Source organism: Corapipo altera, unplaced genomic scaffold (genome assembly GCF_003945725.1).
Source record: "Corapipo altera isolate COAL_440 unplaced genomic scaffold, ASM394572v1 0, whole genome shotgun sequence".
Classification (NCBI taxonomy): Eukaryota; Metazoa; Chordata; class Aves; order Passeriformes; family Pipridae; genus Corapipo; species Corapipo altera.
This window is the reverse complement of record NW_020884872.1, coordinates 77,866,430-78,010,608: the sequence shown is the minus strand read 5'-3', so window position 1 is coordinate 78,010,608 and position 144,179 is coordinate 77,866,430. Positions and strand designations below refer to the sequence as shown.

The following is a 144,179-nucleotide window of genomic DNA, read 5'->3' as shown; positions in this document are numbered from 1 at the left end:
TATTGTCCTTGTGCTACTGAGAAGATTTCTAAATTACTGTTGTGAGGCTTGGTGGATTGACCTTGGCTGGATGCCAGGTGCCCACCCAGCCGCTCTATCACTCCCCTATCCAGCTGGACAGGGGAGAAAGAGGGAAAACAACTCATGGGTATGGATAACAGAGTTTATTGAAGCAGAAGCAAAGCAAAAGCTTGTGGGCACAAAAGCAAAGCAAAAGATAACACGGTTTGTTCTCTACTTCCCATCAGCAGCAATGGTCATCCACTTCCCAGAAGCAGGGCTTCAGCACGTGTGATGGTTTCTCAGCAGGCAGCCATTGGAGACAGTGAATGCCTGCCTTCCTGCTCCTTACCTTAGATTTTATATCTGAGCTGATACCATATGGCATGGAATATCCCTTTGGTTAGTATGGGTCAGCTGGCCTACACATGTCCCCTCCCAGAATCTTGCCCTCTGTTGAGGAAGAAATGTTACAGTGCTGATGCTGTGCTCAGCAGTAGCCAAAAGACCAGTGTGTTATCAACACCCTTCTAGCTACCGATGCAAAAGAGAGCACTGTGAGGGCTACTATGGGGAAATGAACACCATGTCAACCAGATCCAACACATGAGGATGTCAATGTAACTTAAAGGTAAACCAGTAAACAAAAAAAAATTGTCCATTAGGTTTCCTATAGTGGATACCTTATGGCTGGGCAGATGAACTGTTCTCTCAGGATTAAAAAATGAACAGAGAGTTAACCCATTAGCTGGGTGCCATCCCATCATGGATCTTTTTTTTCGATAGAGATTACGTCAAACACGGATTCACCCTAAGTAAGGGGTTTCTGCCAGCCTCATTTTGGACAGTGGGTTCAGTCACAGCACCATCCCTCGTTCATGCTAGTGTTACTGCCTCTCATGTCTTCAGCGTTTACTACATAACGTGTCAGATGGCTCAGCTGATTCAACACTTAGATGATTCTAGACAAAGATTTTTTCCTATGTTAATGGAAAACTCTACAAGTGCAATGCTTTTTTCAGCCATACCTGTTTTAAAAGTAAGTGCTTTAAATCAACTTTATCCTTTAGAATAATAAAATATGAAAAAATTTCTCAACATCCCTATTATTTCTAATTAATTTTTGTCTGTTTTCTAAAATATTTGATGGGAGAGCAAGGGCTCTTGGCTAAGGATTAGACAGGTAGCATAGATATTTTGGGGAAGTAACAATGTGTTAGGAGTAAGTGGTGCCTAAACGTGCCTTACTGGAGCTAGGGCACAATGACAAATACTGCGCTTTGAGGTTGAGAAGTGGTCACTGATTACCTATGTCTACTTATTTTAAGATGTGTCTGGTGTATGAGTATTGCTGGTTTCATAAATCTTCCCGTTCTTTTTCAAGACAGCTCATTCAATGAAAATAGCAACATGTGGTGGGGTCAGTACACCCTCATTTATTTTTATATTTTCTCTTAATGTACATTAAATTAAAAAATATTCGTTCTACTTTCATTAACTACAAATGTCATTCTGCCCCTTAAAAATATGCCATAAGCCATCTCTTAACCTTCTTACTCAAATCCGCATACTGTTTTTTCAGTACAGCACATAGAATGTTTCACTACACACAGTTTACATCCATGAGGGAGTACGACATATTCTACTCTGACCATTGTGTTTTGTATAAATATTCTTCTGTAAAGACTTCCACAGTGTAAATTGCAGTCACTAGGATGAAGAACTGTATTCTACTGGCCAACAATATGAAGGCATAGAGTGCTACTAACCTGGGGCATCTAAACAACGGGTAAGCTGTGCCTTGATCATAACAGATGAAGGGAGGAAAACATAAGTACCCCTCAGGTCTGAAGAAAGAAATTTTCACAACTCCTAAACCTAAGAACTAATTTAAGTGTTATATCAATGACCAAAGCTTAGAAAAATGTTTTTAACAGAGAGTTTAACAGACATTATTAAACCTTAGGTAGCCTGAGAACACACTTGTGTAGGTACATATTAGACATAGAACTTCCTCTACAAGAAGAGTCTTCTAGAAAAAGCTCATCTTTTTCTAAAGATTAAGTGGTGCTTAATTCACCACTGTGGACTTATTCTGTATTTTTAGACTGAATTTCTTATCTTTGACATCTGGAAACAGCATTTCATTATGCTTAATTACTTATGTTGAAAAATCCTACATAATCCATGGGAAAATACTTACAGAGTAGGATCCATTTCTCAACCTACATCTGTTGGAAAGGGAAAAAAAAAAGGAAAAAGTCTTTTTCAAACCTAATTTACTGAAAACGAATAGTGTATTAAAGATAATCCATACAGTTTATCTGTACAACAAGAGAATGGAGGTATTAATGGAGTTTCTACATGTCCTCAGTTTGGTCAGACATTTTAAGGAGTATTTCCAAACATGCTCTTGTTATCATTTGTGTTATTTATTTCTTGCATTCCACAGTAAAGGAATACTGGAAAAACACTTTCACAATTCAAACTCAGTTTGTTACTTGAGTTTCTTAAGTGATTAGCAGGAAATAGTTTTCTGATTGTTTTCCAGTGTGAATGTATTGCTTTGATTGGGGAGATTAGAACAAGGTAGTTTATCTTATTTCTCTTGCTTGTTCAACAAGTTTAAAAAATAAAAAGTGTACTTAAGAAAGCTTCCCTCTCTTGCAGACTCTTGAGTAAATTAGAAAATTATAACAATAAAATGCATAAATTACATTATGTGTGGCAGCTATCAAACTGTGTGTTCTAAGTCAGACTTTAGCATGAAGCCCTGATGTGTGATCTTTCAGACTGCAATATCATCTAGTGATGATTTCACTAACACTATATAGAGCTTTTGCTCAAATTTATGCCTCCTAAAACCAATTCTTTTAAAGCTTGGAGATATAACCTATGTGTTTTGTTTGCAGACGTTTTATCTGACCTCTCACACTGAAATTCATTTTTTTGCAGTCACTGTTTAGACAGTGGTATAACAGTGCTATCTGCTCTCGTCTACTCATGCCGAGGCTACCAACCATTGTGACAGCTGCTGAGCAGATAATCTAGATATGATTATCTATTTCCTGTGTGGTTTCTCCTTTCCACCTCTAGATGTATCAATAAGTGTTGCTGTTCTTGTGTATGACTTGGTACATCTATACAATGAATTTTTGGGGGTGTCAATCTTATCCTTTTTCATATAGAGGACTCCTTCCTGAATCTCTAAAGCTGATCTCTTCTGGGATGTGTCCAAACTCCTGGATTCTGTTTAGTTCAGAAACCAGCCCCAAGTGGTTATGAAATACAAAGACCTGGGCACCAACAGTGGTGGAAGTCAGAAAAAAAAGTTTATTCACTTCTTAGGTACAACAGTTTACGTATCCAAATTACATTAAAGTACTGTCATCTTAAGTTTAGTTTAGCTGTGACATCTCTTCTTAACTTTCTAATTGCCCCAGCCAGAGATGATAGATATGTATTATCTCAGATTATGGTGGTGTGTATGAAGTCACTTTATATGTGGAGAAGTGACTCACTGTTTTTCTAATTGTTGAGACATCCAAATAAATACATGCAACAAGTAAGGTCAAAGTGATTTCAAAGATCTGTGGTGTATAGAGTGAACAGAAACAGTGCTTAAACTCAGTGTTGGGTAATCTCAAGGATTTTCCAAGCATCTTCAAGAGATGATAAAAAGTATTAAAAAGGTAAATGATTAATGAACATGGTTTCCTTTGCTGGAGGTTTGTTGGGTTTTTTTCAGAAAAATTAAATTGTGGTACTTATCTATTCTAAGTGAAACTGATGTAGAAATTGAACAAAAAAGAAAGAAATAGAAAACTAAATTTCTCCTTCCTAATCTTTACAAAATTTTCTCATTTTTATAAAAGTTTTAAAATACTCAAAAACTTTAAAAAATATACATAAAACCAGCAGCTAGATATTCCTCCAGGAACTGAATTCCCACAAATCCTGTGTTGCTGATACAGTCAACTACCTGTGCAGTAACATCTACTGAGCAGTCATTTAGAAATTAGGTTTAAATACGCTAATGGTCATTAGTCTGGCAAATCTGATAGCTACATGAATGGTAGTGGAAGCAAAAAAGTACATGTCAGCAGCCAGGAGCTGATGAGTCAAGACTGACATTAGGGTTTTACTGTGAAAAAAAAAAACTGTACTAGCGGTATGTAATTGATATACATTTAAAGTATATCAGGGTTCAAATGAAAAGATGGCTTTCAAAATTATATGCTTTTCATAGATCATGTGGTTGGAAAGGCAATAGAAAAGGAGACTGGTAATGGGTTTTAGCTCCCTTTGCAAATTGACAGACTTCTATCAAAATGCACTCTACTTGTAATACATCAAGGTACTTGACTTTGTGGGTGCCTTGACTTTGCATTTACAACCACTTTGCTTTCATAGTATGGGTGCTTATAGCCAGGTAATTAAAAATAACACATTAAAATAATGAATTACAGTGGTGGCTCTGTTTTCTGAGACCATATAAATTAATCACTTTCTCATCCTTCTCTGACCTTGCTTCAGGAAGTGGGTAGGATAAATTCATTTGACATTCAGTCTTTACCAGCTTTACTTCCTGAACATCCTCTGCAAAGCAGGAGATTAATTCTTCAGGGTTAAAGCATGATGTAGACAGCACAGCTGTACAAGAGAACAAGAGGATAAGAAAATATCTCACCATACTTTCTACCAAAAAATTAGCAACAAGATCCAGAAAACCTTCTTCCTGCCAACCTTCATTGGATGGGAAAGGGGCTGATAGCTGATTTCCATTCTGTCCTGAATTGTCATGGTTTAACAAGTGGGCACATTTCTGCTTGTCTCCCCAGGGCATGCTTGGGTGTGGAAATAGGGTGGCAAGGGAGGGTAGTTCCTTTGAAGGATTGTGCAGTTATGCACAGACCATTGCACAGTATTTGTCCTAACCCCAGAACAAATACTTGCTTACATGTGCATTACTTGAATACAACTTTTAATTAGAAAAAAATGAAAAAGAGGATTAATAAAAACTGTTCTAACAGAAACAGCAATTGGATGTCACTTTAAAATTGCCGAGACTCATCATTTTGTCATTCTGTTACTGCTTGGGAGAGGAGCTGCAGTAGGTAATAAAATATTACCAATACAGAGTTAAAACCCAACACCCCCTCTGTTTGATGTTTTGCCATGAGGATCTACTGCCTACCAACACAAAGCTTTACAGGTCACTGTGTTCTGTATTTTCCTTGTGAAATGTACTGCGTTTCAGTCAGTTGGGATTATGGCAAGTTACCTGGATGTACAGTTTAACACTTCAAACAGATCACTGACTCTAAGTTATAGCTACAGCATATGCCAGAAATACAGATGAACAAGTGGAAAGTTTCATGACTTATTCAACTGAAGGGGTTACATTTTTGCAGAGTCCCTCACATTTGACTCACTGTATTGATGTCACGTCTCACTAGGCAGAGACAATAATATGATTTTGCTGGCAAATCAGTCATGTAAGCAACAGCAGATTATTTGTTTCTCTGAGGGCAAGTAATTTTACAGCACGTGGGCACAGCATCTGGTTAGGTTTGATTCCTTGAACAAGCATTCTTAAGGCCTCTTCTATTTTGTATTCAGTATTTCAAGTTTCCTGGATTTTGAAGAATAATTTTGTAGGTTGACTCTAAACTAGTGAATGGTGTCAAGCTGAACAACTTGAGTATCTCTAAAGTGATAACTCCCAGGCAGTGTTGGAGTTGGTAGTACAGATAAATACTTTGTGTCAGAGACCAAGCAAACTTGTTTTGCAAAGACTTCTGCAGGCATGAAACATAAGAAGGAGACACAAATGAATCCAGCACTGGCTACATCTTGCATTAAATGTGTGAGAGTGGTTCTTCAAAACAGACATTTATCAGAGTGAGGCTGTGGAGTCTCAACCAATGCAGTGCACATGTGGTCAAAATTTTTTATAGCTTAGGTTGCTCTCATTTGAAGGGAGGAAGGTGGACACATTGCTCTAAATGGCAAGGAGTAATACCAGGAATCTCATAAATGCCATCAGAACCTTGACAGCTGTGAGCTTGGAAGGGAGAGCAGGTGGGACAACCAATGAACTTTTTTAGCCCGTGATGATTTAAGTGTTAATTCTTTTCTGTGCTTTTTTGTGTAGTCACATAAAAGCACATTTCTGCTCCTTTTAGCGTTCTTCTCGTTCTTAAAGCTCTCATAGGCAGTTTTAAGAAAGACGAGGCTTGTAGAGAGGCAACACTTGTACCTAAACAACTATCACAGTCAGTAAATACAAACAGTTGCTCAAGGACTCTGTTAGACCTGAAACAGAGGGGTGACTTTGACTCCAGCACAGTTTGGAAACAGTTATTCTGACTTGAGACAAGTTATGGTAATTTTCTGGATGCTCGGGCAGGCATCACGATTTGCCATGAAGTGGCAGGCAAAGGTGAGACTGTTGTTGTTATTCATCTCCATGGCACAGAAACAGATAAACTCATGGTAAAAGCAAACAACACCCACAAATAGTTTTACAGCATGCCACCTGCAAAGTGATTTTAATGACAGAAGCTCCAGTCTCTGCATGCTTTTTCCTCCTCCTGACCCCACTTTTACAGTTCTTCTCATCTAGTTTATTAGGAAGTAAACTGAATTTTGCCAGTCTATTTTATTAGGAAGTAGAATGATTCACCAAAGCAGGTTTGGGAATTCCTCTTTCATCCAAGTGCAAAGTTAAAGGAGAACCCGGTGCATAAAATAGAATGACACAATAAAAATATCATTATTGTTCTAAATTAAAAAGTATCATCAGGTAGAAAAACGTGCTAGCAGGGCTGAGTATAACCTAAGTCCATTTTTTAAATATGTCAGGCACAGAAGAAATCATAAAACTAATGTATGCCAGAAAAAGGTAGTATTGAATAATACCAGAAACCAAGAGAAAGCACTCAGAAATTAATCTTGCTGTGGTCCTGGGAAGAAGTAGTTGTATGCCATTCTAGATGAAAAAGTACTTTCACTTACTGAGGGTGATAATGGACAATATTTATTAAAAAGCATTATAATGATTAGGTGTGTATATTTTGTTGTCTCCACTACTCCAAATGGCAGGTTATTCCAGATCCTCACTGGACTTATGATAAGAAACACTATTTTAATTTGAAATCTGTAGTTCTTTTTGGTGAATTTATACCTATGCGTTCTTGTGCCAGTATTGCCATTTAGCTTTGTTTGTTCCCAAACTATATTTTTAAAACATAATAACATGTCCTCGAGGTATTTCTTCCTGTCCTTCATATATTTATCTTCCTGTATCTTGACAAATCATTCAGGATATTGATAAAAATAGAACCTAAAATAGCTCCTTCAAGAATTTCACCCTAAACTTTCAATCAAACTGTTTGATGCTCAGTCCACAAAGTCTCCACTTCATTTAGTTCTTGATCACTTTCTAATCTGAACTCCATTTTTTCCACATTAAAGGCAGTCTTTGTGTCACTGTATCATCTTGACATCGGATAACATCATCAGGCTAGCAGATTTTGATGAAGAGGAGATTGCAACAGTTTTCTCCCTTCCAATATTTCCTTTGAACTGTAGGCTGAAATAATAAAAAACTCAAAGTGAAGCATAGTTGAAATTGTATTTTAAGATGTGTAACACTAACTTGTGATCTTTTAACCCTTGAGGGTAATTCAGTCAAGATTCCTCCAGAACAGAATTATATCAGGAAATTTTTGTGAAATACAAACTAACAAAGCATGAATTAGTAGGGTACATAGGAAATGTGTTTGTTATGAATAAATCTACCCTCTCCCTGATGCACTTGTGTCCATATTTGTTTAATTAAACACAAGATGGCACAGTGTGGTGTCAGAAAAAAAATTATAAACAAAGTCATTTTTTGTAAAGAAAAGAACAATAATTCACCTCTCTAAAACAGCAACAGACCTGTGCAGTATACTTTAACTACATATTCAATGACAGAAGATTACTTGAGGAATACTTTATCAATCAACTCTCTTTGCAGATAACCAGCCTCAACTGGATTGCAGGACTTTTAAATGTGAAAGCCTGTGACTTAAGAGACCCAGGATGGGCTGACTTTGATGCATTTTTTAAAATGCAGGCCAAGGACAGAATGAGGCCCCTGCTCAGCAGCAGGATGTGTAAGGAAACCCACCACACTCTGCAGATGTCTCCAGTCTTGGTAAAGATGCACTGAGAGGTCATCACTTGAGTTATTGTTAAGAACGCAGTATAGAGAACATCATTGTCATAGCCAAGCACCTCACTCCTCTGAAACAGTCTCATTTCAAGCCAGACACCTGAACTCAGCCTGCCTGTAGCAGGGCATCATGTTCATGCTGGATGTTTCCCATAGACTCCTACCCTGCTCTCTCTGCTGGAGCCAAATGAAGGTGCATGTTTGTAGGGTGAGAAAGGGCCCAGATTTAAGCTGCTATTCAGCTCAGTTTGCCAGAGATGAAGGAGCCATTTGGGGATTATGCTGATCTGTGAGGTGCCTGTGCTGCCCCAACACAACTGAATTGGTGCTGCAGGAGAGGGGTCGGTGAGTCATGGTGACTTGCCAGGGGCTCACAAGGGGCAAAACTTTGGAAAGGCTTCTTTCACTTGTTTTTGTTCCTACCTTTTCAGCATCAATCCAGGGCTAGCAGGGGTCTATCTCCAGTCATTCCTCTGTATCACGCTGTTCCACATCTGCTGTGCAGAAATTATGATGTGGGTAGGCTCTGCTCTCATAACAAACACCATGTCCCTGTGCTCCTATAAAATTGTTCTCTCTTTAAGCCTAGAATCTTCAATCACAGATCCACATGGTCTGTAAAGTCCCTTTTATTAGGCAATAAAATAAAAAATTTATTAGGATTATGCCACCAAGGCAGGATTCCCAGAAGATATGTTGTGTGAAACAGATATTAACCAAAGCAATTCCAGCAGTTTCTGGAGGGTAGCAGACTACACTTCACCAAGTATTGCTCAAACCAGTACTGGCCTGTGCACACTTGCAGCTATGTTCACAAGGGTGGCTCTTGCAATTTCATCAGGTAAGGACATGGCCAGCTGCATGTAGGAACAAAGCCAGGGTGCTCTGATAACAAACTTTCCATTGAATTTCAGTTTGTCAAAGACATTCTCCTTTCCCACCCCCATTCTCCCCCTGAGGAAGAGTTATTTGAAGCTAAGAAAAATGCTTGAAATCTTCATAAGACATAAGAAGGAGAATGTGGAAATCGAGCTAGATTTGTGGCTCATTAAATGCCACCGACTTGAAAATGCACATGTTCCTCTCATTCTGAGGCCTGACTGTGCCTCTGTGCATCACTGTCAGCCAGAGGATGAGCTTTCTGAAGCATCCATAGGACATCATCTTTGATCGCTTAGCAATAATTTCTGAGGTTATTGCCCAGTAATAATTTATAGTAGTAAAATACAATAAGCTAAGAAGCAATTAATGATATTCTTACAAGCTAGTTTTTCATTGTCACATTGTATTTCAGTGGTCTGTTATGCATTTGTACAGCAAACATTGACCCTTAAAAATGTTGTTCTTCTTGAGCCCCAGCAGGACCAAATGATGAGGCTCATGAACTAAAAAGGCTGCAATGAAAGCTTTGAGGTACCTAAACTATCATTATTTGCACTTACCCTCATCACTTATCAAGAATAAGATTCTGCAGTGGTGGAGGCAGACATTGTTCAACGAAAGGCAACAAGACACGGTTTATCACAGTTTACCACACTGAAGTACATGTGACTTACTCAGCTGCACTCCTTTTTTGCCTTTTCCTGATTGTTTTCTTCACGGAAATTATAAAACTACTTATGCTTTTTCACATCCCTAAATCTGATTGTTTCATAGGACTCTAGACCTTTAAGCACTTTAACAATTTGATTTAACTTTAGGTTTAGATGTAATTCTGTCTTAGGTGACTAAAGATGTGCTTTATTCTTTGGCTTCTTGGTGATCAAGACACCGAATGGGACCCATGTGCCCCAGCTGCTACTCCGTATGGTCTTCCTTGATAGTTTGAAGTAAATGAAAATTTCTCAGAAGGGAAAAGGGCTGAGTTAACTTGTAGGGATCTTAACTCCTGTTGTAGATTTATGGCTTAAAATCTGAACCCTCAGATCTTCACCCGCATGCATGGAGATACAAAAACAGGAGGCATCCTTTCCAGTAGGCAAGTCTCCTGATCACACTTGTCTGTGAGGAAATATTTACGGCAGGGAGGAATCATAATGTCATAGATGGGCTCAAACTGGTCTCATTGCTCTGTGGAGCAATTGCTTTTCTGTATTTCATCAAGGTCCTGTAAAGTGCTTTCCAATTTCCAGAGATTTTTTTAGGATGTTTCCAGACTCAACCACTGATATCATAACAGGTAATAAGTTAATTTTTCTTGCTTGGATGCCTAGTGCTCTGATAACAAGAATTAAGTCACCTGCTTGGACCATTGTTTTGTAGATTCATCTCTGGGAGACACACGTTATGTCACATGTACCTTTATCTAAAGATACTCATAGCCTGCAGTTTAAATTTTTGAATCCTGTACAAATGCAATTGTTTCAAAGGAAAAGACTCAGAAACAGTTATATTGTTTCTGAGGCTGATTCATGCCTTAACACTTTTGTATTCATTAAAATCAGCAAAATCCAACATTTTTTCTCTTGACATTATTTTCAGCATTGAAAACTCCTGTCTGAAGTTTGCAGTCATGACAATTGTAATTTCTCACAGTCCACTTTTGAGATTTCAAGCACCCTATTGCTGTTCTTGTCAGTCTAACTTTCCTGTAAGAGCTTCCTAAGTAACTTTTATTCTAGCTGATCTGTATATATTTTTCTCTGATTTTCAGAAAGCATGTCAAGCTAATCTAATCAAATATGAAACTGAATTCTTTGCAATATCTCTCTCTGTTAGGAAGGTGGGCTAGAATTTTCAATAGGTATGGTTTCAACCTCTTTCGCCCTCAAATAAATTAAAGTGATTTTTAACATGTATGCAATGCCCTGTACTATTGGGGTAAATGTCTATACAATACCCACCAGTCTGTATGCTTTTATCTCCATTATTATAGTAACCGAGCTCTTCACAAGCACAGAATACATTGTTCCTCAGAATACTCTGGGGCTTTGAAGTAGGAACTTCATTAAATCTGCAGGGAATGAATGGAGAAGACAGATTAAGGGCTAAACCATAAGGGTCCTTCAGGTTTGCAACAATGAGATGAACAACATTTAGGGGGATTGAGTCCAGGGTATTCTCATCTTCAGGTCAGTCAGCCCTGGGGAGAGTTAGGCAGTCATGGAAATGATTGTGAAGCTTTCAAAGATTTAATTTCAGATGGAGGAGGTGCAATTTAAATGCTCCTGTGGCTTCCTGCTCCTGTGAGCATCGATGCTTGATGTGACAAAAATAATAAAAATGATTGGATGGCATTTATCTCAAATACCTGAAAAGCTAGTCTATACCTAAGGTACAGGAGGGGAAAACCAGAGTGGAAAGCACTCAATTAGACAGAACAAGGATCTAAACCAGGTTTCCTACATATCACACACAGATCTGCCCTAGCTACGGGAAGACCCTTGTTCTCCCCCAGTGCTTACCTAACAGTTCTACTTAGTAGGGTTATTTGTTAAGCATTTCTGAAGTCCCAGAAATAGCTCACTGGACTTGTATCAGTGCTTGTAGCACAGTAGCTTTGTAGAATCTTAGATATGTGGGATGATCAGGTGTTTGGGGAGTAACCAGTGCTTCCTCAGATCACCTGTGACTCCTACCTGGACTGTGGCCTTTGTTCTATGTAAAGAGACAACAGATGCCTCTCTTCTACAGGAACTGAACTGTCTTCTTAATGTGACCTGAGCACCTTACTCAGGAGTACCTTACTCCTGAGCATACTAGCTAGTTAACTGTGCCAGAAGAGAACAAGAAAAGGAGAATACAGTTTTGCTTGAACTTTTGAACGTATTTCTCAGTACTAACTGGTGTGAAGGGGTGAAGCCACCATCTCCATTTGGGTGTTTCTTCGTTAAAATCTGGGACAGAAATCTGAGAATAATATTTCTACCTCTGTATAAGCCACATATGTCTATGTGCTCCATGGTCTTCAGCCAAAAATAATTTCCCCTAATCATAAGAGATGATTTTAGAGACCTTTTTTTTTTTTAAAAAGTAGCTATTTGTTTTCATCAATATTTTTGATACTGTGAATTATCTACAAGTTATTCACACTGCTTTTGGTGGCATGTTTGCTGGTTTTCAGTAGTTATGTCATGCTGTCCAAGTCAAATTATTGTGTATCCATTCTATGAAAGCATGACTTCCAAAGTTGTTTTTCCTCACTAAACACTCCTGAATGTATCATCCTTGCCATATCACATGCTAAAAACAACAGAACTAGAGAAAACCATTTTCTTTTCAGTTTTTTCTTCCTGATTAAAGTATCTGTAGACTGCTATACTGGAGAGAATCTGCTGATGCTAGGAAATCAGATGAAATTTTCTGGAGTGGTAGTGTGTAGAATCTATTATCCAGCTGGCCAAGAGCAAACCAAAGCTGGAAGGCCTGAGGCTGAAGGCAAAGAATGAATTCCCAAATGTCTTGTTAACCTTATGCCTTAGGGAAATCTACTGTATGCTATAAGATACTGCTAAACCTGGGCTCAGGGACCTTAAGCAGCTAGAGTTATGGTAGGACTTCACTAGTGTTTCTCCCTAACGCTGACCAAGCTGATTCACTTCTGCGGAATCATAGACTTGTAGAACCATTTAGGTTTGAAAACACCTTTAAAAGCATCAGATCCAGCCATTAACCCAGCACTGCCAAGTCCACCACTAAACCATGTGCCTCAGCACCCTGACTACATGTCTTAAAATATCTTCAGGGATGGTGACTCAGCCACTTCCCTGGGAAGCCTTTTCCAATGCTCACAACCCTTTCCTTAAGGAAATTTTTCCTAATACCCGATCTAAAACTCCCCTGACACAACTTGAAACCTTTTCTTCTTGTCATATCTCTTGTTACCTGGGAGAAGAGACCAACCACCATCTCAGTAAAACCTCCTTTCAGGTAGTTGTATAGAGTGATAAGGTCTCCCCCAAGTCTCATATTTTATAGTGTGTGTTTTTACATTAACAGTAGTATATCCATCTATATACACATTCCCAAAACCAGAGCTAAAAAAAATATTTTCTCCAGATTCCAGCTCACTCAACCACTCTCCATCAGACTTGTTCTCCAGACCCTTCACCAGCTCCATTGCCCTGCTCTGGATGCCCTCCAGCACCTCAACTTCTTTCTTACAGTGAGGGGTCCAAAACTGAACATAGGATTGGAGGTGCTGCCTCACCAGTGCTCAGTACAGGGGGACAATCACTGCCCTGGTCCTGCTGGTCACACTATTGCTGGTACAGGGCAGGATGTCATTGGCCTTCTTGACCACCTGGACACACTGTTGGCTCATGTTCAGCCACTGTTCACCTACACCTCCAGGTTCTTTTCCACCAGGCAGCTTTCCAGTTACTAGATATGTGATTTCTTGGAGGTACATGATACCACAATTAGCATTTCTAGTGCAAATCCCAACAACAGTTATATTCATTTTCTTGCTATGTTTATGCTCATAAATTGTAAAGGGCAATAGGAAGTGATGAGATGATTATTCTGAATTAAAAAAAAAGAGCATTCATTTATGAGAAAAGGTAGAATCCACCAGACAGACAAATCCTTCAACTTCTTTCCCACCAAAACAGATCAGGGCGTATTTAGCCACAGAAGTAAATTATGGTTGCCCTGAACTGTAAATATTCTTCAAGATGAAATATCTCCAAGAAGGATTTTTCTGGGGAAAGGCAGCTTTGTTTCCAATGAACACAAATGAATGTGACTGCCAGGAAGATATCCAGGACCAAAACTTGGTATCCCAGTCAGGATTTACATGAGAAACATCCAACACATAGCAAGTATTGGAAGACCTATATGCAAAAAATCTCTCATGCTTTGTAGTGTGTGTTTTTACATTAACAGTAGCATATCCATCTATATACACATTCCCAACACCAGAGCTAAAAAAAATATTTTCACTCCATGTCAGAGGGGATCTGTATCCTAAGAGTTACCAAGAGAGATCTTCTGAGATGAGCCATCAATATATGAGGGGGGCTTTTGCAGGGAAGAAACATTTCCTAAAAGTAATTCAGCTGGTGCAAAAGGGGCATGAAGTCCAAGGAGCAGGATATTTGAAAATCTATATGTAACAGCTGGCGCAAGTAAAGCTGCTTAAACTACCAGATCCTCTGTGTGCTTACCTTCAATTCCTTCTGACTCAGCTAAAAGTAAGGGAAGGGAAAGAAAACAGTGATCTTCCAGAAGAAGGTGACAACAGCAGGACAGGGCCAGGAGCTGAACATTTCCCAAACAGTTTATCCTTTGCAAAGAGGAAGTTGAGTTTTGTAATTCACAAAAATAAGTGGAGAAAAACTGTAGAATATGCAGAGGTCACATCTAACTAGCAGACAACACCACACAAAACCCATACCAAAAATGATATCCAAATCTTGTGAGGGACCCTGCCAAGGCCACCGACTAAAGCAGAGGCCAGGCCCTCCACACTGATAACATAGCAAGCTCTCAACTCAATAAAACATGAAAGTCCTAAAATATTTCTGAGACATTGCTCTATGTTACATTTGGAAAAAGATAACTAATAAAGTAGCATAAATCTATAACAGAGCATCTGTGCAATCAGGTAACGGAAACAGTGAACTATGAAAACTATTTCTGGATTTTTTCCCACCCAAAAATATCAGAGAATGCTAGAAAAACACCTCCTCAAATCCTCAGAATGATTATGAACATTTCATCAAGAAATCAGTGTATGATACTCGGAGAAAGACAAAAGGACAATTCTCTCATAGACCACACTCTACTGCCAAATTAAGAATCCTCAAAGCTGGACTGCAGGGGAAAAAACATCAGATTTGCAAAGATTTTTCCTCAACAGATACATGATTGAGCTATATTTAGCTCTTCTTGAGTGATCTCATGTCTTAAATTACATATTATTTTCTGTGGTAATACTTGTATAGTCTGTTCTGCCAGGAAATGATCTGGATTTGTAAAAAGCTAACCAGACTGGAGCTCTAACAACTTAATAGGGCTTCTGGCCTCAATTCAGCGTGCACAGAAGCGCAAAGCTATTGAGAGGTATTGGTAGAGACAAGCATCTTATACTGATTCCCTTCAAGTCAAGTTGAATGGAGGGTACAGAAAGTATAGAACATGATGGAATAATGGCTCTAAATATAGCTTCAAGGAGAGACTAGGTCTTACTGCAGGAGATTACAAGATGTATTTCAAGGAAATCATCTGTTCTAGAAACTGCAGAAAGATTGAGAAAGACAGCATATGAAGTTAACTGGCAATATCAGTACCAGGGAAATCTACAGCAGTCCTTCTTGTGGTCACCGATAGTACCTGGAAGAAGGCTCAGTGGCAGCTGGTTATGGGTCTCACACTGTTTCAGCACCCTCACCTTCCTCATCACCCAAAGGAGAAAGAAAACACATGTGCACTGCACCACTAAAGTTATGGAATGGAGACAGTCTTTCCTCTCTTTACATGGGCAGAAAATAACATGAGGCTGCATTAGAAAGTCCGTGAAACGCTGCACTGTTACTGCTGTCAAACATGAATTTCACAAGTATACTCAGCAGAATATACTGACAGAAAAGCAAAGAGTTGATCTGGTGATTTTAGGCACCTGGAGATCTCAGGCATTAGTTGAGCAAAGATTTATGATAGCAGTTTGGATTTTAGGTGTCGATATTTCATCTTAATCCTGCTTTAGTATCTAAGCTTTTTAGGACTTTTCTGATTGTCTAAGAAAGAGATGTATATCAGTAAAGTCTTTCAGGAAAGTGGATGGAACTAGATCAGTTTTACAAATGAGAAAAGCTCAATTGGAGGGCATGTTATCATAACTCTTGTAAGTTTAACCCTCTGTTTCTACTGTGGTGCTGGAAATGTGAATTCAAGTTGCTTTGTAAAGAACAGCATTGAAAGATTTCAAAATTCATATCGCATTCCTTCAACAATGCAGCTAACAGCAAGCTTCTCATGAAACACTACAAATTAACAATTAACAGTTATAAATTGGGTCTAAAAACCATGAGGTTTGGGAAGGGATGCCTGCTATAACAGAACCTAGAGGAAATTAAATCTGATCTATTTGCTTTTGGTTGGTTGGTTGGATTTTTTGCTTTTTTTTTAATTGCTGTTACAAGTGCGCTGTAAAATAATTAGAATTCAAACATATCGGGAGGAAGAAGGAGAAACTTAATTTTTTGTTTATTTATGTATTTGGCAAAGTTAGACCTTGCTTCAGTCAAGGTAAATTTAGTCACCAAAAACAAACAAACAAACAAACAAACAAACTTTGATGTTAGTGGAGTTACTCCATGTGTAAATAACTACATACCAATGAGATAAGGGGTTAACAATCCTGCCCAAGATTTCAGCTGGTCTCCCCAGAACTGTTGTCCATTTCCAATACAAAAACAAAGGCAGAAAACACTCTCTTTAAAGCCAGGAAGAAGTTGTGAGAACCTCAAGCAGCAGGTGTCAGCGTTCCACACCATCCAAACCCACTATATAAATTTGTGCAAACAGCAGCTGTCCCTTTAACTTTGCACAAAATCTTGCACATCTCAAATGCCTGAACAGGAGTGTGGCCAGCAGCAGACCCTTCTTCAAGCGACCAGAGGAGTGTTAGGTCACTCCAGCCTTGTAAGGGAAGAGAGGAGTTCCTTGGGCAAGCTGGACAGCAGTGTCATCAGACCTCTCACAAAACCTGATTTAGATGTTCAAGCTCTGAGCCTGACAACGTGAGGAACAGCAGGCCCCAGCTGAAGTTAGTGGTGTTATACCACAGAATAGCTTTCCCTGGACTCAGAAAGGTCCTCAGGCATCAACTCTGCTAAAGAAAAGAGCATTCAGTTCAGGATGGTCCTTTCCCAGAGATGGTAGGGACTGCAGAACCTCTGGAAGGCAGGCTGAATACAGACTCATATGTAGAAATTAGAGAAATGATCTGGGGAAAACTCCAAAGATAATATAATTCAATTACAAAGTGAGCAGAAATCTACATTTATCTGAAGACTCATTATGGGAAGGAACAGACTAGGTGGGAATTCTGCCTAAAAAATGGGATCCAAAGGTTACAGTAGATGAGGAATTAAATGAATGTCACCTGTGACGTGCTCTCGAGGAAAAGACCAGCATAAACTGAAAAGTGAACTTGTAAGAGACAGTCATACTGCAGCTCTGTTTTGTGTTGGCAGGGCCTTAGCTGGACAGTCACATCTACTATGGGATATAAAAAATTCAGAAGAAATTACCTTAAATAAGAAAAATCTAAAAAGCATGACTTTTGAAGAAAAGAATTGACTGAAATGACAATTGTCCTTAAATGCATAGGAGACAGTGGCAAAGAGGAAGAGAATAATGAGCAATATGCTCTGTCTCTTTGTGCTCAGACAGTATGACCTGACTGCAGCAAGAAAACTTCAGATGACAAAAATAATAAAAAAAAATCTACTTTTAGGGACAGTAGAGCCTGGGTGTGGGCATCAGAGGTTTTAAAAGTAGATTGAGACAAGATATTTATAAAACTGATCCCACGTCAGGATGAGGGGTTGGTTTCCAGTCTTCGGTCTGGAAATTGGAAAACAACAGTTCACTTTAACCACTTGCATTCACATCTTGTTCCATAATGCCCAAAGGAAATATATGAACAGAAAACAAATTACAAATAAAGCAAATAAGCCTCCCTCTTTCTGGCTTATGACTTCTTTGACCAGGTCTTGACAGGGATTGCTGGTGCAGCTGCCAGTGATTCCCTCATCCTAGCCCCAGCAAATAGCTTAGAGCATCACAATGACAAGAACTCAAAAAACATTGAAGAAGCCTTTTTGACCACGTGGTTTACTTGTAATAGTGTTGCACTTCATCATTTATTCCTATTTTGTGGACGTTTCTTGTGTTTTTTTCCAACCCTCTAGACTTCTACTTGTGTGAGATATAAGAAAACCCGAAATAAAACCGTCACTAGAGAAATTATCAGAGATAAGATGGGAGTGAAAAACAGGCTATTGTTTCTCCCATACCAAAAAAGAAACAGACACAGAAACATTAAGTCTCTGAAATTTTCCGTGTGAAACCTTTCTAGTGATTTCCAGAGAAACGAAAAACTCCACTGTTAACTTCACGTTGACCTCATTGTGGCATCAAAGTATTTGCAGCTAGTGTGAGATACATCAGCACTGACATTTCCAGGGGCATGAACTTTAATTCTACCCATCTTTTGGGGGGATTTTGGTGGATGAAAACCTCAACATGACCAGGCAAAGTGATCTCATGGCCCAGAAAGCCAACCATATCCTGGGGTGCATCAAAAGCAATGTGGCCAGAACGTCGAGGGCCTCTACTTCGCTCTTGTGAGACCCCACCTGGAGTGCAATATCCAGCTCTGAGGTGCTGAACATAGGAAGGACATGGAGCTCCAGGATAGAGTCCAGAGGAGAGCCACAAAGCTGATCAGAGGCATAGAGCACCCTCTTATGAAGACAGACTTAGCGAGGTGGGGTTGTTCTGCCTGGAGTAGAGGTGAGATGACATAGAACATTCCAGTATCGAATGAGGGCTATGAGACCTTTACTGTGAGGGTGGTGAGGCACTGGAACAGATTGCCCAGAGAAATTGTGGATGCTCCATCACTAGAAATGTTCAAGGTCAGGTTAGATGGGGCTTTGAGCAATCTGGTGTAAATGGCAGGTGTCTCTGACCATGGCCCATGGCAGGGGAGTTTTGAACAAAGATTTGAAACCACTTCCATAAAAGCCATAACAGGTAGTTTAATCCATAAGTACATATTTTACCCTGTGCTGAGAAGAGCTAACTCCCTACATGTTTATTCCCTAAATAGTGATAATTTTGAGCGTCCCTTACAGAATTACTTTGAGCATGGCAAAGTGATGCTATGGAGGTCAATGGGAGCTGGTTGGGGAAAGGTTTCCAAGACATTTTAAGAAATTACAGGATTTGAGCTCCAGTCAGAAAAAAACCTGCTCCCGTTTGAATTTTCAGTTGCAATTCAGTCTAGCAGTTCATTTAGAGTGAGTAACCTATTCAGTAGCCAAAATACAGAAGCTGTATCTGTTCTCGAAGGGTTAATGACTTTTTTCTGACAACTTCAATCATCTTGTGTCCTGTGGGTCTCAATCAGTTTTAATAACATCAACAACCACAAAATAAAGGATTTATTTTGACTGGAGATGTATTTTGCTCTTGGAATTTTCTCCTTCCATTGTGATTTACAGTGATGGATTGGAAAAAAAAAAAAGAATCCTGTGAGCAAACATCTTGGTGACATTTCAGGTCTAGAAGACAGATATACTTTGTCAAACACTTTACTCATAGAAGAACCAATTCATAGTTCATTTAGTTCATACTAAGAAGGGAAAGTACCTTCTTTTCCTGGTTTGAATTAACCACAGAGTGAAAATTCTGCTATTTTGGCATTGAAAACTATTTAACAATCCAGTGATTTTTAATCAGAGTAATACACCCTTAATATTTTGAACGCAATAAACATTTGATTAAATTCAAAGTGTAAAATTGTCTTTATACAAATACAGATGCAGATATAGTTAAACAAATTACATCATATAGATACATATATCCAGAGATAGAATCACAGAAACAGAATATGCTGCATTAGAAGGGACCCACAAGAGTCATTGAGTCCAACCCTTAGCCCTGCACAGGATCAACTCCAAAAGTCACAATGTGTACCTGAGGGCATATTTATTGCATATACATGTTTCTAAACATGCAAAAGTTATAAGAAGATGAGAAGGTTAAAAAGAGCATTGGGAGAAGAGTACATTTTTACCAATAAGGAATTTGATCTAGTGTAGTTATATAAAGTTTCTGACCTTTGCTATACAGAAGCAATAGGAAATAGTGCTAGTGAAGAGAAAAAAAAAGTTTTCTCTTGATAAAAAGACAGATAATAAACCTTCACTCTTTCATTTCAGCCTATTTTATCCATTTGCAGGGAAAAAACACACTGAGTGTTTCTAGAGTGCTGGCAGGTTTTCACTCCAGTCCCTCCCTTTTAATTTTGATGTTTTCTGAGGTCAGATTCTAGGAACTTTATGTAAAAATGCAGTGAATAATAATGTGAAGGAAAGCAATACTATTTTTTCATGAAAATATATTTTTCGCCCCTCATATCGAATAAACAGGTCCAGAACATGGAAGTTCGGTGTGGACCTTTAGACTTTTCGGGAACAGCCCATGGAAGAGCAACTGGATCTCTGGGGCAGACAGTCCTGGGTGGATTCCCACAGGCATCGACTGTGCTGCTGGGAGTCCTGTTTGGCAGTAAAGGACACACAGACCCCTTCCCAATGTACCCCTAATCCAATGGGGCTCCTTTTGATGCTAGAAATCAGACAGTCATGTAAGCACTAATGACAGTAGAAGCTGGTGACAGCACCATGCCTTGGGCTACACTGGCAGTAAATAGAGCTTACTATTCGCTTTAAAAGTAATACTTTTTCTGTCTCAGGAATGAAAGCCTTCAATGCCCTTTATTTTGCTCATCACAAAGCACGAACACCAAACGCGAGTCAACTCTTCCTTTTGGGAGAGAGAAGCCCCAGCCTTGCAGTTTATAGCTGGGGGGGGGGGATCAGTTTGTATTTCCTTACTGAGCACCAGTGTTGTGCAGAACATACAGCAATGAGACATTCATGCCCTGATTTCTCTGATGCAGACTAAAGAAATTATTTTTTTTCCAAAATTCCATCAGGTAAACTGATTTGGTAATTTTTTTAATGGGAGGACATGTCCTTTCTCATATACTTGTTCCACACAACTACCCTCGCTCAGGGCTTGGGAAGCAGCTGTGCAAACCTTTTAGATATTATTGTCTACCTGTCCTTCCCAAAAACCTAGGAAAACCAAGAACATTTCCCAGCCATAAATAGGGAAATGTGTTTACTCTGTTCTTCTGAGTCCTCCTTATATCCCACATAATTTCACAAACCTTATCTGCAGCTAGATACAAAACTCCTGGGGAAAGATAAGTCACAAAATTTGATAAAAGGCCACCTGCTTACTTCTACCTTTCTGAACCTCAGTGTGCAAATTGCAGCACTGGCTTTAGGAAAAATTACTTATAAAAACAAAAGTGTTAAAACATAGTACAGCAATAAATTACTGTGGTTTTTCCAGGTAACTAGCTTATCTTCTAGCAGGCATAGAAAACTTGCAGTCAATTTACTCACATCACTCCTCTGCCTGCCAATGCTTAAGAGCAAGGGAAGAAAGCAAATAGACATAAGGCTGTGTCACCTAATCACTTTTCTGCAGAACAAACCCAGATACTGAAGTAATTCAACCCTCATGACCCTACCAGGACTGTAGATGTTCCAGCCCCAAAAGAAGAAACTAGACATAAAACGTGAGTCACAAGTACAAGGAACATTAAAATGAAAATTTGTATATATAAATGAGGGCAATTGGCAGTCAATCAGCATATGTGGGATGGCAAGGATGAGAAATATAAAAACACAGCCTGACAGCACTGGAGTGTTCAGCATCCACTATTGCAACATGAGCTGAGGAAATACATCCAAGCCAAAATCATGCAGCATGTTTGACATGTGCCACCACTGTGGATTTTTTCAAGATGGTGGGACAGGTGGCTGGAATGTTTTATTTTCTGTGAATAAAATGAAGACAGCTGTTCTGATATGAGAGCCATTTGGGAGTCAGTAAACATGTCTAGCATGGAAGAGTTAGAAGCATGGAGCTGAGGGTTATATTCTCAATGACTACTCTGTAAAGCCAGAGCAACCGAGAATTGGGGTGAGGAGTACCAGCCATGGCATATGTGCAGAGCTGGAACATGTACTGGCTCTGGCACTCACACCTTCTCCGATGAGGTCAACAAGTTTTACTGCTTGCATGGGGCAGAGGCCAGGACCCTGTTTGGTCCCTGAGCTCCAGGGCTGCTGGGTCAAATTTCCTGTTCTATTTTTAAATCTTATACATGCCCAAAGAGGCCATTTACTTAGGGGCTTCTCTCAGAAACCTCTGGCTCCATCTTTTATGAATGGGGAAAATACAGTAAAAGGCCTGTACAAAGCTACAACACTGACTAGTTGTTGGAATCAGGAAATATTTGCATTAATGAAGAAATAATGAATAGAAATTGAGACCATAGTATAGTATCTTCTTTTTTACAAAAAAATAACAAATCTAGTACAACTCTTGGAACAAAGGAAAGAAGGAATCAAAATATATCTCGTATTCACCTATAACCTAATAAAGTTGATCTGTGGCCTTTAAGATATCAAAAATCCAACTCACTTGACCTTCTTCTGTAAACCCAGAGCTGGTTCTCTGCTTCTCTCTCTCCCTTAGCTTTTGCCATCCTGAACAAGCTCCATCAAACTCCCATGTCCACTCACCTATTCAAAAAGTAATATTAAACATTGATGATCAAGTGTTTATTGGAAAAATATGGTGCAAGATAGGACACAAGAGAAAAATAATTCTATTATCCTAGAAAGAGGATAATATGAAAATAGGTGGAGTAGATTGAGCACAACCTATTTCACACTTGAAGTGTTAGCCTGAGGAGTGACAGCAAATGTGTTTTAATTCTTAAAAGTTTCCATGTTCAGGGATTGAAACATTCATATTGAGTTATACTCGAGGTGTGGTTTTATTCACAGAGCTTCATTTTCATGATACTGTAAAGAATTGATATAGCATCTTTCTAAAGAATTGTTAAGGCAATTTTCTAGGTAGCTTTCTAATCCTGGTGCATCAGATTAGAATAATAATTTTTATGGTACATACAGATGTTACTTTCTGCAGTCTCCAGCCTTCCCAAATAGGGATGGGCCCCTGTTTGTTTGCCTATATTGGTTTGTCTATTTGGAGCTTTTGCTTGGCTGCTTGTTCCTTGGTTATTTTCCTTGGCTGGGGAAATAAAATAAACAAATACTGTAAATCTGCTGTGTTTAGATAAGACGGAAGTGATTATTCACAGACAGAGAAGACACGCATAAAAATTGATAAATTTCCCAAACTCACCAAGGGAAAAATCAAATTATGAAATCTCAGATTTCTTGTATCCATTCAATTACTGGAATGCAAACCAGAGGTTTTACAAACAAGGCCAACCCAGGATCCCAGAGAGTAGCACTTTCAGTTTCTGGGGCTTGTAAATGCATTTAAAGGTATCCATAATAATCAGAGACTTATAGAATAGTTTTGAAGAAAGCTCAGTAGTTCTTCTGGACTGGTCTCCTGGTCAAGGTAGATCCAAACTCTATTAAGGTGGTTCAAGGTTTTGTTCAGTCAATTTTTTAAAATCTGAAAAGATGAGGACTACATAGCCTTTAGGAGTAGCCTGTGCTAGTGTTTGAACATGTCCAGTGGAAAAATACTTTTCCTAATATCTATCCAGATTTACTGTCTTGCACCTTGTGTCCATTGCTCCTTATTCTTATCATGTGATTGAGATGTAAGTCTGAAATTATTTCCACAGCCTTTGAGTGGATTTACTGCAGTCACAGTTTCACTTGATAGTCTGCTTTATAGGAAACACTGTATGGGAATGCTCAGCGCACTGTAAAACTCCAATAAGTTTGGTGTCTGTACATCTAATAATACGTACATATGTATAATGTATGTATGTTTGTGTGTACATATAATACATACATATATGTAGTATATACAAACATACACCTATGTATGTAATATGTGTACATTTACATGTACATACGTGTACATGTATAAAACAAAGCATGTGTGTTTGTGTCAGTGTAAATGTGTTTTGCCAGCACTGCTCCTTGAGATGAGATGGCAGGTTTGGGAGGGCTGTGCACAGCCAGTCCATCACTTACTTTTTAAGCAAATCCAGGACATTACTGCCCCAGTGTGGTGGATCGTGCTCTTGCAAGGGCCTTGAAAATTGCAGGTCTTGAATTCACTGAACTTTATCTCGCTTTTGTCCTTAAAACCTTACCATATCAATACAAATTCAGACAGAGTTTTGGTTTAATTTTACTTCAGTTTGTCTGAACCTCAAATAATAGGTGTGCTTTTTAACTATGCAGCTCCAAAAGAGCCATACTGTGCTTTTTATTTAAGAAGTCGTACACAGAAAAACATACTCCAAATTAATATAATCAGTTCAACACAGATTGTTCAGCACATTCACTGAAAGTGGTGTCTGTGCTTGTAATTTCCTGTGGTTTGGTCAGTCAGTCTTCTTGTGCCTTAGAGACCTCACAGAGGCACTAGCTCTAGTCACACCGTTTTCCCATAGGCCCATGTAACCCAAAGCATGTGCATTGATATGCTCTGTGCATCACTGCTGCCCTTAGATGGTTGCAATTCTTTCACCTGCATGACTGATAAGGCCTGATTTTATCTGATTTACAGGATTATAGATCAATCTATTTGATTGATTATAGATCAATCTATTTGTCCAAGTGAGCCATATGGAGTCAAAAGATGGGATGGTACTGTGGGCATCATAAAAATGACCTCAGGCCAGGCGAACATCATATTCCTGTGTCAGGTCCATATATATCTAGCTAGGAATAATCTTGAACTTTGGAGGTACATGTGGGCTCAGCCTTTGTGACTGTTTTTTTCTTAACAAACACTTTCATCCAAACTATCTCAATGGGTGGCATGTTTTAGGCTTGCATCAAGGTTGGTGTTCATGCTTGGCAGGCAGGTTACATGCACACTCCCAGGAAAACGGAGCTGATGACTGCAGTGATGGAGAAAGCCATCAGGGGCTGATGTATTTTATTTACAGCGATGTCCAGACAGGGCATCCATGTTACAGCCTGAGGGTGCACGTAAATATGAACAGGGCTATAAGACTTTAATTCTATAGGGATGCATCCTGCTGAAGGGGATTTATCCATATTGCAGTTGTTCACAGCCACCAGCGTGCTTGTAACAAACGTGGATAGAGCCTCCTAAATCTTCATCTGTGAAGCCTAGCCATGAATACAGCCACCTGTAGCACTAAAGATAACTTCTCCCAGCAGAGACTGGACTTTTAAGGGCCTGTTTGCAATACTCAAATCCTTTTATACTTTAAACAAGAAATAAGAATGAGGACAGTGGTTTTGACTTTCAGAATTTAGTTTGCTCAAACAAGTGGGGGTTTTTTTTGTGCTTCCTCCCCTTTTTGTAGCAAGATTTCTTGAAACCTGATGCACTAAATTCAATTAGCTATGACCTTGATAAATGTACTGCATAAGGATAAGTAGTTTATATCGTAGTCATTTTTAATCAATATATCTATTTCCTAACTGTACCTGTTAATTCAAACCTCTGGCCATGGTAAAATGAGTTTATGGTGGCAGGGCCAAGGCAATGATGTGGGATATTATTGTTCTCAAGCTCACTGTTATTTGGAAAAGAGTAGAAGGAATGTGGAAATGCAGTTGAGAAATAAAATTGTTAAAATACTTGCTTTATTGGAAAGAGAATGATACTTCATGTATTTACATACCCAGTTAAGATAATTACAAGGGTGAACTGAGAAGTAGAGTTTAATGGGACTCATGTGGACAGTGTTAACGTAGCAAGAGGGAATGTAATTCTCGTAAACTGGAGAAAATGTGATATGCTTCTGGGCTACATCATATCTTTTCTCTTTGATCCAGTAATTGTATTTATATAACAGTAGTATAGCACTACTAGAAAAAGTGTTGTTGCAACTCATCCAAGTGGATGATGAGTTGTCAATGGTCTCTTTTTCCATTGTCCACAGATGGACACCCACTATTGCATGTTTTTGGGGCTTTTTTATCGTCCTAAGATGTCAGGTGGACCATAAACCTCAGGAGTTGCTAGAAGCTGTCTTTCAGGCAGTCACTAATACTTTGGTTATATTGGAAATATTCTAAGGCTTTGTTTTGCAATTTTTGGCAGTAGAAATTTGGAACTGTTACTGGGGGCCTACCCAGAGTCCTGCAGGAACTTCACTGTAAATCAACCCCCATTGTAACAGTTCCCTCTAGTTCCCTCTTACCTGCCAATTCACCTGAACTGAGAAACACTTGAGGTTGTATTTGAAAACTAATTTCTCCAGGTTGTTTTCACCTTGGCTATTAGACTGAATTTACTTTAGACAAACATCTACAGGTTTGTATCACACAGAACAGTGTGCATATAGATATTTTTCAGTCCCATTATAAAGTTAATTAAAATTGTCTGGGTATAGAGGAAGAAAAATTCACTCTAAGTCACTGGAATGGATTAATTTCACCTAGGGTCTGCAAAGTCTGCAGTAGCAGCTCTTCTACAAGGTACACTGTGAATCCAAACATCATTTACCTGCCAGAAATCCCAGGCTATCTTTGCTGTAATCTGTTAAATAAGATGGATATCTACCACCATCTTTCATTTCCTGGCATACATCCTGTAATCTGCAGCTACACAGAGGGCTTTACTTATCATTGCATCAACCGATTGTATTCATGGTGCGTGGAAGGAGCCCAGGATGACAAACTCTTGGTTAGCAGTTGTTGACTATGCTTCACCAACACCATAAAATTTATAGGCATTGAAAATGATGACTTGAAATACAATTGTTTTAGTTAAAGTTGAATTCCTGCCTAAACCAAGTATGTAAACCAATAAACCTAAAAATAAATGGGTAACCTTAACAATTTACTTTTCAAAAGAAGTGATAGATGAACCAAAGGGGTAAGTAAAACAGAAATAGTTTACTGGAGAGGCATATATACGTCAGTTTTGCAGTGGCAAAGACAGCTTCCAAATTTTTCAAGTCTTTTTTTTTTCTTTTTAATGAAGAGAAGAACTGGAATTATTTGTTCCAGAGCTACTGCAGTACACCGACTGCAGTTCTGCAGCTTGAGTATTCTTCTCTCCATAAAATAAAACAAAAGAAATTCATGCATTTGAAGTAATTTCAAGGAAGCCTGACAAGAGGGCCATCTTTAAAAAATACTGTTCAATCTTTTTAATTATATCTGTATTCTCTCATATCGAGCTCCTAAGAGGAGCTGAGGACCTCTGAGGACATGACATGCTGTCATCCGATGAGTTGATGGTGGAGCAGGGAGGTGAGGATACCTCATTGGTATCATCAATAAACATCCTATCCCAACACAGTCTCCTTCATATTTAGTTTTAGCTGGTGATGAGAAAATTTACCTGCATGAAATAACAACATCTTGGTGCTTGCCTAATGCAACAATTGAATAATTTGAGGTTGAGTGATCAGCTACTAGATCAACTGAAACTGCTGGAAATTATAGTCTAAAGACAAGTGTAATGGGGATTAATTTGTAACATTCACAAATTATCTAAAATCTGAGTCTTATTAAAGTACGCCATTTGAAGTTGCGAACATCTGCAAAAAGCACTCATCATATTTTTACGTACAACTGCTAGCAGTTCTTGTTAGCTTCATGCGGACCTTGTTGGTCACCCAGCAAGGGATTTCCCATTTTCTTGAGATTTTGAACTACAATAGATTGGGTCAAGGCTGTGCTTCCACTCAAAGTAAATATTTACTTCTGAAACAACATTCAGGCAATAAAAGCCTGTGTTGAGCAAAGGCCCTGAAGCGGAAGGTGCTGGTGACCTGCGCTCTTGTGTCCACACAAACATTCACAACTAGGAGTTTGTGGCAGTGGATGGGACTTATCTGAGCAGTGGAGGGAAAGAAGTATTTTGAAAGCAAGATTTGCTATGTTACAGATATCTAAAACTGTGTCATAGAATTTTCTATATGTTTTCAGAGACTAGAATGGGAACCTGGATAGCTTGCTGTGTTATGTGTGCTGTGGATTTCTAAACTAGAAGAGACAAAATTTCCAGACAGTTGGATACAGGCTAACTTGCAACATTAAAAGAACCATAGACTCTTTGGGAATGATTTTCTTTTTATTTCTTCCCAGTCTGATACTGAGAAATATTTCTTGGTCCAGCCAGGGCTTGTCTTTAACACTCTTGATAGTACTATGATCAGTGGCCTCCTGTAGGGTCAGAGAGAAGCCTCTGCAGAAGGAATGTAGCCACTAATGCTGTTGTTATCAGGCAGTTTCGTTTACTCAAATAAAATGCAAATATAGTACAAGGTCCACTTCAGAGGGAAGAAACTCACAGAATTCTTAAATGATGCTGACAAATTCAAGCCAAAGTCACTTCTAGGATAAATATTTTCTTTTGAAAAGAAGAATTACATGTTAGGAGAGACCATATGTGCTGTAGCACAAGCCACATAAAGTAGTCTTGAATCTTTTACTGCCAACATGGTTTGATAACAACCTGACATTGTACCTTATTTTCTGTTCACCAGAAAGACTTGCTCATGTTCATGTTTTTTAAACAATTTACTTTGTCAGTGATATTTCTCCATTCAAAAGTGAGTAGGTTATAACCCAGCTGCAGAGCCTCAGTTTACCATGAGAAGATGGGGACTAAATTTGGCTACTGACAGGACAGATTGTCTTAACTGGAACTTTCAGAACTGCAGTTCTAAGGAACAATCCCATAACAGTGCCTTTTGCTGTGAAGACATTAAACTCATGAAATCTCGTGGGTTTTTTTCTACTGAAGTTGATTAAACCATCAGAGTTCTGGTAAAGTTGCGCAAAATCTTCTGTGGAAACAAGGAAATGCTCCCTTTGAGAAAGAACTGAAGTTTTCTCTTTCATAAATTCCTCAAACTATTTATTTGAGCATGTTGTCACAAGTTAGTATCATTCTCCTCTAGCATAAAGGAAGAAACTGAGAAACAAAGAGTTGATCTGGTTTGACAAAGGTCATGGGAGTTTAAATTTATTTGTATTTGAGAGTGAGTAAGTTTTGGACCAGTTGTCATTTTATTTATGCCCTTTTTGACAGACTGTGCAAATCTATTAGAGTATACTCGTTGTTTATAGAGCACAATGAAATATCGAAGTGGTATAAAAGTGTTCATGTATAAAAAAGCATAAAAACATTGCTATTAATGTTGATAATTATTTATCTAATGCACTTTGCATACAATATGATCTGATCTTCTTAAAATGCTTTGATTGGAGGTCCATCAATTAAAGGAATAAAGAATAAATGTGAAGGAGCTGAATCACAGAATACTGAAAAGCTTAAAACAAAACTAGATTCTACTAAAATCCTTGTTTGGACAGAGAAACCACTGAAAGTTTGTACTTTGTGATCCCTACTGCACTGTCATATTACAGATGGTGACAGGAACAAAAAGAGAAACAGGAGATTTGGTTTTTGCAACAATGAAAAAAAGAGAAAAAAAGAAATGTTTCGAGGTACTTAAAGTAATATACACCAGGGAAGAACAGTGCATGGGATTCCCTGGATTTCTAAGCCTATGGAGTTTATTGTACACTCCTCAGCCTTGCTTAACTTCTCTTTCAGTATAAGCTCCTGAAGTACAAGTAGCTTTCCAAATACAAACTTTGTGAGTTCTATTTTCCACAGGCCAAATTAATATTTAACTAAGAACATAAGTCTTAGAAATATTATTCACACTAGGCATTTTGTAACAGATTTTACAAAGCATTAAATATTTACATGAAAAATTAGCAATTTGCACTATAAGGACAAGTTCTACTGTTCTGCAAGTGAGTACAGTTCCACATTATGTGGTTTACAACATATTAATTGCAATGTTCAGCTACTAATTTCAAGCTTGAGAGAAATCTCTAAGAAGCAAATGCAAGATTTTGTTGGACTAAATTACATTTTGGGACAAGGCAGTTATGAGAACGTGTTCTTAGTAAATTACTTGATACAGCTGCTATAGCTGAAGTACTGCCAAGAACAAGCTGTATATTGTAAATCTTGAAGACATGTTATTGAAAATATATGCTCACCCCAATGTACTAAAACACGAAATACAAACTTCTGTCATAAAATTCCTAGTTTATCAACAAGAATTTAGTTGCCATGTGTACTGTTAACAGAGTTTTTCTCACCTTTGTGACAGATTTGGTTAATGGGTATTTTCATTTATGCATACACACAGTAACACTAATGAAGGAAAAAATGAAATATTCCTGCAGAGTAAAGAAGATCCTACTCACCCACCATCTCTTTGGAACGGGCTACATTTTTCTGAAGGCAAGTTAGATCCTGCCCCTCTCAATGAGTGTCCCCATCAGCTCAAGCACTTACAAGCAGATGAGCATTTGTTTATGGCTCTGCAGTGTGCTGCAGTGCTCATTTCTGTCAAGCTGGGACTTCTCACACTTCAATATAAACATTGCTACAATATAAACAGTCACAGTGGCTTCTTCAGAGTAACAGGAGAAAAATGATCACTTCTACAATGTGACTCACCTGGGATACTTATCTACCTTAAGATGACACAAAATCCTGCCTTTGACCGCTTCTGTTCACTGAATACAAAGAAATTCTAGACAAGTTCAGAGGCAGAAGTCTTCATGGCTGGCATCTAAAATCAGATGAACCTGTAGATCTCACTTCTAAAACCAGTAGGATTCATTGGCTTGGCATGTAAGTGCTCTAAGATAGGGTGAAATACAGCAGATTTTTACCTGTCATATCTGAATTTTCATGTGAAATCCTGCAGCTCTTATTCATGACCTCACTGTAAATCTTGAGTACCTTAAGCTTGCATTGCAGTATTACTCTCTAATAAAATTCATGGTTCTCCAGAATGTATAAAGCTTTTTCCCAATATTTAGACATGACTATTTCATCCAGAAAAGTGTGAGAAAATATTGAATAAAGATTTGTTTATTTGTGGATTTTCTTACTGTATTCTCTTATCTTCAAAGCTTCTTAAGCCTTTTGTTATCTTTTAGTGAAATATATTTGGAGAAACAGAAAGAAGAATGTCTAAGAGATAACAGATTCTACTCACTGTACCTCATAATTCAAGCTTAAGAAATACTCAGGGGAAAAAATATTTAAAGTCAATACTTCTTCATAGCAGGTCTGGTTTAGATGTGGAAGTTGCTGCTACAGAAACTGAATTGCTGAGCTCAAAAAATTTCAAGAAACAATAAGTGGGTATCAAGACTATCTTGTTATCTTAATAATTGACAAACAAATCTGGAAATACTTCCTCATCAAAGTTATATCAATCTTTTTTATTAGAAACCAAAAGAAGAACTATATAAGATGAAAATTATCTGTTACCTACTGCAGATGTTCTGAAACATCTGGCATGAGTCACAGTTAGTCACAGCAGAAAAAATACTTGGCCTTGAATCTAATCAAGTATGAAAAGACCCTTGTACCTTCTTTGAAACTCTTTTCGTATTAGTGTTGCTAGCAAATGAAAGTATTTTATCACATTAGTCTTCCAAGCAAGAGCAACCAATGGTTCCCAGTGAAATACCAACATGTTCATACAATGTATCACAAAGATATTTTGAGTCTGATACATTTAATTTTTTTTAAACAGAATAATATATTTGGTATTGTGCTCATTTTGAATACTACATTGTTTGTCACACTACATTTGGTAATAGACCTCTTCAAATATATTTAACAAATTGTTCCATGAGTAATAACTATGTATAAAATATCTTCATTGAAATAAAAAATCTATATGTATTTTCTTAATGAAATACAATATATACATTACGATCTGATTGTTTTAAGGTAAGCCAAATTTTGGGCTTAAACAAATTCACAGTGTACATTTTACCTCTGTAATAAAAATCTTTAGAAGTGCCTGGATCTTAAACTGTGTTCACGTACTTCTTTTCAGTGAGTTTATGGAGAGTGAAGGTTTACCATCACCTAGCACTATAGCAGGTCCAAACTGCACATTACAATGACCAAAACTAAAGACTTCTGATTACCAAAAGCAAATGTTGACTGTCCCTGTTACCTCAAATTTTGACCAACAGATTTTCCGAGGAGCTTGTCACAGGTGGAAGATACGCTTTGAGCAGCATGGCCTCTAACACAGTAATTCAATGGTGCTGAACTAACTGCTCACTGCTTCAGAAAACCAGGTCCAAAATACTCAAGTGGGAACTCAAAATCAGTGGCCAGTCCTGCCCGAGGGAGATGACCAGGAACTGTCCAGGAGCCAAAAGGCAGTGAAGTTATGGTCACATTGCCTTCCAGTCTGAGGTCGCACCAACTGCCCATGCTCTACTATCTTTGAAAACCTCACTTTCTTTTTTCTCCCTCAGAATAAGAAGCCTTGGGAGTTTATAAACCCTGAGTTCATTATGCCTGGAGCCCAAGGACACAGATTGTCCCACATGCTCCACAGGTGGCTAAACTAACGTGCCAAGCAGTTCCCCCACACCGTGACAAACAACCTCGGGACAGGCTGACTTCAGACCCTTGCCTCCACCTGTCTCCATATGATTTCAAAACCCGTTCTAATACACGTTTTGTTTTGGTTTTTTTTCCCTGAAAATATACAGTGATTCCACCAGAAATTTTTTTAAAAAGGACTATCAGTAAATTCAGCTGGAAACTAATCTAAACTCATTAAAAAATAACCTCAGCCTAAAAAGGAGGTTGAGGTTATTTATATTGAGATACATTCCACAATAAATAAATTTCACAAAGCTAATTTTAAAGCAATTACTGATATTTCCATCCTTGTTTCTTAAACATACAAGTCTTTTACAGGTGCATTCTTACACCTTGATGTCCCTGTTGCAATTTTTCACAACCCTTTCACTAATCGCAACCAAACTTAAAGAGAGGAGAGATGCCCAATATATGTTTATAACAGTCACAGAATCAGTGAGAAATACAAATTACTGTATTAACTGGGGAAAAAATTATCTGGAATTTATGCTGTATCTACCTGGAGAGAGAGAAACTAGCTGACTGTCCTGCATGGGCATATTAGTGACACAACAAACAGCCAGAGACAGACACCTCATCTCCAGTTTAACAGAAAGAGACATAGAAGTATTGCAGTCGGTAGGGTGAAAGCACTAGAGGCCTCTGCTGATGGCATGGAGATTCTTCTTTGGAGCCCTAAAGAACACAGCACAAGAACTGAGCTTTCTCCGGTGGAAAAAAGGATGAGGGATGCAAAGAAGATGAGATTTCATGAACTTTTGAAACAAGATGCTTTTCTTTACTATGGAGAGATCTGAAGAAAATGTTATGATTTAAACAGATTTAACTATGGGGAAACATGGTCCCCCATGTATGCTACCGCCAGAATTCAGAGAGAGGTTTCAACTAACATTTTAGTATCTTCTACCTTAAATAAAATTGTTACATTCAACCCCCCACCCTGTAGTTTGGGAGGTTCAGTTCAAGACATAAAAGCTGAAGAGCCTGGGAATTCTGAAAGAGATTAGAACATCAATGATTAAATATCATGGATTAAAAAAATTTTTCTTCTGGTCTCAGCAATAGCTTCTTAATAAACTTGATGAAAAATACTTATTTATAAATGCTCTGACTCCCATTGGAACCTAGGGATCTTTCAGGATAGTCCAGTCCAGCAGCGACAGGGATAAGTTGGGAGAAGTGTAATACAGTGCTATGCATATCTTGATACTTTACCTCTGCATGGAAACATTCCTAAATTATTTTAATATCCCATTCATTTTTAAGAATTCAACCCCTCCCCCCCCCAGTTGGGAATGCTGGAAAAATTAAATAGCTTTTGAGATAGATAGATATATACATATCTGTAAAAGCGTGGAATTTTTCTCTTTTGCTTCACTAAAATATATGTAAGAATCTTTACAAAAGGAAATTTGCAAAAAATAAACAGAAACAGTAATGTAGGAAAATTTTAGATCTATGCTTTTAGTCTTTCATGACTGGCCTTATCAAGATTCCACTGGAACTCTAAAAGAGGTAAATTGAGTATCTAAATTATCTCAAATTAACTCTTTTTCAGCAAGTAAAGAATAAATATCTTTACAGAAGTGGCATCCCCTCCCTACTGTACACCCACAGGACTTGTCACTGTGTTTTTTCAATAAAGAATTGGAATGATTTAATTTCTGAATCTTCTGTATAAACGTGAGCTAGACTTGAGAAAAACAGAAATATGGCTTTAAGTGAATTGTTAACATTCTGTTGCATCTCTTAAACATTTCGGTTATCTCTTGCTTTCTTCTTCCTTAGAGTCAATTGACAGTTTTTCCCCAAGTTTCCTTATAAGTTCTGCCAGATCTTCAGAATTTTGAGATTTTTCCTCAAGGAGTTCATACCGGAGACTTGAGATGTCCTGTTTAATTTCCTTCAGTTCACCTGTAACAGATATTAGAAGATCATACTATTAAGAAACAAAAGAAAAAAACCACCATATCCAAATATCTCACAATTATCACAGGTTTTTTCTGTATTTCTTTGTTGAAACAGAAAAAGCAGATGCTCTGTTGCCTGTTGGTGAATGGTGGCTTACAGACAGGAATATGAAGATGCAGTTCAGGAATCAAACAAATCTGAAGGCAAAAGTGTGAGAGGTCACATCAGTTCACAAAACTCACATGATCTCTTATATGGAAGCTGCTGTTCTGCTGCAAGAGACATCACAGAATCATAGAATCACAGAATCATTTAGGTTGGAAAAGACCTCTAAGATCACCAAGCCCAATCATTAGCCAAGCACTGCCAAGTCCACCTCTAAACCTTGCCCCTAAGCACCATGTCTACATGCCTTTCAAATAATTCCAGAGATGGTGACTCAACCACTTCCCTGGACAGCCTGTTTGAATACTTCACAACCCTTTTTGTAAAGACGTTTTTCCTAATGTCCAATCTAAATCTCTCCCTGACACTATTTGCTCTTGTCCTGTAACTTCTTACTTTGGAAAAGAGTCCAATCACCACCTCACTACGTCCTCCTTTCAGGTCGTTATAGTGGATGATAAGGTCTACCTTTGAGCCTCCTTTTCTCCAGATTAAAATCCTCAGTTCCCTCAGTCGCTCCCCGTCAGATTTGTGCTCCAGACCCTTCACCAGCTCCATTGCCCTTTTCTGGACATGTTTCAGCACCTCAATGTCTTTCTTGTAGTGGGGTGCCCAAAACACAGAATTTGAGGTGCGGCCTCACCAGTACTGAGTACAGGGGAACAATCACTGCCCTGGTCCTGCTGGTCACACTATTGCTGATACAGGTCAGGATGTCATTGGCCTTCTTGGCCACCTGGGCACACTGCTGGCTCATGTTCAGCCCCTGTTGACCAACACCCCCAGGTCCTTTTCTGCAGAGCATGCAGATTGGTGTTGCCTGAGTCCTCTTGGCCAGCAACAGAGCTTCTCATTGTCCAAAAGAGAGCAGTCCTCTCCTTTTCCTACTGCACTAAGTATCTTTCTAGCATCAGATGGGTGCAAACAGACAAGAACATCCCTGTGAAGTGCATTTACTAGATGTTTCCAGCTAATAAATCAAACACAGAAAAAGCTGAAACATATGCATCCCCATATATGAATTCACAATAAGAACACATCCCGACACAAATGAAAATTCATATGGGAATGCCTCAAATCAACTGCTGCATTAAATGCAGTCTCACTATGGGAAATGCCTTGGGCATCACAGCAGCCTTCCCAAGTCCAAAGGGAGTCTACAAGAAAGCTGGAGAGGGATATTTTACAAGGGCACGCAGTGACAGCATGAGAGGGAATGGTTTCAAACTGAAAGAGGGTAGGTTTAGATTGGATATTATGAAGGAATTTTTTCCTGTGAGGGTGGTGAGGCACTGGAACAGGTTGCCCAGAGAAGTTGCAGATGTCCCATCCCTTTAAGTGATCAAGGTCAGGTTGGATGGGGTTTTAAGCGACCTAGCCTACTGGAAGGTGTCCCTGCCCATGGCAAGGGGGTTGGAAGTAGATGATCCTTAAGGAACTAGATGATCCTTAAGGTCCCTTCCAATCCAAATGATCCTATGTTTCTATTATTACTAGAGTAGCAACACTTTTGACAACTTATCAGATCACTGATGTTTTCTGATGGGACGCAAGAGACAGGAATCCTATCTCTTCTTTAACTTCAATTTCATGGTAATTTTATATCTAACACTTGTAAACATGTAAAGTGAATTAAGTATTTTGGAAACTTTTTTTTCAAGTGGCATATGTAACCACTTTAATTTGTCTTGATTATCTGATTAAACATACAATTAATCAACATACTCACCTTCATTGACTTCATCACTTTCCTTATCTATCTGAGCTTTCAATACATATCTTTTAATGAGACGTTTCATTATTTTCTAAAGAGAAGAAAGGAAGAAAAAAGTTTTCTTTGTTGGACTATTATTTTTACAACATTTCAGAATATGAGATCTTGTCCTGCTTTCAGCTGGGATAGAGTTCGTTTTCTTCTTACTAGCTGGTACAGTGTGACTTTTGGTTTTATTATGAGAATAATGTTGATAACTCACTGGTGTTTTAGTTGTTGCTGAACAGTGCTTACCCTAAGTCAAGGACTTTTAAGTATCTCATGCTCTGCCAGTAAGGAGGTGCACAAGAAGCAGGAAGGGAGCATGGCCAGGATAACTGACTCAAACAGGCCAAAGGGATATTCCATACCATAGAATGTTATGCTCAGTATGCAAACTGGGGAGACTTCGCCTTAAATGGCCAATCACTGTGCTTTCTCTCTCTCTCTCTCTCTATCTCTCCTTTTCACTACTACTACTACTATTATTATTATTATATTTTACTTTATTTAAATTAATAAAGTTTTCTTATCTCAACCCTCAAGTTTTACCTTTTACAATTCTCCTCCTCATCCCATGGGGTTCTGGGGGTGGTATGAGGAGAGTGAGTGAGCAACTGTGAAGTACTTAGTTGACAGCTCAGGTTAAATTACAACAGCTCTGTTACCTTCTGTTGCATTCAGACATTTCAGTGTAGGACTCGACAGGTTAAAGAAATAGAATGTAAAAATCTCTGCTTTCATCTATAGCAGATATTGAAACTTTATGATTCTGCACATATATGTAGTTGAAAAATAGAAAAATAAACACATTTTACAAATGTCAGAATTCATGAAGCTTAACTTACTTAACTGGAGTCTATAAGAATGATCAATACAGTTGTAGCTTTGATATCCACATAGGTGACACTATCTGACCTTTACTGCTACCACAAGGTGACAATGACCCTGTTTAGCAGTGCTAATTGCTAAACCCTTTTGTCATCAGTTTATTTTAAACTATTTTGATATTATATTTAATAAGTTATGTTTTCCCAATGTTGGGCTTAGAGAAAAAGGGACCCACAATTCTAAGAGTCATTTAAGTGTCTCAGCCGGGACTCATCTAACCAAATACATATGCAAATACACATCTAACCAAATACATATGCATCTATGCAAATACACATATCTGTCACCTTTAATTCCTTCTACGGATAAAGAGAGCAAACCTGAGAGCACAGTTTATCTCAGACAACTAAAACTGATCAAATAGATCACATCATGAGAATGGCTAACTTCTCCACTAATAATAAGGGGAACCCAGGCCAGCAAATTTATTGTAAATTTTACCCTTCTAGGAAAAAAGAATTCTGCCCCTGATTCTCCCATTAGTTCAAATGACTCGAAAAAGAACAAGGTATCCAAACACTTTTTAGGAGCTGTATTTCTGTCTTTGGGTTTAATATTTTCATATGGTGTAGTCCATCACAACAAAATACTTTTTGTTTTTCACCATAAGATATAAAATGTACATAGATTTATGTATCTGCTTTTGTCTGTACAGTAATAAAACCAGCCAGAGCTGGTTGTGTGGTGAGTCATCCCAGATTAGTGGTTCCAGACCATCACTACAGTCATGCTTGCAAGGTCAGCAGCTGTACTGTTTATTCTAGTAATCCAAGAAGGTTTCATATACAAAGCCACATATCTGCATGTTGATGGGGTAAAATTTTAATCTTAATATCTATCACTGCGTCCTAACAAAATTGGCTGTGAAAAAGTGAGGTAGTTTTTGGAACACACTTGTGCAGACACTGTATAACATAAGAATGGAGCAGACCTAGCTCTGCCCAGGGGGAAGAGCTTTTTTTCTGTCTTATGGTCAATAAAGTATACTTGTTTTCTATACCCTTTTCATTCAGATTGTCGTATTCTATTTACCAGGCAGCTCTTGCTTCTTCCTTTCCACCTGCTGTATAGTATTTCAGGAAGGAAAGTAGCAGTCTTTGGATCAGAATAGCTGGTCCTTTGGTGGACTGTGCTGGGTCTCTTTATACTTAACTGTGCAAAGGCTCACTGCAGTTGTTTAGGAGGCAAAGAAAAAACAGACTGTATTGACAGCATAAAGGCTGACAGATATTTGCAGTGCTTGTAGTATTTGTATACAGAAGTGTGGAACAATAATCTGCTTCAGCAGATGGAATGGGAAGTTTTTGAGGGTTTTTTTGGTTTTCTCAATTTCCATTGTACAGTTGAAGACTCATCCTGTCTCTAAAACTAAAAACATTTCTCAAGCGCTTTAAAATATTACACTATAAGGGTAGCATTTAAGAAACAAAGAGGAGAGAAAAACACGTCCAGATTGTACTGCAAATACCTAAATCGTCACATTTATTTTGGATATATACAAGGCCTGTGAATTTATTCCTGACTCATGTTGTTTAGCATAAATTCAAAACTGTCCTCAAGACATCACTCTGCCAGTTCTACTACTTCTTGATTTTGTTCAAAAATAAACTGTTTTTACCTGGTATTGTCTTGGAGGATTGTTTAAACTGTTTAAGTGAATTTCATCTGAGCTTCTTATACTTGACTGCTTCCTTTGACCAAGCTGAAATGGAAAGATTATTTATAATTCAAAATAAATAAAAGAAAAATACAGATATATCGTGTATATATTGTGTATACATACATCATGTGACAGAACACTAACTGTTAAGTTCAACTGGGAAATGTTAATTTATTGTGGTAATGTCCTTATACATGTACAGAATTTCATTACAAGAGTGAGAAAAAACACTTTCAGACTGTGTTGTAGTAAAGTGAGAACTGGTAGGTTTTCTCTATTTACTCTGCCTCTCACCTGCTCCTAACACGTCCAAGGGACCATAATAGAGTGGCCATGTCACTCTGGGCTTTATCCTGCTCCTCTGATGCACAGAAGGGGGAATCCACATCAGGAGGAAGGCAGTACTAGTGTGGCACAGCCTTGTAGGCAACCAATGAGGGAAGATCAGGGCAGATGTGTGAGAAGCCAAGGAAAGAGGGGTGGCAGCATTATCCCTTTCCTTTTTTTTTCATAACACTTGCCTGTAATTAATGTGACCTCCGCTACCACAAAATACTCAAGGAGTTTGCTTCTCCCCTCACTGTCTGAATGTAATTGCTTATGCAGTTCACACCAGGGACAACGAGATTATCAGCTGACATTTTTGAGTTGCATCTTCTTTGCTACACATGCTGAAAGAGCATAAATCCCTGATGAAACATGGAGGATGCAATCTGTAGGCTTCATTACTGATTTACATCTTTGAGAAGGACTAAAGAATCACAAAATGGTGAACTGAGACTCAAGTTGAATGACCGGGCTGCAGTAAGAGTGAACAGCAACTGTCAAAACAAATATTATTACTTTACATAAATAACAGGGCCAGTTCAACAACTAGTGCTAGAAACATAAACATTGTGAAATATAAATACTGATTGATCTTGGTGAGGAATAAGTGGGACTGAGAAAGTCTGAAATTTTACATGGTCCAATAAAATTTTTACGATTTTAACGGACCAGACAATCATTGCAGTGTCTCAGATCCTGTGGGATTTTGTTGTACTTCCAGTAAAATTCTCTATGTTGTGTCTCAACACATAGAGCACCTACAGATAAGCAAACTGGAGCATTTTGAAGCCTGTTAAGTACTATGTGGGATATGCTGGGATATAATTCATTACAGAGGAAAGCAGGGAAGGGTTAGATGCTTATGCAGTTGTACACTGGGAATAATTTAAATACTTTTAGATTTTGTTTAGCATTTCATAGAATCAAAGAATGGTTTGTTTTGGAATGGATATTCAAAGACCATGTAGTCCAGCTCCTCTGCCATGGGCAGGGACACCTTCCACTAGATCAGGTTTGTATTTTGATATTTTTTCCTGAAGAAAAGTTCATACCTTTTGGTAAAAAACATTTATTTGCAATTAATATAAAGTTTACAATGAACTTGGATTGTTTCTTTGGAAAGATTCACAAATTTTATGCACATTCTTGTGAAAAACATCTCTCTATTCAGACTATGTTTATTTGACTAAGTAAAAATAATGACAGAAGATATATAACAGTATAAATATAAAATAATTGATATTTGTCTCTTACATATTAATCTACATTTGGATGGAAATTAAATAGAATATGTATAAAAAAGGCAAGTTATTGTTTCTTTTTCTTGTTTGAATAAAGCTACTTTAAATGTTTTGAATACATATTAGAAAACATAAGTTTATCTAAACATTGATACTTAAACTAGGTATCTGATTTATGATAAAAAGGAATGGCTAGTGAGTTTACACAACTGTTTAATCACTATGTCTTTCAGGATTTTAGAACTATTAATACAGTCTTGGGTCTCACGTTTACTACTAGGTTAAAAGAGAAAAACAATCTTCCTGCTATTTCATCCCCTGGACTTCTCATGCACCATTTTTAGAAATAATATAGTAAAATAAGAGGAAAAGCATGCATTCATTGCTGTAGCAGAGGGAAGTTTCTTTGGGTAAAGCTGCCCTAGTCCATGAGCTTGGGCTACAGATGTGTGACTGGTGTCCCAGCACTCCTAGATCTCTGATTTGCAGCTGCGATATCATTCATGATCCTGTTATTTACCAGTTTATGTATAATCTACAGATTCATTTATTTTTTATAAATTTTTAGTATTTACTATGTATTTTATTATATATTTTAAAAGTAATCTGTCATGCTGGTTACCAGTCTCAAATTTATATTACACTGGTTCACTTCAAAAGTTAATCAAATGCTTAAGTACAACTTGATTTTCACTTGAAATAGCAAAACTGGTATTATGTGGCAAAATCAGTTGAGACACCACAAATTTGTAAAATCAGACACATTATAACAAATTTATCTTGACTTTTACCCTTCAGCACTTTTTTTGGACAGAATAATGTACTTAGCTAGAGAGTGCACCTTAAAGTTGGCAGGTAAATCATAAGTGTGTAACTTTATTAAAACTCTTTATATGCAACACTAACAGGACAGAATATCTACTGTGCGTTGCCGAATGACCACTTGGTGGCAGAGATTGCCAAGATTTCATCATAATGTCAAATAACATTTTTAAATTCTCTTTAGTTTTCATGTCTATGGCTTTTTTCTTTCCCCAAAATTACTACTAGAGTACATTGAGATTGTCATACTGATAACTGAACTAGAATTCGTATTTTCAAGTTAACATTTTTTGAACATGAGTGATCAGAGGGGAAATAATGTAAATTAAATAAAACAATGATACAACCCCCCCAAAATAACTCTTCTCCAAGAGTATTTTATGATTTCAGAGGTCCCTTCCAAGCCAGCTGATTCTATGATTCTATGCAGCACATATCTTAGAAAACACCTTTGTCTTTAAACTTTCTTCTCATTTTATTATTCTCTAGTTTTACTTAAAATTGAATGTAATCAGAATAGTAATGTAATTATTGTAGTTGTTTTGTTTACCACTCTGTTAATGTCTTAAATCCCAATTTTCAGAAGCAGGTGATGATTTGGAATGCAAAAATGCTTGGACCAGAAGGGAGGGTTCAGAGTAAATCACTAGTTTGTGCTCCCATAACCAAAGGCCACCCATGAACATTCCAGAAACATTGTTTTGCACTAGGAGAGTAAAAGTTGACATATTTTTCTTATTTGGATGGAGGTTTAAAGCGGTTTCAATAAATAGTTTTCCCTCAATTTTTTTCTGAAGGGCCATGTTTCAAGAACAAGGCTTAAATACATCATCTGCAACTACTGTTTTTTAGCTCAGGAAGATGAAGAATTTCTGTGACTCTTAAACAATAAACTTTCTCAATTGCAAGGCAATTTTAAAATTTAGAATAAAAATCAAAGGACGTTTCTTTAAAACTTTCTTTTTCCTTCATTTATTTCTCCCCTTTTTTGGTTTGAGTTTGTTGTTCACTTTATGTTTAAAACTCCAATTCTAGCCTGAAACAAGAAATCTACAAGTTTTAATCAACAGCCTAAAAGAAAACATCTTCACAGCTTTTAGTATTATATGCAGATATGTCTCAAGAAATTAACTTCTGGTGTGGTACACTTTGAACACAGCTATGTAAATTACTTGCTGTTTAGCACTGACAGCATCTGGCTTTGTTTTCTGCCAACAATAATCAGGGCAGAGCTGGCTCTAGGAGTAGAATTTCCCCCCTTCCAATCCTAATCCCTGTCTTCATGCTCACCCTGAAGCTGCTGGCGTTTTTGCACTGAGAAGGTGCTGGCTGTGCAGCAGAAAGACCCACAGGCTGGATCTGAATCAGTAAACTCAAGTGTGTGTTAACATTATTGGGCCCTGCAATGCAATGTCTTCTATCAATAAACTTTTACTCTCCTCCAGGTAGGACTTGCCTCAGAACAACTTTCTACCTTCCTAGGCATGGTTTGGCAACAGGAACGGTCTGACGACAAGAGCTTGCAGCAGCCCTTTGCAAGGAAAACTACTTAAACAGGGGCAAGCCATTCCCGAATTGGCCTCAATGCCTAGATAAGCTACGCTTCACATTTCACTAGCACAAACACAGCCATTAAGTCTGGGGTCTTGGGTCTGATCTTGTCAAATCTTTTCTTATCTTTGCACAGCTCATTGCATTTGTTGTAGCTCCTTGCTCAGCAGTCACAGCAGCACCAACACACTCAGCACTGAATGAGTCCCAAGTCAAAATCCAAAAGCCTGAGAATGCCTTTGAAAAGATGCCATAAACTGGCCTCAACAATAACGAATTAACAACAGTGGGTCAAAAAGTAACACAAAAGCATTTTAGTTACTTTTTAGAAGTGCACAGGATGGCAGTATCTCAGATTCAGACAAAGTCATCTCCACAGCATGCAGTGGTACAAAAAGCAAGTAAAAATGTAATCATCTGGCAATAGCAGTCACCCTGCTGCAAAAGCTGGTGAACGAATAAATGTAACTCAGATGCTTTATGTTTTTCAACCTAAAAGCTTTTTTTTTTTTAATTTGATTTGCAGTTTTATAGCTGCTTTGGCTGGAGAGTAAGCACATTTCATTTAGGATTAATTACACTAAAACCTGCAGTGAGTGTAAAGCATTAATATTTGAAGACTAAAATTTAATTCAGGTCTAGGAAAAAATCTGATAAACGATGTTTACATCCTTACAGCTCTATTTCAGAGGGACTGCCGTAAAAGCCAATACACCTGTTACTGTTTTATCTAGAACTGGTAATTATTACACTTTGCACCCTTCTAGCAATCTGAATTACTAGATTCAAAAGGAGTGATAAAAATACAGCTTCTTTCCTTAGGGTGTATAAGTGAGATTTTTAAGAGTACCTGTTTTAAAGAACATAAATTTCATGCTAAAAAGTCACTAAAACAAGCATTTAACTTACTTATATGATTTTCAAAGTCACAAGTGAATTAGAAAAGAACCATTTGTTGTTTCTCACCATCACTCAATTTTAAGTTTATATGCATCTCCTTATTTGCATGATTTTTCGGTGATGACTTTATCACTCACAGAGGTTTTAAAATCAAGTTTTGTAAATGTCAGTCATTAAAAACCTGAGCAAATGAAGTATCGCCCCTGTCAGGTCTTAAATACATTAGGATTAGTTTTCCCAAGTAAAATGAAGTGAGATCTGTGAGATACTAGAAAAATTACCAATAGTACACATGAGACATTTGAAGTTAACTATTTTGACTTTGGTAACAGTGTTTGTAATACCTGTGTTTGTTTTCATAATGGCTAATGACTCTTGACTACAGACTCAAGAACTTGTAACCTTGAACAGGTCTCTGCTCAGACTACCGTACATTTTAACAAAGATCCTTCCACATTTGAATTTCCATAGAAGACATTTTTTTTCTGCTACCATGACAAATTCTAACCTTCTTTTTCTTTGCATGCTCACCCTTCCACTTGCTACATCTGATCAACTGTCTTGCATGGCTCTTTTTCCCTAACATGTTACAATAGTGCTAGAATAGTGCTAGTCTTTAAATTTCCAATATCACCTAACATTCCATATTCTCCTAAAGCAATTACTTTGGTTTATGCCAAGACAGTGCAGGAAAAATACACTGACTACAACCTCCTTAAGCAAGCCCAGTGAATCGACTCAAGCTCTTTTTACTTCACTCATGTAAATAAAACAGATAAAAAAATACTTTACGATAAAATAGGCTGCATTTTCCGTGGAAGCAGAGACAGGTTATCAAGGGGAATTTAGAAACTGTCCAGGCATGTGAGTGTGGTGTTAGGAAAGACAAAGCTTGTCTTATAAGAAGAACTTCTACTGTTACAATAACAAAGAGAACAAGGAGAATGTGGGCCCGTTGTTTAGTGGGAAAGCAGATTTAAGTGGCAGTGGATGATGGTAAGATTGAGGGAATTGATGCCTTCTTTGCCTCAGGCTTCAGCAACAGTCTCTCAGGCCTCTGTGCTCAGTGAAGGGATTCTAGGAGACAGGGCTTACTTGAGAGAACTTGACCCAGGCAAGTCCCTTGGACCCAAAAGGCTGCATCCACAGGTACTGAGAGAGCAGATGAACCCCTTGCAAATACGGAATCATCTCTGAAAAAACATGGATATTGGGAGAGGTCCCAAAAGGCTGAAGAAAGACAAATGTCAAACCCATCTTCAAAAAAGGTCAAAATTATGATCTCAGCAAACATGGGCACTCAACCTCCCTTCTGTCACTGGTAAAAAATTGGAATGAATAACAAATCCTCTTGGAGTATGTAAAAGGACAGATGGTGAATGGAAAAAGTAGGTGTGAATTTATGAAAAGTAAAATCTGTCTGACCATCTAGACAGCATTCTGAGATAAAATGACTTGCAGATAAAGGGAGAGCTGTAGATGTCTTCTGACCTGACTTTAGCAAGGCTTTTAACTCTGTATTCTAGAATGTTCTTGCACCCCTGGATGAAGTATATTGGGAAATTCATGAATAAAACAGGGCAACAACAAAAATGAAGTTAAAATTATTTTTATGTTTTAAAATCAGAAGTCAATATATACATGACAAAATTACCTTGTTCATCTCCGCATCTTCCTGAAAGTTTTTCTTTTGGCACAGAAATGGTTTAGAAATACATTTTTTGATTCTGATTAGGAGATACAGCAAAGATTTTGGGCTTGGTACTAAGTTGAAGGGTACTGGAAGAGTTCTCCCTTCTTCAAAGTAAGAAAACCAAAGTTTAGCCCTTGCAAATTTCCATTCTACATCAGCATCATCCTGTAAAATGGAAACACAGCTGTTAATACACTGTTAATACCACTTTGACTATTAAAGATGGTCTAGCTAAACTTTATGTGTGTTCTGAATGTAATGGCTGAAGTTAATCTCTAACACATCAAGAACTTGCTTATGATCCATGAAAATCAAATTTCAGTGAATGGAATTGTTCTTAATAATCCATTTAAAATAATGCAATTACAGAAGAACAGAATGGATTTAATTTAAACATTGCTTACTCCAGGGTCAGTGCAAATAGTCTGCAATATATGATTACAATGAGAGACCCTGCTAATAGTCTACAGACACTATTACTCTATTACTTTAAACATGAAGTTAAAAAAGATTAGATGATTCTTAGATAATTCCTTCTACTTGCTGGAATATATGATTAAACCAGATATGCTACCATCACCATGGTTTATGTTTAACATTTAAGATCATCAAAACAATCACTTTATTCCACTCTGCAAAGTTTAAGAGGGTTTTCTGCAGAAAGGAGTGACATCATGTCCAAGAACATAACTCGTTATTGCTGTGCCTGTTTTTAGAAGCTGTTTTTATCCAGTCAGCATATTTTTGGATAAGAGACTGATTTTTAATGCTCTAAACCTGATAGGTTTGCTCTGTGTCTTCCCAAGTCAGAAGAATATGAACCTCCCTAGAGAATGCACTGCTCTTGCTCAAGTCAGACAATGCTACGGCCCCAAACCAGAGCCTAGAACAGGGGACCAGAGCGGTGTGAAACCTGAACATGCAGTTGTGTGGCAAGGGTGTCTGGGAAGGTCTGAGATGGCCTAGCTCCTGGAGATCTGCTTCCTTTTTTTCAAAACAATGATAATGATTTAGCCCTCTGTTTTCCATGGCATGCAAAATTCATGCTGATTTTCAGTAGCCCTGCTGATTTCTTTGTCAAGTAAAGTTTTGTTCACTGCAGAGGTCTAGAGCAACAGTTATTTAATGAAAGAAGAACACAGCATGTTAGAGACATGCTCGCAAGGCCAAGGTGTAGGAATGTGAACATCCTTGCAGCAAGAGGGACATTTCTCTAATAATTACAAATGAGACAAGTGAAAAATTCACAAAGTCACACCATGTAGCCATCCTCTTCAGGAACATAATGGAGTTCAGCAACACTTTCTTGTTCCAGTTTGATTCTTACTAATGCAATCACAGGTAACTTCCATTTATTTTATAACAAAAATGTACAGTGGAATTAGTATTTTCTCCTAATATATTCCAAAAGCCTATGTGTTACTTTTCTTAAACAATATGTCAACAAGAAAATTTTCCGAGAGATTTATACAATTATTTGTAACAGTAAATATGGTGATACTTCATCATAAAATCAGTTTTTACCTCAATTTCCTGGAATGAACTGTTGATCATTGCAATAAGCATGTTCAGTAAGACGATGACCATGGTAACATTATAGACTCCATAAAGGACATAACCAATATTTTCAATAAATTTGTGTTTATAATTGATGACAACCGATTTAACTTCTGAGAGTCCAAATATAGCCCAGAACAATGTTTTGAAACTTTCTTCAACACTAAAAGGAGAAATCGAACACATGGATACAATACTGAAGAAAAGCTGTATATTCTTATTATATAAATTGCCAGTTACCATTTTTATATGGTGTACAAATTTTTCCATTATCATAATGCAGAACTCTACCACAGTGCATAACAGTAGACTGTCTAATTTCATGCATACAGGCTGTTTCACAATACAAGATGCCTAAAACTTAGGACTGACAATAAAACCATCTGATTCAGTTTAGGAATTATATACCCATGCTTGAAAGAACGTCACGATGATTTACTTGTTAACTAATCTACATGCTACAGCCTGCTGAATGTAAATTAATGTAAATAAAAAATAATTAACCTGTAAATTATTTAAATTGCATCATTAGTTCACTTTGTATGAATTATTTCACCATTATTATGACAAACATTCTGAAACTGTGAGAAGACAGGATGTCTGAGGGCAATTCATCAATTTTCAAAGAAATGAGTCTCGCAGACCATAATCTTCCAGCTGAATTTTTGCTATTACACAATTTCAGTGTAAAACCATGGTGTGGGCATACTGATTTTTTTTCAAGTTAGTTCACTTAAATACATGTATTTCCTCTTAATCAGTTTATACATATATAGAAGTCCAAATCTCTGAGGTATTTTTCCTGTCTATCTCCATCTGTTTGAAGACATATTTTCCCTTGTTTTATTAAGGAGATCTCAGTTGCCCGTGTCCAAAATGTAGTAGCATTGCAAAGCACATTTTGTATTTCATTGCTTTATTGTTAAGAAAAAAAACTACATTTTAATCAGTTGTACTTACGTTGTGAATGCTTCATTTTGTTTTGCCCCCAGATAGTAGGAATAGAGGTTAAACATGCCGATCATGAAAGCTACAAACACCATGATAAATATCACCATAAACTTGAAGATGTCTTTCACGGTTCTGCCAAGTGATATCTGCAGTGGTCCAAAGCTTTCATTAGCCGGTAAGATGTAGGCTATTCTTGAGAAACTTAACACAACTGCAATTGCATACAGCCCTTCAGATATGATCTGAGGATCGGACGGATCCCAGTTTATTCTGGCTAGGAACAAAAGATGAGAACTGTCATTATTTCAAGATAACTGTATGCATCTGTGCGGGGGTCTTTTTGGAACACAAGTCAGAACAGCAATTGGAACAACATCTCAGGCACATGGTGTGACTCTTGTGGATGTCCTCTGTAGGGCTAAGATTTGGACTTGATGACCCTTGTGAGTCCCTTCCAACTCAGGATATTCTGTGATTTCAAGGTGAGGGAAGAAACCCATGGCAACTCAAACAGCACTAGTCACTTAGGTTTTAGCTGACTGAAGTGAGCCATGTAACTAACTCTAAAACCTTTCCACAGTTCCACTGACTACATTCATTAGATCACCAGTGATCATAAAGGTGGACCGTAAGATCACTGAGGTAACTTTTTGGGAGTTGAGTCCTCGACTATAATAGAATTTAAGTAAAATTCAGCTTACAGTGTCAGGTGATGACAACTGAGCTGTGACAAAATGAACTGTTTTGATATGGGGATCTAAATTAATTAAATGGCCTTCACAATTCCAAAACTACATGAACAATAATATTTCTATATCTTTTCTACTTTATTGTCTTACTTATAATGAAATTGTAGTGGTCATTTCCCAGCAAACACCAAACACCCATTTCCATCACCTTTTCTATCATCATTTCTATCAGTATCTTCTGCTGAAGCTAATGTACTCATGAATTACTTGAATGTCTTTTAATGGGGAACATGACACATTCAACTGCAGAGAGGAACATTTAAGTTCAAACTTTTACTTAAATAAATATTTACAGAAAAGTGTCAGAGAAGAAGACCAAAGCAATACCCTTCAGAATACTTCCTTGCTGTAAGTCAAGGCATTCTCTCATGATGTGGCAGGTTTAAATTCATTCACTATTGTGCTTCAGACAAAGAGAAGAGGTTAACCTGGGATGTGTTACCTATGTCCCAGGAGAGTGTTGTTATCTGTGTCTACTTTACTGTAAAGGCCCTTCTCTCCAACATGTTCACATCTCTCTTGTACTGGAGAGCCCAGAACTGGACATAGCATTCCAGTTGTGGACTCACCAGTGCTGAGTAGAGGGGCAGGATCATCTCCCTCCTTCTGCTGTCCATGCTCCTCCTAACGCAACCCAGAATACCATTGGCCTTCTTTGCCACAGGGGCCCACTGTTGGCTCATGTTCAACCTGGTGCCCATCAAGTTATGTTTGCTACCCTATGAAAAAAACTGTGGCACTAAATAACATTATCCATGTTGGCACTACCAGTCATAGGTGTTCTCCAACCAGGTTTCAGTGTACAGGCATCCACTAAAAAATGTATCAACTGTTCTTCAGGGCATAACAAAGTCACAACCCATGACTGATATGAATGGAAAGTGCCTTCCTAAATGATGCAGTATTGTGTAGCATAAATGAGTTACAAGACTTGTGTTTGTCATAGCAGACACTGTGAACATAAACAACAGTCTCTGTTTGCACATTCTTCAAGTGTGTGTTTCTGAAAACTGAATTAATATTTAACCAGCTGCTTTTAGGACTTACGTGAAATCTGTAACTTTCCAGTAAAATTTGTCAGACTTACAATTCAATGTGTTTCAGAATCTATATATTAATTGCTCTGCTTTTCTACAGCCTGGAAAATGCAGAAATGTAACCTTAAGAGAAATAGTATCTGAGGCACAGAACAGATAAAGAAACTGATGTAGTTCAACATCTAGAAAAAAAAAATTTAATAACAGTAAGAGAGATGTGGTGATGTTGAGAGCGAACACTAATCAACAGAGTTTAATTTTTTCTCATTCAGGCAAAATAGCTTCTAGTCACTTCTCATATATGCGAAGCAAGTTTATTAACATTTTTCATCTCTTGTTGGTAAAGAGAGTGGATTGAAAAATATTAAACCAATACAACAGAGTCTCTGAAAAAATAATATATAAAAGACATATTGGTTATTTTGACATAGAATGTTTAAGAAGTTCATGCATCTCATTGCTTAGTTTTGTCCCCACATTACAGTAGATTCAATTCACAGCTGCACCAACACAGATTGGTTTGCAGACAGTGTTGTGTAATTGAATAGATTAAAATAATCTAGAAAAGGGGTGGGATGACAGTAAGGTTATTTTGATCTTAGATCATTTTAGTGCCTGCTGTTTAGAACACTCCCCAAAAGATGCATGAGCACAGCCAACAGAACTGTGATCAAATAGTAGAATCACAGAATCATAGAATATGCCAAGTTGGAAGGGACCCATCAGGATCATTGAGTCCAAATCCTGGCCCTGTGCAGGACACCCCATGAATCCCACCATGTGCCTGAGAATGTTGTCCAAATACTTCTTGAATCCAGACAGGCTTGGTGCTATGACCACTTCCCCGGGGAGCCTGTTCCAATGCTCAACCACTCTCTGGGTAAAAACCCTTTTCCTGATATTTAACCTAAACCTTCCCTGACTCAGCTTCATGCCATTCCCTTGAGTCCTGTCGCTGGTCATGAGAGTGAAGAGATTGGTACCTGCCCCTCTGCATCCCCTCACGAGGGTGTTGTAGACTGCAATGAGGTCTCCCCTCAGTCTCCTCTTCTCCAGGCTGAACAAACCAAGTGACTTCAGCTGCTCCTCATATGGCTTCCCCTCCACACCCCTCACCATCCTTGTGACCCTCCTTTGGACAGTCTCTAATATTTTAGTGTCTTTTTTATAATGTGGTGCACAAAACTGCACACAGTACTCCAGGTGAGGCCACACCAGTACAGAGTGGACTGGGACAATCACTTCGGTGATACTATGCTTATGCATCCGAGGACATGGATGTCTCTCCTGGCTGCCAGGCCACTGCTGACTCATATTCAATTTACCATAAGGTTGAGAAGGAGAAGGTGTGGGAATTTCTTTAGTAGTACATTGTGGAACTATGGTATTGGAGACTTATTTACTGAAAAATCAGTTCATCTTGGCCCCAGAAGTAAATCTTAACCATGTTCAATCAACTCACCCAAGGTGTAGTATTTTATGCTGGGGTCCAGTGTTGGACTAGTCAGATCTTTCATATGTGCATCCACGAAGTTCTGGGCTCTGGACGCATGCCAAAATGCCATAAACCTTGCTATGAATGATGCTGCAAAAATTGCTAACATACCAAAATCAAGCATATTCCATAACTCAAAAAGGTATTCCTTTGGACCTTGAGACCAAATTTCTTTACATTCAGACCATATCATGCCTGTTTAAGACAGAACAGAAAAAACAATGTGTTCTTTTATCTTCACAATTGTTTTATTTTATATTTTTATTATATATAGAACATGCTCTTGGTTGCAGTCAAACTCAAAACAATTTTGATCAGTGGGAATTCAAACACAAAATAAAATCCTTGAATCTGAAAATTCATATACATTTCAAGACTTCTTCTCATGCAAGTAATAATAGCAATCTTTCAGAATTCTTTTTCCTGTACAACTATAAAAGTTTTCAAAGAGAGGAATGGGATGTGAGTATTACCATCTGTTACAGACACAGGAAGAGATGGAAAGAGCAGAAATGCTCTGGTGTGATCTGTGGTAGAGCTAATAGAGAAACTCAGATTTTCTTATTTTTGGAGAAAATCTTTTTTCATATAAAAATATAAACTACACTTCCAGGATTTTAAAAAGAGTCTTTAATAAAAAGCTGAATGGAATACTTCTTTCACTTATCAAATTGTCTGAAGGAACTTTTCATAATTTTCAGATAAGGACAATAATAATGTCAATTGCAGTAACTACATTCAGTGTTACGTCTGTATGCACCGAATCAATTTTTCATAAACCGTCTTATGCATGACACTGAAATAAATAAAAACGAAAATAGATTAAATTACCAAACTGGAACTTCAAATTAAGAAACTATTATTTCCTTCTTTTTTATCAGATGAAAATATTGATATTTATAGACTTAAGAAATCTAAGTGCTATATTATCCCTATAATACACAACTATATTAATTTATAAATAGCTTTGCTATTAAATAAATAAAGGCTGCCAATGTCTTTTAAAGCTATAAGAATCAGTTGGTGTACAAATATCAATCAAAGAGACATCATAAAAGCAAAATATTTTAAATGTGTAAGCTCTTGTAAGGAAAGATACTTAGCTTGAATTTAACTTTCACACATTACTGTCTTAAGTAACAGCCAGAATCCAGACCCTTAAAATATTTGAGCATGTAACCCTCACTGGATTAAAAGGTATTAGACTTGTAAATGAGAATCTGACAGCCAAAATATTTTGGAGGGCCTGAACTCAAGTTCTGATGCTGAATAGTACTACATCACTGAATTCAGTGGGTCAGCTCAGAGTACTACTCATAGCATTCATGTCATCCCTATGTTGGGATGAGAAAATCTACTGCCAAATGTTCAGGGGTCTATATTCTTCTCTTTTGTCAATAATACATTCAGTTAAATACTGTTAGTTCTGCAGACATACTTGTAAAAAAAGAGAATCTTAGCAGAAAGAGACAATTTGACACAAAAAAATTTGGCCCATCATGTGCAAATCTTTCCCCTTTGTAGTTGACGCAGTGTGACTCAAAACCCCCAGAAAACTGGTAGACACTTTGCTTTGTTATTTGTAAAACTGAATTCATGTAAATGTAGATTTCAGGATGATGTAGATTTCACCTAAATCCTTAATCTGAATGTGATCAGCTGGGAACATGTGAATCCTGATGACATCCAGCATAAAACATGAGGACCATGTGGGAATGCAGACAACTGAATAAACTCCCTTTGTCACAATTTTTACACAAAACATTGATAGCAGAGGATTTCATTTAGTTCAGCTTCACTTGAAATCATAGCAAGACAAATTTAAGCAAAATTTTTTACCTATTACCCAAGAAATAATGAGCATCTCCATCCATGTGAAACATGATGTTTTCATCCTAAACAGCTGTTTTACATTGTCTGTTGTTTCATTAGGTCGGAGTTTGGTGCCATCAAACCTGTCAGCTGCATTCATGACAAGCAGACCAAGAAAAATGGTGAAAGAGGCTGCATGGGCTACAAACTTCATAAATGGTCCACGCATTATCCTCCCCAGCTGCAACAGAGATTATGAAACACAAAGATATTGCATTGACTTCTTCCAAAACAAAAAAATATATAAAAAGAGCAGTAACACAGAAAGTCATATATTTCAATAATGCAAAGGAACAAATATTTAGAAAAATTTGCGTACTATGATGCCGTGTTGACTGTTGCTTTTAGAAGTTTCTATCAATGTAGAGTCTTAATTTCCTCCTGACTACTACAATGGAAAAGTTTTCAGCTTTGTCATGACTAAGAACAACTTTAAAATGGTTTAGTGCAACACTTCAAAAACCTGAAAGTTCCATACAAATTCACACAAGGTTGAACTTCTAGGAATTATTTACTTTATTTTAGAGAGTGGCTGTATTAATATTAAAAGTCTTAGCTTTTCCACTTAGTTGGAAGCTGCAGAAAAATACTTTTTCATTTTTGACTAAGAGTGTGCTTGTATCTAAAAAAATTGCTTGGAAATGATTGAAAGCAAGTGTTACAGATCTCAGCTAAAACATATAACAATCTGTGGTCTGGAAAAAGTAGGTGGAAACAGAGAGGTATGTTACCGGTACTCATTTTTGCTGCAGAAAATCAGAATTTTGCAGTCAACTTTTACAGAAACATGAATAAGAGGATGGAGCTAAGGATGCAATGGTAAGGTCTCAAATACAAATCACTTCAGGAAGACTAGACAAATGTAAATATAAGATACTGTTAAAGGAACACTGTCAAGATTAGCAGGCATAAGATTTGTAATATTACTTTTCAAATCCATGCCATTTATTATGTTTCTCACTCCATTAAATTAATTTCTCTTTTATTAAATAAAACAGTCTGTCAGCCTCATGAGATGAATTTCAACAACCAATTATTTTGCATGAACTACAAAGAGAACAGGTAATTGTCATGGGGAAAAATTTTATTTCAAGCTAGGAAGATACAGTCATAAACAACATACAATAAAGCAGAGATGGAAAACGATAAAGTACCTTGACAGTGTCCTTTTAAATGCATTATTCTTGTATTCACAAATAAAGATGAGTTAGGAGACAGTTGCCAGAGAGAGACATAACCAGAAAAGAAGAAAAAATACTGAAGTAGGTTAATGTTAATATATCCCTTGATCAAAAAACATAAAATTTAAGAGAGTGAATTCCTAACACCCCACCTCCTGTCCCTTTTAAAGAAACAGAAAAGTATTTTTTGCATATATATAGCAAAATCTCTCTAGAAGCAGAATTTTGGTTGAAGTGATTACAAAACTGCTGGAAGTTATTATGACACTGCTATATAACAATGATCCAGTGAAATTTTGAAATTACACTTCTAAATTTCTGAATTTCTTTATGGAGAAGATATAGGTCAGAAAATATGAACTGGGATGAAAAAAGCAGCATCTAAAGCCAAGGCCATAATCTTGCAACTCCAGACTTTTCCATGAACTAGAATCTCCCTCATACACTTTCACTGCGCATTTTGATGTAATAAATTTCCTTCCCCTGCACTTCCAAGGACATGATTTTCTAAGTGCTCTGAATCTCTCTGTGTTTTAAGTGATCTGGAGGTTTGGTTTGGGTTCTTTTATGGATTCTGATACTCTATACTATTTTTTTTGGTTTGCTATGGAGTTTTGGAGAGTGTTTTATATGTTGTTTTGGGTTAGGACAAGATATACAATAGTTACATGGTGGACACTGACACTTATTTGTCCATATAGAGGGTCACCTGTAATTGCTGGGGTCTGTAGTAAGTGATTCACATTATTCCCCACTTGTAACTGCAGAAACAATTAGTATTGTAATATTATGGAGTATGGCATTGATAAAGAAATTATAAAATGGGACTCCAGATAGCACAGCTATTGCAAAGGAGAAAAGGTCTGATTAAAAAAACCCACCTAGATTATGCATATACTTTTTTAGTAATAACAATTTTCTAGCTCCTCATATACTGGACACAATGTTCAATTTTTTTTCCTCTACCACAATGCAAAAGAGGTATGTGTATAACTCTCAGAACAAGTTTCTAGGAAGCATTTAGGAATTTTTCAAGTTACTTCTTTAGAAATGCCAGCCTTAGGTGACTGGGAACAGCAAAAGGTGACTCAGTTTCAAATGTAGATCCTTCATCTTGGCCAGAGGTGAGTTCATAAAGCTAAAAATCTAAATCCTATTACTACAGCTGAACAGCAGAGACATTAGAGATTCTTGCAGATAACTGAAAAAAGGTTTTAATCTTTCATGTCATGTAATAAAATATTATTCTGGAAATTTGTGTTAATGATGTCAGTAGTTACACTGAATTAACAATTAGAAATGCAGAGCAAAGAGTTTACAAAATTTTGAAATGTCTCTGCGAGGATCAATGGCTGAAATTCAAATAAGAGGCAATCTTAACGCCTTTTGGTATCTGACAGTCGTGAATTCCTTCCAAATCAACAGGACTGACCACATATTTACATTAAATTTTTTTCACATCTGAAACTTTCAATTCAAACCTTCAGTCTGTGGTCCAAACTCAAATTAACTTTTTCCCAAGGAGGAAGCTGGTCAGTATTACAGGTAACTGACTGAGATGTTGCAAAAGTCATAAACACATTTTTGCCTTTCTCAGAGCCGTGACATGAGAATATAAAGAAATGTGTCAGAACTCCACTGTAAGTTGTTATTTTCACCAGAAATACTGTGAACATTTTCTCTCTCTTCTGTCACTGTGCCTTATACTGCCAAACCTGGAAAAAGAATCTGTACTTTATCTCGGTAGGAAGAGAAGACGTAAAATTCCATCAATTCATACACAGAATGGACTCTTGATAAAGAAGATGTTCTATATTGGAGCCATCCTATCTTGAGACTATACACTGAAAATTTTTGTCTTCAAAAACCAGATTAAACTTCTGAAGTATAAGTGAAGCATAGAGTATTAAATTTCAACTGGTGAAAAAGGTAGATTAGATTTTATATTTGCAGAATACAATGAAAAAAAGCATTCAAATCACATGACCAGTTGATTAAATAGTGACAGAATTGAAATTTAATGAATGTTGTTACTTGTGCCTTGACTTTAAAAGCTACTCTGAAATATATTTTTCAGAATGTACAATGGTTCAAATTTAGTTTAAGATTCAATATATCATTGAAAATGGAAAATGACAAATAGGTAAGTCACTGCTATAGCAGAAAATCAATTAATGAAGTGTGTTGAATCTCAAGGAGTGTCTTAAGAAATAAGTATTCATAAAAACCCGGTCACTATACAGAAAAGTGAAAATAATATAGCTGATTTTTATTGCCCAGACTGAAAGAAATGAAAAAATATGGCAAAACAAAAAAGGCCCACTTTTCTCCTCCAGAGAACAACAAAAACAACTCCCACCATGACCTCAATCCTCTCTTTCAATCTTCCTCTTCCCCTGAAATCGTGGCATGTGCAAAGGATTTGACCTGTTAGAGTTGGGGATATTATACTGCAACATGGTGAACTATCCTTATAGGATGCCATTTTTTCCCTCTAACATACTTTGAAGGGAAATTTGCCATCAGTGTCCATTCAAAATGGATAATGACCAACTCAAACAGAGACTCAACACAAAGTTCAGTGAGGTCAGAGATTGTCACCCAGTTCAGACAGTGCATTGTAAATCAGTGTAGGGGAGATTGTGTGACTACTTTGGACTCCTCATGAAATATGATGTGTATTAGCACTATCTTGTCAAGCCAACACAGTTAATTTTGACTTCTAGAAAAGTGATGATTGTTTTAGTTTCTGACATTCATATTTCAGTGACTTTTATCTATTTATTTTTCATCATGAAAAATAAAATTGCCTTTGAGTTAATTGGAATCAACCCCCTGCTTGAACTTAGTCTAAATCTGAAACAATGGAAAAAGAGTATCCTTGGTATTTGCCTATAGAGGCAAGAACTAAACGATAACAATTTGACTCATTGTTTCTAAAGCAGAATTTCTACAAAGCAACTCTTGCTCAACTATTGTAACTTAATTTAATATATATTACATTTAACACAACACATATACCTGTCTTAATTACAGTTGCCTGAACGTGCAGTCTTGCAGCCATTCCATTCTAACTTGGCTTTAAAATAACTTCTATTGTTTAAGCATGTCTTTGTCAGACAGGAATCTACGTATAGATGATACAGGAGTTAATAAAAAGCCATTACAAGATTTCACAGACTGACCTTACTGCAAGGAGCAATCCAGTAAGCCATTGAAAGGAAGGGTAGTCCTATTGCAACAGCAAGAACAACCAGAAACTTCACTGCCATGGTCTGCTGCCGTAAACCTGATAAATTTTCATACCAAATTGAGAGAAGTTGTTGCTGGCAGTTTGGATGTGCTACAAACTATAATAAAGAAAAAGAGCACAAAAATAATATTGCTATCAGAATAACCTTTATTAAAATACAGCTATATGAAGCACATTAAGAATTCTGGAATAGCAACAACTCAGGAGAATTGTTCAAAAGAGAACTAACAAGGTCATAAGAAAAACTATTTGACAGGCCAAATTTCCCAGCAAACAGACGTGTTGCCATCAGCAACAATAAATACATTAATTTAAAAAACTACTATTTATTGACACATTTATTATTTATTATTCAATCACAAACTATTAATTTTATCTAAGGTTAATTAAACATAAAATTTATCTGATCAAACTTTGCAACTTTCTTATATTTATAATTTTAAATTTACTGCTTCAGAAATTCCAAAACTTTAAGTCTGTTTGTTCTGCAAAAAAATGCTATATAATCTTCAGTTATGAAAGAAAGATTTTGACATATTTTTACATGCTAACATGCTGGCATAAGAAAACAGCTGTCACATTTGCAGGAAATCAGATAAGGACTATTTATAACTTGTTTCTGGAATATTTTGGACAAACTCTGCAAAACTGAGAAGTCTACCCTATAGTCTACCCTTTGTGTCCTCTAATTGGTATAAGAAGAACCTTACAAAGGTAGGTATTAATAAATAGTAGATCCTTGTGCACTGTGTATGTTTATATCCAGACCTGTTAATAGAATTAAAAATTTAAATTAATCTAGGCTTGTTTTTTTCTATAATCTTCTCTATACTTAAAGGATGACTGGCTGCAGGTGCAAGAAATATCTTTATTGAGATAAGAGAAAGTATTGCAAGAAAGTTCACATTCAGGGAAGGATTAAGACTATGAAGGACAAACTCATTGTGACATGTTCTCTTCAGTAGTTGCTTCATCTCTCTTTAGTGACCACAACTTGCCAAGTGTTTTGCAGTGTTTTCATTTACTGGTGAGTGCTCAGCCAAAATAGCTTTCTTCTTTTCTTCCTTTCATGAACACATAAATACATGTCTCATGTAGGAGATGTAAGCTCAATTTTTGTAAAAAAGGCTCTACTTCTTTGTTTGTATAAGATTCATCACGCAAATAATTTCTCCCTGGTTCACACACGCCACCTAGAATTTTACAACCTGTATTATCCAAGACAAGTTTCCTGGGTAATTCAAGGGTCTCTGTGCAGCTACTAACTTAGCTAGATTCACTGAGAGCATTTCAGATGGAGACCATAGTATTAAACTGACAGTAGAAATGAAAGCAAGACAAAGAAGGGATGATAACTGTTGTAATTGACACTGCCTGAAGCCTTTTTTTTTTATTTTGCACATAGCTACAAATTGTATTAGAGTCATTTGCTCTCATACTCACTGTGACCAGTATCCACCCCCAATATCTTCTTCTTGTTTATATTGCAAGCTATTTGGGGCTAGGATTCTTTTGTTTGCAAAATACACTGTGCAAAGGGCCCTAATGTTCATTTGTCATAGGTTACCAAAACATAAACATTTAATAATAGCACAATTTAATACCACTATCATGACATGTCTGTTTGATTAACATAATTGCTTACTTTTTTAACTTCATACTTAATGGCAAGTTTTAAGCGGCTAAGGCTGGGGCGGCCGTGTTCTCCATTACTGAGGTTCATCTCTACATCACCATTCAAAATAGCTTCCACTTCTTCTGTATTTCTGCACAAATCAAGGAGTCCGACTACAAAATCTTTACATTGCATAGACAGTTTCTTGTAATCATTCTAGAAAACAGAAGAAAGAAGACTTGGTGTTTAGATCCACCATGACAGAAACAGTTCTACATCCCAGCCACACCTCTGTGAATATTTTCTTTGCATCTTGTTATGCACTTCCCCCCCCCCCAAAAATGTTCAGAGTGGGATTTGTCTCCCCTTGGTTACCTTGCATATCTACCTTATCAAGTTCTGCACCTCAGTCACTTCTCTAGACTCGCTTTTGAGGTAATTAAAGTTAAAAAAAAAACACTTTCAGAAATGTTGTATGACATATTTTAATAGCCATAATGAAGACTGGGATCCAATTTCTGTAATGGGGGTTGTATAAAAGAAAATAAAAAAATCAAAACAGCAGAAAATCAGACTTTGAGTTGATACATTGAATTTTGCTTCTTATCAGAAGAGCAAACTCAACCTTATTAGGGGAAGTAATTTACAGTAAACAGTAACATATCTATATTTAACTTAAAAATACATTTTTCATTCCATCCCATGACACAATAAACCCATCTGTTGCTGTTATAGTTGCAATAGACTTTGTACTAAATGCTTATCTTATCCATTTTGAACAGCACTGGGACACAGCTGTCCCTCTCAAAACTCCAGGCCACATCTCTGCAGGACAACATTTGTCATATATCATCGACATCTTTATGGACATAATAGAGATATTAGCTCTAGGGTGGGCGAATGATTGAGATGACAGAAAACATGATCACAATCTCCAAAAGTAAAAATATTCTATATAACATCAAACTTGTAAAACTGCACACTTAGTCATATCAGGGTAATCCCAAGCACAAGCAGAGGCTGTGCAGAGAATGGGTCAAGAATAACCCGGGGGAGAAGGACTGAGGGTGTTTATGGATGAAAAGCTCAATGTGGGCCAGCAATATGTGCTTGCAGCCCAGAGAGCCATCGATATCCTGGGCTGTATCAAAAGCACCTTGGCCAGCAAGTCAAGGAAGGTGATTCTGCCCCTCTACTCTGCTCTTGTGAGACGCCACCTGCAGTGCTGTGTCCAGCTCTGGGGCCCCTAATAGAAGAAAGAGGTTGACCTGTTGAAATTAATCCAGAGAAGGGCCACTAAGGGCTGGAATACATCCAGAGGGCTGGAACATGTCTCGTATGAAGACAGGCTGAGAGAGCTGGGTCAGCCTGGGGAAGAGAAGGCTCCAGGGAGACCTTATAGCACCTTTCAGTACCTAAAGGGGTCTTACAAGAAGGCTGGAGAAGGACTTTTCACAAGGGCATGTGAAAAAGGTCAAGAGGGAATGGCTTTATGCTGAAGCAACATAGGTTTAGATTACATATTAGGAAAAAAATCTTTACTATAAGAGTGGTGAGACACTGGAATAGGTTGTCCAGAGAGGATTCCCCATCCCTGAAGATCTTCAAGACCATGTTGAACATATATATATATATAATATTAAACTAAATATATATATAATATATATAAACTAAATATATATATAATATTAAACTAAATTAAATGGTGTTCAGAAAATCCTGAAGATCTCAGAATTACTCGGGAAGCCTGAATTAGCTCTTTGTTACAGAAATATTCCTACACTGTGATTGACACATCTCTCCAGTTTAGCACTGACCCTTTCTATTGCCTCTGAGGAAGATCTGGGAATTATCTGTGCCACTGGTTGCTGTAGGCACTCACTTGAAAGTTCCCCTGCAACAATACCCCATCAGCACTATAAAATAGGTGACTGTTATAACAGTGTATTACAGAAAGTTCAATTTCCATTTAGGTAAGGTTTGAAATACTTCAAGTGGCTAAGGTAAACCCCAGGTGGAGCTAAAGATTTGCCATGCCCAGCTTACCTATGCACTAAAAATATACTTGTTCTGACTACACTAACACGTGTAACCCATTTTTATGAAGCTCACATTTTTATGCAGCAACTACACTATCCAGGTATTTGTAGCAAACTCCTGAAATAAAGCAAGGTTAACAATTGTTAGATAAATTGCTGCAAGCAGGGATACGAGCTTGTGGGAGTACAAGCTAGCCCACACTCAGTAAAGCTGACAGCATCCATTTCCTGTAACTGGCACACACTTGTACTGTCTCCTCTGAAACTAAGACAGGCATTTTGCTGTCAAGTCCCTAGCCTGTCTAGATATTGTAAATGTTAATCACTTATCAAAATTGTAAATGTTAATTCTCAATAATTCACGTATAAATGTGAATGGTCTTTAATATTTATCCAGAAACACCACGGGATTTTAGTACCTATAAAAACATTCCCTAAAGACCTTATGTTTCCTGCTCCTGGTGAAACCTTAAATTAAGGGAGAGTTAAATTTCTGTGTTGCCTACTGCTCCTGCTCCTCACAGTTCCTATCCACCTCCACTCTACTCAAAGAGTATGTATGTTCCCAGTAGAGCCTGGATGATTAATGCCCAGTAATGTGGAGCTGCTCTGTCTCTCATCTAGCCTCCTGTTTCTGCTGAGGGACAGTACCTCAAAATCTCTGTTGAAATTCTTTATACAACACTGCACTAGAAGTTAAGCTCTAATTTTCAAGAAAGCAACTGAAACAAAAGAGGAACTAGAAAAAAAAGAAGTCCTTGAAGAAAGACCTTCTCATGGTGCTTCAGAGCAGGCTGTAGAAGCTTGCTCTGTGATCCAGCCCACCTGTTCTCACCTGTGTACTCCATTCCCTGCCTGGTGGTACCAGGGACAGTGTGCTCCCAGTTCATCCCACTGACTGTGTGTGCAGCATACATTTGAAAGACAGTTCTTGCTGACTATTCCAGATGATGATTTTATTTATCTTTATAATTATCTTAGTTTGTGTCACTCCAACTGTGGTAAAAGGAGCTATACAGTTCCTACAAATCAGACATGCTATTATCTCAACATAGCTGTGAACTTAACAGGCTGCATTTATGGTGTATGCAAAATGGTTTTCTGTTCTGTTCTAAATTTACTCCTCTTTAAGTTAATCAACTCCTTTTGTTCCCATCAGCAGCTGCTAAAGAGAAAGAAATGAGTGTGTTGTTTAAATTCTCTCCTCTGAACTGTACATGAAAGCAGTGGATGAAATCTCAGTCCACTGAGGTCCTAAGGATTTCTGTCAGGGACTTCGTGAGGCAGATATGCATCCTCTGCATTAAGTTGAAATGGTCCTCCCACCATTTTTTTTATTGATATAAAATAAAAATTCTCCTCTGCTCCAATTTCTGATGTTTTTAAGATCATCTTGCTCATTCCTTCTCCTTACTTTCCCTCTCCAAGAAATATTTCTGCTTCTTACAACAGATTGGTGCCATAAAGACACCCTTATGAACACAACTCAGGAGTAATTCATTCAGAACTTCAGCATCTCAGATCAGGTTGGATAAATCGAGAAAGGTTCAGGGCCTTGTGAGCTGTGCCACTGCTAAGATGAACATTAAATATTGATCATGCCAACTTCAAACTCTTCCTAACATAATGTTGAAAATTATTCTATTACTGCTTTGGAGGGGGTTTATCTCCTGCTAGTGAAGTCTATATAGTAGCATCTGCTTTCAACAGTGTCCTATAAGGCAAACCCAGTCTAAGTGATTTTAGCTAACCTAAGTCATAATTAACAATGGCAATGTTTGCACAAAGCCTGACTTTGCATTTACTGAGAGAAAGAAAGTTACATTCTTACTTGTCCTAACACAAACGAACTGTGGAAAATATTTCTGCATGTTGTGCACCTACATAACAAAAAAAATGAACCAAAGAACACTCACACTTCACGTCTCAATAAATCACACTTTTTTTCAAAATCATACATTTGTAAAATATTACAAAATTCTTTATAACACTGAAAAAGTCTTTAACGTTAGAGAGTTCCCATGTAACGAACCACAAGTAAGTAAAAAAGAGGAAGAAGCCACTAGAAATACCAGAAAAAATAAAGCATGACATTAAAAAAGGAGAAGGATGTTTATTTAGAGTCCTTTTTTGTGAATAAATGCAAAACTTTGTGAGGAATGAGAAAGCTTTCAGTCCAATTATGAGAAAATAATAAGAGTCTGCAAGTGTTTAATAGAATCATGCAACTTGTCTTGCCAAACAGTACCAAAGGGTACCACTTTAGTCTCCTCTTTCCCTTGCCCTAAGACAGCTTAAGCATGGGTTTGAAGGGCCTCCTTTACTATCCTGCCTAATAGGAAGCAGAAAATTAGTTCACTGGCACATTCTACGCAAGGATCAAGAATTACGCTCAGCACACAGCAATAAGACAGTCCCAAAGATTTAAATACTCCATTGATTAAACAATTATATCTTTTCCCAAATTATCCTGCTGATTTATGAAGATAATGCTGATCTCTTACTGCTCAAGGAATGGGATAGAAACCTTTGATTGAACTTTGCAATTCTGTGTCTGTCAGAATCAGTACCCCTCTACTCACCTTGAATTCTTTCTCTATGTTTGCAAGCACAGCCAGCTCATTGCTGAGCTCTAAGGCAGTCATTACAGGGTCTTCACTGGACAAAGACAGATAAGCAGGGCTGGCCAGACCTTTGTAGGCATTGATTCTGGATCTGGAATGGCTGAAAGAGTCATGTTTTTGTTTCTGATTGCATTCACTGCACTTGCAGAAATAGTCATGTGGCCTATCGATCCTAGCTCCTTTTCTCAGCAGAGTGTGGACAATCTCATACTCATGGCAGTGAGCAGCCAGAATGATTGGTGTAACATCATGGGAAAACCGTGTGCCATCTTCATCATATGCATAGAAGTCATCTTGCTGGAGCTCTGACTGGCTAGGACTCAGTGCAAGCCTCTTGCCTTCAGCAAAAGCGGGATGGTTTAGGATGGCTTCCACTATCCGAACATAACCTTTGCTAATAGCCAAAAGCAAGGCATCCCCCACCCGAGACAGGTTCTCCTTCTTCAGCAGAAGTTCTGTGATCTCCAGGTGCTCATTGGCAACTGCCAGCTGCAAAGCGTTCTGTCCCATGTAATCCACACAGTTCACATTGAGTGAGGGACATTCTTCCAGCATTTTGCGAACCACTGGAATATTTCCATATTCTGCAGCATCCAAAAAGCGTTCCTCCTCAAGGGAAAGACTTGTTGAGTGGTCATTAAACATATATGCTGGGCCTCGACTGGCCTGCCTCCTCCCCTTCTCCCGGAGAATGGTCTGTCTTCGTAGAGCTAGTCTGTTCTCGTTGCCTCGGCTGTGTGGAAATAGAAAAATTATAAGTTCAGTTTTATGCAAGGGCATATCCATTTTAAATAATAATTAATACAAATACTTTAAACCTTTATCTTCTGCATATTTTTTAATGCATTCGGAAGACCAGAAACACTGACTTTGATGCCCTATGTAACCACAGTCACTACACAGGCCTGGAATAAGCAGCCAGATACTTTATTCAACAAGAAGAAAAAGCCCTAATCAATCATAATTTAACACTACACTTTTTTCTTTATTTTGTCCTCACAGCTCAGAGTGAAAACAAGCACAAAATGAAAGGAATCAGCAGTCATGGGGTTAGGAATGAGGGATTGCTCAGGACTTCAGGGCTCTGGTTTCTCCTATTCACCCTGATGATGTTTTTCTGTCATCTATAATTGAATGTTCAGTCATAGATTGAATCTGGACAAGATAAAAGCATACAATTACACTGTATGACATTTCTTACTCCCCATCTCCACCATCCTTTTCATTATTACAGTTTGTAACCTTGATATACTATTTATTCCTTCACTCAGTAGCTTGCCAACACATCCTGCCGATTCTTGATTCACAACACTTCTGAAATGTTGTCCAGCCTGCTACTACTGAAACCCTCAGCCATTCCTAACCTTTTATAGTAATTATTAATTACTTTATTAATAATTATTTAATGATTAAAACATAAAGGGAACTATATCGAAGTTTATTCAGGAATGCTACAAAGTATGCTACATTCTCTTTAACAAGAAGAAAATCCAATTCGCAACTGTTATTATTTCAGTCAACTAAGATCCCAATCCTGAATAGAAATTCAGTTGTGAATAATTTTCTCTTTTAGAATTACTCTGCTAAACTGCATAATATTCACCACAACTTCATCTTTTTTTCTCATTGAATAGTAGCTTAATGATTCTTTACATACATATGCTCAAACACACTTCATTATATTCAGTATTTCCCATAAAATACTAACCATGAGTAATATTTTATTCATTAACTACTTACTAATGAATATGAATTTAAATGTCTATATTTAACTTTAGTATAAATTTCTTTTTTTTCCTCTTGCCTTCTCAGTTCCAGAGATACAGTTCTCTGCAGCACTGCAAATGCTTCAAATTGCCAAAATATTACATATAGAAGGACAATTTTTGTGTAAGAGAGTAATAGGTATGGAATGTGGAATATATCTCAACAGGCAAGAGTAAAGGTCAATGTAACAGGACTAATACTGTGCTGCAATGGCAAATTTACAGCCTTTGTTTGCACTGTGTCGGTCATTTCATGTTATGGAACCATGTTAGATCCCATTTTCTACTCCTCAAGATTTCTGCAAAGGTTGTCTCAGTTCCTGCATGTTCAGAGCATAAGAGAGAGCATGAATATATGCTAATGTCTAACAGACTGATATGGTATATGGCTGGTTGAAATTTTTCCATGCATATTTCCAGATATTTTAAAAAGTATATTTATATTTGTTGAAAAGACAGCCTTTGGAGAGGTTTCATAAAACATGAAAACCAAATGAATGAAAATTTTACTGGCATTCATGACATTATTGGTGCCAAAACCTGAAATTCACTAAATAGAAGCCAGCCTGTTGTTATATCTACAATTGTTTGACTGGAAATATGTGTCATAAATTGGAACAGGGATGAAATGCTAGGAAGAGATCACAACAGAGAAAGCAGATACCAGGGTTTCCAGTTTTCAAAATTATACCTCAAAGGACTCTAATGTGGTTCTGAACAGTTTTTTCATGCACAGAATATGACAGTGTACTACAGATGAGGTGAAAATCGACTGGGTGTCAAGAAAGAGAAGGATGCTAAAGGCATGAAGGTGCAGGGAGGAGGGGAATGAGAGAGAAAAGAATGCAAGGGGAAATTTCCAAACCTTACGGGTTTTAAGATTTATGCACTGAATAATTCTTAAGAGATGATCATAGCAACACCACAGGGAGACAAGGAGACAACTTCCCTAACTTGTGTAAGAGAATCAGTGCTCAAAAAATAAAGAACTTAACTACACCAATTAAGTTAATCCTACAGTCAAGGGTTTTAACCAGGCTGTATGTTTCCTGAGTTTTATAGATTCCTAGAAAAAAAGAGGCTCAGAGTAACAGTCATAAAATTTTCAGAAAAAAAATCAAGTTGATGCTGATCAACTGATCAGAACTGATTTTCATTCACCATTGCCATTGTTTATCCAAATTGTGCAATGTGTGGGGAAAAAAAAGACATTTTCATAGTGAAATTAGCTAGAGTTAAAGAAAAAACAAATAATGCATAGTGTAGTTATGTGTCTTGTACATGTATGTATGTTGCTACCAAATTTAATTACACAGGGTTGGAGTTTAGAGCTGAATTAATAAAAATGGAAGTTTCTCTAATGCAAAAGAACTAATTGATAAAACGTGAATACAAAAACTTTGTACTGCTTTTAAAACTTTCAACAAATCTGATGTCACAGAAATACTCTGAATTGTGAGAATATAGCAATCTTACAAGATTCAACACATATATACAGGAAAACTAGGATAAATATAAAATAGAAAGCATATAGCTTTTTATCTGTGTGCCATTTCTATAGTTCACAGGATCTGCATTTAAGACTAAGTTTAGTTTAATGAGTTCAATCTCTCAAACTTCTACAGTCAGTAAAGGCAAACTGAGATGCCTTTACATGAGATCAGGATTCAGAGCAGGAACTCCACCTCTTTGTACATAAGGAACTGCCTATATCATGGTTAACATCATCAACATAACACTAGATATGTTATGTTTATATTACCCTCAGATAAATAGCCTAAAGTCCTCACATCTCATAATAACATGACTGTACTGCTTATCCTTATCCTTCTGATTCTCACTTTTGACAGAAGCAGTGAGACAATACATATGCATGCAAAGATGGAGTTAGGAAAGTTTAAGTTCAGCTAGAGTTAAAAGTAGCAAAGAACGTGAAGAGCAGCAAGAAAAGCTTTCTAAAAGCACACTAGAAGCAAATGGAAGACTAATGGAATTCATGTGCACCCAACATTTGCAAAGCCCCAAACTTGCTCAGCAAGTTTCTTAAAGAGGGCTCAGGTACTCCCTGAGTCAGGTGCAAGGGAGAATGTGACTCAGGAGGTTAAAAGACAAACTTCTTACTGGCAAACTTTAGAAAATAAGGGTACTTGGCAAATTCTAAAGCAACATTCAATCAAAATAAACCATTTCACAAAGCATTGACTTAATAAACTCTAACCCACTTAACTTTAGGTTACCCAGATTTTGAGAAGAGCAAAAAAAGGGAGAAGGAGAGAGATAAGAGAAAGATGTAGCTACTGTCTTGGTTCCAGTGTGGTCTCAGCTGGTATAAAATCCAAGACAACAGGGACATTACACATGTATACTTGCGCAGTTGCTTTTATCTGCTCTGGTCTCTTGGGACCCTTCCCTCAGATGGGGTTTTCAGTGTGCCAGTGGCTATGAGCCATTCTGGGCTGGACTAGAGGCTCCAGGGGAGAGCTGTGGAGCAGTGCACCATCCCATCTACACAGAACTTGCCCTGCCCTAGCCAACCACCCTCACTTTAGTTGTTTTGAGCCAGTGATCATTTTCTGCAGTCTCTCACACTGTTCAACTGACTGCAGTGCTTAAAACTGAGACAAAGAAAGCACTGAGTACCTCAGTCTCACCTGTGTCCTTTGTCACTGGGTCCACCAGCAATAATCAGCCTGTGGTGGTGAACTGACCCAATAAACAGATAAAAACTGCAGTTCATTAAACACTTTCTCTTCCATTTTTTAAATAATGGAAACAGATTATATGTCTATTCTAGCAATACATTCAGTATGATTTATCAAAACAATAGTGAAGAATACTTAGAATTAGCTTCGTCTAGTAGCACTTCCTCTTTCCTGGCATGCATTTAGAAGAAAATCATTGCTTAAAAGGAGGATTGAGTATATACATTCCTTAGATAGTAGCTCATCTTCTGGATTAGAACCTATTGCAGAAAGAAATAGAAGATTTTTGCATTGTTTGCTGGACATGTATGCTCTAATGCATGTCTGATGCACACTTCTAGAATCTCAGTGTAATCCACTTTCCTTGCATCAATATATTTTATAGGTATGAAATAAATTTCCTGGTTTGTCCATTTGTAATTACAGTTAATTAAAGTTAACAGTCTGTAATGAAAACTAGTTCTTGCAGCATGAGACCATAAATATGTTTAATTGTAATATAGAAAACTAAATTTTATAAGACACTTGATTGCCTCCAAGAGCAGGGAAAGGAATTTGAAGATCTGAAAAATTATGTTCAGTCCTGTTGTATTCTGATGTTCTTATATTTATTTCAACATTACTAAATTCCTTCCAGTCCATTTTTTATTAAAAAGATGCCCATGTTACCATCTATTGTCACAAATGGTGGCCACATAAGTCTTTGAAACTTCATCGTTCCCAGACTTTAACGTTTGGTTGCAACAGACTATTAATGCACTTTTGGGCAGATAAGGTCTAAATGACTATACTTATCACCACTTACTACTGAAGAGCCAGTATAACCAAGCCTGGAATAGTGTTAACATTTTGGATATCATATTACAGGAAGGAGTTCTATAAAATAAGAAATTAAATGCAAGAGAGCAGCAGAGGTCACACAGTCTCTACTGTATTTGCCACTTTAAGCATAATAAGATTGATTTTGTCAATTATACAGGATGGTACTCATCTCATTTCTACCACAGGATCGGTACAATTCAAGTATAAATTAGTCATTTTGATCTTCTCCATATATAAAGGAGAGACATTTCTTCTACCTCCTTTTTAAATTGAGCACCTATATTTTTCCATTTTTTCAAAAAGAATTTTGTCTAATCAGTGATTTGGTAAGATTAAGGCCTACTTTAATGAGTAGCATTTAGCAGCAATACAGAGTACAGAAGGATGATGGAGTCAAGTCCTTACAAGTACAGATACCACCTCAAACAATTCCCATTAAAATATCAGATTCTGTCTTAAAGGAAATTGCTGTCTTGCTGAAAAATTGTTTTCTCTCACTAATCCCACTGAAAGGCTAATCTTGAATTTGACTGTTGTAGTACTCAATTATCCAGTTTTCAGCCAAAATTTAAAAATCACCAATTTAGATGTATTTTATTCAAATTAAGTAGCACTTTCCCCCACTTTCCCCTGACAGTGGTTGCCTACAACAAACACACAGTAATCATATCTTCTCTCAACCTTCATTTTGCTGAGCTGCATTAGGCTCATCTCCTTTCCTGCTACATCCATACAGTTAAATCTGCCATAGAACAAAAACCTGCCTGAGTAGAACTTTCTAAACTTAAAATACAGTAATCCCTTGTGTCAGTGTTTGTAGTAAAATGATTAGCCACCTTGTTTTTTATGTAGTGTGTCTTTAGCTATCTCTCTGGTGGATTTACATCCAAGAAATCATTTAGGCATCACAATTCCTCTGTGAGCCAGAGATGTCTTCTGCCTTTGCTCAGTTTCCTTAATCAGGTGTCAGACAGTGAGTTTTGGGATTATGAACTGAAAGAACTGTGCTGGAAGATCTGATTTTGACCCTGAACTCCCTTTGAGGACATAGACTGTCATTACAAAGGGTTGTGGAGCTGGGAAAGTTTGGACATGGGAAACAACTGTGAGCATCCACAGCATTATAATCCAAAGTAAAATACTTTTAGAAGATTTTGCAGTAGCTGCTAGAAGCTGAAAAATCTTGCATAGTGACAAGACAAACTCCTCCTCTTCTTCCTGTACTCTCATAGAAGAGTTTATTATGGTCTAAACTTACCATACAAGAATACTCCATTAAAACACTTAAACTTGAGGTTTGACTTCCCTTCAGAAGTTTATTAGCTTTAGAATAAGACTATACAACTTCTCAGGAAATCAGAACATACAAACTCACAAAATCCAACTTTGATTCTATCTATAAAGACCATGCTTTAGTAAGAGACTACACTGAAGTCCCTTACTCGAGTATATTAATGCAAAATGAGGCGTAAAGCCTGTAGTTCTCATGAAGAGAAAACAAATATGTACTCATGTACACTGCCAGCAATGCAAATCTACAGGCTAGAAGCAAGCAAGTAAATAAGGGGGCTGAGACTACTGGCAGAATTCTAAAGAAAAAAAGTCAGTGGGATAAATACTCTCAAAGTAAACTAAATAGAGAAAGTAGTATTATGCTGGTATGCTGGTTTAATCACAAACTCCTCCATCTTGTGAAGATCAAGAATTTTGAAAATCAGCCAGTCATTAAATGTGGCAATAGTATCCACTCCTTGTTCAAACTCAAGTACACAGCTGAAACAATGTTGAAATATTTTCCAAAATATGTATTTTATAAAATTACTAATTGAGCTTTATAAAATAATAGCTGCATATATATACTTAGTCCAACCAGAAATAGGATGGGAGCTTAGACAGACACATGGTCTCAACCTCTATACAATTCCATTATATGGGACAGAAAGTTACAGTCTGTAGAAAGGAAGATTATATTGAAATTCTAAATATAAAGACAGGGAACATCTTGAAACAAGTACCTGAAAATGCTTAGATTGTCCATCCTTTTGCATGAGGATCCATGATTCCCCCTTAACCCTTAGAATATGGTGGTAAATTGTAAGTGGACTGTAAGTAACAAGAGAAAACTCTCTCTGGACATTTACAATAAAATCAGTGACAGTGAATGTGTTAGAAGTAAGAAAACCCTGTAACAAACATCCCTTAAGTATTTACTTTTGTAGCAGACAAAAAGTACATATAAGAGTAATCTTACTCACATGGGGCTTTCATCAGAAGATGCACATCCAACATAAAGTATGAAATATGTCATCTTTAAGACTTTTATTTGAAATTTTGGTGGAAATTGATGTGTCTTCTGTGACTGTCCCAGAGGCTCTTCTGAGACCTGGACTGTCAAAGGTTTTTGTTTACAGACTGCTGAGAAGTGTTTTCTCCAAGCTGATTGATTATGTTGTGCAAAGCTTTTATACAGAAGCAGTTAAAAGCAATTATGTTTTAGAGAGTCTTTCATCAATCACAGTCTGTGAATCTGAAAGGGTAATGGTCTGACAAACATTTTCTTCAGCAAATAACAAAAGATTTTTCTCTCTCTCCTGGAAAGTAGGTTAGTGGCTATCTAATGGTTGGTGCAGCAAAGCACCCAAAATAAGGCAAATAAGCATTTCACAGGCTCATTTCACTTGTCATTCATTCACCCTAATTTTTACCCTCGAGTAATAAAACCAGTAGCTGCTAACCACTGAAATGGGAATGACAAGTAAACAGAAATATTAAGGGAAATGATTACAGAAACAGTGTCTGGAGAAAAATGGCCCAAGGAGGAAAGGTAACCTGGAAACGTGTAACTGAGTCTGCCTAAAGCAGATTTATCAGAAACAACAAAAAAAAGAGCACTCTGCTTGAAGCTTTTAAACAGAGAAATGAAATTTTAAATTCTTTCCTAAAAATAAAAAAGAAGAGAGTGTTTTACCAGCCCAGAGACTTTTATACACCATACTTGCAAGGGAAAGAAAACAGAGCAGATTAAACAGCATAGGACAGTAAGGCAAGGCAGATGAAGGTGAAGAAATGGGTTGAGACTGCTTAGTATGGAGCACCAAAAGACATCTCTTTATTTTATTATCCCTTTTTTTGAGTATTACTATAATTTTAAGCCTTAAAATTATGGAAAATTCCATAAAATACTATGGAACTGGATCTTGTAGGTCTGAAGATCATGTTGTATCTGGAACATGCATAATTTCATGTTGGCTGCTGAAAACATTTGACAATAAACTTTAAATATAACATCTGAAGCCTAATTTTAGTATCACTGCTGAAAAACTGAATTCCTATTTTCCAGTAGTTGATCATGCTCAGAATTGTATCTAGCTATGTCTGCAAAGCTAGCTCCTTTCTATCTAATACCTGCTCAAATATTTTTCCTCAACTGTAAAAAAGCTGAATGCATTCATCTTTTAAAACACACTTTAATTTAAGTGTAATTGCCTATTTTCACAGCTTATTTGATCAATATGTTACTCTGAGGTTGTTTAAAGATAGGAAGCATTTTGTTTTTCTGGACTGATTCTTGCAGAGTGTGGCAAAGAATACTGGTGTGTGCCCACCAGAGGGAACACCTTACTAAGCTTGGCACTTGATAACACCACTATCCCCTGCCAGACTCAGCATCTCAAGAAAAAACCTATAGTTCCAAATTCCTTACATGTTCTCCAGGAAGTTCCTTTTGGTACCCACTGCATAGCTTGTATTACATCCTCTACCCTTCTGGTAGTTTACTGGTTTCAGAACAGTGAAACAAAGATCAAGAAGTCTTACTAATTCAAGTTAAAGTTAGTATTTTATCTACAAGACTGGGGAAATAAAAGAAAAATTAGGAGTAAATTAAATACAAAGCATGACTTTAGCATAAATTAACAGCTAGCTGCTTTGTTAATTTGTAGTTTTTATTTGGAAAACTTAAAGTACATCACAGTCTTCACTGCCAGGCTTTTACAGAGGTATCCCATTTACAGCATATTCCAAGGGTTATGTTAAATTCTGTATTCCGACAGTCTTATGCATAGACATTTTGAGATGAAGTAAATAATTATTCAATTCTACACGTATCTGTATGACTTTGGAGTTGGGGCTAAAAACAATTTGTACAGGTCTATCTGAGCTTGTATGTTTGTAAATTTAATGTCATATGCCTTGTTCCTTCCTCAGTTATCTGGCAATGTCTAGCTTTGTCATTGCAGCTATTGCAGCTCATGGTTCTTTTTGAGGTTACTTCTGTTAGTTCTGGAACTATTTCCCCTTTCAGAAACTCAGTTTTCTAGTCAAGCACTTGCTGTCCATTTTAAGCCATGTCTTTTACAAAGCTATTAATACTGTACAGTATAGGTGCTGTGCAAGCAGTCTGCTGTGTTCACAATCTCTGGTGAGTTACTGGCTTTCATTACTCACCTCACTATAAGCTGACTATTAGGAAGACTACTGTAGATAACAATTGCTAGGTGACTGGTTGCCTCATGCAAGCTTCTTCTTTCCATTACGGATCACTGGGGTTTCTGTGTTAATAAGCTACTGCAGTTAGCAATCTAAAAATTCAAGGTCTGACTTCATCTGAGATGGCAATTTAGGATCCATTTGCTTACCTAGATATGGGCCCCCTGAAAAGGTACATCTAGTTCATATAAGTTCCTCCACTGAAATTTCCATAACTCCTATCATTATTACTATCATAAGATTATTCTCAACGACTTGTAGATTAAATCATCAAAGCTAATAGGTCATGTTTTTTTAAAATGAAGTTAAAACTTTGTTCAGTTAGAAGGATCACAATCAATATAATGGCTGTAACACAAACATAGCTGGTTGTCTATGACAAACATGCCTCTATAAACAGAACATTATTATATTAGTAATGAAGTAGCAGACATCAACACCATATCCCTTGTTATTTTCTCTGAGTTCCTTAGGAACAAAGTGACAAGAAGTTCAAACAAAAGCAAAACCCATTTCTCTCACAGATCGTTGGAACATTACACTACCACGTAGCACGTGCTTTAGTGCTGTGTCCCACTGGTTATAAATAAAAGCACTTAAAATAGAGTGTGGATACTTGTACCAATGCTAAAACTGGATAAAAACAAAGCAAAATTTTATTATATACAAGCAACTCCCCGGCTGGAAACTCTAAGATTCTTAAAGAGAAACTATTTTTCAAACAAAAAATTACAGACAAGGTTCAATGTTTTATTTATCCAAGTCAAAATTTGTTACACAAAGTGTTGATCCCATAGAGACTGAGGGACAAACGCAATTTCTTTTTGTTTTATCTTCACAAGGATTAAAATGAATTTCTATTCAACTTAACAGGTCAATTCCTGTACTGTCACAATTTACATGGTGCAGTAGTTTTGCTAACTGCTTAGTAAATTAGGTCAGGATGCTGTTTCATGTGCATTCTTGCAGAAACACTCCCAACACACTGCTGTGCTTTGGCTGCTCATTGCTACTGTCGCATCGTGTCATTCGATATTCTGACAGAAGTACTGGGACATCTCCATGTTGACCCCAATCAAGGAACTTATCTAAATGAATAATAACCTTTCCAAAATAAACACCACCCATGCCCCCCTAAAAAAATCCAAAACAGTGCTTACTCTAAGCCCAGATCTTCAACCTGGTTTATTATACAGATGCAAACCCTTGCATTGGACCATGGTGGTGGGTAGTGTGAGGACAGGAATCAGTGCCAGAGAGCAAGAAGAGAGGGATATTTGATTCTTGTGGTGATAGTGCCTGTTAAGGTCACCCCAAAGTGTATGGAAATCTATAGACTAATGCTACCTAACAAACATCTACAGTAATACTGGTCTGTACCATGAAGACTACTGTCTACCAAGTTGCTTAATACAATTTGTATTTTTCTTGTGCTCCCTCTTCGTACATTGAATTACCCATTTTGAGCTCTTACTCAGAACAATAGGCTATGATGCAAAAAATTGGGTTTTTTTCAATCAATAATTTTCATTCACTCATCAAGTGATCTATCTACAATGATGATGAAGTGACTAGATAGATGACCTAGAAGACAGGTGAACAACAGAACAGACAATGTAATTGCGTGTGGATTGTCTCTATCAAGCTCTGGTTTGTGCTTGCCCATATAAACAGAACCTGGGCATATTATTTATATTTAAATCAGTAATAGTGGTACTTCAGCTGAAAAACCTGAAAAAGTAACCCTGAAAGCAACTATATCTCTAGTTTCAGTGAATCCTAAACAGAAAACAGGCTGAAACCTATGTGTTCAGAAGGTCCAGGTTATTTTCTCAGCCTTTAATGCCTTACTGTCTGCTCACTGTCTATAGTCCACAAATGAGATGCTTGCAGTCAGTGTCCTTCTCTGATTCTCTGCCCCAAGGACTGCTCATGCACAGCTCTCTTGCTCAAATCTCTGAGTCATCTTAAGGCAACTACTGAAGTGCTATGGAGGACTCAAGAGATCTGTCAGGAGCTTATAAAGAGCAAAGCCCCATTTACACACATGCATACACACACCTCTCTAGAGAGCATGAATGAGCCAATGAACTGAAAGAACAATGTATTTAAAATTATCTGGAAATGCAACATTATGCTTCTATAGTGTGTATTTTCCTTCTGCCGCTCCTTCATTGATTCTGACCACACATAGAAGTTTTTAAATAGCACTGATGACTTATACTGTCTATTCTCCATTTTCTTTTTTTCCAGTAACAAGTACAAGCACAGCCCGTAACTCTTCCCTACAAAAGAAACTGAAAAAAAGAGAGCAGCAAGTAAATTAGCAGATAACTGGTTCAAGGCAAGCCAAAGGAGGTGCAACCCCATACTGTGCAGTTAATATGGGGAACTTGCCACACAATGCTACAGGTGCTAAAAGCTAACAATAGGTTCAAGGGGCAACTAGACAAATTCGGCAAACAGAAATCCACTGCTGGGATTAAATACCAAGTCTATGAAGTATCTCAGCAGTAAACTGCAGGAAGCTAGGGAAGTATGGCTTTTTGTCTTCACTGGTTTTATAATCTCTTTTAGACATTGTTTTTGACCTCTCTTGGAGAAAGGATACTGTGAGGCCTGTAATTTACCCCTTTTATATATCTTTTTATATGCAGAATCATGTGCATACCTAATCATGTATATAATTATGTATAGGTTCCTGACTGAAAAGGTTTTCTTGAACCAGAAGTAGAACTGAGAAAAATTAGTAGTTTGGTTTTTGAATCCTTTATACTGGGCAGAAAGATTCAGTAAATGTACTCCTATGCCCATAGCTGTTTGCATAGCCTACCGCAGACTCTAACAGCTTCTGTTATAATCTGCTCTGATCCCCATGGCAGCAAAGAGCACTGCACTGGATTTGTGTAGCAAGGTTTTGATAGTGGGGAGGCGGGACAAAGGGTTAGCTTCTGTGAGAAGTTGCCAGAATCTTCCCTTATGTCCCACAGAACCAATGCCACCCATCTCCAAGACAGACCTGCCACTGGCCAAAGTCAAGCCCATCAGCAACGGTGACAGTAATTGTTGAGTGATTTCCCTGTCCTTATCTCAATCCACAAGTCTTTTGTTATATTTTCTCTTTCTCATCCAGCTGAGGATGACAGTGACAGAGTGGCTTGGGTAGGAACCTACCATTCATCCAGGGAGAGCCCACCACAAGTACATAGCATTGGCATATTCTCTACAGTTTTAAGGCTGTTGAGTTTATCCTGAGAGGTGACAGCTTTCCTATTTGTGCCTCATAAAAAAGAAAAACTCTTCAAAGGATTGTTTCTTTTCTTATTCTCTGACCAGGACTGGAATAGCTTTTGAGCCAGGCCAATAAATTTACTATTTTTAAGTATCACATAGATGTGTACGTGTTGTAACAATGTAGCTTAATAAACATTCATTTTTGTATGAACATTTTGCTATGTAAACTTGAGTATGGATAAAGATTATTAAATTAGGCAACATGAACTTAGATCTATATACCAGACAAAATTACATATATGTAATATATTATATATGTTATATATTATATATTTTCACATATATATACAAAATTACATTTGTATTACATCTAAAGCCACAATCCATCAGAGAGACGTGGAATCTGATTTAGTATAGTGGTAATTTAGAGTTAATGGATTCATGTTTATAAAAATCACTTCACTTCTAGGAGAAAAAATACACTCAAGAGATTAGTGCAAATAAATGTAAGGATTAGAAACTGCCCTGAGTTGCAATGTTTCTGGAGAATTTGAAGAACTCAAGTTTTCAGGCAGATGCTCTTGATTTCGGTTCCTCTCTGATAATTATCAATGTCTGAAATTAAACAATACCTTTAAAAGACCCTATCATCTGAGTACAATGTATCAGAAAGATGGGGAATCGACCATTAACTGATTATCTCTGTAGCAGTCCATTCTTCATCAGCAAGTTCCAGGGCTGAAATGTTAAAGTTCAACAGCATAAGTTCTCAATGCTGAAGTAACAGCCTATAAACTCTGCAGAAACATTGATGACCTATGCCATCATCTATCATCCTCTAAATCCCACTCCTCTTGCCTTTGCAAAATCTTATACAACTATGGCTCACAGCTAGAGAAGATGTAAAGCCTCACAGTTCTGATGGTCAACTTCTGCCTACAAGAGGAACTAGCTGTAAAAAATGCAGCTGAGGGAAAAAACACGAGAGGCAACTACATGGGGTTTCAGTGAGGTACATTTAATCCCATTTAATAGTACTTTACTACGTGTAAAGCTTAATGCTGCTGGGACCAGGTAATATTGAAATAAAGGCAGGAAACCTCAGATATCTAATTTAAGGCAACTGAGCGGTTCATACTTACTGGAGTTATGGTTTCAGGCTGTCTGCAGTCAGGGAAATGATACAATCCATAGTCACTAGCCCATATTCCCCAAAGCAAAGAATAAGGGCTAAAAAGGTAGGACCCTTGAGTAATGTGATGCATTTATGAGCTCCAGCAAAATCCCAGTTGTGGAACCACACGGGCTAAGACTCCAGATGGCCACAGCTGAACACTGTGGGTAGGTGCAGCATGTAAAAGGTGCAGCCTAAATCTGTGAAACAATGGAAAAGCCTAACTTAGCAGCCTTTAGTAACAGCATTTAATGCAGTATTCTGTTTTGCTTGGTAGAATAGGAAGAACTGTGAAGACTGCACAAAAGAGGTACAAAAAAGGTTCTGGCTGAATATAGTTGACCAGAAAAATGGAAAGCAGAGAGAAAAGTCAAGCAATGCTGGAAAAGGATATATTTAAGTCATGCTTCAGATATGAAGTGATGTCCTAAGGCATTAGTATTCTGATAGTAGTACAGCTGCTATCTAAATCTGTTTAAAAATTAATTTCACTTCAGCTTGTAATGCTGCCACATTCAGGAAGACATTTTAAAAGCAGAGAAACTTCAGACACTTGCTAGTATTGCTTCTCTTCAGTTTATTTTAACTCTGCCTTTTTACCAGTCCTTGTTCATTTTGCTAGTTTTTTTTTCATAAACTGTACTCTGCTTACTGACATGTGATAATTAACCTCATTTGTGAAATGCTTCTTCCCAAGCCCTTTCTTAACTCCTTCATTTATTTTTAAACCAACAGAGACAATATTAGAGACAATATTGTCACCTACTTTATCCATATTCAAAACCTTCCAGTAGATATTAATTAATTGTTTTGAAATAATAATATAAAATAAAACTAAAATACTAGAAAAAAAATGAAAAACAATGCACCATTTTTCCCAATACTTTGGGTTCTGGTTTTGTGTGTAGCATCAAAGGTATTTAAGGCAGCAATGGGCTGCACTTTACATGATTTGAGCCTAGAAAATAACTGTTAATAACAATCAACCAAACCAGAACATGCAGAAAAGGCACCCTACTTAGAAATTCCCCAGGGAATATACACAGATAAAAATTGCATGGAGATACACGGGATTCTGGCAGACAGAAAACAATCTACCCAGGTAATCAGGGCTCAAAATCTCTTGCCTTTTAAGAAATAAATACAGAGGTTTTACACCTAAACTCCAACAATCAAAATAAATTATATTTTTTTGGGAAAAAAAAAGATCATCTACCATTTCTATTTCTGATATTTTAAAATACAGAGGATATGTTTACTTTCCCAGAGCACATAGTACAATTATTCTCATGAAGCAGGACAGTGTTTGTCTTTCCTCTCTGTGCTCTTACCACTCTTCAACTGTCTTTCACCTCTGAGACAGAGAGAAGACAAGCAGTATGATAAAATCTGTCTTCTGATAGGAACAAGCTGCTGGATTACTCCAACCTTAGCTCCTTTCCATTAGGAAAAGATTTGTCTATGGTTGTTACCTGGCTCCTGGCAGTGAACCAATATCCTATTTCATCTTTCATTCAACAGCGTTTTACCACAGCTCATAATCTCCAGCAAGGAATCTTGTCAAGTTATTTAGGAAACATAAATATGCTACCTCTAAGGTATGTTGCACTTATCTCGTGCAACATTTTTATGGTGCTTAGAAAGGACTTCAGAAAATTAACAAGGTATGCTCCCTTGTTTTCAAACTCTCCTGGCTATTGATAAGTAGACGATTTATTTTCAGGGATTCTCCAATTCCTCAAGCCATAGAAACTTCACAGTGTTCATACAACAAACAATTTATCAAATAAAATATTATAGTCATGCACAGCGTATATAGCTGCGTTCTCACAAACCAAACCATTCTTTTCAGCAACAGAATGAAAGATGGTCATTGAAGTACAAGACCTGGAAAGGATCACAAGCTATAAGTTTAGGTGGACTTGCCACACAAAGCTTGGATTTACTTTCCACTTTCAAGAATACCAAATTTCCATCCACATATTTTATTGCAAACAGTGCTAAACCTTTGTACAAAGAGCAGGTCATCTTCTAGCACTACTGATAATTTTTTAGTAATAACATGGGTATTATATTAAACCCAGTCATTACTTTTTCTGCAGAGTAAAAAGGGGAATCATTATTCTTCATTAGATTTACTAACCACCCCAAGTAATTAACTTTGAAGACTGCTTAATTAAGCTTATAAAAGAATACATCCACTCCCCATTCCTTTTAAAGCATTCAATTTTCTTGCTCTTGTCTTTGGTTGAGTTTTCACAGATTACTGGTGATACAAAGGAATCAGAATATGACAGGTCCCTAGTTGGGCCTTATTGATGCAAATTCCCTATTTTACCCACCATCATCCTGAATATACTTCATGAATATGCCATTGTTGTGGATACAGAGATGAAGTAGATATATGAAGATGGAAAAGAATCAGTTTGAAATTGCCTCTGCAAGTAAAAGGTGCACTGAAGTATTTCAGGTTCAAATTGTATTTGAGAACAACTAAACCACTGCTGTTTGTCTCCAGCTCTGTTCTGCTTAGGAGGAGATTTCTCTCCGTATTGCACTAAAAATCTGTCTATCAATACAAACAATAAATATACCTAAAATCTATGTGAGTCATGGTCTTTCAGGAATAAATAAAAAAGTGAACTTATGCTTTAGCCAGTTTTGGTGAAAATAAATTCACAGCTTCAGAAAAAATGTAAGAGACTGGGAAGTAAGGTAATCATGTTCACAAAAGCTGTCATCAAAAAGGCTTTGAAATATTTAGAAATCTTCTCTTAAGGAGAAGAGCACCACTCAGAGGACTTCGCTGCAGCAGAAGTCAGTGGAGTGGCCACTCCACTTCCTTGCTGAGTGCTGAACTTTGACTTTCATTGGTTCATTGGTACATTGGTTTTTGCATGCAGAAAAATTAGTGGATGTCAGATATGATAAATAACAATCACAAAATAATAAAGTGTAATATCAAGTAGGAGAGAATGAGAAAAAAAAATCCTGTCATTTTACTCTAGGAGTTTGTGCAATACTTCAATTCCACACTGATAAAGAATATTAAGCAAAGGTACTGGGCTGTTTATCTAATAACCTATTCAACTGCTTATTCAACATTAGTCAAGCTGTTCACTAGTCCGGGTTCATCCTGAATTGTTTTTTCTTGCAATAAGCAGAGAAAGTCACCATTCTAAAGTCTAAACTTTATTACACCAATAAACAAAATCTCCTCACATACTACCTGCACACTGCCTGAAGAAAACTTTTCTACAGACACCTAACATCTCCACATACAAGACAAGCAACAGGAAAAATATCTCTTTTCCAAAAACTGAAGTGAAAGCATTCCAGTACTTAATACTAAAGGGCAAATAAGTATCTGATTATCTCATTTTCAGAAGCAGAAAAAGTAATTCTGATTGCCTAGAGGTGTGCTGAATTCAGCTGAAAGAAGCTTGTGTCTGGTGTAACTGTTGTCCTTTCCTTACTTTGCCACAAGTCTCATTGCAGCTTGAACCTAGAGTGGTATCTTTGGAAACAGATAAAACTACATTTTCTTATTCACATTTCATTTATACTGTGTATAAATTAATATATGTATAAAATGTATGTATAAAATTTCCCACTCCTTTCTTTTTATGTGACCTAAATAAAGAACTCCTGTAAGTAAAGAATGAGCTTTTCCTTTTTTCTAAAAATACTTTATGTTTTATCTTTGAGTAAATAATAGTGATATGAAGCATCTGGTCCAAGTTCATTGTACACAAACTAGTTCAGCTATCCAAAACTGTGACCAGACCCATTTAGTGCCACCTCTACTTTCAGAACAAATTAATTTCTTACTGAAGCACCTTTTGTGTCCCCTTAAAGCTGTGCAATGCCTGGTACTAGGAGAAATATGTTAAAAAAACAATGTAGAATAAGGTGGATTATCTCAGGTCTTTCTTTTTGAGGTTTGCATGCTTTTGGGTATTGTGTTTTCTATTTCTCAAAACATTAGACAGTAACGAAAAAAGACTGCTGGGGGAAAAGGAAAGGCATTATAAGAGTCTGAAAAAATCGTGCAGAAGAGAATAGACTTCTATCACCCATTACAAGAAAATTTACAGAAACAGTTAAAGAATTCAGAGCAAATTAAAAATAGCTTCAATACTGAACAAAAGGAAAAGATGAAATAAAGTGCAAACAGTGGAAACAACAGATGTAAAGATATGACTACTCAGTGTTCCTTATAAAAACCGTTCAGTTTTACCTTTATCCTTATTAATGCATTTTGTATGGAGAATTGCTCAGTGGCCCAGAATTATGCACAAATACAAAACCTAGTGACCTTGTTATCAAGTCTTAATATATGAGTTATACTATTTCTTCCTGTCCTCTATTCATCAGTTTCTTCATTGATCTCTAACTGGAGTCCTACAAACATTCTGAAAATTGGGCCAGAGATTTTAATAGAATTTGTTTTATTTATTTTAATTTATTCCACTCTCTACACAGGTCAGTAATAGCAAAAGTGTGCTTATTTGCTGTTTCAGTCTCATCTTTTCCAAGAAAATAAATGTGTTTTCATTGCTATGGCAGGGAGAAGATAAGCTTAATACGTTACATCTGCGTCATCAAACATAACAGTCAATTTATCATGGTTAACTCTTTGCTGATCTTTTGCATAACTTTTCACTGCACCTCTATTGAAATTGCAGCCTACTGTAATTGCTAGAGCAATCATGACAGCTTTACAATACTAAACCAAGGTACTGCACTACTGAGCAATAATGAACTCATTGAAAGGATGTAAAATTTATTGCAAATTTATTACAGAAGAAACAGTCCCAAGACAGAGACTACATATTTCCTTTCACTTCTGCTGACTCTGAGGTATAATTTCTCAAGTTTTTTACTAATTTCCATTAATAAAAAAAAAAAAAGATAAGCAAACATTAAAATAAGGCAAGGAAGGGAAAATATTTTTAAATAAGTTAAAATCAGAAATAAACAATCAAAATAAATAATAGTAAATATCAAACAATGACATGGAAACATCAACATGAATCTTCATTAGAGATTTTTTTTTCCTAGGGAAAAAAAGCCCCTGAATGAAGTCTGAGAGCCTTCTGAGTAGGACTTGCTGAACTGGCCAATAAAAAATTGGTTGGTTGACCTAAAAGTGTTGTGTTATCATACCACAGCTCTATCAGGAAACCCTGTTGACAAGAAGGAACACGGTGTAAGAAATTTGGCTCAAAACTTACTTCTCATGGTGGAGCCTGGATTATTCAAGGCACTTTAAAAAATGACAAGATGGCAGTCAGTTGATTCAAAGGGAAAAAAATGTTCTTTAAATAGGGAAGAGTATGAGAAAATTAAAGGAAAAGTTAACAATCTCAGACCATGAAATTACTCAAGAATACAAACTCAGTTTCCTGAAGCAGTGCACTGTCTTGGACAATACTTTGCAAAACTGAAGTCCATGGGTGTCAGAGGCAGCTAGAATTTGGATCATACACACTCCAGGAAAATGCACTGTTGAGCCCTTTCTGGCTGCATGTCACCCTTCTCGTCTTGCATCATAAAATCAACAGAGCCTGGTTGAAGCTTTGGTCTGGCATAACAGGATTACACCAGTTCTACTCACAGCTGTAGAGATACTATTATAGTCTCTGTGTGCAGCACAAAAAAAAAAAAAAAAAAAAACACAAACCCAAACCAAATGAAAACAAAATCAGTGAAATAGCAGGTGATGTAGCATTTTGGTCATTATTTTCATGTGAAAATGTGGGCAACGTCAATAACATACAAGGAAGCAGTCTGAACATGCTGCTTTCTTAGACTGCCAAAATTCATTCTACCTAGTACCCAGGAAAGGCTTCTTACACTTATTCCAAATTCCACAAAAGTACTGAAAATCTGCAAGTAGACCTCCCACCTGAGTTACTCTTTCAGGGAAAGTAAAAAGAAAGTAACTAAACTCCAAGAAAGAAACTTGCAGGTGTCACTACCTGGAACTTGGAACATCCATAATCTACTCGACTTTATATCTGTTAGCTGATTCTGTTTCCCAAAATAAGTAACAATTCAAGCTGATTCTGCTTCCCTCAAAATAGCAGCAACTCAAATCCAAAACCTGCAGATAGCAAAGTAAAACATTATTTTCTAGTGAAACACTTTTTTTGTGTATGTGTGTTCTGAACTTAATTAGTGAGGAAATGAAAGGTTTTAGTTACTGCAGGCATGGAGCAAAAATCCGAATATTAACTTGGGATTCACTGCAGGCCCATCAGTCCAAAATTTAAAAAAGTCTTAAGTGCTTTGCTCAGCGTCAGAAGGACATACTTTAATCTTGATCTTCAAGGTCACAAGCTAGTTGCTAAATTGCCATTTTTGTGCCCTAAAAGGAAAAACAAGTCTTGTGTCACATCCTTGGTGTTACTGGCCCAGAGATGTAACCCTCAATTTCTGTCTGCTTTTGCTTCTGGAAATAATGTAATTGTGTCACCAGATCCCCAAGCAAGTGTGCTTTTCCTCAGACCTTTTGCAAAAGCAAAACTACTAGAAACTGAATAATATATATCATAAATCTGGAGTAAAATATAGCCTTTTACATCTATGTGGCAGTAGACATTGCTATGTCTAGGGTAGATTTTTTGTTGAACACTGTTAGAAGCTAAATAATGTTCCCAAATTGCCTGTTTTATTAGGATTAAAGAAGTATCTCCTGAATACTGCCTTGGTAAAAAACTAATAAATGCCCTGTGTTTTGTGAAACATCACTTTTTGTGCTCTATTTCCTGAGCTTCTAAAATTACTTTTGTCATGGATAGCAACAGCTCTTTGCATGAGGTACATGCCTGTGTACATCAAAGCCGCTTTTGACACTATGCCTGAATAAAAACTCACGTCCATTTCATGTGCACTGAGTTCAATTATGCAACAGGAGGTATTTGAAAATAATATGCAAAACTAAATAAATATCACTCATTTTATGAGAAAGGTTTTGCCCTAATGATTATTTAGTCGCTTAATTCTTCTTTTACTGGCTGCTCCACAGACACCCAGGAAGCCTCAGAAGATTATCACGATTACGGGAATCTTGAGGAATTCTTCAAGATTAGAGAAATCTTGATTTATACCTCTATGAGCACCATCTGTCATAGTAATGTTTTTTCAAAGATGAAAAACTGACAATCAAACTCAGTCATTACCTATCACTGCTCTCTCTGGGTTCCCTATACATGCTCTGTCACCTTGATCCATTTTATGGCAAGGCTACAAGTAAGAATATTATGAAAATATAGGACTTATATGATCATTAATAACCTTGACTCTCTGTAGGTTTCATTTTGAGAGGTTTCAGAGAACATTTTCTCCTTAAAATGTTGCGTCATCTCATTTCCAAAGTAACCAGCTCAATTTTTAGCTTAGCCCATAAAGGGATAAAATTCAAATCATCTGCCCTACACATGACCACTCCTTCTGGGATGACCTGCCTTGCTGGGACCTCTTGACAGCAACCACTTACCCAGGCCTTGCGATGCCCAGGGTGAGTCAGAGCAGGGGAGAACTGTACAGATGTAAAATTTCCTTTAGTAACACACTTCTATTTTTATTACCTTGCAGGTGTCCTTAGTATTGTCTAACTACAGAGAGTAAAAACTGGTTGTGTAGATGCATCCGTGTGTGAGCACCTACCAACACAATACGAGGCAACCCCATAAACACCCCTGCCTGAACTTCTCTAAATATCTCATCAAGCTGTTTGTTAGAGGGCACTATAGGCTCCTTGCTAAAAATAGTACTGTACAAGAACAAATACTGTATTTGTTCCCAATGCTGAAATCCAGATACTGACTGATAACTTGGGGGAAACATCAAAATATGTCATCAAATTCAAGCTTTAGCGGTGCTTGGTATGACTAAGTCTATAACTTTATAAGTGTTATTTCTAAATCAATGCTTTTTTTTTTAATTACAACTCAGAGAGCAACAAGTTCCTTAGCACCTCTTCTTTTGATTTTAATTCTTAAATGCTCTTTAATAGAATTTAGTACAGTGATCACTTTCCTTTGAATAGCTGCAGAAGTTCTGAAGGACTGTTTTGATGCCAGCAACTCTACATAGAAGGACCAAATTAGCCTTTAGTCCTCATACTGTTACACATATTTCAATGCACCTGAGCAGAACACCCCAGGCATTTCCAAATAGTCCTTCAAAGGACTCAGAATGCTGATTCATTCACATTTCTACTGCTAATGAGATCTGGAGGGAGCTCTTTTGTCAAACAGGCTCTCTCCGGCTGTGCATAGTCTATGTCACTACACTAGATTTTTCTGACTTTAGCTGCACAAAAAATCCACTACTAAGAAACATATTGTATGTCAGTATGGTATAGCTTTCTCTAAAAAATTTAAACATTAGTCATTCAGCACAGTAGAAAATAATCCGATGCTTATAATGGAGTATAGTCATGTTGACACCAGAACTGACTTGGAAAATGAGATAATATCTAATCATATCCATTATGTGTGATACAATCTGATACAATTGATTTGACTAAATATAGATGTACACAATGCAGACATCTGCAATTGAGCTTGGCACCCCAAACCTCCAACACTGTTGATGGACAGAAATAAGCCCTTCCACAGCATGATTCATTGCCCCACATAAATATCTAAATTGAATTGCACATTAGAAGTGTCTATTTATCTCCACTGATTGTAAAAGAGTTAAACATGCCTAGTTGAGATGTAGATACCTACATATACTTCACTAAAGTTATCTGAGAAGATTAAGCCTTTTTCATGTTCTGATTCAGGTCTACACTGATTGGTCCTCTGTTCCAAAAACTTATCTTGTCAACATATTTAAATCATTCTGAGTATAAAATTGCCACTGGAACCTGAAGAATACTAGTTTTTCAAACTGTGTCTCTTTATCTGTAAAGCAGAAGGCAGAGAATTATGCTCGAAGTTGTACCAGAAATCAGATTTAAAACATGGATCCCAGAGGTTTAGATAGGAACCAATGCCCTCTTAAAAACACTTTTCTGATTTTGAATCTAAACTCTTGCAAAAGGTCAAATAATGCTGTGAAAATTCCCCACACAACTGCATTTTTACCATGGTAGCATAAAGTAGATAAAGTCAAACATCTCTTTGGATCTGATCCAAGTGTTACACATGTGTGTGGGAACTAGGCAAAAAAGGTCTGAAAAATCCTGTGATGAGATGAAATAATACTATCTGTTTGGAAGAGATGAATCACTATCAAAATATCCCACCATCTTACTTTAGTTACCACACTGTATGAGAACATCAACGATAGTAAAACAAACAAAACAAATGAACAAACACCCATGAAAACCCAAAAGAGGGATAAAACTCTTACTCTATCAAAGACAATGGAACTTTTGCTGTGCACTTTAATGGGTCTGGGATTTCACTGTATGACTTAGCTGTATGTCAAAATGACAACTTTGAAAAGACAAATGTATTCTACTTTGGTGCATTACAAATTTTGCATATCACACTTTTGGTAGAAGCGTGTACTTGAGTTTAACCCTATAATTAAGATATAAATGTTCCAGATAGAGAGGATGAAGTTCATTCATTTCTCTTACTTTCAGCTTGTGTTCATTCACACTTGGTCTCATATGCCAAATGTAGTGAGTTGTTGGATCACAGGGAAGGCTAATGCCCTGCCTCTGGCACTCGGGGTCCTGAAAAGAATTATAAGCTTCAAGTTCCTGCACTACAAGTGATTTCCCAGGAAGACATAGACTCTACTCTTTTAATGCAGGAAACAAGAGTTGAAATAGTTGTTTTGTGCTTAGAATGGGACACATTATGTGAGGTTATAGAGAAAGAGAATGGTAGGTGCTTTCTGCTATGTACTGCATTGTCCTAGTCCTGTCCTTGGTTGCCTTCCAGCCAGAAGACGCACTTTCTTTCTTTGGAAGCCTCAAGACATGGGAGGGAAAGCTGAAGAAAATTAGGGGTTCTTGGCTCTTTTTCTGACTTGAAGTTAAAGTGTATGGGTGGGACACACATCTGGGAACTGGTGTTGTATCTACACTAAAAAATGAGGTGTGTTGGAGCCACCGAAGTGAACCAGTGCTGAACAGCCCTTGACCCCTTATTAAATCCTATTATTTATGAAAACAGGGTGGCAGCATTCAGACTACCTAATGGAAATTTTTTACTGCCTGGGTTAACTCCTGAGTGGTGCATGGGAATATTTGGGAGTGCTAGTTGGCTTAGCCCAAAAACATACCAGACACCATGCTAACAATTTAGCAATACAGATGACCGAGTTCTGCTGCCCAGGAACATTCCCTAGCACTTATTAATTTATTCATACAGATACAGCATAAGGACTCTAGCAATTAAGTAGAAACCTGTTGTGTGAGATGCTGTCCAGACACATAAGAAAAGACAGTACCTTTGTGATCAATGAGTTAACAAGGGAGACAAAAATATAAACTTATTTTCAGTTCCTAGTACCTACTGATTCTGTTTGCAAGTGTTTTGTGAAACTCCTGGATACTCACAAAAAGTTGAAAAAGGCACATTTTGTTGTGAAAGAAAAATATAGAGAGAGCAGATGCCCAAGGATAACCCCAATAAAGCTCCTGTTTCCAAAACAAATAATAAACCTTGCATATCCCAGGAAACATCACTAGCTGAATGACAAGATTTCCCTCCCCCCATATATTTCCAAGGACAAGCAACGAAACAAAACAAAGAGAAGGAAAGAATGTTGTGCAGTTATTAATGGATTTGAGAGGAGAGAGAGACAAAAAACCTGAGGTCTCCCAGCTATTGCAAATGTATAACGTTTCTAAAACCAAAAGAGTCCTTCATACAAGAAACAGCAGTTTTTCTTTCCAGTTTTCCTTAATTCCTTTTTAATCAATTCAGATTTACATCTATTAGAAAAAGAAATAGCCATCTGTTTTTTCTGGACATAGTGTTTGGAATGTAAAAATGTAAATATTATTTTACAATTAGAAGATGGTTGGGAGGGATCTGCACTAATGCTGCACCATACCAATGGCATTTACGAGCTAACAGCAAGTTCAGGCCAAGCTGACATCCACATGTGAATATCTGTGCATATGTATTCACGTACAGGTTGTCTGTAGGAACAGTAAGCTATTTATATAATGCATATGAAATACCTAATTTTGTAGACAGCCAAAAATATTAGGTCATATATGCTGATAGTATCCATGAAATTAAAATGAGAATGCAAAGTAATTTCTTATGAATGCAGAACAAGAGACTACTAAAAATTTTGAAGTTAGATTCTTGAAGTTCAATTTAGTATGACATTTTTATTTAAGCAAGGATCTTTCCCACATTTTTAACAGCACAGAGTGGATCTGAATTTGTTATACAGGAGTATAACTCCTTGTATCCTGTCAGCACAGAATCTCATTGGTGATGATGGCATAATGATTTTGAGGTTCAAGAAACCTGCATTCACTTTTCAGGTGTGAATATACTGAAGGAGGAAAAAATTCTTAACTTTATCATTCTCACACTTTATTGGAATGTTGCTCATTCTTATGTTACAAAGAAACAATGGACATACAAATTCAAATCCAGCCTCATGTAATAGAAGTTACTTATATGAAAAGAGGAATATTGAACAATTTTCTGATGGGAGTTCTTTACACTTATCTGTTGAAACCAGAGTTCTCAGATAGTCAATCATATCTATGAAAATTGTAAACTAAAAAACTAATTCTGAAATTAAAGAAAACTTTAAAAATTGAATCAAAATTATTTATAAAGTATTTGCAAATCTCTTCTACAGGGTTTGAAAGAGGGTTTTAGGTGGCTTCTTATGTTTGAGATACTACTCATAAAATGTGAGGGGCTTTCTAAGACACTGTTATTCATCTAGTAAGTTTTTCTATCCTCCAGGACCAACTAAACTTTAGGCATTTGAGTGTTGTTTCTGTAATTATTTGTAGACTTTAGCTATGTCCTGTCTCCACATCTCCTTTCAGAATGTTTTCTGGTTTACCTGTTTTTAACAAGGGGAATGCACATAACATACACAACAGGAAGAAAACAATCTGTGCTTAACAACAAAAATTCCCATAAGAAACTTTTTCACAGCAGAAAGAAATATTTATGAACCTTATATACATCTTGAGCTGTGGAGGATACCTCTTTCAGTCATGATCTGGCTGCTACTTAAGTCTGCAGGAAATCTCATTCCATGATCCTTTGAACAGAAGCAATTTTCATTTTCTGCAAACTGTAAAATTGCGAAGGTAATGAAGAAGCTGTGACAATATGCACAGTGGGAGTGTGCTGCAGATACACAGAACTCACACTACACAAAGCCAGCCTAGAGCTACCATATTGGGAAGAAACTGGAGTTATTGAGTCTGCAGGACTCCTTGCAATGTCCCAGTACTCTGGGATACATGAAAAAAGACTGACTGCAGCACTGAATTAAACATGGTACAGTAAAGCCACATCCTGCAGTACACAGCTACTACATGTTTGCAGCAATGTTGACTGATGCTGAGATGGTGACTCTGCAGGAGCCAGCTCTGACTTGTCTTGGCTTATGAGCTCCAATTCAGTACAAGTCACAGCATCTCCATCCAGAATGAGACGTCACTCACTGCAGAACTACATCAATATACAGATTTAAATTTCAGCACTACAAATGCAAAACTTCATAATTAGTTTCAATACACTTACAGATAAGAAGTATCACATGGAGGGGTACTGTTTAAGGAGTATTTTATAGAGGAGTTAATGGAAGTAAAACATCCACTAGTAAAACATACAGTGGAAGTATATACATAAAATTTAAAAAAACTCATAAATTCTACCAAGAACTCTCAGAGTAACTTTTCAATGAAATACTATTACAGAATAAATTTGTAAGTGTTCCTCTGGCCAATTTCTCTTTTTTTTTTTTTTACTGCAACACATATTTATTAGAGAGATTTAAGAACACATTTAAACCTCTATTGTACAACTATAAATACACTACCTTTCAATGTATTATCAGAGAAGATTCTTTTCAATGGTTACATTGGGGTTATAATATGCAGCTAAATTAAACTGTCACAGAAGATTTATTTATTAAGACTAAGTCAAAACTAAGCATTGAGAAAACTGCAGTTATGGCTTCCTCCAAACTGCATGTAAGAGCTGCTTTCCTGTAATGCCAAATGGAGGCAGGAGAGGGGTGGGGAGGATGGAAATTGGGAAAGTACACTGTGATCCTGTAAGGGCATATGTCAGGTGCAGGGTTTTGCAAATGTGCATGGACCAGTTTAGACAGAGTAAAAGAGCATCAGATATTCTTTCAGTCTTTCCTTCTAGAATCAGCATGGAGCAAACTGAAGTCCAATGGGAAACTTTTGCAGTAAGGAAAATCAGTATAGCAACAGAGGTATGGAGGGGATAAGACAGACCACTTGTCTCTTACTATCAAAAAACTCTCTATTTACAACTTCCCCAGGTCAGGACTGGCTGAGTGTTTGGGGGAACACATATAGACACACAAATTTCTCTATCATTTGTTCTGTATCTTTCCCCATTTTAGAGCTAAAGAAAGTCTTCCTTTACAGAACAAAGAAATATGTTCTTTTAATTGGCACTAGCTGGTGCAGAGTATTTCACAATTTTAGTCAACTACTTGTACAGCAGGCCTGTGAGGCTAATCCTCAGTTACATCTACACAGGTTAAAATGAACGTTTCAGGTCATTAGTGACAGTTGGCTGTAGCCCACAACTACAACTACCATGCTCAGTTCAGTAAACTCTTTTACTGTTGAAAACAGGGTGGTTGCATGAAAACCAAAACCAGCAAACAGATCCAGCAACACTCCTAACTCCTAAACTGTGAAGGGAATTGCTTGAGAAACTGTAGATGGATTAGGCAAAAAGCACACACGGGAACTTTCCAACTTGTTACTCACAAAGAAAGAATTCGTTAAAGATATGTTAACATGTCAACAACAGCCTTGTCAGAAGGGATGGTGAGGTTGTGCTGTTCCAAATCCTGAAAGAAGGTAGCAAGATAGATATTGGAATTAGCCTTGAACTTCAGGAGAGCAAATGTTCAGAGACCTGCTCGGCAGCATCCTGTAGAAGGGCAAAAAGTCAAGGAGAACTTTGTCTTCACGACACTTTCCTCAAAAGAATGAAAACAGCCCTTCGTGGTACACCAAAAGTCAAACAAGCATTGTAGGAGGCCAGCATGGATGAATAACAATGTCCCGAGTGAGTGCAAGTGCAAAAAGGAAGCATAGGGATGATGGAATAGGGAGGAAGCTATTTGATTCAATACAAAGATACTGTCCAAACACATATGGGTAGAGTTAGGTAAACCAAAGTTTGAGTAAAGCTACAATTAGCAAAGAATATGAAAAGCAACTATAAATGCTTCACTAAGCTCACTCTAAGACAAGGCTGCCAAAGAATATACATCTGCCCTGAGTTGAAAAACTTCACCTATTGAAGAAAAACAAATAATGGCCTCTATCTGGTTCAGAAACCCCCAAAATCAAAATCACATCAACTCACAGTATAAAAATCCCTAATGAAAGCTCCCAGCTTGTACATGTACTGTATATCTTGAGATTTAACTTCAAAATATTTCAGTGTTGTTCACACTTGAAGGTCACCATTAACTTTCCTTGAAGTTATTACACTTGTAATTGAAAAAATATAGCTAAGTGAGTAGTGAGTTGCTGACAGACTAGTAATTGCAATTTTTAGATTCAGGATAAAATTTTGACCAAATGCACATAAAAACATACTGTCACGATCATACACAGGCAACTTTATCAAAACTTGAAGCTTAAGAAATTCATTCAAAAGTCACAGAATCAAAAATCTTGTAAATCCAATGCCAGATACGAAAAACCGAGGACATTTATTTCTGCAGTAGTTATAATTGTCCATACAGTAAGTTACTCATTCTAGAAGCGGTGTTACAAAATGAACATCCACAATCAGAAAGACAAATCTTCATAATTTTAAAATAAATCTACTAATTGGAGGGTTTTGCATGTATGAAAAAAATGGGGTTTTTAAATTTCATAATAAGTTGGTCTTAAAATAAAATGTTTCTCAATGTTGTCCAATCTATATAAACCTTGTCAAACTCTACTCTCTTCCCACAGGGAATGGAGCCATAAATGCCATAAGTAAGGGTAATCTTCAGATGGTGTAAACTGTTACAAGACTGCTGATCTTTTCCCAGTTATGCTGACATGAATAAATGTCCCATTATGACCACAGTATTTACCTGCCACTCACTTTATTGCATTTATGATATTGTCTGTACCATTATCCTACAGAATTGTTTCTATAAATTGACAGGAACTCTAAAGATAACCATAAAGAGGCCTGAACTCTCATCAAGGAAAGTGGATAACCCTAAGTTATTTTTTGTAGTTTTGCAAATTAGAAATCATCCAGTCATACTTAACTACTAAAAATGCAAATTGTTAAGGTTCTCAAATCAAAACACAATATCCCTCACAACACACACACAAAAGGCAGTTTAATCAGTAAGAATGTAAGTCATCCAGGTAATCGAGAATTCACACAGCCTGCAAAAGAAAAAGTCAACCACTAAATATCTAGAGAAGTGCAGAAAAAAATCACAATTTTTATAACTAAAAACGAAGTGTTGCATAAATACAGCAATACCCAGTCAAATCCAGTTTACCCGCAACAAACAAACTGCAGAGATGTGAGATGGCTAAGTTAAGATGAAACTTATTTCTCTATAAAACACAGGTTTCAAACATTGTGTTTCTCCGCTACTCAGTGCTGACATGTTTGAATCATCTCAGGTAGCAAAAATAAAGCATCAGTGTCAAATTAATTCTCATTCTAGTATTTTACAATCAATAAAACCTCTGAGCAGATAAAAGTCCTACTGCTCATCTATGCTAAATCAACTGTCAATCTCTATTTACGCAAATCAACTCATATTTTAACCCCTTAAATCTCCAAAACTGACAAGTGCATTAAAGCCTTATAACATGCTTTATAAAATCCACATACAGAAACAGGTTAGCTCAATATATGTGTACTACTGCCATGACTACCCATCCTTCTATCAGATCATATGAATACTGTTCACTAATGTTAAATGTGGGAACTAGATTTTTACATCTTTCAAAATTTCTAATTCATATTATCATTAATGTGCAAATAAATACTACAGAAAACTTAATTTACTGCTTCTAAATGTAATAAATCATAGAAAAAATAAATATAAGCATAATTAAAATATTTTAGAAGCACTGAATTCCAGAATCATGTTCAGGAATGTGATATAATATATACACTAGGAAAATGAAATTAATCATTTTGATATATTTAAAGCTATGTTTTTGTTTAAGGTCTGTATAATGAATATACTACACATATGAAACTAGAAAAAATATTTTTGTAGAAGTATGAGAGTAGTAAAATATCAGAATGGGTTCTTTTCCTTTCCTTTACTGTTATTGAATTCTAAATTCATAAAAGAGACTGTTCTTTTCACCCTAGTTCCATTTAAAACATTAAGACAATCAAAAGGTCAAGTGCTTTCTGAATTGGAGGGGTCTTAAGGTTGAATACACATTTATTGGTACACTTAAATAATTTACATTTTCATATTACTTACAGAGCTCCCTACACCTTTTCTGTACAGATGAATTCAAAAGCTTACAGAACTGACTTAAGTCCGTAGAATCACATTTGTCAAAACAAACTAATAGTTATCAAGTGCCTTGTAGTCCACTCATTTTTAAACTACTAACAACAATTCTTTCATGCATTCCTGGTCACAAATTAGTAACTATTCTGCTTGAATGGAGCCCCCATACTCAGAGACAGCCTCAGACAAGGCAGCAGCTTCTGTAACACTACCTGATATTTTGCCTCCCTGGACATAAATATTGCTTTGGTTGGCAGCTGTGATTAAGCAGAATGAAGAAACTGGACAAGCCAGAAGGAGAACTGTGGCATTCTCCATCTTATCACTTGCATTATAAAGCTACTGTTTCTTTTGTCAAAATAGATTCTATGATATTCTGCTGGGTTGCTGCATTGCTGCAGTTGCATATTTAGTACGTTTCTCTTTTAAAAAGACATATGTAAGCTATATGTCTTACTCTTCAGTTCTCAGCCTCTTCAACATATGCTGATTTTTCAATATTTAAACATTGTTTAACTGCCTACCTTGTTAATATCATGATTTACCAGCAGTAAGTGAGCTTTACAGAGCTCTTTCTTTTTCTCTCCATAACAACTTGGTTTTGGCAACCACAAAAAAATATGAAATTATTAGCCAGCATACACTGAAACAGAGGAAGTAAAACTGATTTCAGCCTTGCAAACAAGACCCATCTGTGACAATGCTTGCCAGCACTCACTTTTCCTCTCAACTTTATATACCTGGACGACAGAAAGACTCTAGAATCTCCTCTTCTTTCCAGACAACAGATTTAAGATCAAGCAGTAAATATTTGTGTCTTTAGCTCTGTAGCACCTTGTTTGAAAAATGCCATACTCCTCTGACTCAATTGCTTTGCTTATGTTTGCAATCACTTGACAAATGCTAGAGCACAGTACTTAGTTATATTATTGTAATAACGGGATGCTCTGGCACTGGGACTTTCTGTTTCAGACCTGCTGTAGACTTGTATTTAGAAGGTGTGACGCTAGGACATGCTGACTCCCTCCAAACTCATGCTCAAGCTGTCCAAGCCTGCAAACAATGTCAACTGGCATTTACAAGATCCGGATGGGCATGTGGTGGCTAACATCACATTTCAAAAACTTACCCAAATAAAAGAGTTGTGTATGTAAAAGGTGGAAAATACCTTATTCTACATCCCACAAGGCTGGGTACCTTGGCCGCTTTTTTATTAGTGTGAGAAAGACACGTTCTTATCTTCTCCCTGTCCCTCTCTGCTGAAGGGTGTTCTGCCAGCAGTGCCATGCATTTCTTGAGCTTGGAAGTTGCAAGGCCCCTTAGTGATGCCATGTGATGGAGAAGGAGAAGGAACTCCTGACTACCTTTACACAACTCACACCATGTAAGGTCCAGCCACCATCTACTCACAGAACTCTTCAGTAGATGAGGAGGAACATGAAATTATATTCACAGGATAACACAAGCTTGTCCTGGTGTTGACAAGAGCCCTGCTAATCTCTCACTGCCTTGACCATTTAATGACAAAGTGTAATTTCCTTAAATTCCATTTAATGCCATCTATTTTCAAATGCAGTGGAAGTGAAGATAGAAAAGAGTGGGGAAAAAAATGAAAAAATGGTTAGTTGAAGGAGAGGAAATACACCTACATGGTTTATCCACAAACCCTATAGTGTACAACAAAAACCAGTGAGCCTGTAACAGGCATATTGCAGATCAACATGCCTTCCAGTCACCACTGAACTAGCACTCCAACATAAGAATAAATTATGCTTTAATCAGATTTGTCAGCTTCCAGATTGTAACCAAAAACTGACTATTTCTTTTATCCTCAGATCTACTCAGTTTCTATTTATTTCTTGAGAATCTGACTATTAACACCAAATGTAGCTGAAATCTGAGAAACTGAGAACTGCAGATATGAAATACAAGAACCCAAAGATCTTATCAAATAACATAAATTCCTAGGTATAGTCCCCAAATTCAGAGTCTTGCATGCTGACATACTATTCAGAGCCTTTTCTTTTTAATTTCAGATCACATTCTTTTTTATAAATATATCTTTCAAGTTATTCTTTGTGTATCTCTCACCTATCATGGGTGAGGACTCTGAACTGAAGAAAACTGCCAATAAAATAAGGATGGGAGAAAAATATGGATATTAACATCATAGACCATCAATGCTGTATACATGCCTCATGACTGAAGGAGAACTAGAATAATATGGCAAGTTATGAGTGGATGTAATTGTGGATAAAAGGGACTGGATATGAAATGAAAGCCATGTAAACAATTGATTAGGAAAATGACAACTGACAACATCAGGACTATTCAGAGTACAGGAGAAAGCACTAAAGGTCTTTTAAAGGTCTGAAAAGAGCAACAGGAAAACCTATTGGAATTGGATGAATGATTAGGGTCTAGTGACAGAGAACTCCCTTCTGCAGAAGCAGCATATACATTTTCTGATCAGCACATACATTTTCTGATCAGCACCTGAGGAAGAACTAACAGTATGTTGTCTCTGCTTTGCAAAAAAAGCAGAAGAGAGCATAACTATATTCAAGACAGTAATTAACCTACAGATAATTGTGTTTCCTGTAACACAGATATGCAATAATATATCAAATACAACTGAAAAAAGGTAACGGGTAAGATTATTCTAGCAGTCATATTTGACTGATTCAAGAACTTAACGTGTATCCATTTGTTCAGTCATTATACTGCGTAGCACAATGAAATGTATCCATCACCTAATATGAATCTTGGTCTAACCACGTATTTCTACAAAATTAAAATTTCACTGAAAAACTGCATTCGTAACTCAACCAATGATGAAATGCTGGTGCTAACTACCAACTCCATTTTTAAACAACTTCAAAGAGAACTCTAGATTTAAACAAATTTTTCCTTCTTAGATAAAATAAAGATTTGCACAATAAACGCCATTCATGTACAAGAGATCATTTTTTTTCCTCCTCTGTTTGTGGGGAAAATAATGAAATGTGCCTATATATACTCTTCCTGCATCTGTGTTAGAAAAAAGTCATTTTCATTATGTAAATGTGATGATGCATTGCTAAGTAAATGGGAGAATCCATGCAATATGATAAAATTTACCTTAAAACTGCTTAAAAACAAAGTAGTATTCAACAAAAGGACATAAATACTGTGACTCAGAAGAAAACTAAGAAGAGTTAAAAATTCCATGAAAAAAGGAGGGAGTAGAGTTATTTCTGCACTATCTGTTGCAAAGTGCGTTGAAAAAATATACTTTCTACATACACACACACATACACATGAATTCCAAATAAATTGGCACAATATAACTTCAGGATAGAGAAGAGCTCCTGTAGAAGAGCTTAGCATTTCAATGTGTGCATACATAAAAGGTAAAACAATCGAAAAAAAGGAATTACTTTGGTTTACTTCTAATATTTGTAATTACTGTTATTAAAAATTAATTTCTTTATAAGAATAAAGAAACAATTATGTTTATTGTTCCCTGCTATGCGCAAATAAAGTACTTGGTATCATGACCTCAGTGACACTTTTAGTGAAAACAGAATTGGTGGCAAGTCACTCACGCAATTCCATCAGGAAAAGATCATTTGCCTTTCTCAGACCTGACATGCAATGGTGATTCCATTACATGGTACAATGTAAAAGAGAGATATGATCTGATTTGATAGATCAGAGACATAAAATTAGACCTTTAACAGTTACTGCTACTTCATAATTGCAGAATATTTTCCTGTGACATTTGTAAAATTTAAAGAATCTCCTCCACCCCCCACCACTCAACAGAGATTATAAAGCCCTGGCCTCCACTGAACACCATGTTACCTCTGATCCCACAGAATAGAAGAAATCCATGAGCTAGTTAGCATATGTGACAATAACATTAGCAGTTGTTGCTCTCCAGTTAGGTAATAATAATAGAACACAGAGAGGCTTTCACAATTACTTAACTAAGACTGTTATTATAGCTAAAATGAAATCAAGGAGTTTATTTTCACAGGGGAAAATTAAAGTTTCAGAATATACAGAGAAAACCTTGAGACCCTTATCTTCAAGAAAAAAAAACATAAGAAACAGGTAGAAGAATGGTTCTGACTTGCTGATATTTTTCTGGCAGGTAGCAGTTGTGGACTGAGATTTCTGTTCTTCCTGAGTTGAAACACGTCTTGCAACTTGGTCTTTGATACCCCACAAATGTACCTTACCACTAAATAATTCCCTATGGTGAAATATAGACATGAGAAATCTTCCTAAGCGGTATTTATTCAAACTGACACATAAGCACAGAATTAGGAGCACTGACATTCAAATACAAGGTAAATACCAACCAAAACCAATTTTCACATAGTTCTCCTTACTAGTAAATTATACGGTTTTCCAACATACCCCAGAGAAGAACTATAATTTAATTAAAACTTTTTTTAGTTACATAGTGTTAAGTGATAAAGAATGATGATTTTAACATCCAGAGAATTGAGTGAACCAAAGCAGAATAACAATGCACAGCATTTTTTACAATAAAATTGCATGTACACTAGCAGAGTTAAGACCCATCCAACAGTAGTTCTTTGGAAGGAAACTTTTCTGCTGGAGAAATACACTAAACCAGGGAAAAAATGAGAATCAAAGTGGCCTTTTCATTTATTTGGTGGTGAATACAGGTTCTGAACATCAAAAACTTTCATATGGAATTCTTCTTGCTTGTCTAACTGTCTAACTTCACTTATCAGATTTTAACCAAATACATTAAAATGAAGCAGAGAAGGGGAAGCTCTGTTACTTGAATCTAAAATTTCATGGTGTAGAGAAGAAAGCATTCATATGGTTGTTTTGTAACTCCAAATGAAACGCACCCCTTTGCATCAGCTCCACAGTACAATTGCCTATATTTTCCTACTGAAAGGAGACAGAATTGTAGTTTCGGTCACAATTGCTTTGCCTGAGCTGGTCTCTTGAGAGAACATCATCAGCCGAACACAAACAAGCACATACACCCTAAATACTGCTGAGTGCCAAGGGAGTCGAGTCACGTACACATTGAGGGGAAGAGTACAGCAGAGAGCTGAGACTGTCCTCTATACAACATCCGAGGGGGAATTCAAAAGCAGTTAACATTGAACTGACTCATGTATGATTTATGGTGGCTTCAACAAGCCACATGTAAACATTCCTACTTCAGACATAATGAAATACATCAAAAAGTAAAACGTGAATACTTCTGAGAACAACACTGTCAAGACTTATTTGGAAAAAAAAATTGAAATACTAATTTTTTTAACCATGAAAACAGATACAAAACCAACAACATTTTACGTGAACCGAAATTCCAAACTTAATCAGCTTTCTTTTTTACATAGGAGTTGGGAAATGGGAACACAGCCTTCATATATATTCTCTATCGGAAAAATGAAATTGTTCTGCTTTGCCAAGCCTATAAGGTAACAGAAGAAGGGGGAGGAAAAACACGACAAAACATGCACTTTCAGAGTTTTACTTAAAATTTTTGTTTACTTAGAAGTTGGGTTTTTTTCCTCATGATCCTCTTGTAAGTGTTATATTGTGTACTCTCTGGAGCAGCAGTAAGTGCAGAAGTGTGAAGAACAGAGAATCATACTCTCATGCAGCAGTAATATTCTGGAATATACAGTTAGTCTAGTCAACATATCATTTCTCTAGGTGCTGCATATGAAATGTGTCATGAAAATAGTTTCACTGCCTCTCTCCCCCCCCTCTGTGGCATCCAGCTCCAGTGCATAAGAATATACAGCAGCAGGTTCACATGGCTTTGCTTTTTTTGGAAATTACCTTGAATTTTTAGTAAACTGTGGTTTGATGACTGGGAGACAGGTGGAAAAAACAGCATTCATATTTTGTATGTCCCTAACTTTCTAAATTTGTTTTAAACATCCCTTCTAGTTAAAGCATTTTTAGCACCCTGCCTTTTTTTTTTTGTAAGTATTAAGCAGTCATAATTTGATATTTACTACCTCTTACATTCTCAGAACTGGTATTTTCAAGAACACAGAACAGCAATAGATGCTTTCTTGTTTTTTTCTACCATCTGTCTCAGTCTTGGACTCAGGGGTTACCAAGTAGAACAAGAAGTAAGGTGATCCTATCTTCAGGTAAGATAGTGATACCTATGAGTACATTCCACTAATGACTCATTGTCTATGTTCAGGAAAAATGTTTTAAGTACAGCAACATGAGAAAAGGCCCAATGAGCATTACAAAAAAATATGTTTACCTAGTACAAACAGGTGTATAATGTGATGATAAAGTTTCAATGATCTTGACTGCTTGCTGTCATCACACAGCAGAGCACTACAACCCCAGCAGATACAGAGGCAGGATCCCAGACTTGCATTACACACTGAAAGAGTTATCCCACACCCCTTACAAGCAGCAGAACTCCTTCTGAGTCTGGATGTGAGCTTCCAAAGATGGGCGCACTTGAATTTGTTGGCACCATTCAGCACTACAAATCTTGTTCCATGCTTCTTACCATAAAGAGGAGTCAGCTGTACTGTACCACTGCCCAGGGGCTGTCTGGTTGGAAATTCATATTTGGGGAAACATTTGCCCTCTCCCAGTACAATATTGATAGATTCAAAAGAACTATTCCAGATATAGAAATTATTCAGAAATTACATCTCACTCAGAAAAGACACTTTGTGGCTGCATCTGTCATGTAATTCTGATTTCCCAAAACAGCCCTCATGTCTCTAAATATGACTCTTATCTTTGCTGTCTTTCAGGCCTGAGGAAAAAACATTATGCTACCCCTCTGATTAGTAATGGGTAGGATCCTTCCTTAAACTCCACAGACAGTCACTAACCACCTTGAAAAAAAACAAAAATCTGTATACATGTAAATAATTTATCAATGGAAGAAAATAATTTTGTATGAACAGACAGGTCACCAAGACATTGAAAATTAAGACTTTTTTTCATTCCTGAACAGTAAATGTTCCCGTTTTCTATGCAAACTTAATGCAAATTTTATGCAACTAATGTTTTAAAATTTTAAATAATTGCAGAGCAAAATCTTGCTTACAGTTGAGGTACATTCTCAACTTCAACTTGTACTAGCCTGCATGCAGACTGCAGAAACATTAAATTAATGAAAGATGATGTCAACAAGCCATGTATGGATCTCAAGATGGGAGAATACAATCCGACATCACAGAATATTAGGAAACAGCCTTAATTGTAGGCAATTCTATTTTGACACAAAATTACATCACCACTGACATTATTACTTTGTTGATCACAACCAACTGGAAAATCAGGAAAGAATATCCAAAAGTTTACAAAATATTTTGTGATGCTTATGGAATCTACCATTATGATTTATTTCTTTCCAAAAAATCAGATCCAATACTTTTGCAAATTGTAAATAAAGCTTTTAGTAAAAATGGAACACTATGCATTGTTTGGCTCAAATTTGAATTTAAATTAGAAACAAAATTACTTTTGTCAAAAGATAAAGCCATCCAGGTCTACATATATATCACATTCTTCTTCCTGCCTTTGCTTGCTAATGCAGTACAGAAGACTACCCGATTAACACACAAAGTATTCCTCTTAACTCTCTTCTCTCAAAAAAAATGTAAGTCCAAATGTTGTATAGTTCAGTAGTCAAAGGTCAGAAAATCCATCTATATAAATACATATCTGTCAGAATTTAACCCTGATCAAATAAATACATGTTGATTTTCACTGTATATTTCTCATTTTCATAGTCCTTAAATAGATCATCTTCCTTATATAACTTATCAATCATTGAGTTACACTACAACAGAAACAGTGAAAGATAGCACAAAATATACATTCAGGGATATGAAGACTGAGGATAACATTCTCCACAGGCATATGGACATGAATTCCACTGAAGTTAGCACCAGAGCATCTGGATGTTGAGTGATATAGATTTGCCATTCATTTGCCTTCTACAATATTTTATTCACCTGTATGATTCACCTAGTCCTGAAAGAGATCTGACAGATCTCCCAAGCCCCTTCAGGGTTTGTCCCTTCTGTGTAATAGAGAAGAAGCCCAGACCACAAGGTCAGGTTGGATGTTATTTTTCAGACAAATCTCTTGGCATCTCCTACATTTGCTGCCACTCCTGCCTCATGAGTAGCAATCTTTAACTAAAAGTCTGAAGACCACTTCTGAGATAAAGGCAGGCACCAGCAAGATTTCTACTTTCCAACTGCAAATACTGTGGTTAAATCAAAAGTAAAAGAAAATTGTAAAGTTCCTGACATTTTTACTAAAATATAAAGGATTTGAAAACAAACCATGGATGTATGTGGAGTTTCTGTCAATCCTAGTATGCTTTATTCACGATATGGAATATCCAGAACCTGATCTAGAAGTTCAAACTCATGAAATGAGGAACTGGTGAACTTAGGAATATGAAGCAATCAGGAGCATACATCACCAATAACAGAAGTGCTCCTAAGTTCCTGCATCTTCCTGCACACATGCATGCATGCTGTCCTTGGGGTGAAACCTGGACATGCACCATCCCTCCTACCCACCAGTCAAGTTTCAATGAAAAGGAAATACAGACAGGAATTTCACCATAACCTCCTGAAACTCCTGCAGTGAGTGTCTCTATTTCCACTCCTTCTTGACATGTACCTCCACGCCTTTTCTGACCCTCTGGAGATATCAATACCTGTATGCAGGGAGTAAAAACTCTTGTCATGGACAGAGGTTGAAAAAGGCACACACACACCCAGCAGTACTGCCAGCAGCATCTTCTTCATTCATCCATGGAGTTGTGTCACAAATCCTGCATGAAACCAGATAATCCACAAAGGAAATTTCTTCCCTTTAAGGTATTATTAGTGCTCTCACTGATAACTAGTGTAATTTTTGCTGTTTTTTGGATTTGATGTAAAATCAGTAACATAGAAACCTATGAAGTCATGAAAGATCCTCAGACAGCTTTGTAGGACAAGAGGCATCAGCCTTGCTGTCTCTGTAGATGCCTACCTAGAGTTTCTCTTCCTGTTAGGCATTAAATGCTGTTGTTAATTCTGGGTGGAAGTGGTTGTGGGGTAAGAAATCCCAGTGTGTATTTTATATGTCAACTTGTTAGGTATTGTATTTTATTATACAAAGCAGTGATAAAATTTCACTATCACATCATTTGCTGTTTACCAACCTATGTGTCACATCAGATGAGCTAAATGATTTAAACCTCTAAAATTCCCTTCTGAAGAAACATGGAGAACATTAACTTCTACAGCTTTGTACCATGGGCAGCATTCATTCTGCAGACCTTCTGGAGATATTGCTATTGCTGACTTTTTTGTTAGCAGTGCCCTACAAAATGTTTCAAATAACACAGACTGCATCTTCAGAAACATAAGTCCCTCGCCCCTCCTAATTTTTGGTAGTTTTATTTGTTTCTTAGACGTCAGTTCATTTTTAACTAAGACCTGGATTATCCATGGCACTAAGCTATCTGCGTGGCAGGAGTTGCAAGTTAAAATGTATTTCTGTCTCAAGTTCTGCTGTTCTATGTGGGACAGATGCAGGAGCCCACCGCTAAGTGATCAGACATATCAGTCACTGTCCCCAGAACAAGCCACCACTCATAAGTGGGCTTCTGCTACATGTCACTGGGACGTGGGCACATCGGGAAGGGAAGGCACTTTCCCACACCACAATTAGCACAGAAATGCTAATTGTGACATTCACAGCTCATGCCTCAATGGCACAGACCTTCCAAGTTTCATGATACCAGTTTCCAAAGTATCTTCCCACAAGCTGCACCTCAGTTAAAACTATTTCCTAGATTCACACTGGTGGTACTGATGTTAAGTTCTCCTGTGATGTGCCAGGCACTGTAGAGGTGTTTGACTGATGCAATCCACGATTTAAAGCATTGCTGTTGTAAGAACTGCTCTCTGCTGCCAAGCACCCAGTAGCTGGAAAGCTGACAGCAGGACTGTGTGAAAAAAGTTCCAAGTATTGGGTTATTACCACTTGGCAGGCCTAAGACATGTACACATAGAGTAGGACTAACAAAGTTTACCAGTATGACTTGGCTATTCATTCTAAATAAGGGGAGAAAAATCATGACTAGAAAAACTGAAACGTAGACCACAGTCAAATATCTTACTGAAGAGAAAGAAAATGTAAATCAGAAGCGCAACAGGATAAATCCAGACTAGGTCAGGAGGAAAATCAGCACAACCAAGTGTCCACTAACACCAGTGTTGACAGCAGACAACAGGAGGCAACATATCAGCTCAGTAGTCCACCCCTTCAGTCTGCTGGGCACATACCTATTTGCTAGTTAAGCTGATCAACTTAAAAATACGTTTGAGGAGAAAACAAGATGGTTGTGGTTGCCAAGCCTTTCCAATGACTTCTCGGTCTCAGGCTAGTTACTGTGCAGCTCCAAGTCAGACACTGCCTTCTTGCATGTGGTGGGTCTCCATGTGTTATGGTGAAATCAAGATTCTCTCTCTTCAAAATAGCAATTCAACTGTATAGCAGTTTGCCCTGATTGGAAATATATGAGGTCCTCTGTGCAGTTCAGGGACTACAACTTGTCATGTGCACATCTGTTGGCATACAACACAGCGTCGAGTGCAGATCTGTTACAACACCTATCTGTGCACAAGGTCAGGAGGGGCTGCTGCTGCTGGGGGTCACTTACAACTGAGTCAGTTTGTAATTTGAACCTGCTGAAAGCCTGGGCCATCTAGGATAACTACCAGGACCATCAATAGACCAGGACTTAAATCAAAAGAATATGAGGTGCCACTTGTAAGAGATCCACTGTTTTTTTCAAAATTTGCATGGCCAGCAGATGCTGCGCCCAGGTCTGGAGTCCTCAGCACAAGAATGACTTGGACCTGTTAGAGCAGGTCCAGAGGAGGCCACGAAAATGATCAGCAGGCTGAAGCACCTCTGCTCCGAACACAGACTGAGAGTGAGGGTTGTTGAGCCTGAAGAAGAAGCAGCTCCAGGGAGACCTCATTGAGACCTTCCAGTACTTAAAGGGGGTTTATGAAAACAAGGGTACATGGTTTTTTACACATGCAGATAGGACAAGAGGGAATGGCTTTAAACTAAAACAGGAAAGATTTTAGATAAGCTGTTAGGAAGAAATTCTTTACTCAGAGAGCACTGGAACAGGCTGGCCAAAGAAGTTGTGGATGCCTCATGCCTGGAAGTATATGAGGCCAACCTGGTTGGGCCCTGTGCAACCTGATCTAGTGGGTGGAAGACGGGTTGGAACTAAATGATCTTTAAGGTCCCTTCCAACTCAAACCATTCTATGACTATGATTTTGTAACAGAGCACAAAGTTTCAGAAAAAGCCTCTGGACTGAATATTCTGCAAAATTGTTAGTGCCGCAGCAGCACCAGACCTTCTGTCTCTATTCTATTTTCTGTGCATCAACCATGATCTTTTGGTTCATGATCCTTCTTTCTACCTGCATAGTAAGGCCTCACAGATTCTAAATATTTTTTAAAATATCCTCAGTTCTTTAATCTCTTTGATAAGTTAAATACTGACATCAAAACCAGTATTTAATCAAGTTCTAAGGACAAAAAAGAACTCTAGTCATGTTATTCTGAGCTGGTAGTGGGCAAGATTCATTTTGTTTTTAATTAATAACAGTATTATGACTAAGAGCACTACTGAAGGAATGTTTGAGCAAAGAGGTGGGCGTCGCACTGCTTCATCATGATTTACTTTTACTATTATTATTACTACTATTTTTCATGTTTTATTTCATCATTGCAATTCCACATTAAAAAAGTGGCTCATCCACAATGAAGTTTTCATTCAGCAAATCCACATCTACAACACTGGCATTTTTTTCAGATCAGTAACTTGTTTTTAAATAAAAGGAAGCTACATTCAACTCTTGCAGAAAACAAGCTATCCACACTTCCCACATAGCTTTGAGAACACACCTAAAAATGACAATACTTGATATTTCACTTACTCAGGGCTCTTGTAGTAAATCTCACATTTCCTTCCTAGTGTCAAAGCCTGCTTCCCCCCCACCCCCAATACTGACAAATATTTATTTAAACATATTGGGCTGGAGGGGTACAATAGAGTCGTGTTGACAATTGTACTAATAGTACGAAAAACTGTAGTTGTATAGAAATGGATATAAAAAATAAACCCAGATTTCATTCAGTCATCTTCACATTACACTCCACAACTTATTCCGCTAAAAATAGTACACTTGCTTGCGTATTTGTCAGTGCTAAACAAATAATAACCATGCTACTGCAAGACAGAAATGTTAATCCATTCTGTAGAAAACTGCATGTCATTTAATTACCATTAAGTTTTTTGCCAACATTTAATTAACAAAACTTACATTTAAATACTGCTTATCAACGCAAATCCTTTAAGCCTTCCGTTGAGTAGACCCTGTGTGCGAGTGGCTACACTCACAAGTATGTGCACAAACATGTATGTAAGACTCATTGTATGCACTTTAAGTTTGAAGCTTTTTGCTATCTCATTGCCTGGACTGCATCACAGCTTGAAATATGAAACCAAGTTATAAAGAATTTCATGAATACAGTTTAACTGCCAAAATTTTCTTTTGTTCATGTTTACAAAGTTGGAAAGTCTAACACAGCTTGATGACGCAGACCCACCATGCCAAGTTGCCTTAATTTGGGGATACCAATAGTTGGCAGGAATTCTTCAAGTAGCCAGTTATTACAACCTTCAGCTTCTGTGGTGGCAAATACTACTGGGAGAGTGTTTGACAAAGAGCATGCTTGTTATTAACATTTACAGTGAAAAGTATCCCATATACATCCCACACATTTCTTAATCATTACCCCACCTTCCTCACGTAAACTTAAAAAATTACTTATATTTTCATGGAAATCTTCCAGTTTTATAAAATTAGGTCCCACAGGGAGGTGACTTTCATTTGTTCGGTAACTATGTAAGAGCTAGGGTATAAATAAACTTACAGATATATTGCAATGGTTCAAGAAAAAATTGATTCTGAAGTATTAGCATAGGAATGTTAGCATGTTCACATATTATAGCTGACCAAAGAGGTTCACTGTTAAATTAGTGAGTGTACATAGTGAACACAAAAGTGCCTAACAACCAAACCCAAGAAATCCCACAAGCCTTCACCAGAAATTAACATATGTGGGGAAAAAAGCCTAACTGAAATAAAGATATGCTTAACACTGAAAGCGAGGCATTCTCTTAATACTGGCAGGATATGCAAAGCAAACTAAAGGCTGCATTTTCTGGGCCTTGGAAATAATGGTGTTGTTCTTTTACTCAAGACCTCAGGGACTACATTCAGTCACTCAGAATATGAGAGATTCAGACATGAATTTTTTTTTCCAGTGCCCACTACGAAGTAGATCCATCCTAAATCATCCTAAATCATAGGAAAGTGCTCCATACACTAGGCTATAAAAGGAAATGAACCCCCTCCATATCAACTCTTTTACCTTTTTGATCTCAACAAAACTAGTACAGTATATTTTCAGAAGACATAACATCTCAGCAAAGAGACTGGCAATCTGAAACACAGCTGCCACATTGTACAGTACTCCCTGAAGAGATTATGTCTAATGAAGATTCTGGAAGATAATTTTACAGGTCATTTCAAGTAAGACAGTTGAGACTAGAGATAAAAATTATGCTGTCAATAGCAAACACTGTTATATTGCAGGCAGAAAAGAAATCTTAAAATATATTATTTAACAAAGAATGGGTCTTAAATGTACTAGGTTTGATAATGTCAAGAAACACTTCATCAGAAAACCACAAATGCTGAGGAATAATCTATGCCTCAAGACAGTTATGCACAACAGAATCTTTCTTCCCCTGTTTTCATCTGATAATTTGTGTGCCTCATTTACTTTACAACTGACATTTTAATACACAATTATCCCTCCTCACATGTAAAAGAAAACATTTATTTTTCACAATACAAAATACTTTAAAGTATAAATAAACAATATAAGCAGATGTCTGACTGAATTAGTGTCTTCTCACTAGCTTAATACACTAACAATCTGTTCTTCAATAACATTTGTTCAGTGGGGAAGTTTACACACAAGTGCTATCACTTTCAAATCCCATTGCACATCAGCACTAGGATTTGGGGTTAGACCTTAAAGTGTACTTTCCATTTTATTTTAAAACTTAAAATGGGGCTCTTTGCCAATGAAATACTTGCACAAGAGGGAAAAACAACATATCCACATTTTTGCATTTCAGGAGTCAATCTTCTGACATACAGGTTGCAATATGTTTTTTGATATATAAGTGGCAAGACTTGATGACAAGATGGAAGAGGACTATTAGAAAGAAAGTATTTCTTGCATATAATTTATAAAATATAATTATTAAATTCTTAAAAAGAATTCTACAGATTGCTCAAATTGTGATTTTCTTATCAAAGGTTCTGAATTCAAAAGAAAAGCAAGATTTTTCAGCACAAAATCCCATTAGAATTTTGTTTTGCACCATACCACAAATAAAGGTAAAAACCTTCTATCCACTGCTACAAGACAGTGTGACCCTACTTGGCACAGCTGATGAGGTCAAAGTACAGTCTTGAAGTCTTGTTTACAACAAGGTAGCAGCTACCTTGGACACAACAGAACTGTTCTCCAGAAAGAAGAGCTAAAACCACCAGAAATGGTTCCCTATAAATGGTTTGGATGTTTATTATTATCCAGCCACTATATCACTTAACAGCAGTCACAAAACAACATATGAAAAATATTTTCTACAAACAACACACCCAGTCAGCATTATCACTAAATCACCACTTGAGAAAAACTATTCCTTAGTATCAAACTACTTTTCAAGCAATAGTCACATACCATATTATACCAGTAAGCATGTTACCCTCTCAGTAACGTTTAAAAGGAGGTACGACTCAGCTTTTTTTGGACATCAGCTGTACTCTGCATTAATCACTGTAATAGTATCAGGAAATACTGGTAATTTGAGGATTTAAAAAAAAAGTAGATAAAAGTGTTATTACTGAACATAAATGATAAAGAGTAAAAAAAATTATATCCTAAACATTGCCCATCTGATTATATGTTTGACCTTATGAAGGCCACTAACAAAACTAATGTCTTCTGGTTGAAAAGACAGATCTGCAAAATGTACCTCAAATGTGATGTAGGTGGAATTTAGGTAGGAAAATTCAGAAACTATGCTTGGTAATCACTGTATCCTGGAGGAGCCTACTTACTCACTGCATTCATCCCTGCCAGCCAAGGAAGTCCTGGCAGTGGCCATATGTAGGCATTGTCTATGGATGTATGTGAAGTGGCTCTTTTCCATATCCAGAGAAACACGAAAGGACAGCTTCCCACACCTAATGTGCATGCAAAAAAAAAGCACTGCCTAATAAAGCACCCTTTTTAAGCAGTGATAATATAAATTTGAGAAGGGGCACATTTCTCAAATTAACACCCTCTATGCATATCAAGTAGCTTCTGTCTATTCTCTCAAAGACTGATGGAAACATCTTCTATCAGTGAGGGACTCCAGGGTACTGGACTTACCTGTACAACAGAAGCAGTCATCTAGGGCCCTGATATGATGTAGTCAGAGATAAATTCCTGTGTTTAGTGCTCCCCTTGTTCCATAGAGCAACTTGATTGGGATGTAGGCTTTCCTTTTGGCCACTGTGAGATGACGAGAGGCAAGCTCCACACTGGGAGTGTGCTGGACCAAGACCTTATACTCTTGAAGCTAAGACAGTAGCACCCCACAGAATTGTGGATTTTTTTTTAAGAGAAGTTTTGAAACGTGTATGCAAGATCTATCCTTTCACAGCTGCACAACCATTCTGAATGAGTAAATGGCAAAGGAACTTCAGAATTGCCATATTAGTTCAAAGCTGAAGTCTACTGGTGAGAACCAATCTCTGAACTAACGATCATAAGGTTTTTTTCTTCTGAAAGGATTCATTAAACAGGTGTGTTCATATATTTTGAGATGAGGTTTAAGTCCAATGTGCCATAATGTATACTGTTATAGCTACATGAGCATAGTGAATTAGTGATCCAAAAGACACTTAGGAATAGCAATAACAGTAGTGAATTCTGAAAACTCTGGTTGTTCTTAGCTGAGTTTATAAATATTCAAACACTGTGAGTGTTCCCAGTTTCATTGCTTTTATTCCTTGCCTATACCCAGGCAGTTGGTAAGTGGTTGGTAAGTTGCTCAAAGATAAAGCAGCAAATATTAGGAAAGACTGATAATAGAAATTTACCAGTTAAGCAACAAAATACAATTTTTACAAAGGAAAGTACACATCTTCTGGTAATCATCTGAGATTTTAGGACTCATCTTACACCGCTTAATATCCATTTTCCCCCTCTGTGGGATAGCTTCTCTTCAGAGGCATTAACAAGTGGTAATTACAGAAGTCATGCTAACCACACATAACCAGAAGGACACTATCAACACTGAACGTTAAGCGACCTGGATGCTAAAAAATTGTGGTTCATGGAACCTCTGTGATTTATGCTTATGTAATTTAGTTTTATTGGATATGTTCTTATGCCTTGCTTTAAATGATAAATACTTGGCAAAACTCACCCGCCAAAACTCTCATAATGAAATTATGTGAGGCTATATGACTTTGACGAAATGCAGTAATGAAAGGAGGACGGGTTTACGCATACGCTTGCAATGTGCGCTCTCTCAGTGGGAGCAACCGATTGCAGGAGGTAAAATTTCTGTAATTATATTAAAACGCACGGTATCTACTGGGTTTATGGACAACTGACGTCTCTCGCCCCACTCTCCACAGCTGAACCCAAGCCACCCTTCGCATCCCTTACAGCGGGGCAGGCACCACGGGCTGCACAGAGGAGGACACAGGTGCCAGCTGGGCACGGCGGTGCCAACGCTGCTCCTCCGCCTTTCCCAAACACAAACACCCCGCTCGTCCTCCCGAGAGGGCGAGGGAAGATGACAGGTCCCCGCCGCGGGCTCAGCCCCAGCCCCACGCCGTGCCCCCCGCCGGCCACCACCTGACCCGCCGCCACCTCCCCCCTTCCCGCGGGAGGCAGCGCACAGCTCCGCGCCAGCGCAGGGAGAGAGGGAGGGATCCCCGGCTCCGGCCGGCGGGACTCACACGGGGTAGAAGGCGTAGGGCGGCAGGGCACTCTCCTCGCAGGGCTCCGCATCCAGCAGCAGGTAGTCCTGGCTGTCGTTCCGCCGGGTCCCCGGCGCCGGGGAGCTGCTCTTCCGCGGGCCATAGGGCTGCTGCTGGCTCATGTTGTCCCGCGGCCGAGGCGCTGCTCCCCCGGGCAGCCGCCACCGCACGGGACCGCGGCTCGGGTGTCCCCTCGGAGCTCCGCGTCCCCCGGGCGGGCGGGCAGCGCGGCGGGGCCGCTCCCTGCGTGCCCCGGCGCCGAGGGGTCACCGGCAGCCGGTGCCGCCCGCCGCGCCGGAGGCGAGGCGCAGCTCGGAGCGGGAGCAGGAAAGTTTGCGGCGCGTCAGCTGGCGCGGCTGTCCCCGGCCGGCGGGAAGGGGCGGGAGGTGGGAGGGCGGCGGGCTCCGCTCGCCTCCCCTGGGGCGCTCGGTGCCCCCTCCGCGCCGCCCCCGCCGGATCCCGGCTGCCCCTGCCCCGCACGGCGGTGGTGGCCGGGCCCGCAGCCCCTCGGCACAGCGGAGCTGGCCGTGACACTGCCTCACCTGCGACCGCACGGCGCAGCCCCCTGGGCAGCCCAGCAAGGGAGCGCTACCCCAGAGACGGACCATGTCCCACTGACCGTGTCGGGGGGGACAATGCCAACCTCCCGCCGCTCTCCCGCAGCACGGCCCGCGGTGGTCTACAATGAATCCCACCGAAATCTCCCTTGGGAATTCGGCAGGACCGGCAGAGCGACTGACAGTGTCTCCCGCTGCTGGGAAGCAGAACTCTCGACTTTATCGTGGCTTGGCAATTCAGCCTGCTCTGTGCTGGTACTCTGGTGTAAGTGGTCTAGGGAGAGCGTAACTGAAAATTAATGCTAATCCAGCAAACGCAGAAAATCTGCAACTTTAAGTCTTCCCTAGAAATTGAAATATTTCCCTGCAAATTCCGTTTCATTTTCAGGCTCTTTGCCTCTTTCTTTTATCTCTGAAACATCCTTTTACAAGTGCTGTTCACTTGTTTCAGTGAAGAACCAGTTTTGAATCACCTCTAATAATTTCAGTTAACTGCAGGGGCAAAATATCACATATCATAGTAAAAAAACCAACCCAAACCCAATAGTTTAGCAGTAATAACCTTTAGCAAAACTCAGTCCACTTGTATTTCTCAATTCTGTTTCACTGGTAGCACTTTCTTCGATGATATTTCACTTAGATACATTGTAATACTTGAAATATACTAATATAATTACAACTTTACTAGGAAACAATGTAAGGCACTGAAGAGATAACATATGACCTATAGTCATCTTTCACATTAAACATAATACTTGCTATTTCATAAGGGAATACTTAGAGTTAAATGATGTAAGTGTACAGTTAAAAAATTAGTGCATCTAAATAAAATTGCTCTCTCATTCCTGGCTATATTCACATATTGAAATTCTTGCCAGTGTTTGTGTTGGAACAGCACACAGCCCTATACTCTTTAGGCATGCACACCTTCCCCTGATTTGGTGATGTGTTGAGAAAATAACTGGGCTAACCCCAGTACAGTCATTTGCAAAGCAGGCATACATTGCCTGTACTCTCCACCACCCTTGCCAGACCACGGTTTTAACAAGTGTTGAGCCTCTGAGACTCGTTTCACCTACTGAACTGCAAGAGGAGAAGGTGTGTAAAGAGATCCACAGCTCATTTATGTGGTCTTTAGAGGAGGTTCAGAAATACCTGCAGTCAAATTTCTGAAATTTCCTTTGTCCTCCTAGTTATGGCTCTTAAAATCACTCTCTAATGGGTTTTAGAAATCTTCCTTTCTTTGAAAATAATTTTTTTCTGTTAAAGAATATTTTGTTTTAAATAGGAGGTTTAGTACCAATGATACCACGTGTATTTTATAGTTCTCATGCTGATTCTTATTTCATATCACTACAAAAACAGATATTACAAAGTTATGTGCAGTCTTTGCATTTGAGAAATATGTTGTTGATAATATCTCACATTTTTATTGTAAGAAAATTGTTTACCAGTAACAGAATATTTTGTGATGGGAGGAATGTATTCCACTGCTCTTGTGCATAACCATTTAATTTCACTTGTTCTACTCTGTTATGAAGATACAGTGCTTCTCCACTTAGTGTTTTTTTCTATATTCCCTAAATATTTGAAGGGTTTTTTTTATTTCTCCCTTTCATTTCAACTAGTCTATTTGGTATTAGACTGATGTTTCAAATCTTTTCTTCCAGCCACCTTTTTACCCCCCTTCCCTCTGTCCTTCTTTTGCTCCCCTCTGGAATATTTTCCTCATTCTTAAAGCTAATACCATCCTACCTTTAATTTCAGAGGCTTCATAGACACTTTCTCTATTTTATTTTGCTGCTTCCTTCAATCTTGTGCTTACTGTTTGAGTACCTCTAGTATTATTTCCCATCTTCCCCATGATAGTTGTGCATCTCTCTCAGCTTCCAGGTGACATTTCTCATTTTCTCAGTTGCAGCCTTTCCTATGTCCCAAACGTTCCTTAGTCTTCATTCTTATTTCAGCTTCATAAGTTCTGGTATTCCAAGAGGTACTCTTACTTTCTCGTAGGTCCCAAACTTTTCACAAATTCTGAAGCCACACTCATAACTTGCAGTGATGACAAAGCTGTGTGATTTTTCAGAAACATTGGGCAGACCAAGTCATAGGAACATAAAATGTTCAGCACCCTTGAAAGAGAAAAGGATGCTAAGCTGAAATTCTGAATCTTTTCAACCTGATTTATATTTTTAAAAGTTCTCTTTCAACATACTGTAGCAATTCTCTAGTCTCCATTGTCTGTTTACAGGGTAAAAACACGCAGCACTGTAGGAGTGGGACATACTTCTACTAGAGGTCAGATAAGCACAGATCTTCTGATGTCTGAGTCACAAGACAGCCAGGGAACCCTGGCTAAAGGTGGTGTGTCCTGTTGTACTTACAGTCCTTTTGATACATTTGTTTTGGAATGGTTCCAGAGCAGAGGAGTGAACTTGCATCTATTTTCTTTTTTGAGTAATAGTCTAGGGATGATGATTCCATTCTGTAACTATATGAAAGCTAGTGAGGTTAAAGAGAATTGCTTGTGATGCCAAGATGCTTAGATGAAGAGGCAAGGAGTGGTCCTTTCCTTCTGTGAGAGACAAGAAAGGAGATTCTTATCAGAGTATTACTTTAAGTATTCATTACCTTTCTTGCAGGTCTTTCCAACACCAAAATGAAACTTATATATTACTCTGGCTTTGCTAATGCATTGGTATTTCTGTTGCAAAGAGGAACATATGCTGTTTTTAATGAATTAGCCATTATTGATATTTATGCAGTGTTTTATTAGACATTTAAACTGCAAATTGAATTACAATGAAATTGCTGTTCTGGAAAAAGTTATCAGATCTTCACGGTGGTATTTCCCATAGTTTGTGTGTTATTTGGTAGTGGGAGGAGGGAGGCTGCAGGGATGGATTCTGTGAGAAGCTTCCAGAAGCCTCCCCCATGTATGATAGAACCGACGCCGGCCAGCTCCAAGACAGACCCACCACTGGCCAATGCTGAGCCCATCAGCAATGGTGGTAGCTCCTCTGGGATAACAGATTTAAGAAGAGGGAAAAATTACTGCACAAAAGCAACTGCAGGCAGAGAGAGGAGTGAGAATATGTGAGAGGAACAGCCCTGCAGACACCAAGGTCAGTGCAGAAGGAGGGGGAGGAGGTGCTCCAGGCTCTGGAGCAGAGATTGCCCTGCAGCCCATGGTGCAGCTCATGGTGAGGCAACTGTGCCCCTGAAGGCCACAGAGGCACACAGTGGAGCAGAGATCCACCTACAGCCCCTGGAGGACCATGTGCCAGAGCAGGTGGGTGCCCAAAGGGGGCTGTGACCCCATAGGAAGCCCACACTGGAGCAGGGTCCTGGCAAGACCTGTGGCCCCAGGGAGAGAGGAGCTCACATTAAAGCATCTTTGCTGGCAGGACTTGAGACCATGAAGGAGACTCATGCTGAATCAACCTGTTCCTGACGCACTGCACCTCATGGAAGGTACCTACACTGAAGCAAAGGAAGACTGTGATGAGTCCTCTCCCTGAGGAGGAAGGAGCAGCACAACATGGGATTAACTGATCACTACTCCCAGTACCTGTCCCCCTGTGCCACTGCAGGGAAGGTGTTTTAAGATTTAAATTTTATTTTTCGTTATCCTACTTTGACTTGATTGGTAAAAAATTAAATTAATTTTCCTCAAGGTGAGTTTCTTTTGCCTGTAATGGTAATTGGTGAATGATTTCTCCCTGTCCTTGTCTTGACATGTAAACCTTTCCTTATATTTTGCCTCCCATCTCCAGCTGAGGAGAGAAATGATAAAATATCTTTGGTAGGCACCTGGCATCCAGTCAGGGTCAACCCACCACTGAGTTTTATCTAACTTGTGCACGTGTTAACCTTTCATTCTTTTGAAGTAAAAAATATATAACCCTGACTGATGATACAAAAATTGCAACATTTACCTGCTTATTATCTCCCTTATGTGAACCTTTTTTAGTATACAATCTGAAAATACATGTCTTCTCAGATAAGAAGAACTGATGCATTTAGTGTGAAATGGAAGTGTAGTTTAGAGTTGGTTTAATTGGTTTCATTAGAGACAGCAAGTTACAAACTGTTCCGTCATCATTCACTCAGTCAAGTCTAGTGACTGAGATATTTCACTCAGAAAGATTAAAAAGAAAAGCTGAAAGCTCCTATTCCCTGTACAAGGGAAAGGAGGAGAGATGAAATGAACTCTCTTGACGAGTGACAGGCACATTGCTTAATGTACTGCTAGAAGTCACTTGGGTACCATGGCAATGAAAGCTGCAAAAGAAACCATGCAGAATAGCACAGTACCATGATTCAGTCTCACTGAATAACTTACATAAAGGTTATCTCTATATAGTACAATATATATATGTGCACCTGTATTTTTCACTTGCAGACTAACCTGTTCAGGAACAAAAGGAAGTGGAAACATTAACCTGTACTTTCAGGGAAACTTTCAAGGGTTCATGGAATGATGTTTGGTTGCTCATGTTTAACCAAAGTCTTGTTACATAAGCAGATTAGAGTATACTAACAAAGGTACTACAGCACATGCCACAGTCACAGTTTCCTGGTTTTCTATTCTGTGTTGGGAATACTGTCGAAACCACTGTTGAATAAAACAGGAAGAGTGCAAGTCAGCATAATTGTGCCACAGCTAAGCAGTGTCACTGCTGTGGATGTGAGCCTCATTTCGAAAGAAAAGAGCTGTCTATACAGCAATGGAAGTGTGAAAGATGTGTAAGCTGCCTGATGGAATTGTTTCCTACTGCGTAGTACAGAATTAAAGGCTTGCTTTTAGAAAGCCTGATAATTGAACCATTCTACTTTTTATTAGTTCTCTTCATAACAAAAACGGAATAACCATTGTCAACTACTAATTCTAATCACAACTAATTTCTGTGATTAGTTTTTGTCTAAATGTGAATTAGGACAGAATCCTGTTGTGCCAAGCTAGAAACCTCTCCTATTTCTAAAATTCTTTCCTTGTATAGTCTCTTCTGGCCATGACCCAACATGCTGTTTCTTGTTCAAATTACATATTTGGAAGAAATTCTTCACTATGAGAATGGTGAGGCATTGGAACAGGTTGCCTAGAGAAGCTGTGGATGCCCTATTCCTGGAGGCTGGATGGGGCTCTGAGCAACCTGATCTGGTGTAAGGTGTCCCTGCCCATGGAGGGGGCTGGAACTAGATTATCTTTTAAGTACCCTTCCAACACAAACCGTTCTATGATTTTATGGTTTGGCTGTCAGACTTGTATTCCTTTTCTTGGATACATTTATGAATCTGATGTGCCAATTTTAATCACTATCAAAAATTACAGATGGGCCTTTTTTCTGCAAAGGAGAGCTTGATGAGGAGTTGAGCTCAGATGACTAGTGAGCCAGATGAGAACACTAGGATTGGATCACAGAAACAGTAGGAACATGCTCAAAAGTTGTCCAAAATGTCTTGGCTAAGAAGATCCTGGGATGTTCAGGGGCCAGAGATACTGATGGATTTTTGCACTGTAAGAGAGACGGGAGAGAAGTAGGGTCTGCAATGAGAAAGAATGAATTTAGTGATGCGTTCCTACACGGACATTTATATTCAAGACTCTAGTTTGTGGGGAGACATAGATTTCTGGGAGCATCATTATTGCTGGACTGCTAGGGATTCTTACATATGTGTACACACACACACCTTACAGGATCCACTCAACCATTATCGTTTTTCGCTGTCAGAAACATTCAATTGTTCTCTATGCACCTTCACACAAGATTTGTTATGCTACATTTATCTTGGTTTATATGGTGTTATTAATTATTGTCAATTAATTTTACAATTTTGAAATGCACTAACACCCACTTATACTCTATCTACACTGTGAAAGGCAGTGCAATTGAAATATTGTCATTAAATCCAATTCAGTTTCATTACGCACAGTTTTGTGGGTTTTGAATAAATACTGTGTTTTCAACCCAGTTTGAGGCTTATTGCTCAAAGATAAAGAACACTACTAGTTGTCAAACCTCTTTCCCATTACAGATAATAAGATATTCTGTTACAAGTGAGTAGGAGGACATTTAAAGTCAAAACTAGATAGAATCAAGTGGAAAATGTCTTGCAAGTTTCCAAGGAAATGGAAAAGTATTTAAACTTCCAATTAGTAGAGTATGGAAAGGAATGTTGGACCAGAGATCATATGTGTTGTGAAAAGCAAGGCTAATTTGACAGAAATCAAATCAGCATAAGAGAGATCAAAATTAGATTTTTCTTTTTTTTCTACATTCTTTCATTATAGAAAGAAATAAAATATTTTCAATTTTCCCTTTTAATGACACAAACAGATTTCTGGGATGAAGTTTGTTTATATACCTTAATTGTTGAATTCTATGAACTAAATTATAAAATATATGATACATACTATATATAACATAGTTATACATAAGGACGTGGCCCTTAGTGCCATGATATAGTAATTGGAGTTGGATCAGGGGTTGGACTTGATGATCTTGGAGGTCTTTTCCAACCCAATCTATTCTATGATTCTATGATTCTATGATTCTATATATCTTGAGAAAGAAAACAGGGCTGATGTAGAAAATGTAAGACAACTCAATCTGCTACATAGTGGGCTTGTGACAAACAATTTGACAAGTTCTACCCAATATTTTGGATAAGATAAAGTCTTTTACAAATATATTCTCCTTGTATAAGTCCTCCTTCCAGTAGTTTGAGCAGTGGTGGCATCTATCAGGACATGCTTCAACAATCAGTTTTACCCATCATGATTTCAGACCCTGAGTAGTCCCTCTGTGCCCTGACACCACATGGGACAGTCAGCTATTAATTACATTTTACCTGTAGTTTATGAAAATGAAATTGCATGTGGTAGCAGTGTATGAACTGTCATGTGGAGCATGGAAGACTTTCATGTCATTCCTTCCCTTCAGTTTTACGTCATAACATTTCTGTTCATGATCTCCCTTGGGAAATTTGTTAATTTCTGTAGCAATTATCAAAGAAGACCGTGTCTTATTCACCACTTTATTCTTAAAGTGCTAGTCTTGCTTTCTAAAATTCAGACAAATATAAACTCTGGAATATGAGATGTTAAAATACGTTAGATGCTACCAGTTTCTACACAAGTGTTAGATTGTTACGCTTTTGGTTTGGGGTAAAAATGGCATTACTTCAGGACAGAAAACATGCAGCATTTCTGTAGATTTTGTTTACATTTTGTTTGCTTGGAGTCATCATGTCTGTTTGTAGTATTTCTCTGCTCATGGCATGACAGATCTAGCAATTAGTGCACCTCTGAGAGGCAAACACTGTGTTTTATTCCATGAGCACCAGCCTCGCTGTTTTGGGCATCCCTGAGATGGTGTAAGTGATAGTGAATGGGCACTGTAGAGTTTCCAGATGATAAAAGCTTGGTATTTATAATCAGAGAACACTGCTACCCTGACAGCAGAGTTTTTAGTTCAATGCATTAATACCAATTTTCAGTAAGCAAAGAATATTAACTCTGACCCCAGAAATGCTTCTAAGACATTACTCACTGGATCTTTAGGAAATAACCAAAAGAGAGGTATCATTTTATGTTTGCTTATTTTGCACTGTGTTTGGGCATCTATTACTCTCAGATGCAGAACACAAGTTTAGACAGATTAGTTGGTCTTGTCAAACAGGATCATTCTAAAAATATTAAATTATTATCCCTTTCAGAGTTTAGATCACTGACACAAGCAAGATGCTTATTCACTGTGTCTGGCTATACCACCACAGTGTCAAAAAATACTTTATGATGATGTTGATGGCACTATTTTAGTAATTCACAGGTGCCACAAGTTTGTTTACACCACAATGCATAGCATTTACCTACCCTTTTTACATCATGGCACTTCAGGAAAATTGGTCACTACTTACATAGTTTGTGAAATTTCTTTCATCCAGAACAAATCACTTAGTTAAAAAAAATATAATGGCTCATAGTCCTTTGTTAGATACAAAGCTACTTCCGCTGTTGAAGTGTGTCCTATACTGGTATTATTAGTTTAACTGATGGATAGATTGTCTTGGTTTGGGACCCAGGACATAGATTTAAGCTTTCAACTTCTAGTTTTGACATAAATATACTATAAGCTATGGTAAAGTCTAGTGGTTTGAGGATTTTCTTCCTTAATATTTCCAGGAACTAAAGGCAAAGCCCATAAAACAGGCTGTTCTTTAAGACAGACTTTTCAGATCCACTTCAGGATACAAGACACAAATCTTCATCTGAATCACAACTGTTTTGCAGTCAGGACGTTTGCTTTATGAAATTTCCTATTATTTTTTCTGTGAAAATTTCGATAGCTTGGAAGGAGTTACATAAAACCATAACAGACAACTAAGAACATAAAAAAATTTTGCAGTCCACTGAAAGCTGTGAAAAACATATCCATTAAAAACAGCATCATGTAAGTAAAATCCACTTCAATCTAGAAAAGCTAAAATATGAAATAGATCATGACCCATCTGCAGTTTCTCTAAAGAAAGCTTTGCTTCTGATGGACTTTCCAAAATGCATTGCAGTGTTCATCTGCCTAATCTGTTACCAAAATATCTGCAGTAACAATGAAGTGATACTGGCTGGGAATAAAAGATGTAAGGTATGTTTGGAGGCAGACATACATCATCCTCAGCCTTTTAAGAATAACATATCAGGGGAAAGTAATTTTCACTTATCTTTAGGTGTTTACAACACAGACATATAGCTATTTAAGCTTCTTCTATTAATTGCACACTGCAGGAAGAAGTTTTCCACCAGTGATCTTCAGGGAAGCCGAGATAAGTACCCCAGAAGTAGACTCTTACATTGCAAATGTGCAAAAGGTAAGTAAAATAAATTCTGGTCCACAGTTCATCATTCACCTGTTACCATATAGGCCCTCACACAGTAGTCATCACATAAAACTTAGACCATGTTGTAGTAATAGATTTATGCACATCCCATGAAGGCATGAGAAACAAAACTGGGAAAATGTTAAACAGGAATATATTTCCAGACTCCCGTTTTGCAAATGGCAATGATGAAATAGTATTTGTATTTCATACCATGACCACTTAACCATCAAAGGAAAGAGAAAAACAATTCTAGAATTTAGTAGAGACTTTTTAATATAAAATTAGACCGCTAAAGGAATGGGATGAGGTTCGGGCAGAGAGAGAGAAGAGTAGCTCTAAGGAATACTGTTTTCCCCTTCTAATTAAAAATATTTGTTAAGAATTGGAAAAAATCTACATCTTTAGAAAGGTTTGAGTTTTTTCCATTTTCTTATGATAACTGATATCTAGTAAGACTTTCCAAAATACTGACTTCTTACATTTGGTAGCAACAAATAATGGCAATATTAAAATCTGGTTGGATACTTTTGTTTAGGCTTTGTAAAATATCTGCATGGTGAGTGTATTTGTAAATAATGCTAGCAAAGGAATAACATGTAAAGATGAAGGCATTGAATTGTTATGCTCATTTCCCTTTCAGTGAAAATGCAAGGATTTCCTTTTATCCTCTGAGAGCGGATGTACCATGTGTAATGAGATTCTGCAAACTATCAGTATGCACAAACACCACAAAAGGAATCTGGGATGTTCAATTCACTCCTGACAAGTAGGATAAATGGAGAACAGATAAATACATATGTAAAAAACAAGATGGGATTGAAAGTTAAGTCTTATGGACATGGTCAATTTTTGAAAGATTACTTATGTTTAATACATTGAAGAAATTCTCCCAAAGAAAGTTTGTCTGGGAATAAAGAAGGTTTTTTTTATTTTTTTTTTTTAATATTTGAAATATATTGAAATAAATTTGAATAAATCAGGCCTACTGAGAGATGAGCTACTCACTCAATATTTCCAGTTAAAGTTTAGCAGATTTTTGAGTGTTTATTCAGCAGGTCTCTGTTTTCTTCACCAAGGTGAAGTTGCTAAACAGCTTGGCAGTTGCAAAACATCATGTTCCAGACTTCACAGTTCTAAGATTCTCACCAGTCTGCTGATTCCTTAAAGCTTAAGAAAACAGACTGTGAAAAATACATTAACGATATGCAAACTACAGCAGTGATCTACTGCACACAGCTACACACATGTCAGTTATGTGGAACAGTTTGTTCTGCACAGTTCACCTTGATTCTTAGATGTTTTTTACTAAATTAGATGTTACTGAGATTTTACTCCAAAAGGAGTATATTTGTAATAAAAACTACGCGACTGTCCTGCACTGATCCTGTTACGTTCCATGTCACCTATATGGGTCCAGAGTTGTATGATATACTTTTAATCTTGTCTGTGTCCTCCAAACTGCATCATCAATTAATCTCCTCTTAGAAAAATCCTCCTTATCAATATAATTAGATGAACCACTGTATTTTTAGCTCTACATCTTTAAAAATATGACTAACTAAATATTCTACTGGTCTCCATAGAATCATTTTTGTAGATCACATTTCTGTGAAAAAACAAGGGCAAACCAAAAACTTACCTGAAACACATAGTACACACAAAACTATCCATATTGTACCAAGTAGCCAACACCCTTAGTTTTACTTCGTGTTGATTAATAACAACAATAAGTTAATTTTAAAAAGGATTACTTTATTCTGTCAAAGTAATCTGTGCCTTTAGCAAACAATTCTATGGAAAAGTCAGAAAGAAAGGGTATTGAAGAATTTAAAATTACATAAATGTTGAATCTTTATCTGCATATCCAAGATATATGAGCTAACCTGCATAATGTTAATTATATTCTGATTAGAGCTGATGAAAATTTTCACACAACACTCTTCTATGCAATGTTCAGCAGACATATATTTGCCAAAATATTCAGTTATTACTTGAGAGGGGTTTTTGTCTTCGAAAGAAATGAAATCCCTAATTGAAAAACAAACATTCTTGGTAACTTCAAAATATATCCCCTCGATTTTTTTTTTTTTGTGCTTACTCTATTTGGATTTTAGTAATTACACTTGAAATTTTGAAATCAGTTCAATGTACTTTAAACACTATCAGAGTTAAATACTTAAATCAACCAAATAAACTCGATTTTTTTCCCCATTAATTAGCATTTTTATTTTTCCAGGCAGTGTTGAATTACTGACAAAGTACTGGTGTCAGCCCCCATAGATAGTCCACCAGAAAGCTAACTACTGATATGAAATTCTGATCCCACTGGAATCCATGGAAATCATACCATCAGTGGACTAAAACAGAACTAAGAATTTATCCTGAGTATTAGCAGAACTGAGACAAAGTTTTAAGCAAATCTCATCTGTCTGGATGAGCTAGATCAGCATCTTTATGTTATTAATGTTTAGTAATAACACCAAAAACTCTGACAACTATGAGTCAGGGATTACATTTTATTGTTTTGGCCTTGCTTACTGAGAAATGTTGAAAATTACTTTGAAAATGTCATTGTATGAATTATTTTTGCTTGCAATTTTATAATCTGTTATATCATGAATGTTTGATGGATGCATTTAGAATCACCAGTTATAGATTCAGCCACCAAATTCCTGATGAGTTGCTACATCTTGACATTTTTTAGGTTTTTTTAGGTCTACATGGGCAACCTTGTTCACTATGATGGCACTATGTGTATACTAAGTTCTCAATACATGAACTATGCAGGACTGAAGGTTTTTGGAATTGCTCTTAAAATTCCATAATAATGGGTTGTATCAATATTCTGTGCTAAGATACCATGGATAAATATTGGTAAGTCGTTTCAACTGTGATACTTTTCTGAGAGTCTATGTTGCTCCATTGGAAAGGAACATGCAAGCTATAAGGCTGGGAATAAGCAACCTGCAAAAAATGAATCCTCAGGTTCTGTTCCCTTAATATTTTTTTCTGAAACACTGAGATTTCTAAGAACTGCTAAGATTGCCAAGATCACAGTAGCATTCTACAGAGGATTTTTCAGACAATGGTTTGCTTCAGAAGTTCATTTTCACTGAAAACACTAAATTTTTGTGGTTTAACTGATTTATTTAATAAATTCTTGGATGAAATTCCCATGGAACTGTTTTCTGAACCACAAGACTGCTGTTATTTGTCTCTGAGTAAAGTGTTGCATATTGTAAATTGCTATTTGGAAACGTGAGTCTTAAGGAATCTGGTCATCTTCACTTATCATCTCTTGGGACCATGTTACTTGCATGAGGGTTATCAGTGAAAAAAGCTTCTGGGACTCTAAGTTGCAAAGATGGACTCGAAAAGAAAAATTCACTTCGTATTTCTCTTAGGAATTATGTTAAAAAATAATTCTCAGGCTTTAATATTAAGATTGATTTTGACTCCAAGCAGAATAGGAATTGGTTCCAGTTATAAGGGGGAAACAAATTCAGAGATTCCCAGTTTAGAGACAACAGTTCTGGGAAGTTCCTTTTGCCTGTATACTCTGTTCTTACCCACTGAAGAAGCAACGAAAGGGCGTTTCCAAGCTCTTTTTTCACACAGGAGTGTTAAATTACATTAAGTTATGAAGTGTTGTGTTCGAAACCATATCTTGCAATTCAGAAGATCTGAGATGCTCTTTTTGCAGGTTTCAGTATTTAAATCAGAAGAGCTGAATCTCCAGTTGCAGAACTGAGAAGTCTTAGAGTTGGCCTTTGACAATCAGTCATAACAGATTTAGAAAATTCGAATACTTTAGTTGTAATAAATACAACTACACAGTTGTGTTTAAAGTCATATGTTAAGCAACATCCATTGCCATCCTGCTGAGAACAGGTAGCAGCTGCTCAAGGATATGAGAAAGTATAAATTTCCAAACACAGAGATATTGCTGCATTGCATAGGATGCGAAAGAGAAATATAAGAATAATACACAAGGTAATATATGTCTCTGACAACTGGGTAGTCCACAAATCGTATGTTCCAAATTCTACTCTTAGAAATACTAATATTTTTTCCTACACTATTGATTCTCATTCTGATTTAAACACAACTGTAATAATTTAGTCCAGAACTACTTTCTAGGGGAACTGAGAGTGCAGTTGTCACATTGGTGACATCATTGCTGATGTCACCAATGCTCTCGTTCCACAGCTGGGAGGTTGCACAGGGTCCTCCAGTGCCTTGTAACCGAGAGCAAATTTCACCTGTTCTACAAAATATATACAACCTATAGAACCATAAGCAGAAAGAGGCTCCAAAGTCTGAAACAAGTTCATCCTCAAGGTAAGGAGTTAATAGAGATGTTAAAACTGTGGGATATGTTCCTATAGCTATGATTGCTTTGTTAACCCATTTTACTTGCTTACTGTTTTGTAACAGTTACAAGCTGATGTGCCTGCTTTGAGTTTCTGCATCTGGAGTCCCTGTTCGCAGTCCATCTGCTCTGGGCTCTGGTGGCAAGGTTGGGTACCTGATGGCTTTGTAGCAGCTTAAAGCTATCCTTAGGGACAGATACTAGCTAAATCTCTTCACACCAAGGATTTTTAACACAACTATTTATTATTTTGAATACCATAAGACCAGGTGACAATCTCTATTTTAAACTTGATCCTACTGCCACTACAGTCACAGCTCCTTTCCTAGTTCCCTGCTGCTCCTTACTTACATTCTCATTTCAGTTTTAGATGTAATATGTCGCTAAACTCCGTTTAGCTGAAAAAATTGTCGTTATGAGAAAAATCAGTATGGTACTCATGGAACTTGGATGACACACTTCAGGAGTTCTCTTTTGTATCTTGTCTCCCTTCCGGATAAATATATCTTGGATAGATTTTCAGTACTGATGAACTTGGGCTCAAAAAGGCATTCATAATTTTTGAACTTGTGTGTTGAAAGTCTAAGTCAAATTGAAGATGGAATAACTTTCTTTGTATAGACCAATGTGTGAAAGCACCCTGATCTCCCTTGTATTATCAGCCAGCTAAGCATTAGCTTTAAATTACTTCAGACACCAATGAAGGTACAGTCATAGGCTCATTTGCCTTGCTGCTTGGCTTCTGAAATGGCACCTTTTGAAAATTTTAACTGAAGTGAAATATTCTATATTTTACATTTGAAATTAAACCTTATACCTGGAAAATCTCTCGTAGTAGTTCTTCCTGAAGCAAAGGAGTGAGTTGAATGGGCTTATGGCAGCTCTCCAAGATATTTTGGTGGTAGTGTTGTGTTTTATATGCTTCATTTGAACACCAACACCTTCCTATCTTATGACTACAAAGATTGTGCTCATCTGGGGAATGACAAGTCATGATAAGACTAGTAATCATGTTGAATCAAAAGGAAAAAAGGTAATATCAACAACATAAAGATTCAGGTGCAGGTATTGTAACTGCCTCAGTACAAAGGAATCTCTGACTACCATATTTATCCTTCTTTTTCATGTGATGCACAAAATCTCATTTACCACCATAGCAGCAGAGGAATTACAAAGCTTTCCAAAGAATTATGGAAGTGATTCCCATTCTCATCTTCAGTCCCATTGAAGCCATTTATTTTGGCTTTATGAAGGAGTTTAGTAACAGACAAAACACAATCTAATGGGCTAAGCACAGGCTTGGGACCTGTTGGCATCTGACTGGGACCTGTTGCTGATTCTACCATTAGCTGCTGTACGATGTTATATTATTTTGTTTCCCCATGCCTTACATTCTCCATCTCTATGACACAGATAGCACTCTCAGGCATGCCAAAAACAAATGTTGAAGAAGAGCTAACTGCTTATTTTGCCTTAATCAAGGAAAGGAGGTGTGAAATTTATCTGAACAAGAGTTCTTAAAAATTTAAAATACTGCTAGCTATTTCATTGTATCATTTAGGCAGAAACCGCTGGCAGTTCTGAAGCTGTGACAAAAGCATAGAAATCCTGGTGGATTTTAACAGCACCATACAATTTCCCAAGCATATCAACCATTTTTTATTAGGCTATTAGATGTTGCTGCTGGTATACGGTAGAGATGGAACCCATTCAACAGTCCTAATTGAGTGCATGATATATCAAATTTAAATGAGGCAATCTAAGTTCCTGATTAATTATCCATTAGCAATAACTCACTATTATGCAGTCTGTTTCTGAAGATATTGAAACATGGTATTATGAAATTATTATGCACTCCTTTTTTATGAGTCTGTTCCAGTCTTTTTTTGGCACTGATTTAGTGCTGCATCACAGTTTACATATGCACATTAAAGCTGTCACGTTAAACCATTAATTCTTAATTACCATTAGGGTATTAGAAGAACAGCCCAGCCAAGCTTTAATTTCCCAGTGAAATCCTTAGATCTGAGTAGTTTTAAGAACTTGATTTCTCCTCTCTTAATCATCAAACCCTAAACAATTGATACTTATTTTCACCTAAACCTTCTTCAGCTACTGTGAAACCCTCACAGAATGCTCCAGTGTTACCCTGGCACAACAAAGTTTCCACTAGAAGTTTCCGATGGGAGTCTGGGTTGACAAAGGCTGAACGAAGATCTCAGAGCTTTTTGCAGAGTTACCTTGTGTATAACACACAACAAGTTTTGCCATGCATGGCTTTGTGTATTGTCAACCCAGAATAATTTAACCATCTGTGTTAAATAATTAATTTGTGGGAATTAGCATTTTTACATTTCTTGTATTGAATAATGTCAAATCTAGTGTGCTACTATATTTAATTTTTATCATATACAATTACTTGCTTGATTTTATATTCTTTTTTTTATTTTATATTTCCATTCTCATGCAATATAAATACTAAAACTACCAACAATCCTATATTTCTTATTTTGATATCTGATAAAATGCACTACCACTGAACTCCCTCCTCAGTTTCTATAGGTTTCAATACGTATTTTTTCTATCATGTCAGCACTTACAAATTACTTCAGCTATGGACTTTAATTACTACATGAACACCAATTAATTAATGAATCTTTAAAGCAACTTTGAAAGACAAGAATAAATTATGGATAAATGAAGGCACAGAAGAATTTTGATTTAATCAATTTCAATACAGATGAGAAGCAGAAAGAAGAACAGTACTGTCTGCATCAAGATTCCTGGTTGTCTTTGTAACTCACCCAAATAAATTTTCTCTGTTTCTATTACGTATATTAGCTCTTCCCCTGTGCCTTCCATTGCATGACTTACCAAAACTGTCCATGCAGTATTAAAATCTTTTGTGTGAGATATTAGTCCCTGTCTGAAAAGCCTCTCACAGGCTCATTTTTTATCCTTTTCTAGTCTTCAAATTGGCAGTAAGTGTCATTAAAAATAAATTCAAACTAAGGAGCAGAAGTCTGATCTCATTACAGTTTCTCAAGTCCATAATGCCTTTGCTCGTTAGATGAGGTGGTTTTCTTGAGAAAGAATGTCCTATCCTATTCTATGTATACATGCAACAACATTACCACCTCTAAAGCACTTCTAGAAAGGTTCGTTGCCTTTTTTTGAGCAACGAGCATGTTGAGAAAGTTCTCCTGTATGGAACGGCAGTGTCCTTTTTCTGTCATGCAGAAGATAATTTGAATACAGTGCACTGGGTGCTCTGTATGCTTAGCAGCGTTGACAACATGTCTTCAAACACAAGAAAGTCACTTCAGAGATTTCTCAGTTCTGGGTGTGAAAAGACTGAAGGGAGCCACTGAGCTTTGTCCATGTGTTTATGTGACTGTCCGTGCACACAAGCACATGGACATGCACAAACTTAGCTAAGGACTACCAATTCCTAGGACACTATACATTTGTTTATTTATTTGTTTTACTAAAGGAACTTTAAAAGTTCAGTTTACCATGAAAGAACCTTCCAATAGTACATATTAAAACTTCATTAAAATATTTTTAGTTTTTCTTTTGGATGTCCTAAGAGCTGCAGTCAGGTACACACACCCTACTCTGTTCCATTGCTTTCTCATAGCTCCTCTTCTCTCTTATATTGATTCTGTTGTTGACACTAGTCAGCTTGTACAAATCAGATAGCTGAAGCTGGATGAAGTGAATCCCAACAAAAGACAGAGAATAGCAATTTTTCCTTGACTCAATATCCACTGTCTGGTGTAAAACTACTTTTTAAAAGGGGAATCCTACTACTTCCAGATGGATTTTTTTGTCCTCTGATGGTATATACCTTAATGCTTCCTCAGCAATTCCCCCCAGCCTCTGGGCTTTACAGCAGCAGAATCAGAGAACTCCCTTGCTTGGTTGATGCAGAAGCTCAGCCGTGTTTTTTCAGCAGACTTGTGAATGATGCACCAACACAACACTACCAGCTCAAACACTGAGTGATAAGAGCATATTTGTTTCCATTGATTTTGTGCAACAATTCAGCTTTCTGATTATAATATTATACAAAAGACTGAGTTAGCTAACTATTCTTTAATGTTCCCCATTTTCCCAAATGATGAGGTATTCAGTTTCTTAGAACACTTTTCAGCAGATTTCTGGAAACTCTTTCATGCTCTGTGCTTTTTTGCAGATCTGCTACAGGCCTAAAATGTTTATAGTTCTGTGATGTGGGTGAGCATTCTTTTATTGAAGAAAAAAATTAGAAATTTAATCTTCATATTTTAATAATGTTAATGTTGTTTTACACAAGCAAACCATCTTTCATATCATGACTTGCATATCACGATATAAATTTCCATATGCAAAACATGCTATCCATACAAATCTGATTTTGACTTGTCTATAGCTTGGCATTCAGGGGGAGAAAAGATTTCTGGTAAGGTCATATTAAAACTTTTGTTTACAACATTGCAGATATTCCTACAAAAAGAATAATAAAATCTGAAAAAGCTTTGTTTTCTTTTTTTAAAGAAGAATTAATGTGAAAAATCCACCTGACTCCATCTATGCTCTCTTCAATATCCACTTTGAAGAAAGGATTACGAGGAAATATTACTAAGTATGTCAAGTATTTATGAGATCCAGATTATCTGCAGTCTATAACCAAGAATGGAGAAAGAGCAAAGTGCCGTGGTTTACCCATGCTTAAGTAGGAATGTATCTGGCAGGCCCATCCCTTCTCCTTCTGGTTGGATGGTGCCTTGAGAGAGTAGCAGGCTATGCTTATATTTCAGTTAATCATGTGGTATTTTTGAAAATTCAAATGCGATATTTCTTTTTCATACAAACATCCCCAAATGAGAAGATTCACAAGCTGACAGAGGCTTCATTATGTCTGATTTTTTTTTTCAGTACTTTGTGAAATACTTTTTTATCTGACAATTTAAAATGCATCCCGCAGATAGAACTGTTCACGTAAAGTGAACAGAGCCTTTAAACATTGTTTTTGCCTGTAAAGGAAAAGAGCAGCAATTGAGAGATATAAATCAAACTGTTGATCATGGAAATTCCACAGTGAAAGATAAAACTAACAAGAATAGAGAAATGTATGAGGCTGCTTCTATGCACCACCAGCCTCTCTTTGCTTGAAAACAGATAATAATCTTTTCCTAGAGTAAGATGAAATGCTGTTGCTTTATGTACTTTATGAGCCAAATTGACTGTGCATGTGTGCTCCTATCCAAATCACCAAGTTGAAGAGTGCCATAAAATAAAGAAGATTTATAATATAGAAAACATGGAGAGCATTAGTAAAAACTCAGTGTAAATCAATTGCTATTTATTGCTGGTTTTGGTTGATTTCCCGGAGCAATACCTCAGAAAAAAAATAAGTTGATAAAGTGTGCTTGAAGTTTTATCTGCATAAACTTCTTTAGTTATACTTCCTATAGCAAAGAAAACACAGATGATGCTGTTTTGTGCCAAAAACCAGAAAAATTATGCAGAATCTCATTTGGGCTATTTGTGTGGTCCAGAGTGAGTGTCTTAACCTCTCCAGATTTCAGGAATTCCACCTGCAAATCCAGAGATACTAATAGCAATTTATCCTGTAAACGTAATAACCAAATTCTGGATTATTTTTCTTGACTTAGATTTTATAAACACAGAATTATATAATGTTTCAAAAGGATTAGAGACAAAAGCCTTTATTTTCAATGATGGTATGTGCAGTGTAAAATATGCAAGAGACTTAAAATGTACAGCTGTATGAATAATACCTCTTTAGTTCAAGTCCAAATGAAGAGAGAAAAAAACCCCAACAGCTGAAACAAAGTTGTTATGAAATGGAAATATTTTAGCACTTTTTTAAAACTCCAGAAAACTTAATTTCAGATTAACCCAAAATGCATTCTTCCAAGAACACATGATTCGTGTTCCATCTTTGTGAAGTCACCCTGTTCTATAGACAGTATGACACATCTCACCCCATCCAGAGAGAGAGTGAGTTGAGCTGAGGGAGCTGGGAATGCCCATCTCATGCCTCTGGCATTTCTGACAGAAATATTTCATTAAAACATTTTGGCAAAAAACAAAGAAAACTTTGTTGCAAAAAGAAAATAACTACTTCAGGTCTGAAAGAGGACAATGTTTAGCCAGCTGGTTCTTTACCAGGTACATCTGAGTACGAGTATAATCTCCCATCGCAGGAGCAGTTTGCCTTTAAAAAAAGACAAATTGACATGAAATGTTTAAGTCTGCAATGACATCTGTATAACTATACAGTCCCCAGTCCCAAAGCATACTCTGGAAATCTTCTAGTTGGTAATAAAAACTCTTCAGAAGCATGAGCAGTTCTCCTGCTCTGCCTGCCTACAGTCCCTTCACCATGCACCACTTGCCCCATCTCCACTGTGCTGGGCTGTTTAATGTCTGTGGGGACTTTGCCCTAAACCAAGGGTCGGGACAAGTACCATACCCACATCCCAGAACCTTCAAGACAAGGTGATTCCTACCTTTGTTCTGTTATACGTAAATCCACAGGGATGGAGGAACTCATTTCATACCCATATCACACATAATTACCAGCTACTTTTGTGATGAATTTTGTTGGATTTCTGCTGTGCACATTTCCAAGACAACCCTACCAAAACTCCCCAACACTGCATAAGTCAGTAAATGCCTAATGAACGTCTGAAACATTATTATTATTATAGTTTAGTGAAACTGAGTAGCTGTTACAAATCTGTGCCTGTCTTGCAAGTTCAGTGTTTCGATCTTCAGATGTGAAGAAAGGGTCATGTACATACATGCATAACTTTTTTCCAATACTCTCAGTTGAAAAACCCTTTATGACCTTCTCTGCACAATAATTATTTCTTAATTAAGAAATCTTAAGAAGTCTCTGTGGAATCTCCTTTGATCATTAGGGGTACCTGAAAAGTGATAATAAACACTTATAGATGGCTATTCAGAATTTAATAATTAGTGCTTTCCTGATTTTTAGCAAAATCAAGATTAAATGATTGTCATTTCTTCCCGTCTTCAGAGCTGAGCCAGAAGTGTGCTTTACAGGATCTACCAAGTCACTGGACATCACTGACCACTTACAGTAGTTTTGAAACCTGTTTAGATTTTCTTGTTCAGATGCAGATAATCAAGACATAAATCCAATTGTGGGCATGTTTCACCTAACTCTAGATGCTGTTTCACAAAAGGGGATGAACTAACCAAGCTACTCACTGCTTCCCAGCAGAAGAGTTTCCATTCCTCATCTCAGCTCCACTCTCCTCCATCCCACTGACCTTCTGTTTGCCTTTTGCTATCTCTGGCACCTTGTGCAGATTGATCTCTGAGCTGATCCAACTCAACACACTGGTAGAAAACTAATCCACGTATAGATTCCTATTGGGTGAATAAGCTGTACCTTGTATTTTGTCATGAACGATGAAAATAAAACACCATCTACACCAGAAATCACTTTATTGGAACAGGGAAAATCTTACCCTAAGAATCAAACAGAGTAAACAACAGTTATGATCCTATTTTTAGAACTTGTTCAGAAGTCTAAGCAAGCAAATCCCTGTTTTTCCTAAAATATACATTTCTTACTCATGTAGATTTGTTGGTAAATTCTTCTCAGATGTTGCGTCTCTCACAGCAGGAATACATTGATCTAACTTGCCTCTGGTGGGAGAACTGCTTGTTCAAGATAAAATTACCTTTAAAATTAAATTTCAAATTTCAAATTCAAAAAGTCCATCGTCAAAATTTTGATATTTTCCACTGTGAAAAACTGAATAACACCAAAAAACCTTAGCCCGATAATGACAAAATGTTACTTCTTCTTGTTGTGAAGAGCTCCTAAAACATATATTTTGTACTGATTTGAAAATAAAATAGCCTCAACAAAGCAAAATTATTTGTTCAGTAATTCCCAGTGCAAGCAGTGACATTAACAGAAGCAGAAGCAAAGTGGCCTGAAGATACCAATAAGTGGGTGACTCAAGAGCACAAAGGTTAATCCTTCTGTTGTATTTCTCTAAAGCTAGATTATTAATTTTTTCCAAAATTACAGGAAGAATATATTTTTATAATGTCAGCTAGACCTGAAGAAAACTTATAATTGTCTGTTCAGAAAACATTTATTACATCCTGGATGAAAACTCTGGTCAAAATAAGAGAATGAAAGAGAGAGAGATAAAGGAAATGAGAAACAATAGCCAGACATGCAGAAGTCATGTCTTTATAAGAGTCAATAATCTAATATTTATTTGTTATGGGAACAAAATCTGTGTTCAAATCACTCGTCTAAATCATTCACCAGATTCATACTCTCCTATTCTGCAAAAAACAATATTGTCACCAACTATATAAGGCCGAGGTTAGTAAATCCATGAAATCCTTCTGTAATAAATGTGAAGACCAGTTTGTATAAGTATGTTCTACTAAAAATCAAATCACTCCACACTGATATGCTTCCTCTGTGCTATTCCAGAAGAGTCGTGGTCATAATGAAGGAGGGGGATTACTCTGCTTTATCTTGAGCTCAGTGCAGGGGTCATGCTGTTACAGACTTCTGGACTAAGGAGGGAACACATCAAGAAGTGATGCGTTTACATGTCTCTAGCGACACACCTTGAGATGAGCTAAAGGGCTTTTTAACTCCCAGAAAGCTTCCCATAGGAAGTCTGTACCTGAGCACAGAGTTGAATCCAGGACAATGAAGTCCCAGGTTGGCTCAACACTGAGGCAAGAATTCTTGCTTTAATGAGATGAAAGTCAAAATTACGTAACGCATTGAAGGTTGATAAAATACATTTTAATTTACTCACAGGAGTATTGGTTGAAGTGAATCTCTGAAGGTTATCTAGTCTAGTCTTCTACTTACAGTAGCTTCATCTTCTTATTTTTCACCTTGATTAAAAGAAAAAACAAAAACACACAGAATTTTTTTTTCACTTATATATTTGCATTTCTCTTGATTTTGGAACATTTCAACACATTCTTGAATTAGAGAAAGGCCAAAATATATTTCAGACTTCTCTGAGATACTTCTGATATTTCTGCTTTTTGGTAATATACAAAATTCAATCTTAGTGCTTGTTTGTGAGGTCATATATATAACATCCTTCTTGATGTTAAGTGAGAAAGGAAAGGATAACACAGACTTTCTTGTACTTGCATTACTCAATGATCACCAGTTCTAGTTAATTCTTTTAGAATTAAATAATCTAAACAATATTGAATTTTGAAATATAGTCTGTTATATATACATATATCATAAAATTTAATATTAAGCTTTTAATATCTACACAATTATGACACATTGGGATCACTGAGTGTAATATTGCAAAGTCAAATGAAACTCCTCAATGCAAGTCCTGCACGTGTTTCCAAAGTAATTATGAATATATTACAATGCTACTCCTATTTCCTTGTGCACTCATTAATTTAATATTTTATTTTTTAATTCTGTGTGAGGAAAAATATTATACACTTTTTACCCATTTCAACAATAGATGGGAAGCATTACTTTTGATTTCTTAGCTAAGCATGCTTTTCCTATGCTGATTGCATATTTGCTGTAGCCTTGCTATCCTCAAAACTAAAATTGCTGCTATAACCTAAAGAAGTGTTACAGCATCTCAGATAAGATGTTCTGAACAAACCTCTGCATTTCCACAGCTCTATTTCAAAAAGTTACCACAAGAACAACCAGAAATCTTGAGGATAACACATGATTTATGGCAACTTTAACAGAAAATGCCCAGCAAAAGTAGCCCACAATGGCAAGATCTTTCAGGAGACAGTGTGAATGAGGATCCCAAATCCCATTTGGACTTTCTATAGGAAAATCACCTACTCATCACCTGAGCTAACTTGAACTAGTTCTGTTTCCACAATGACCGTACCAGGATGAACACAGCCTGCAGTTCCCCAATAACACATTTTAGCATTAGTGCAAGTTCCTCTGCATTGCTACTATACACAAAGTTTCAGAAGTCCCCCTCTAAAGCTCCAGTAAAGATCCATGCATTTTTTCATTCAGTTGCCTTAATGTGAAACTGCAGAATTAAAAGTGGTTTGTGGGCTCCTTTGTCCGTTGCCACTGCAAGTGAACGTGGTTGAAACACACCAGCTCAACTGAGCTACTGAGAGAAGCGCAGTAGCTCTTGTACTATAAATGGCAGCAGTGGCCACTCAGAATTTCATAAACACACCTGGTGTCTCAAAAAGCATCCAGGTTACTGGAGTGATGAGCTCTGCAGCTGAGACGCACACATTGAGGAGGTGGAGTGAATCCTGGGTTATGCTTTTCAGGAGGGGGTTAATTTCCACTAGCAAAATGGAGATTTGAAATATTTAGCTTCAGGCTTTCCATATAGCTTTTCACTATTTGAGGAATAATCCAATGCAAAATCCCAAAGATTTTGTTCTCTCAGGATATTTGTTCTCATCTGTTCCTAACCTTTCTCTTGCCAAACAGTAGAGGAATCTTATGGGACCAAATTGTCTGTTGTTACAGCAAGGACACTACATGGGAAGGTTGCTAGGGCATCAGCACATGATAATTTGGCCTTTTTGTCTTTTCTACTAAGCTAAATGAAAATGGTAACATTTGCTCTCCTTACTTGAGGCATTTAACTTTGTACCTAAGGTGGGAGCCCATGTGGGAGTGAGGGAGGCTCCCAGCTCTGCTGTTCTCAATTACTCTCTAAAGGCTACCTTTACTACAAAGTGGTTCTGAGGTCCCAACACATGCATCCAAGTCAAAGGTCTAAAATTATCTCCTCCCTCTGTTATATTCAATTTTTCTGCACTTCATACAGTCATGCTGTGTGGGACATTGTGATCCAAGTCATACCACACAAAGCGTAGCCTGTCGCTCACAGAAAATTCTGCTGCCTCGCTAAAATATAATGACCTATAATTGTGTTTGTGGGGGATTGTAATTAGCGATAAACCAAAGCTAAAAAATCATGTAGGTGAATTGCAGTATATAGAATTATAGGGCCCGCTGTTTCTGTCGTTGAATTCTGTAGGAACAGAGCCATGAGGCAGTTGCAGCTCCACCTCTCTCACCCTGCTGAGCAGGGCAGAAGCTGAAAGTTACGCCATCTCCGATTGGGAATTGTTGCTGCTCAGCAAGTACAAAACCCAGAGAAGTGGAGAACATCACAACCCAACTTAAAGCTAGGATGTTTCCAGGGACAAAAGAGGCCTGAATTGACTTGGGTACAAGAGGTAATTAAATGTGAGGATACCACGTTCTGAGCAAGTGCTAAAATACTGCACCAGAACAGCAGCATAAGACTCAAGTTCCAGTTTTAAAAGAAGAAACTTTTCCTTCTGCTTTAGAAAGAAAGTGGTGGAGGTGCCATTGCTGCTGAAAGATGCAGCAGTGAGAGTCTCAAGTGGCACTTATCTGCCACCCTGCATGAAGTATCTCAGCCCTGGAGAAAAATGACATTTAATACATATCCTGTTTTCACTGTTTCTGCTCAGGCTGACCTTAGTCGGCTTCCCAGGCAATTTGCTTTAGCTGCTCTTATCTTTGGGCACCATTATAACAGATAGAGCATTAAACACTGTAGGTGCTCTGAAACCTCAGTGGTTAGGGGCTGCAGAAGAGCATCAAGGCATGATCAGTTGCAGTTCCTCTGATTTAGAAGCATATGAACCTGTCTCTGCCTAACGTTACTGCAGCTGTGGTTTTCTGTGCCAATGCTTAGCACTCAGAAATTCAGATTAAAGTTAAATAAGCAAAGAATACCATTACAGTTTTTTTCTGCTAGGTGTTTAATATTTTTAATGCATGAACATGTTATCCAGAAACTTATATTTGATTCTTATATTTGATTTTTAAATTCATTAATTGTTTTCACGAGGCCTTAGCTTCATTTACAGCAGTCTAAATGTGGGTCTATGTCATAGCAGTATTACAGATTGAAAGAAAAATTTTCCCTGTTTGGAAAAAATAGCGTTGTATAACTGACAATTACTCCTCAGGCATAAGGCACAGGGACCTATTAACTTTTTTTCATTGGAGTAAAGTGTCCATCATTTCAATGCATAATGAGATATATACTGGAGATCTATGGAGAACATGAATTCCTATAACTGAAACCTTGGCTTTCTTTTCAAGCTGTGAAATGCTTATGTGAAAGAACATTGTTATTATGAATATATGCACTTGAATTGTAAATTCTCAGGGTGTAATCTCAGACTTTGGTATGCACATATGAGATAGTGATACAAGAATACATTCAACTTCATTGGTTGAATAAACTGAGTTAAAACTGGTGATTTACTTTTCATGGAATTTTTTTCTCTTAGCAACCTCAATTGTTTTCATCATAGTGTATTTAGGTTTGAGCTATGCATCAATTTACAGTACTTGAAAGTGGGTATTTCTATAATCTTAAGGGTTATGAACTGTTCTTTTGGGTTACAAGCTAATTACAAGAACCATTTTATCTTTTAAAAGTGAAGTATCATCTAAATGTTCCAAATGTTATCAAAGGAAATAATTCTCTTATTGGAGTATTAACAGGGCTGGTTAACCTGAGAGATATCTTTGCTGAATAATTTAGTATCAGATCTCAACCAAAAATGAAATGCATAAATGAAAACACATTCTTAACTTTCACATGTGCTTTATGCATCATCTATGGATCTGAATCATGTTTTGAGCAAATATATGTTTCTTGGTTGTACTTATTGGACACAACCACTGACTACTTCTCTGCTTTCGTTTTCTATGAAAGTTCTTTTCATTGGAGATTTTTTAATAACTTACTTCAGGACGATTAACCTGACATAGCCTAATAGCTGTAGCAGTTGTATAGGAAACTCAGTTATTGAACTTGTTATGGGATGTTATGGTAATCATCTCCATCACAAAAATTGCAAGAGAAGAAAAAAGAAAAGACAGTGCTTGCAAAGATTTAAGTTTGCATCAGTGTCCCTTTCAAAGGATGTAGACTCAGATGATATCTATGAAAATATACCAAAAATATAAGAACTCTTAGGTACATTTCTTAATATTTCTTCTTTCCTTATTTTAAAAATATGTATGACTTTTTAGGTCTGTAAATTCTTAAAATCACACAGAAATAATACTTCAGCTTATAGAAATGGTTATCTTGGAACAAGTATGGTCTTACTAAAGCAGAAAAGATTTTAATGCAAACGATTGGAATAGTGAAAAATAGAACATTTCTGATTTCAGATCACTGAAAAAATATTATCTCATTTTCTCCTGTGTCCATAATTACACTTCTTCACATGTTTCAGTAACAAAGCTTTGTGAAAGATTAAATAAAGACACTGTTCTCAGGGTAAGTGTTTGGTTGTTCAAACTAGACATTCAGCTAATTCCACCAGAACAATATAAGTTGACAACAAGGGATTTTAAAAAAAGGATAATAAACATGTGGGTAAATAAGAAACACAGACACATTAAAATATAGAAATCCATGCATTTATCACAGTGCTGACTCTCTCAGACTCTTCTCATATGTACTCTCTGGACTGACTCCAGTATTTTCACATCTCTATCCTGCTGAGGAGTCCAGCAGTGAATACAGCACTCCAGATATGTCTTCCCAGTGCTGAAGAGAGGATGAGGATCACTTACCTTGACCTCCTGCCAATGCTCTGCCCAATGCAGTCCAGGAGACTGATGGCCTTATTTACCTCAAGGGCACATTGCTGGCTCCTGTTCAACTTGGTGTTGGCCAAGACCTATAGGTCATTTGCTAAAAAGTTGCATTCCAGTCAGTTAGCCCCAGCCTGTCCTCTGTTAAACTTCATGAGATTCCTGTTGGTCTGTTTCTTCAGCCTGTTGAGGACCCTCTGAATGGCAACAAACCCATTTGGTTTATCAGTCACTCCTGGTTTTATATCATCTGCAAACATGAGGACTCTATTCTCCTCATATAACCAAGCCAGTCATCTCATCATAGAAGTCTGTCAGATTGAACAGTCATTTCCCTTTATAAATCTGTGCTGGCTACTTCAAATCCCCTATTTGTCCTTAATATATTTGGAAATAGTTTGTGATAAGATGTCTCATTAGTGGAATATTTTGTCGAAGGAAACTACAGACCTGCTGCCCCTGGATATAGCTGAATGTAGTTCTGAATGACAGTACTAAAATAATGATCAAACTGAAGACTGAAACACATCTTGCCACAGTTCAGACTGATGGCCAGTTACAGATGTTCTTGTACCTCAGGTGGGATGTACTTATGCAGTTCTCCTGGTATATGGACCAGTAGCTCTCCACCACTAGCATGGAGTACTTGATTCAAAAAACATAGCTATGAATATGAAAGAAAATAAGCTGTTCATCAGTGTAAAAGCATGGAAGAAGTAATTTTTACTTGAGAGGTGAGTTATGTTGCAAATTGAAAAGAAAATTATATTTTCTAAATTTTTTCAGTCAGGAATTGTGTTTTATTACACACTTTTTCAAAAGGCTTCAAGACTTGTTGCTGGTTCAGATAATTCATTTAGGCAATAATACCGAAAGTGGAATAATTTTTAATAGAAGACATTGCAGGTTACACTAATGAAGAGAATTTTTATTAGGATTTATAAAATACTGGTTTGGATTGTTTAGAAGCTGCTTTTCAAGAAAAGTATTGATAAATCATAATAGATAGGATGTAAATTTTCAATTGCCTGTAAAAAAGCCATGGTTTCTAGAAGAGGAACTGCAGTAAAAAAATGCAAAAAAATCTGCTCTTGTAAACTTAGGCCATAAGGAAGAAATAGAATTTAATTTTCATCCACTGTTTCCACATATGAACAGCAAAGCTAGGACTACTGATGAAGCATGACTATTAATAAGTGATTAGGGTTAAAAATACTGAGGTAGCTCTTTCTGGTCAATAGAACCAGTAAAAAGATAAGAATAGAATTACAGAATTTTTTGAGTTGGAAGGAACCTTAAACATCACCCAGTTCCAACCCCCCTGACATGGACAGGGACACACCTTTCACTAGACCAACTTGCTCAAAACCCCATCCAACCTGGCCTTGAACACTTCCAGGGGTGGATTATCCTCAGCTTCTTTAGACAACCTGTTCCAGTGCCTCAGCAGCCTCCAAGCAAAGAATTTCTTCCTAATATCTGACACATATTCACTGAAATCAGCTCATGTTGTAAGCCAGAGCTCTGTAGCTGCTCTTCACAAATTTGATGAAAAACAATTTCTTGGTCAGCTGATCTGAAAACATATATTTTGGCTGCTTAATGAGCCAATGTCAAGGCAGTAGCACTCACATTGTCTCTTGAGACATAGGCAAAGTACACAAAATTCTTGGTTCTTTAGTTGACTGAAGAAATAATTTCAAGAGCTGTGTGACCAACCTGTAGCAGGAGATGTAAGCCTGCTGCAGAGTTAAAGTAGCTCTATGATGTCATAGCCATCTGGAAGTTTGTGCCAAAATAAATCAATATCTGGGCAAGAAGGACATGTGTCGAAATCATAGATGTGTGGGTCTTCACAGTTATACAAATACAGTGCAAATACTTCTGGGAAGGGGAGGAAAATATTTTCTAAGAAAGAATGTACAATATAGTGGAAAAATTTAGAATGAGCCATAATAGACTATATAATAGTACTAGAAGCACACAAGTCTAATCTGACACTTCTTGTTTAGAAAAATTATTTTCCAAACAAAAGAAGTATTGTAGTTCTGATTTATCCAGGATGTCAGATAAGTATTTTATAGACTAGAAATAAAAAAAAAAAAAATAAGTTGGGAAAAATGTTTTTTTGTAAGAACTGAAGAAGAAAGAGAAGACTGAGAGATAGCCAGCTTGGCTTAAAACTTGAAATTCTAAATCTCTGCTGAGAAATGTAACATTATTAATGGGAAAAAGGCCTGGGATATCAGCTATAGGAAAACCAGGTATTTCGAGAATGAGTGCATTAGGAACAGCATGAAATATTGCTCTATAACAACCAAGTCATGAACGTGACTGTTAATAAACGTGACTTTTACTGTAGCAGGGGAAACTCAGACGGAATTTGATGACTAGGAGAGAGATCTAATTGTCTAAATCAAATCTTGGTGGAAGGTGAGTCTTTATAACCATGACAGACTTAAGCAGTCTGTCTAGATTTAAGCAGTCAAAGTGTTTTCTGCAAAGAAACAGAAGTCCTGATAACTGAATCGTTAGCCTATGAAAATTATATAATTGTTTAAATATATAAGCAATTCCTCTCCAGATTTTTTCCAGGTTTTTTTGAAGGAGATAACCCTAATCTGCATATAATGCCTATTGTTTCTGAACAAAATATTCTTCAGCCTAAGGATCACTTTATAACTTTGAGAATGTTGAAAATGGACAATATGGAATACAAGAAAAAAGTCTGTAAAAGTATTGTTTGCAAAATGAACCCAAATTAACAATGAAATCTAGTTACCACAAATTTCACAAAGCCATCTAAAACTTCAAATGTTTTGAGAGAAGGCCTTCCAGAAGAGGAGATACGCAGGCTGGTGAGAGAAAAAGCACTACCATTCTTTGCACAAAGGTCACAGATCTTCGTAATCTTCATAACCTGTTTGCTTTGACCAATTCAATTTGCATTGTCATAGTTTTTCACTCATTATTAGTGACCTTGGTTTTGTTATGACACCTTAAAGCAAGCAGAATGAAAACTCACTCTGATGAACACTATATAAAAAGAAAGCCTAGAAGGCTGTGTAAGGATAAAGAAGGTGAACAGACAGGAGGCTGAAGACAGAGATACCAAGAGGGAAAGTCCAGCTATTACTGTACAAAATCCTACTAATGTTTAAAGACCTCTTTGAAAATTCGAACATCTACTTCCACCAGCTGATGTTACTTACTGATTTATCTTCATTATAAAACTCCAATTAGAAAAATCCCCAATCCACAAAAAAAACCACCAAAATGCCACCACGCTTTGATAGGAAAGGGTGAATGGGGACAAGAAAGGGTTCCCCAAACCTGAAAAAGGCTCCCTTCTGCAGTCATTTTTCTGAGGAAATCTAGAGGTAATTGCATTTTAATTAGACATAATCTTATTGGAACAGGGAATAGTGAATGTAGCACATTATATAAATAAAATCAAACTACTTTCTAATTACCTTCTTACAATCTCAGTAAGGAATTCACAGTTAGATTAGGGTGTTTCAGGTTATTACATTAAAGACTTCCCAATTCAGAAGGGAATCCAGCTGGCACTTGAAAAACAATATTGTCCTTGAAGTGCAAAATGTAATAATCTCCTGGTTTCCTTTAGCCTTCTTTTTTTCTTTTCCTTTTTTTTTTAAGAGTAAGGGAGTTTGGAACAAAGTATTAGATCATCAATATGTCCTAGTGCATGTTTCAAGCCACAGAACATGGCAAAAAAAATAACTGTATGAATGAAGAACCTATTTTTTTTCTACACTGCCAGCCAACACTATAACTGTACCTTTTCTGTGTCCTGATAAAAACTATATACAGACAGGATATAATAAAATGCAAGTAATGTTTTCACACATTCATTTTCAGTCCGTAATTACAGCTTTCAATGAGTGGAGTAGAGGAGTAGCACACTTGATAAACGACGCTTTAGAACTGGTCAAAGCAGCATCAGAAGAGTGCCTGCTCTATTTGAGAAGCTGTGAAGGATAGAGAAAGAAGGCAGACACAGTGTCCTTCCTTAAAAAGGAGGAATCAAACACTTACAAACTAACCTACTTAGCTTATCATAGATATTCTGCTAAAAATAATTAAATAAGTGTATAAATTAAGACACATTAACACAAACTTGTTATGAACAAATACTCTGAAACCCGTATAGCTTTTCCATGACTGCATGACAGGCAGAAGCACTTGTTTTCACACAAGCCCTTTATGTTCTTGTCAAGTATCGCATAGAATTTCTCAAGCAAAACAAGAATTAGGCTTCACTTTTCTAAAATATTATATGACTACCATAGTTTGGGTATAGCATTAGTTAGAAAACTTCATTCAGATGGTAGTTATCTTTCACCGATTATCAAAACTGAAGGTTGTACTATTCTGTAGGGATATAAGGATAGGACAAGAGATAAAGGCTGTAAATAGAAAGAGGGTAAGTTTAAATAGGAAGAAATTCTTTATTGTGAGGCTGGTGAAGTACTGTCATAGATTGCCCAGAGAAGCTGTGGATGCCCCATCCCTGAAAGTGCTCAAAGGCAGTTTAGATGGGGCTTTGAGCAAACTGGTCTAGTGGAAGTGTTTCTGTCCGTGGCAGAGGGATTGAAGCTGTATGATCTTTAAGGTACTCCTTCCAATCCAAACCAATCTGAGGTTCTATGATATGTCCTGTATTCTACATTACTCAATTACCTCATTTATTACCTGGACAACTGAACAGAAGGTACATGCTTTTAAATTCGCAGATAACAAGAGCCTGAGAAAAAAAAGATTACCTTGGGGACAGAATTGCAGTACAAAATGAGGTACTGTGGAGTGCTCTGGAAAACAAGGACAAAATTCAACCAGAATAAGTACAAGGTATTTATTTAAGGATATTGAATTTTATAAATGCCT

The 144,179-nt window shown here is 37.3% G+C and overlaps 1 protein-coding gene across 2 annotated transcripts; it reads right to left on the bottom strand.

Annotated features, from left to right (window-relative positions):
- Window positions 1-32,629: 32,629 nt before the first annotated feature.
- Window positions 32,630-111,912, bottom strand: TRPC6 (transient receptor potential cation channel subfamily C member 6). 2 transcript variants are annotated; one of them, XM_027639318.1, is made up of 12 exons: window positions 111,770-111,912; window positions 63,680-64,454; window positions 59,089-59,274; window positions 57,376-57,540; window positions 52,977-53,190; window positions 51,105-51,332; window positions 47,866-48,130; window positions 46,873-47,068; window positions 45,310-45,513; window positions 38,773-38,856; window positions 36,240-36,315; window positions 32,630-34,348 (listed from the first exon to the last, which is right to left on the bottom strand). In XM_027639318.1, the coding sequence occupies exons 1-12, from the start codon at window positions 111,910-111,912 to the stop codon at window positions 34,197-34,199; spliced, it is 2,688 nt and encodes an 895-aa protein (XP_027495119.1). In that variant the 3' UTR covers window positions 32,630-34,196. The 2 variants fall into 2 exon arrangements, with proteins under 2 accessions (XP_027495119.1, XP_027495194.1); XM_027639393.1 differs by having other exon boundaries at window positions 51,249-51,332.
- Window positions 111,913-144,179: the final 32,267 nt, after the last annotated feature.

Excerpts from the sequence above, each read along its gene's own strand:
- TRPC6 (XM_027639318.1), bottom strand. The coding sequence starts at position 111,912 with ATGAGCCAGCAGCAGCCCTATGGCCCGCGGAAGAGCAGCTCCCCGGCG. Across the intron at positions 53,191-57,375 it reads GGATTGCTCCTTGCAGTAAG|CTGGGGAGGATAATGCGTGG; the intron begins GTCAGTCTGTGA and ends TCTCTGTTGCAG. Across the intron at positions 47,069-47,865 it reads CAAAATGAAGCATTCACAAC|TGTTGAAGAAAGTTTCAAAA; the intron begins GTAAGTACAACT and ends TTCTCCTTTTAG.